This window comes from Lampetra fluviatilis, chromosome 48 (genome assembly GCF_964198595.1).
Source record: "Lampetra fluviatilis chromosome 48, kcLamFluv1.1, whole genome shotgun sequence".
NCBI lineage: Eukaryota > Metazoa > Chordata > Hyperoartia > Petromyzontiformes > Petromyzontidae > Lampetra > Lampetra fluviatilis.
This window is the reverse complement of record NC_136322.1, coordinates 4985531-5107426: the sequence shown is the minus strand read 5'-3', so window position 1 is coordinate 5107426 and position 121896 is coordinate 4985531. Positions and strand designations below refer to the sequence as shown.

The window sequence follows — 121896 nt, the reverse complement described above, 5'->3', positions numbered from 1 at the left end:
CTCCAGTGCTTGCTCGACTAGGGTATCGAAGGGGAGGCCTGCGCTACCCCTTTTGGGCTGCCACCATGCGGTGCGAGCTAGGTACCTGAGTAGCTTGTCTGCAGCTAGCGCGTCAATGACCTCCTTCGCGAACTCTGGGCGGGCGATCCGGGTTAGTGATCGCACGTCCGCGGCGTAGTCTCGGAAGTCCTCGCCAGGATGGCGTCGGCGCGCCTCTAAGGCCGTCTTTGCCTGTATCGCGTTGCGCGTGCCGAAACGCCGATCTAATCTACGCATTAGTTCCTCTAGTTGGGTTTGCGCGCTTTCGGGTAGTGCCTCTACAAAGTCGGCTGCCCGCCCCTCCAGGTTCAACGTAAGATGTCGTAACGCCTGCGCGTCCGACCAGCCATTAAGCTCTTTAGCCCCTAAGATATTGCGGGAAAACGCTTTCCCTGTAGGGGTCCCCTGGCCGGTGAACACATGCCTTACCTTTGCGTGGAGTAACACGCTACTTTCCCGTGAAGATGTGAGGGTTCGTACGACTCAGGCCCTTATTATTGCAGTTCATGCGGCGGTGTCCATCACAAAGGCTCGCCGTGGGAATCTGTGCACGGGCTCCCCGCGTGCCTCCCCTCTCCCGATCTATTCATACTTTCAGCTCAATCATTTACCCTCCCCAACAATTGTGCCTGCGCGCTCAAGCGTAACTATCCCAACCTTCAGTGACTATGCGCAAGAGCCCCTGCGGTCCTGCTACTCATGCTGTCCCGTCCTTCCCCTGCTTGCCTCGTCGACGCGTGGGGGGGGGGTGTGTGTGGGGGATGCGTTTCAACCGTGGTGGCCGAATGCCCTTCGCCGCGGCCATACCATCTTAAGGCCGGTCGCAGCGGCGCGGTGCAACGTAGCGTCGGGGGAGGTCATCCAATTCCCTGATCGCCGGAAACCGTGAGAGTTAATCCCGATAAGGGTTTCTCGGATAAAAACCGGTCGATCAGGTGTCCTCCCCTTCTAGCTCTATGGGGGGGGGGGGGGGGGGGGGAATGCGTGCGGGTGTGTTCATGTGAGGTGAGGTGAGGGGGACGAGGGGTTGGCTCCGTCGCTTGGTGGTGGTGAGGTCGGGGATGGGGTGCCTGCCGAACGGCTTCGTGGCGGCGGCATCACATCGGCCATCTTGTTTAGTTCATTTAGTTCTAGGATCACAGGGGGAGCGGGCGGCCATCTTGTCGGACAGACGGACGGCCTCGCAAAGCCTGTCGCAGTAGGCCTCGCGAAGCTTCCTGCACTTGGCCTTGCGAAGCCTTCTGCAGTAGGCCTCGCGAAGCCTTCTGCACTAGGCCTCGCGAAGCCTTCTCTGCAGTAGGCCTCGCGAAGCCTTCTCTGCAGTAGGCCTCGCGAAGCCTTCTCTGCAGTAGACCTAGCGAAACCTTCTGCATTATGCCTCGCGAAGCCTTCTCTGCAGTAGGCCTCGCGAAGCCTTCCCTGCAGTAGGCCTCGCGAAGCCTTCTCTGCAGTAGGCCTCGCGATGCCTTTTCCGCAGTAGGCCTCGCAAAGCCTGCCGCACTAGGCCTCGCGAAGCCTGCCACACTAGGCCTCGCGCCGTGCTTTTCGTGCACAAATAAGGCAATTAAATGTATCTCGTCTCTGTGTTAATAAATGTATCTTGTCTCTTTGTTAAAAAAACGTGCTGCTTTTCAGTAAAGTAAATTTGAATCGAAGTTTAAAGTTTCGCCGGGAGGCGCCGGAAGCGACGGCCATCTTGTTTAGTTCACAGATCGAAGGGAGAGCGGGCGGCCATCTTGTCGGACAGACGGACGGACGGACTGACGGACGGACGGATGGACACATTAATCTACTTCCACTTCATTCCTACCAGTAACAGGACCCTGCGGGGTGGGCTGGTAGGAATAATACTAATACCGGTACAGGGATATCGACCGGGTATAGAGGAGTTAAAAAAAAAGATTTGTGCATGGGGGGTGAGCGATGACGTCCACACCCCCCTCCCCACTGACTCGCGCGCCCACAGAGCGATGACGTCCACACCCCCCTCCCCACTGACCCGCGCGCCCACAGAGCGATGACGTCGATGTTGATACACGGACGGACGGACGGACACATGAATCTATTGGTGGTCTGGTCCACTTCGTTCCTACCAGTATAAACACCCAGCTCTGTCACTGTTATTCTGTGACTGTGATTAACGCGGCACGGATTGGTTGAAATGCATCACGTGACCGCGAGCAAGCAGCCAACCAGAGGTGCGACCCCCCCAAACATGTACGCCCCCGGATTGGTTGAAGTGCATCACGTGACCGTGAGCTGCCCACTTCGTGTTGTTGTGGTCCGCCCCACACCTCGGAGCCCCGAGAAGCAGCAACATCACGGCCACAGCGCCGGAGACGCAGCCACGGAAAGCTTGACGGTCGATCCACTCACACGCGGCTCACTCATACACACAGCTCACTCACACTCATTCCCACACAATCACATGCAGCTCAGAGGAGACGGTGAGTGACAGTGAGGCAAGAGTCGTGCTCCGTCCACTGCTGCCCTGAGGGACCCCCGTGCTCTCTACTGCTGCCCTGAGGCAGAGCCGTGCTCGCTCCGCTGCTGCCCTGAGGGAGAGCCACGTTCTCTCCACTGCTGCTCTGAGGGAGAGCCACGCTCTCTCCACTGCTGCCCTGAGGCAGAGCTGTGCTCCGTCCACTGGTGCCCTGAGGGACCCCCGCACTCTCCACTGCTGGCCTGAGGGAGAGCCGCGCTGTCTCCATTGCTGCCGTGAGGGAGCCAGATGCACTCTCTTCACTGCTGCCCTGAGGCAGAGCCGTGCTCGGTCCGCTGCTGCCCTGAGGGAGAGCTGTGCTCTGTCCACTGCTGCCCTGAGGCAGAGCCGTGCTCTGTCCACTGCTGCCCTGAGGGACCCCCGTGCTCTCCACTGCTGGCTTGAGCGAGAGCCGCGCTCTCTCCGCTGCTGCCCTGAGGGAGCCCCGTGCTCTCCACAGATGGCCGCCTGAGGCTCGTGCTCCCGGGGTGCGCTCCCAGCAGCGGCCATTTGTGAGGGGGCCGGGGGAGCCGAGGGAGCTGACGGAGGGAGCCGATGGAGCTGAGTGGGCCGGCGGAGCCGGATGGGCCAGCGGGGCCGACGGAGCCGGGTGGGCCGATGGAGTTGGGTGGGCCGCCGCAGGCTGTGGTTGTTCGGGGGCACCAACCTAGTAGTTTAATAAGACAACACTTGCCACCATCCTTCAAACCCATTGGTGAAAAAGAGCAAAGTTTTTGTTTACATTATAATATAATGTTTATGCGAGAGCCGGGCGCTTATGGGACCTCAGGGTACCGCCGTGAGGTTCAAGTTTTCACTCACAGCTACCAAGTTCAAGCGTTTTTCCAGATAGGGTTCCAAGGTGCTCCTGGCCACTCTGGGACTCTCATTCACTGCGCTCCCCTTTATGGCCCGGGAACAACTCGTCCCCACTTCGGTTAAGCTCTTTCTCCCCCTCGTGGCTTCCATCACCGTTTCAACGACAAAGCATGTTATTATCAGAGCATGTTTGTGTGTATGTTTTGCCACAAGTATGCGTGGTTTAAGCACAACTTGATGCCTTGCACTAGGTGTCTATTTGGTGGTTGAATATCTTAACACCCGTTTTATTGCCAGAAAGGGTAATATATTATTGAGCATAGACCTCAACCCACCATGTTTATATTGTACCGTGTGTATATGAGTACGTGTTTGATGTATTGGTGTGTTTTGTATGAACAAGTGCTACTTACACCAAATGGACTATATTTAAAAAAACACAAGGCATATGGGACAATTGGAGTTTGGTTCACAGTTCTGTTTATCTTTCCTATGCTTTTCACTCCTATCGTGTTTTTGCATTGCTTGTTGTAACGTTCTTACCCCGCCCCCTATTGGACGTCTGTGAAAAAGAGCCTTATACCTTATCGGTTTCCTCCTGTAGTATAGATTTTTCAGATTATGTAAAACGACACTCCCTCCTATACTCTCATGTTGCCCTACATCAACCCAAGCATTAAACAGGAAGTTTTGCAAATGTAAAATGTTATTAACATTGTCGAGTGGTTAAATATTCTTTTCACGATGATTTTTTATGAAAACAAATGTGTAGGTTTCCTATATTTCTAATATGACATCAAACTGTGTCTCATGTACTATTTATAACGGCATCGTAGAGTGAAGTTTCTTATTAACAACAATTTGATAGCAGCTAAAACTCACAAAAAGGAAATTGATGCGGATGTCAATCAAGTTTGAGGACATGAAAGCAGATGCTCCTGATCATAGCCAAATACCTGTCATAAAGAAGTATAAAATGTAGACAATAAGTCACAATTTTAATGGGACAAATTCATGCGTATAAAATGAAGGTGTTTCATTTACTTCCCTTTATTTAACATTTTATAGAACTAAACCTACAGGTTAATTTTAAACCAGCTGTATTATATAGATACATATTAATTGCATGGTAAATACAAGTAAAGTACATAGTGATCCTTAAACTAAAAGATTTTATTTTACCAGACAAGGCCCACTGAGCAAAATACCTATTTTTAAGAAGCGATCTGGTTATCACAAATGATAGCTCAATCTAATGACTTATCATGCGGACATTTATAGCAGGCAAAAACTCTAAATGTGTGATGTCGATTCTAAATGTGGAGGGCAACATCGGAGGACTCGGAGAAAAATCCACGTGACCACGGAGAAAACATGCAAGCTCCAAATATACAACACACGTTAGGGTCGGGATCGAACTGACGACCTCCTGTATACCAGGCAAGGTAGTTAACATCTCCCCACTGTAGCACGCCATTGATGTTACAAGAGTACCATTGCACATCCAATGGGTAATATGTATGAATTTTAACGCGAAATTTGCAGAGAATTTGGGTTTAGCATTTCTCGTGATTGTGAAAAATGATCTATTTACTTGCAAGTTTAATTATTACTGATCCTCCCATCCTGCGTGTCCATGACTCGGTCGTCACCATGTGGTGACAAATCAGTGACATGAAACCGATAATCTTAACAAAGAATAACACATTAACACGCTCTATAGATTTACCCCCGTATAGACTATGTAGGTAAGTAATACATATATTTAATCACCCGATGTGTTATATTTGGCATTATCCATGGATTTGTTTTGTCCAGGCCACCTGTCCTCTACCTTTACCCAGAATCAAGGCCCGACGCAGACAATCCATGGCTTTGATCTTCCACGAAGATTATGGGCACAAACCCAAATCGAAACCACACAAACTTAAAGCACAATTGAAAATAAATCTCTCCGGTAGTGTGTGCCTGTGGTCACCCAGAGTAGACCACAGAAGGTATGACTCTTCAATGCCCAATTAACAAATACGAAGGGGGTGCATCATCAGAGCAGTACAATCCACTACATCTGACACAATCATCTACCTCAACCACCTCAACGTACAATTTTAGTTGTTACTCTACACCTACATCAGCCATTCGAAGAAGACACTTCTAGATTTCCACAGACCATTAAACTTGCATCAGTACCCTTCGACCAGTACAGATACTCCATACACTCACAGATCTATAGGCGCAGCTGCAAAAAGGCCGAGTAGTGTTTGCAAGAGCAATTTTTGTTCTCGAAGTGCAATGCCTGCCCGCTGGGGAGCATTATGACAATATCACACCTGATAAATGTGTACCTGGTATTAAGGAATTAACCTTGAGAACGAGGTAAACTTTACCTTGGCATGAACCCAGCATAGGAAAGGTCTTATTCATGTTTTTAAACTCAGAGGATATGTTTTTTTATATCTAACAGAAGGAGGTGGAGAGTGACTTGAATGGCTATTTCTTATTGACGTATATATTTTCGGGGGCGAGATAGGTCGGATCGGAACTGGCCACGGTCTTGGCATCATCTTCTCCCGTCTTCGACAGTGCACCTGAGTGGTGGTCCTCTTGGTGTTCACTTAAATAAGATGAAAATAAAACGTTTGAACACGATGAACCAATCCACATGTAACATAATAATAACCTCTTTTTATTTGCCACTCACGAGTATAGATACAATCTAAACGAAATAGAAAGCTGATAATAATATCAATGACTACTCCCGATATTCCAATAAAATTAAGAACTATGATAATAGCAAATAATAATAACGTGCATTAAAAATCGAAAACATCAGAAATTGTATTTTTAATTAAAGTTATTTTAACAATTTTCTGTGATTTTGACCGAGGCAGTGACCTGACGTAAATTCATTTGTTGTCCTTAGAAAGGCAACAGAGATGATGAAATCCGATACAAATATAGTCGAACCAACGCCGCTAACTCGCTATTCAGAAACATTTTATTGGGAAATTGAAACCGTGGCCTAGATTCTGCTGGTAAATCAGAATGAAGGATATGCTTAAATATAACGTTAAACTATCAAATATGAAGCAAAACGCTCGATTGTAGATGCGTTTGTTGAGCCAGCAAAACTTAACCCACTTTTCATCTAGAAAACTGGAGAGCAGCGCAGACTGTTACGAACTTAACATTACAAACAATAGCACATTTAATAATTACATTTAAAAGACAACTACTAAAAAGTGAGAATCAAAATTACTTTGTAAAACTGATCAGTGCTCCTCAAACTCATGCTCTTTTAGGCTCCTAAACATTAGGGCATGTAAAACATACTTTTTCACTTTTTTAAAATAGTTCTACGTCTGGGCGTTTTGAAAGTAATTTAACTTCAATATGGATTTGAAGCTTTCGTGACTGCAGGAATCCATACTCTTTGGTTCTTTCGGTAAAGTCACGTAGGTATAAAATAAAAATAATCACGACGTTTTGGGCACAACACAAGCGTCCGTCATCAGGTGGGAAAGCAGTCTGCTACTGAGGCAGACTGTTTTAAAAAGCATGGTCTGCTATCGAAAGAACCAAAGAGTATTTACTTCAATAGTGACGTATTTTTCACTTGTTTTTTTGTGCATTTTGGAAGAGTGAGATATTAAAGGCCTGCTACCAAATCGAGTTGAATTCGATTTATATTTTTCAATCGACCAAGCCTGAATCAGAATGTGATACGAGAAACATCAGGTCACATTTTGATTGTAGCTTCAAGAAATTTGTATTTGCTATTCATTTTTTAAACTGTAAATGATTCTTCTTATACACATATAATTATGTTACCCATATAATTATGCATTGCATGAACTAGATGCTTACACCCATGGTAAGCATGATTGTCACTCGTGTAGAATTGGATTACCTATACTCAAAGCAAATTATGTGTCAATTGATGCAATTGTTGTTTATCCACGTACCCATTGTCCAGATCTTCATAAATGCAGTCATCAGCAGCCATGTATTCATTTTCGACCTTGTGACTTGCATCACAAACATCCTTTTTCATGCCACCTGGTACATCCGGAAGCTCGCCCCATTTTCTTTCGCTTTAGGAAAAACATGGCATAAAAATGGATCAGTGAGCATTTTTTTATTACCACATGCAGGCAATCTGCAAAAAGTATTGTTATTAGAAAGGTAGCTAAAACTGATGCTACCGGCCTCAAAGCACAACCGCACTAACCATTGTGCTTGTCACTCCATGCCCGTTGAGTTTACATGTTTGTGCTTTTTTACCTTAGGAATATAATCACAGTACTTCATTATTCACTTCAGTAGAAAATTGCACCGTGTTCTTATTTTGTCGAGAGGTCTCAATAAAGACAGTTAATAAAAATGGAAGCTCCTGGCCTCCAACTGTGACTTGCAGAATTAAAGTTTTCTAGACTATTTAAGTGTTTCCAATATTGATATCTAAGAAAATCCCATTTTTTTGGGAGCCACTGGAGCTATGCTCTTTTAAATAATCTACATTGACAAACTAATTTCGTTTAGAACTGCTTTTTGTGTTAAGTTTGTTGTCCTACCCCGCACCTCGTCCTCAGATCTTGTGGGGTCGGGGGAATAATGTCCGAGTTCCCCCACTAACTTCTTACTTATTTTCAGCCCTGACTACAACCACTCTAAGACACATCCAATGCTAAATATCTCAAGCACAATCCTTTATTTGCATCCCACACCTCCGATGAGCACGGTTGGCTACGTACGGTGTGAAAGAAGTTAAACATACACAGGGTATGTTCTATAAACACGGGAGTTGTGTTCATGAAGAACACCGTGTTATAGAAAAATCGCGTTATAATAAAACATTCTTGCGGAGGGAGCTGGTAGTAGCATTGGGTTTTTCGGTCAATGGCCAGGGTCAACGGCAGCGTGGTGTATTCCGCAAATATGCCCGACTGTGAGGGCGGGCACAAGCCGGCGTGAGTAGGTTAAACGTTGAGTTTTATAAGGGCACCACGGGGTGACCATCCCCTCCCCACACAGCCCCACCCTCCCCACACAGCCCCTCCCCACCCAGCTCCTCCCCACCATCCCCTCCCCACCCAGCCCCACCCAGCCCCTCCCCACCCTCCCCACCCAGCCCCTCCCTCCCCACGCAGCCCCTCCCCACCCTGCCCTCTCCCCCCAGCCCCACCCCTCCCATTTTTGGATGCACGACGGACGGACAAAATAATCCCCTGTGGGCTGGTGTAACCAGGAGGTTACAACCAGTATAACATAATATAGGGGTAAAGCACAGTCCGCGATAACACTTGAGATGCGTACGCAGGCTGAACAAAGACTGATGTGCGTGGGTGGCATCTAGAAGCATCCAGCAGCATCCATATGCCTTGGGTGAGCCAGCGCCTTCACACCTGAAGACACCGCCACATTAATAATTCCACCGCTCATGCTAGAAATAATTTAACAATGCGAGCGATATTAATAACTTCACCTTCCTCTGTAATTAATGACTGCGGGTCACTGCAAGTTGGCAAAGTGACACCAAACCATGCTGTGGATTCTTGATATTTTGTAGGAATTGGGGAACGTCGGTGCTTATTGTCACTCCCGCTTCCAAGTTCTTTCTTTCATCTTGATTTGCTTTACTCTTTGGTTCTTAAGTAAACAGTTATTATTCTTATTAGGTTGCATTTTTTATGTATAATCACCATTCAGCTGCGTGGCCTTCCTGTTGGTATCGGCACATGCAGCCTATTCTTTTCATGAGCCATACAGATATCCATACATTACAATAACATACGTGAATATACTCACCTTCACATATGCACTAGTTTCAAGCATACATTAAATACACTTCACATTATAACACATACTGTACTTTCATATCACACATTCAATATCACCTGCACTCAAGCATTAAACACACACTTTTGCACTAGAAAGCATATGCATTAACTATTGCTTACGCATTAAACACACACTAACGCCTGTATCCTTACATTCAACCAGACTTAACATATACTGTATGTACACATGAACACTTATACATTCCTTACAAAACACGTTGGATTTCCCCATATAGCCTATACAAGCTGTTAGATGGCGTTCTATCAGCGTGTGCTTATACACATAAAGATTATAGCAAACTCCTTAACACTGGTATACATATGTAATATTGTAAATTACGGCGGGAGACCACTTGACGGGTAGCACACTTTATTAACACTTGTCTTTGCCACAATAACACGTGTGGTCACTACAGCTCACGCTACACGTTCCACCCGACACGTGTGGTTACTACAGCTCACGCTACACGTTCCACCCGGCTACACAGACACGGGCATTCCAGCCCCGTAGCATCCAGGGGAACCTACAGACCCACCCCAGCTTGGGTATGGGTCACGACCACTGGGTCCCGCGGCCGGGCCCTCACACGGACGTCCGGCCCCGGGTCCCAAGGTCCCGCCTCTGAGCCACACAGGGTCCCGGTCCTTGCAAGGACAGCGGGACTAGGTGTCTCAGGGCCCTATCTCTTCCTCCTCCGTCTTCCATCTTCACTGGTCACCAACTCCCCGAGCGCCCGCGCGCACCGCCTTTTATAGTCCTCCGCTCCCGAGGAGACGGAGCCTATGCGGACCGCGATGTGAGCACCCACCCTAGTCGACCAATCACCACGCGCTGCCACACGATGCCTTTTCCCAGCTTGTGTCAGCGCACACAACCAATAACCACGCGCTGCCACACGATCCATCACTGTCAGCGCGCGTCACTACTACACAGCCAATCACCACGCGCTGCCCCACGATCCCTACTGCCAGCGCGTATCACCCCTACATCACCCCCTCCCACATAGCTCGCAGCCGGCCCGGCTGCTAAAACAACAACAACAAAAAAACCCCACTCCCCAAGTGTGCCCTGTAACACAACCACAACGCAACACAACAACACAACACAACAACAACCTATGTACAAACCGACGAGCAACACAATAAAAGTTATTCCGAGAAAAACCGACGTGTCCAGTGTCTCCTTGACTACCGATCCCCCTTCCGCTCGCTCCTTGAACGGGATGATAGAGCGGTCGAACGGACGGGGAACGTAGTGACGAGACGATCCGGCCGCGTCGTCCCGCACCCCCCACTTCATTTATTTGGTCAGGAAAAGTTGCGCGACCTAGCGCGAGTCTGCCTGGCCGGTCCGTCGTACGGGACGGGACGCTGTCGACCGTCCGGTGGCTCCGGCAGCCCAGGAAGGCACGGTTCGGGCCTGGAAGAACCGGCCGTGCCGCGGGGATCCGGTCGCCGGTGGTCGGCAGCCGTCAGTTCCGAGACACCTGGGAGCGGATCAGGCGAAAACATATGAGGATCAGGCGGAGATATTTCCCTCCCCGGGTCGTCGGTCACATCACATGCTCGGTCTTCACGACATAAAGGAAGGCCATATGGTGGCGAGAACGGTTTCAGCCGGGAGGGGTGAACGTACCAACGGCGCTTTCCCCATTTTATCTGAACACACTGGGGGTGTGCAACCCGCACGACCTCCACGGGTCCCCGCCATGGCCTCAATAATTTAGGCGACGTAGCCAAAGGTGCATGAGGGCAGTGCAGCCAGGCCCTATCGCCCGGTTTCCAATCGTGCACGGACACCTTCCGTGCACGCAAGCGCTCGTTGGCGATTTGGCGAGACCTCGAATTAAGCCGTGCGGCCTCCCGTGCCTCGGCCAGTTTAGCAATGTTAAATTTAATATGGTCGGCCAATTTGGAATTAGGCCGTGGCACGGAAAGTCCCAGCTGAGTCTCCATGGGCGGATCGGCCTCCCGACCGTACATCAGATAAAATGGGGAAAATCCCGTAGCTGCATGGGGGGCCATTCTATACGCGGCGAGGACCCCCGGGACCTGCAAGTCCCAGTCAACCTGTGCCTCGCACACCTGCTGGCACAACATGGAAGTTAAAGTCCTGTGGAGTCGCTCCACCATCCCGTCAGTCTGTGGATGGTACGGGGAGGTACGCACCTTTTTTGTACCCAAAAGGTCGCACACCTCCTGCAGCAATTTACTCGAAAAATTCTTTCCCTGGTCGGTCAGCAAGCGTTCGGGAGCCCCCTTGTCCAAGACGTAGCCCTGGACAAAGGCGTCCGCCACGGCCGCCACCGACTGGTTGGCGAGTGGCCACGCCATAGGCCATCGGGTAAAGTATTCCACACCAACCAACAGGTACTTGTTATCCCCTAGGCGTGACAGGAAAAGGCCCCAAAATATCCAGCGCAACGAGCTCGTTAGTGCGCGAGACCTGAATGGACTGCAGCGGTGGATTTGGCGCAACGGGCGGTGGTTTCCGTTTGGCGCAATCCACACACCCCTTCAGTATATTGACCACATCGCTCCCCATCCCCGGCCAATAATAGTCACGTTGGAGCAGAGCAAGCGTTTTGTTTACTCCCAGATGCAAGAGGCGTTCGTGTGCGGCCAGAACAACTTTGCCCCGCATAGCGGAAGGCACGACGAGTGCGTGCCGCCGGGACATATTGTCCCATCTCATTAGCAGGCCCTGCTTGAGCAGCCAGGAGCCAGCTCGCTTTTGACCTACCTCGGGACCCCCCGCCCTGCGACGCAACGCGAGCAGGGAGCTGTCAGCCATCTGGAGTCGGCCCCACTCAACGAGAGACAGTGAGAGTAGCGAGTCCCCGCCCGCAGGAGTACCGGGAACGTCAACCAACGGCGCATTCGCGGCCGCGACCAACTCACTCTCGGGTTCAGCACCTGGCGGTTTACAGCGCGCCGACCCCATCAAGCACGCACATTCGGGACGAGGCGACAACCGCGACAGGGCATCCGCGTTGGTGTGGCGCAACCCCTTACGGTAAGTGGTCGTAAATTGATAGTCCTGGAGGACTTCCAACCACCGTGATAATTGGCCCAAGGGTTGGGCGACCCTTAATGCATACTGAAGCGCCGCGTGGTCCGTCCGGACCGTAAAATGACGGCCATAGAGATAAGGTCTAAATTGCTGTATAAAAAAAACAATAGCCAGCAACTCGCGACGGGTGACGCAGTAGCGCTGTTCCGCAGGCGACAAAACCCTGCTACCATAGGCGACCACCCGTTCAACTCCCCAAACGACCTGCGAGAGCACCCCCCCAATGCCCGTGTTACTAGCATCAGTATCCAGCAAGAAGGGACTCATAAAGTCAGGGTAACGTAAGGGCGGGTCACCCACCAAGGCGTCCCGGAGGGAGCATAACGCGGCCTCCTCCTCTGGACCCCATCGAAACCTGACTCCTTTGGCTGTTAGAGCGTGCAAGGGTTTGGCAATGGTGGCGAAATGCTCAACGAATCGGCGGTAGTAGGAAGCAAATCCAATGAAGCTGCGGACCTCAGAAACCGACGTGGGCGTTGCCCATGAACTGACACAGTTCGTCTTTGCGGGATCGGTGGAGATCCCTGAAGAATCGACAATGTGGCCCAAGTACCTTACGGATTTCCGAAGAAGGTGGCATTTAGCCGGTTTAAACTTCAACTTAGCCGATCGCATCCGCAAGAACACCCCCCTTAATCGCTGGAGGTGTTCCTCAAAAGTTGTACTGAAAACAATGACATCGTCAAGGTAAATTAAGCAAGTATCCCATTGCAGACCCGACAAAACCAATTCCATAAGGCGCTGAAACGTGGCGGGAGCGGAATGGAGTCCCATGGGCAACCGATTAAACTGGAACAGGCCCCCTGGGGTCCGGAATGCTGTCTTAGGTTTAGACTCATCGTCGAGTGGCAGCTGCCAGAATCCCGACAGTAAGTCAAGTGTAGAAAAATACCGCGCCCCGGATAATGCATCCAGGGACTCATCCATTCTGGGGAGCGGATACGCGTCAGCCACGGAGATCTTATTTAGGCGACGGAAATCTACACAAAAACGCAAGGACCCGTCTTGCTTCTTAACCAGAACGATAGGTGCTCCCCACGGACTGGATGAGGGCGAAATGATGTCGGCCGTCAGCATGTCATTGACGGCCGATTGAACGTGTTCCTTCTCAGCAGGACTCAGCCGGAAGGGATTCTGCCGGACTGGTGCCGCATCGCCTGTTTCAATGTGGTGGCGTAACAGGTCCGTGCACCCAATATCATATTTGTGCTTGCTGAACACATCGGAGAATTCGATCAGCAGAGCGCGCAGCGCACCCAATTGCACCCTTGACAAATCACTGGAGTCCGCACACAGCGAATCGACCCATTCAAGGTCATCACCCGATTGAATTTTCTGCGCCGGGACGGGATCAACATGCGCAATAAGCCGCTCTTCCGCAGGGACCTGTGCCGCGTGAGCAAGCACGGTGCCCTGCGGAATAACGGCCGGCCGCGAACCAGCGTTTAAAACCATAAAGAACGGGTCGCCATTGGCCCGAACCAAGGTTTGAGCCACCACCAAATCCAGACCCCCGACAGCTCTATTCGACGGACCCAAAAGCACACCTTGTCCCACAGTCTCCCCACCCAACGGCTTCCGCAACCGGAGGGGTACCAACATCTGTGAACCCGGGGGCACGGGCACCGTATGGGTCGCTAGCGCTTGGATCGTTGCACAAGCCGTCCGTATTTCAGTAGGGTTAGACAAAAAGGAAATACGGCGACCCGATGGCAGCTCAATACAACCTTGATCAACCAGAATTTTAATGGGCATCTTAGCCAAAAAGTCTGTACCCAACAGACAAGGAACCGCTAGGGAAGAAGAGACCAAAACAGGTCCCGCCAATTTAATATCCCCTATGCAAATGCTCGCCCGAATCTGACCGACAATGCCCAACGAGCCCCCATTTGTGGCGTAACATGGCACGTCCACCGGGAGCAGAGGTCGACATTGGATGGGGAGAATGTTATAAATGAGATCGGAAATGATAGTCGCCGACGCACCCGTGTCCACCAACACCCTGACCTCGATGCCGTCTATGAAACCCGTAACGACAGACAAGCCGGCCGACGCAGCCACTATTCTGTGGCCCAACTCAGACCATTTAATTTCCCCCGGTCCCCGTACGATCCCCCCTTTCCGAACCGAATCCCCGGCCCCCAATCGCACCTCCTCCGCCGCAAAGCGGCGGCCCATGTGTGTCGCGTATGTAGGCCGAGCATGTGAAGTGCCGCGACTTGCCGGGGGTAGTTGGGATGACTTGGGGCCTTGGTCGTCGTCGAGCCGAGGTCCCGTAGCCCGCTGACGTGGAGCGCGGCACCCGGACGCCACGTGGCCCCGAAGGCCGCAGTTATAGCACGTGACGAGGGACGTCGGAGGTCTCGGTTGCTCCAGCTTGCGGGTCGATCGCAGAGGCGAACGACCCCCCGACCTCCAATCCCCCGGTCGTGCAGCAGCGAACGCCTCCTCCCGTGGGCGAATGACTTGTGGCTCCGCGTCCACCGGGGCCGGAGCTGGAACCGCGGCAGAAGCACAGACGACCACTTGTTTCCACTTGAGGACCTCGTGCACCTGGATGCTCGTTGCAACATGCAACAAACATATGTCCACTTCGTCGGCTGTGTTGATGGGGACCCCCAGGTCCTGCGCCAACTTCAGCAGTTGTTCCAAAACCATAGCGTCCTGCCCCTCCTCGTCCATACGAGGGAACGCGGCGTCCACGAGAGCCAGCAACGCCGTGCGGTAGGCGAGCGCGGTCTCCGTGTCCGCCTTCCGTCGCTCGTCAAATTGGTGGCGGCAGGCCGAAGGTGGTCTGTACACCTTGGCAATGAGGCCCATCGCAGCCTTGAGCGTGGAGCGGGCCGATCTCGGTGTGGACCTGAAGGCCGCGAGCGCGTTGTCGTCCAACATGGCAGGCAGTGCCCGCAGCGCCGTAGCGTCGGACCAGGCCGACATCTCTTGATGGGCGAGAAATCTTCGTTGGAATGCGCCCCAGTCACCCCCTTCCGCCTTGAATGCTGTCAACGCGGGAAGACGCTGCTGGAAAATAATGTCGTCCTCCGCCTCGTGACTCTCCCGCGCCGCACCGTCGACTTGCGAAATGGCGGCCCCTATGGCGGGTGGCTGATGGCGGCCCGTAGCGCACGCTGATGACGTGAGCGGCAGAGATTGGAGAACCCCCGCCACGTGTTGCTCGTGGTTCCCGCCAACAGATGGCCACTCGGCAGAAATCGCGGGAATTTCAAAGTCATTTTGGCGGGAATCTGCAACGCGACCCCTTTCAATGTCCGTCGACGTTCTCGCTCCCCCAGACGTGGTGATCTCCGCTAGGATGTACGCCGCGGCGAGTAGCAGCTCTGCCAGGCGGGAGTGCGCGTCGCGGAGTCCGGCATCAGCCCCCAGCCGCTCGTTGGGCGCCCATGAGGGGTCCTGTGGCGCCGGCATCTCCTCCTCTTCTCCCCCTGATGTCTGCTGGCCCGAGTCGTCGTGGTTTTCCTCCCGGTCACGCTCGTGAGTCCGATGAGTCTTCCTGGTATCCATGGCTGGAAGACTGTTTCACTTCTGACGCCAGTTGTAATATTGTAAATTAAGGCGGGAGACCACTTGACGGGTAGCACACTTTATTAACACTTGTCTTTGCCACAATAACACGTGTGGTCACTACAGCTCACGCTACACGTTCCACCCGACACGTGTGGTTACTACAGCTCACGCTACACGTTCCGCCCGGCTACACACAAACGGGCATTCCAGCCCCGTAGCATCCAGGGGAACCTACAGACCCACCCCAGCTTGGGTATGGGTCACGACCACTGAGTCCCGCGGCCCGGCCCTCACACGGACGTCCGGCCCCGGGTCCCAAGGTCCCGCCTCTGAGCCACACAGGGTCCCGGTCCTTACAAGGACAGCGGGACTAGGTGTCTCAGGGCCCTATCTCTTCCTCCTCCGTCTTCCATCTTCACTGGTCACCAACTCCCCGAGCGCCCGCACGCACCGCCTTTTATAGTCCTCCGCTCCCGAGGAGACGGAGCCTATGCGGACCGCGATGTGAGCACCCACCCTAGTCGACCAATCACCACGCGCTGCCACACGATCCCTTTTCCCAGCTTGTGTCAGCGCACACAACCAATCACCACGCGCTGCCACACGATCCATCACTGTCAGCGTGCGTCACCACTACACAGCCAATCACCACGCACTGCCCTACGATCCCTACTGCCAGCGCGTATCGCCCCTACACATACATTAACATTTTGTTTTTTTCATACACAACACTCACGCACTTACATATTAAACCAATCACATGGACAGTAAATGACATGTCAACACATGCACATATCGCATAACACATTCACAGATGCACGCAGGGAGTGTAGGGTTTTATGTTCTTCTTTATTTTCTACCGACTTGTCGCTGTCCCGGGCGCTGTTGCCGCTGTCGACTGGGGCTATGGTTCTGGGTTGGTTGTGGTGTCTGTGACTGTGGTTGCAGCTGTTGATGCAGCTATTCTTTTTCATCTGTTTCTCCACGGGCACTGGTGTGGCCGGTGCATCTGTGGCCAGCCCTGCTGTGATATTCACTTTGGGAGGCAACCACAGCGGCGCATCTCCTCGTTGGCCTGGCCTGTTATGACATTGACCCTTAGCATCTGCTGTCAGCGATTCGGCTGGCGTGCATACTGCTAAGTTGCCCGTGGTGCCTGCCATTTGACGCCATACAGCACGTGGTGGGGCTTATTGTGGTCTGCACTGCGTCTGCCTCTCTCACCTATCCAGCCCGGGCTTCGGTTCTGAATTGGCTGTGGTGACTGCCAGCTCACCACGTTGGCTCACCATCATTATGTGGCTGCCTGGCTTTGTTTGAACCGTCTGGCACCGTCGGGGCAAGGTAAAGTTATGGCACGTGTGGAGCTGCTGCCTCCACCACGAGTGCCGTCTCCACCCAGGCTTTGGCCTTCAGGCTGTTTGCTCATCGTGCTGATGGCCTGCTGCTCTAGCTGCTACATCTGTGTTGGCGTTTGCAGGGACCATATCGGGACGAAGCCTGCAAGTGGTTAAGCTAGGGCCCTGTTTTTGTATGGCCGTAACATTGCCTGCTTTAGCTGTGTTGCTTGCTGCAGCCATCATTCTGCGGCCTGCCTAGGCCTAGATGCGGCATTGGATGCCATTGGCCCCCGTGACTCCCCCTACAGTGACGTACTGGTCAGCTCAGATTTGCTTGGTTGTCATGCTTCGTCAATCAACAAAGTCACAGGTGTTGCATCACGTGGCTGTCATTTCTGCCACCCATTGTCCTATCTGGGTTGTTTGCTGGGTAGCCACAGCAATTTCTTCAGACTTTAGAACTCTGTGGTGTTGTGTTTTTTTGGGTCTGTGTCGGTTATACACTTTCTGCTGCTTGTGACCCACCCCGGCATTGTTTTGTATGGCTGTGGCCCTTTATCTTTTGGATTTCACACTGGCTGTGCTAATTTCTGCCTTATCTGTTTACAAACATCGCTAGTAGATTGATGTACATGATGAAAGCAGTCTGATATTACGAAGCCTCTGTACCCTAGATATATATTATGGAGTTTGCACTGTTTTTCGATCTCGTGATGCACAGTTGTCCTGTCATTCCCTGGTTATTCTCAGGCGATCATCCTATGTTCATAATGGGGCTGGTCATAGCAAAATCATCAGTTTACTCACAAATCAGATCACAACATCGGATCTGTTTTGTCATAGCCCTACCATTTCCATTGGTATGTCTTCCATTCATTGCCCGTTGGGGCCTGCATTAATTAATGTACGTTCTATCTCAAGTAAGGCGTTTGTAGTAAACACACTTTTCACAGACCACTGTCTTGACTACCTATGTCTGACTGAGGCCTGATAAAGGCCTCTTGACTTTTTTTCACAGAACGAGGCAACTCCATCTGGTTTTTCTTTTTGTGAGAAACCACAGTCATCAGATACAGGTGGTGGCCTGGCTTAATTTAATGCAAATTCTGCAATTGTAAAACCTGTCCCATTGCCAATGTTCCAGTCATTTGAGCACCTAGCATTAGATTATAGCCAATCTGTACCCAGCTCAGCATTACTAATATTACTCTATTGCCCTCCAAGGTTTATTTCCGCATTCCATTCAGAGTTCTCTGTGTTCCTCTCAGTCGTGTGTGCTCATTATGAACAAATTCCCATAATTGGTGACAAAAATGTTCATGTTGATACACCATCCAGACCTCATGCCAGGGACTTTTTGGCCTTCGTTGACTCTTTTTCATCCAGCATGTCAAAAAGCCAACACAGTCTGGTGGATGTACTTTAGATTTGGTTTGTTCCCTTGGGCTTTCACTATCTGAACTGACTGTGATGGAACTAGGAATATCAGACCACTCTTTGGTCCTCTTTGATAAATCTCTAACCCCGCCTGGCCCGTCGATTAAAAATATAATATATTACCTACCATAACAACATTGCCTTGGCGAAATCCGCCTACATTGCTGGTAGCATTGCAAATAGTGATGACAATCCTCAGACCTTATTTTCCTGTATCAATCAACTTTTATAACAGGAACCAAATGTAATCTCCCACTCCTCTGCTGATTTCTGCATCCAAATTCAACAGGTTTCTTATTATACTTATTTTCGCTCTCTTCCTTCTCTTTCCTACTTACCTCCAGCTCAGTTGAAGGGGACATTGTTGAATGAGTTTCCCGCAATTTCTACTGTGGAAGCCATCTCTATATTTGCTGTCTTTCGACCTACCAGCTGTCCACCGGATCCCTTTATTTCGAGGCTATTACAGGACCATTCTGTTATACTGAGGCCGTTTATCCTTGGTCTTTTGAATATGTACCTCAAAAGCGGCACAGTTCCTGACATTTTTAAGATAGCTGCGGTCACCCCACTTTAAAAAATGCTGGGTCTTGATCCTGAGATACCGGAAAATGTTCGCCCAATATTAAACCTTCTGCATTTGTCTAAAATTCTAGAAAGAGCTGTGGCCACTCGTTTACATCTGCACCTGGCCTCAAACGATAAATTTGACCACTTTCAATCGGGGTTCAGAACAGCTCATAGCACTGAGACTACTCTGTCAAGGGTGGTCAATTATTTACTTTGTCAACAGATAAAGGCTTTGTCAGCCTCCTCATTTTGCTATATTTGAGCGCCCCCCAACAACCACAGCCTGCGGTGCCCCCCAACAACCACAACCTGCGGCGGCCCCCAACAGTCTGGTCAAGTAAATCCTTATGATCCACTCGCACAGCGTGCTGTGGGCCTTAATCCAGCAGTGGATTTAAGCACCAATAAAACGACAGTACTAATATAATTAGAACCGTGTGCATTGTTTGTCAGATTTAATTCTTAAAACAACTCAACTTCAACTACGTATTAACTTAATGTCTTAAGACACGATCAGATGTATGGCTGATAGTGAATTACATAAACAATTTAAAAACAACGCGAACCGCTTTGCTGTACTGACAACTTTCACTCTACATACAGTGAGGGAAAAAAGTATTTGATCCGCTGCTGATTTTGTACGTTTGCCCACTGACAAATAAATGATCAGTCTATAATTTTAATGGTATGTTTATTTGAACAGTGAGAGACAGAATAACAACAAAATCCAGAAAAACGCATGTCAAAAATGTTATAAATTGATTTGCATTTTAATGAGGGAAATAAGTATTTGACCCCCTCTCAATCAGAAAGATTTCATGCTCCCAGGTGTCTTTTATACAGGTAATGAACTGAGACTAGGAGCACACTCTTAAAAGGAGTGCTCCTAATCTCAGCTTGTTACCTTGTAGGACTTGAAATATCACGCGCCACGCGTTCTGTTGCTAGGCAAGCGAGCAGAGTACAGTGGGAGCATCTGAGGACACGGTTGTTGTTGTCGTGGCATTAAGGGGGGGGGGTCGTTAAGAGACGCGACAGGTGTTAGGGGTGACTGAGGATGCAGGCCGGTGATTGGTCAGGAGGGTGAGTGGCTAATGACCGGCGCCGGCCTGGCGGCAATAACATGGTCACGTGAGGCTGGGGGCCTGGGGGCGAGTAGCAAAGCGGGGGACGAGATAATTGATTGGGACTGATTAGTGCAGGGATAAAGGGGACAGCGTAACAGAGAGAAGGGATTCTTGGTTGGGATTGGAGCTGGAGTGGTTGGTGCTCGGGGGAGAGACGGAGCAGCAGTGAGCAGGAATAGATACGATAAGGATAGAGAGAACACAGTGTACGGTAGCAGTGGATAGAGAGAACACAGTGTACGGTAGCAGTGGATAGAGAGAACACAGTGTACGGTAGCAGTGGATAGGGGGAATACAGTTTATGGTAGGAACGGGGAGACATGGAGTGTTGTTAATGGCGGGTTGTGCATCGGAGCGAACGGAGAGACACGGAGCGATGATGAGGAGGAGGTGTGAACTCTACGCGTGAATAAACGAGACGAGAAAGACAACGAGAGTACGAGTCCTACACCTGTATAAAATACACCTGTTCACATAAGCAATCAATCAATCAGATTCCAAACTCTCCACCATGGCCAAGACCAAAGAGCTCTCCAAGGACGTCAGGGACAAGATTGTAGACCTACACAAGGCTGTAATGGGCTACAAGACCATTGCCAAGCAGCTTGGTGAGAAGGTGACAACAGTTGGTGCGATTATTCGCAAATGGAAGAAACACAAAAGAACTGTCAATCTCCCTCGGCCTGGGGCTCCATGCAAGATCTCACCTCGTGGAATTTCAATGATCATGAGAACGGTGAGGAATCAGCCCAGAACTACACGGGAGGTTCTTGTCAATAATCTCAAGGCAGCTGGGACCATAGTCACCAATTAAACAGTTGGTAACACACTACGCCGTGAAGGACTGAAATCCTGCAGCGTCCGCAAGATCCCCCTGCTTAAGAAAGCACATATACATGGCCGTCTGAAGTTTGCCAATGAACATCTGAATGATTCAGAGGACAACTAGGTGAAAGTGTTGTGGTCAGATGAGACCAAAATGGAGCTCTTTGGCATCAACTCAACTCGCTGTGTTTGGAGGAGGAGGAATAGCGCCTATGACCCCAAGAACACCATCCCCACCGTCAAGCATGGAGGTGGAAACACTATGCTTTGGGAGTGTGTTTCTGCTAAGGGGACAGAACAACTTCACCGCATCAAAGGGACGATGGACGGGGCCATGTACCGTCAAATCTTGGGTGAGAACCTCCTTCCCTCAGCCAGGGCATTGAAAATGGGTCGTGGATGGGTATTCCAGCATGACAATGACCCAAAACACACGGTCAAGACAACAAAGGAGTGGCTCAAGAACAAGCACATTAAGGTCCTGGAGTGGCCTAGCCAGTCTCTAGACCTTAATCCAATAGAAAATCTGTGGAAGGAGCTGAAGGTTCAAGTTGCCAAACGTCAGCCTCGAAACCTTAATGACTTGGAGAAGACCTGCAAAGAGGAGTGGGACAAAATCCCTGCTGAGATGTGTGCAAAGCTGGTGGCCAACTACAAGAAACGTCTGACTTCTGTAATTGCCAACAAGGGTTTGCCACCAAGTACTAAGTCATGTTTTGCAGAGGGGTCAAATACTTATTTCCCTCATTAAAATGCAAATCAATTTATTACATTTTTGACATGCGTTTTTCTGGATATTTTTTGTTGTTAATCTGTCTTTCACTGTTCAAATAAACCTACCATTAAAATTATAGACTGATCATTTCTTTGTCAGTGGGCAAACGTACAAAATTAGCAGGGGATCAAATACTTTTTTCCCTCACTGTATGCATCCCCAGAACTATGAGACATGGTGATGGACAGCTATTTTAATGAATGAGACAAGCAGATTAGAGGAATTAATACTTGCCCAGTTTGCTGTGTGGAATCGGGTTTCTTGAAACAATTCCTGTAGAAAGAGGCGCATTTTGAGAACATATTTAACCAATAGACAGACTACTAGGTGGACAGACACACAGATGAATGGAATGGCAGAAGCAACGATAGGTCTAAGACCTAACGGAGTGCCCGGATTTTAATCTGGGCAGATGCCTGTGTTTAAAACTGGGCTCAACCCAGTCAATAATGACTGCACAGAAACCCAAGTCATGAATTTGCTTCTGCACTTAATTTGGATAAATTCCAGCTCTGTAAATAACGCAACAGTCAAAATCTGTCCTAAAAGTAAAAAAAATATACACGTTATATATACTAGATGATATCTTGGTCAATGATGTTCTTTATAACACATAGGTGAAGAAGGGCCCATTACCCAAACGTTATCGATTTTTTCCCTTTTAGGGCGCCTATGGCGCCGCCCAACAACATAGTACAGTATGTGGTTGTGCGAGGGAGCCTGTGGGTGTTGTGCGGGGGAGCCTGTGGCGCCCCCGCACAACACCCATCTCCTCACTCTAACTCACTCGTCTCCTCACTCACCCATCTCCTCATTCACCCATCTCCTCACTGTCACTCACCCGTCTCCTCACTCTCACTCACCCTTCTCACTCTCACCCGTCTCCTCACTCTGACTCACCCTTCTCCTCACTCTCACTCACCATTCTCACTCTCACTCACCCTTCTCCTCACACTTCTCCTCACTCTCACCCACCGTCTCCTCACTCTCACCCGTCTCCTCACTCTCACTCACCCGTCTCCTCACTCTCACTCTCTTGTATCGCGGTCACGTGACGCACTTCAACCAATCCGGGGGCGTACGTGTTTTGGAGGGGCGCACCTCTGATTGGCTGCTTGCTCGCGGTCACGTGACGCACTTCAACCAATCCGTGCCACGTTAATCACAGTCACAGAGTGACATAATGACAGAGATGGGTGTTTATATATACGTATGTTTTTTATCTATGCCTATGAAATACTGGCAATGCAGTATCACAAACATACAATTAAAATAATTGGTTTGAATGCCATGCGATGAATATTACACTTTCCGTTGCAGGGTGAGTTGGAATATGCTGCCCCCTGTTGTATGTCTAGATGTATGTTGAAATTACTTCGCACCTTACGTAGACAACCGTGCTAATCAGAGGGGCGGGGGAAGGCCTTTTGGTGTCATCTGGTCCAACCCATGTGAGACTAGGCTCTAAGGAAAGCTGTCTCGGGTGTGGACCAATCAACTTCAAGGACAGTGCATATATTATCAGAGTTATGTTTTTTGTTTGCATTATGGATGCAGGTATTGTGGTCTATGCAAACATAACTCCTTGTAAAAAAGGTGTCAGTTTTGTTGCCAGATAGAAGGGTAAAAAAACAATTATCAGACGAAGGGTTGTTCATGTACATCTGTGACCAAAGTTGATATCGCGGTAAATGTGAGGTTGGCAGCTGTGCTGTGTGTGTGTGTGCTCAGAACGTACAGCTGCTTCCGGCGTATGTAGAGTAACACCCCTCCAACAATGATCACAAACGCTCCCAGCACACCTCCCACCACACCTCCCACCACAGGGCCAATGATGCTTCCCGAGCCTGATAGGAAGGGGAAAGGAGAGAAGGGCGGCATCAGTGATGTGTCAACACCAATAGGCTATACATATTTCTCCAAAAGAGGGTTTTTTCGGTTATATTGTGTAAATATAAATGCGTTGATAAACGCAACACCACCCAACACAGCCAATCACGCAAACAAATGTGCAAATTAGTTACTAGTTCAGCACTAACTGGTTGTGTGTTTGAGAGTAAACCCAATAGAATTACAATTCAAGTACCACATTACAACCAGCCTCATCAGGCAACAGTCATAATTGACAAACTTTACGAATTGGCTGTCAGGTTTTGGCGGGTTTAACGACACTTATATTTACGTGATCTAACCCACTCGTCGGCATAGATCTAATCCCTGATCCTGACTCACCCACCTACTCTACCTGGTCCTGACTCACCCACCTACTCTACCTGGTCCTGACTCACCCACCTACTCTACCTGGTCCTGGATCACTCACTACTCTCTTCTACCCCCGCCCCCCTCTACTGGAATAAACTCCTCCCTCAACATTAAGCAATAATCTTCGCTCACTCGTTTCTTCTCCTCCTCCAAAACTCACGCATTGTTCCCTAGCTCACGGCACGACTCCTTAATCTTCCCCTCATAACCACCACCATTCCTGATTCCTCTTCATTTTCTCATGATAATGCTCCCCGCTCATTCCCTCATTCATTCAATAAATTAATTCATTCAAAACATTCATTCATTAATCATTCACCGTCATCAATTTTGCCTTAACATTATTCACGCAATCATCACAGATTTGCTCATAGCTTCCTTTCATCTTTTTTATTCACCTCATCTCCACTATTACATTCATATGGACCATTCCTAATTCTCCATACAGCGCTATATAAATTACGTTAGGACAAAATAAGCTTCTACCTCCATCAGACACTGGCCCTGCTGGTTACCACTCATTGTCCGGCATCCCTGCCCACTGCTCAGGTTTCTCAGTTTTTGTAAAACGCTTCAGAATAGCGGCAACAGCCTTTCTGGAACTGGAACCGTGCCGGCCCAAACAATAAATAACAGAGCTTCGAGAGAACAATTAAATGTAAAAATGCGTATTGTAGATGGTCAATATTTTGTGCACACTTTTGCTGTGCATACTGATGAATGCAGTGCTCAATGAACCTGGTTTCCCGAGTTTAATTCCCAGTGACAATTCATTTTAGGGGTGACTGATGTCTGAACCGGTCCTCGCCTCTACCCCCCTGCACTAACGTACACCGACCAGTGGGGTGAAATGTGGCCACGCAACTCCCATGTGCGGTGAAACGAGGTCAAGACAGCATTGGGAGCCCTTCAGCAATGAACATATCAAGCTTGATTCAATGTCATTTGGTTTTCTGGAGACTTTGCAATTGTGACTGGATTATAATGGAGATGTAAGATGGTCTGAACCGAGTCCCAGTTTTCCTAGGATCATTGACTTCTCATTTAGATTCCACACGAAGCGCTTGCCACAAAATAATCTAGATATCGCGCTGATCTCATCAAGAAGCATAAAGCATCATCAGACACATTCCGGTCATCCTCACAGCAGCAGCTTTTGGTTAAATGTCTAACAAAGATGATCAGCTCATCATGCGGTGCTTCCAGATGCACTTCTGCGGTCATCCCGAACACCTTAGGATCTGTGCACTTTTAAATCATTAAATGAAAACTAATTTCTTTGGAATTGATTTTTCTGCTTAGTTTATTGTCCTACCCCCGCACCTCCAATTAGCACAGTTGGCTATGTATGGTGCAAAATTGTTTCAACATATCTACACACTGGTTAGGCACTACCTTACCAACACTTACTTCACCTGGAATGGTACTTTCAACAAACAAAATAAAGGTACCCCATGGATTCCCCCTTATCACCAGTGATATCGAATGTTTTCATGGAGAAATTTGAAACAGATGCCAATCAGACATCCACCCTACGTCCTTCCTTGTGGAAGAGATACGTAGATGACACTTTCGTCATTTGGCCACATGGCCTGTCAGCATTGAACCAATTTCTCAACCATATCAATTCCATACACCCATCCATCAAATTCACCATGGAAGTGGAGAAGGATGGTAAGCTACCATTCCTGGATGTTTTGCTTGAGAAGAGGCCTGACGGCTCATTGGGACATTCTGTCTACAGGAATGCCACCCACACAGATTCCTATCTAAAACCTGATTCCCACCAGCATCCGGCCCAAAATAATTCCCTCATCAAAACACTACACCATAGGGCCCACTGCATCTCCGACCAACACCACCTAGCTAGTGAAATGTAACACGTACGCCAAGCCCTCAAGACGAATGGGTACTCGGACTGCATTATTCGCAAAGCTGTTTCTCCAACCATGGAGAAACAATCTCATGAGAAGCCAATCAAAACTATCACTTTACGATACATAGCAGGTGTTACCAAAAGTATTTCCAAAATCTTAAACAAACACAAGATCTAGGTCCGATTAAATACAGTACACAAAATCCGTGATCTAATCCTATCCGTGAAGGAGGTCATTCCTGACATGCAATACCCTGGAGTCTACAAACTAAGTTGTACCTGCGGTAACAGTTGCATTGGGGAAACGAAACGACATGTCTCGGAGCGTGTTCGCGAATACAAGGCAGATCTGAAACACGGCAGAACCAATAACTCTGCCATAGCTGACCATTGTTATAACGCTGTAGGCTCGCTTGATATTGCTATTTCCGAGACCAAGGTACTCTGAAAACCTTCGGGCAAATATCAAAGGTTTGTTCATGAAGCCATACAGATATATAAACATAGTCAATACTTCAACCGAGAAGATGGATGCAAATTGAACAATCATTGGAAATGATGTATATATAGACCTTTTTTCACAATTGATATTAAGAATAATCCTGCCAATATATTTTTTATTAATAATCAATCGGGGTGTAGCATGAGGCACAAAAACATTTAACAACCACCCTCACCCCTCAGAGCAGCTGCCTTCCACAAGCCACACCAGGTAAGGAAGTAGCCATAAAAGGTAATTTTTAAAAAACCCGGTGCAAAAAGGGGAGAGGGGGGTTGCTAATGAGATTCTGGGGAAATCTCTACACAGCTTCAAAGACAGCCTCAAAAGCACGTACAAACAACATGCGCCACGAGAACCAAACAAACAACTTTTTTTCATAGTTTTTTCTGTTGTTTCTCTTAATACAATGGTAAAGTTCGGAACTTGGCTATAAGAATAAGACAACATCATAGACTGCCAACACACTCACCCAAATTAAGAACCAGACTGCAGTCTACATTAGTGGCTGTTATTATTACTTACCTTATTTTACTCTTATTCACCACATATATTATTTGTTATTGTATCTTTCTATCTACGTGACTTTACCGAAAGAACCAAAGAGTATGGATTTCTGCAGTCATGAAAGCTTCAAATCTAGATAGACCAAATAATACTTGGGAAGTATTAGACCGAGCTTCATCCAGAAGAGATACAAGGAAAAATAGGTCAATCACACATGACCAAGATAAAATATATCCCATAGAGTCTCCCAACCGCATTTGTCTTCCAGAAGCACGTGGTAGCAATACATCACAAATGCAGGGAGGGTGCCTCCACTTGAGAAATCAAAGGAATTCCAAAACACGATGGAAGTACTGTAAACACTGCTCCAAACATACCTTGAGTCACTTACAGTGTCAGAACTGCAAAAAGTGGTATGGTATCAAGCTATAAGAGGTAAAATAATATTTTTAACTTGCAACCGGTACAAGAGAAACACGACTTCAAAGGCCACAGCGCCCCTCTTTGAGAGAGACAAAAATGTAACACCCCAACCGTGAAGGAAGAGAGGGGAGAACGCAACCGGACAAGGGGACCCCCCCCCCCCCCCCTTCTTCCAGATTAATTATTTCAGAGGGTCAGAGGACTGGAAGGACGCACTTGGGGGCAATTTGGAGCATCTGTTTCCATTGATTGCAGGGTGGCATGAGGGGGACAGGAACCAGGTCTTTGTGAGACTTAACATATTGCTTAATAAATCAGAACAGACCTGTTCTTCACCTGAGGACGGCTGCTTGCGTTGTGGCCGAAACGTCGTGAGAATTATTGTATTATTTTTTATTTTTATTATTTCATTATTTCCCTTCTACGTGACTTTACCGAAAGAACCAAGAAGATGAATCCCTGCAGTCACGAAAGCTTCAAATCGAAATTCAATGTATAAGCATTTGCGAGACGGACAGGCACACTCCCGTACAACATAGTTCCAAGAAATTTTGTTAATTGCATAATCTTACCAATGGATTCATTGAGATCTACGTTTGTTTTCAGGACATGTTTCTTTATTGCTGTTTGTATGAATATTGTCACATTAATGTTTAAGGACTTTTTCCTTTCGCCGTGTATGCTCGCTTTACTCTAAGGAATTAACTGATTGTTCTGTTACCCAGTTTAACAAACGTACTCATTGAGGGTTAAATGTACGGATCAATGAGGAAGACATTTCCAGGAGTACTGTGTTGACATTCCTAGCATAAGAGTTCGAATATTAGAGTGTTATGTTTTTCCTTAGAGATTAAAGTTGCTTAATACAGAAGAGTCTGAGTGGTGCCTTCCTAAGTTCATGCATAATAATCTTAATCAGTAAAAGTTAAAGCAAGAATCATTGTATTATCCTGATTGATAATACAACCTTAGACAACGAAGCCGAGCTTAATCAGCATACTTACATCACACTTGCATAACTTAATACAATTAATTGTATTATCCCTATTGATAATACAACCCTAGAACGAGGCTTAGCATAATTATCATAACTGCATACATTAGCATAATTAAATACACTTGCATAACTTACTACAATTACACCTTCAAAATTAGCATAAACTATTTACGTAAATTAGCATATTTTTGGATAATTACACTTTTTTTCATTTAGTTTTTATTATGTTTAGTAATTCTTAGTAATTTTCCAAGACCCAATATATACAGCAGAAGGATGTTATTAACCAGGTAATGCCTTAACTGCTTGTGGTTGTTTCCTTCATACCTGCCGTTTACTATAACAACAAAAAAATCCCCGTGTCCCACACTCAGCTTCCCACTTCTAGCCCCGCCCACTCCCCCCCGCCCCTAGTGTCACGTCCTTTCTCCCCCGAACGCTCACGAAGCCCCCGCTCCCCTACCCCCCCTCTCTCTCCCCCCCTTGCCTCCCCCTTTTCATCTATATAACCTCTTGCACGGCATCTCTATCGCCTACTTCAGCATTTTATTGCTGTGGTTGTTACACTTGTTGAATATTGCTTGTGTTGCGATCGAAACGTCGTGATTTGTTTTATTTTATTTCTACCTACGTAACTTTACCGAAAGAACCAAATGGTATACATACACATGTGCACGAGCTGCATATGCTCTTATGCTGAATGGCAGTAAATGGGAATACTTACTCCCGATGCCACTCACTAATGTCATGAGTGGTAGAGAGAAGCGTGTGTCCGTGTAGATGGCTACCCCTCCAGCGCGGACGGAGCGTGCGTTTGGAAGGTACGTGTAGACGCGGAAACTGATCCTGGTGACAATGGACAAGGTGGAAGAACAACACGAGAATGGGGGCAGGAGTTTACACAACTGATGGGTGGGAAAATATGGATCCATGGGTGGTGTATACAAGAGGTGAAGGAGAGGTCATACCTTCCCCATATGCCTATTATAAGGCTTGTCATTGCAACTTTAAAACATGGCACTTGTGCCAGGCTAGATGCACTCTTTAGCAGCAGAGCAGCGTAGCAAATACAGCTGTCAGATCCAGGGAAACTGCACAGGTTTAACGTCTCCAATTTAAAAATGTGTTCTACATAGGTCTTGTCAAGGCTCCTGCCATTGTGACCACGTGATGTCACCATCCTTATGGGAACATCGCGTAAACATTTCAGCAGGGTTTTAATTCGTTGAAATAAGCTCACATAAAAACTCACGCAGACGAGGGACATACCTGTAGGCAGTGTTTTGCTTCAATGGGCCATCGGAGAAGCTGCCGCTCGTTCTGCCGGTACCAATTTGGACACTAGCTACAGAGTTGGGGTTGGAGCACTCGGAGGGGTAGACACGATCGTCCACCTGGTACACGTTCGTGCTGCCACTCGCATATTCTGAGTACGTGCTCAGAGGCCACCTCTTCTCTGGACTATCGCTGTTGGTTCCTGTGTGATAGGACAGAGTGAATCCATTTATCGGTGGATTTTTTTTGACATTCTTAAAAAGTTCTACGCAAAGTTTATAAAATGAATCCTCAATGGTATACTAAATTGCACGTGAAAATTTGTATTTTAGATTCAAAATGTGTAAACTACGTTTTCATAACTAACAATTTCAACTTGAAGATGGAGAATGACTCATAGAGGTGCAAGGAGTAAGCACAGACAAGATGGAATTGCAGCAGCAGCCAGGAAGTCAGCTGGCATCAAATTCAGACCTCGACTCCCCTCCTCTACCATCCCAGGTTAGCTCTACAGTCCTCTGATTATTAAGGTTTAATCTGTCAGTTAATAAGTGTTCACATCCAGGAGGAAACCAGAGTACCCAGAGAAAACCTACATTGGGCAAGACCGTTCCATACAGATCTCTTCTCCTGGCCAGTAAGGGTACGGGACCACGACGTTAATGGGTAGGGCGTTTCACCACACAGAGTGATTCACCAACCCTCGTCTCCACTGTTGTGGATTACAGGCATGCATATCTACCAAGGCCTGGATAAAAATAATAATAATTTGGAAGATACTTGTCGTATACTTAGCAAGCACTCGAATGTATCATCTCATTCCCCCTGGTAATGAAGTTAACAATAATTTTAGTCGTGTATGAATGAAGTGACCGAGCCGTATTCATGGCATGTCCATTGCGTTACCCTCGGACTGCTTGACGATGACCGTGTAGTACTTGAGGTCGCCGTTTGTGTTCTGGAACCAGCTGCAGCTGAAGGAGACGGTCAGGCTGCTCGGTGTTACCTGGTTCTGCACCGTCGTGATGTTCGTCTCCGGAACGGGTGGAGGAGCTACCCATATGAGCATGGCAGTTTTAGAAATTTGCACAATTACACAGACTGTCGTAATTTAGAGCCATTTGGTAATCCACTACTGAATGAAGGCATGGACATTGCTTGATCATACTTTTCCTTGCTGGTCAGTGTGGAATAGCGAAGCAGGAGCTGGAGGAGCTCGCAACAGTTCAGATACTGATATTTACCATAACCAGAAAATGCATGGGGGAGTGGGGGGGTAGCTCTATTCGTAGCGCAGCACCCTCAATACGGTGTCCACTGCTCCAACCTAACAAGTGAGGCTTAAACAAAAATCCATCGTAGCCGTTTTTGAACAGCCAGTCGTCAGGGCAAGTGCTCTTAATGAGCAGCCATTTAAAGGATGGCACTGCTCACAAGGGAGTTGATAAGGCCACTCCCAGAACCACAGAACCAGCCACTTTTTTCCCTCTCCAGTGCTGTACGTAAGGTGAAGTTCTTTTGCACCATACGTAGCCAATCATGCTAAATCGGAGGTGCAGTAAAAATACACATTCTGATGTTTAAACAATTAACCAGGTGGTCATTTGAGGTACAGTTGAGTAACGCGAGGCCCAGAACTGAACTTAAGTTGTTGGGTGTAGGATGACAACTTTGAACTCTTTAGAAAAATACCGCGTACAAAATGGTTGTTACTGGCAGGTCAGAAAGTTAGGACACAGTTAAGAAATTTAAATTACTGATACAGGTTAGTTTGGGTGGATGGGTGCCTGGACATGCTACCAGACCAGACCACCCAATTGTCTCCAAAATGCATTGCACCCATTTATGACGGGGAGACAGATGGATTTGCTCAAACATTTGGTACAAAACAACAATCACAACCACTCATGTTCCAAAAAAATGTATGAACTCACCGCTGACGGTCTTTGCTTTTCCTTGTAGAGTTTTACTGAACAGTTTTCCTGAATAGGTGGTGATATTGACTAAGTATTCAGTGTTCAGCTGCAGACGTCCAAGCATGGCAAATGTTAAATTTGTTCTTCCATTTCCCCGAGGCTCCGTAATTATTTCATTAAAATATATGGTAATGACATCGAGACTGTTGTTGAAGATGCCTATGGACTGCAATAGATCATTGTCGTTGATCACTTGCAGGAACAGCATGCTCCATACACCATCGGGGAGAGACCAACTGCAGGATATATTCTCCGTGGAATATGGGAAGCAAGAAAAGTCTCTGACAGCTGCTGGATCTGGGGGAAAAAGGTTGGTGAATGGGGTAGTTGGGGGGGGAAGGGGATGAAGGATTGCTGAAGATGAAACTTACTGCTGATATTATCAATGAACATTAATCAAACCCATTTGATTCATAACACAGTCGCAAAAAAAAATTGAGACATTGCAGGGGCTCAGTTATGCGCATGTGCGTGCATGTGAAACACATATGGCGCCTGAAATTGTCGACTACATTGGCAATGCGTCCGTGCCAACATTGGCCCTGATTCCCCTCGGTGCTCCTCTCCATTTATTATCATGCGTTTAGAGTATTTGGCTGCTATAAGTTTCCACATGATGATAAGCCACTTCGTTTATCTATCAATTATGATCGCCAGGTCGCTTCTGAAAAAAGTGCTACAAAGCTCAGTGGGCCTTAAATGGTACAATTAAACTAGTTTATCGTTGTGCGTGCCGGGGTTACATCTCTGTATGATGATAGATAACCGGGCCTTTTCTCGTGTGGCCCCCTGGCTGTAGAGTTCACATCCCCTGGACGTTCACTATGCTGACTCCCTAGCTTTATTTAAATTGTGCCTTAATACGCACTTATTTTAAACAAAATTTTCTATTCCTTGAATCTTTAAGTTTGAGGTTTGATTTTATTGAGTTGAGCCTGCACGTGTGTGTTGTTTGTACATCGCCTTCTGACCTCTAGGAGCAAGGCGCGTTAGCAGTGTAAATTAATATTATTAAATCATTATTACCAGGCTCAACGATTACGTCTGCCTACTTTAAAACAGCCCAAATCACATCCTTACGTGTTTTTGACCTACTTATACCTAAAGAGAATACTGGCCTGTCAATATGACCAGTGTGAATCGTGTATGTCTATTTTAAAAACAGGGGCAATGGCACCATTACATGGTGGTGAAACATTTTCCATACCAAATAATGTAATACAGTATATTATACGCAATGTACTTGTGATATATAGTAGCATACACACTACTATTTAAATTAATATAGTGCGATCAACAGACTGTATAGGTACTTACAAGTTCTGTCCATTACCACATCTGACCAATATGAGACAGACCCATCGGAAGCCTGCACAGACACGGAGTAGTTCATTCCAGGAACCAGACCAGTAAATGTTGACGAGTTTGAGTAAATCGGGAGTGTTGTAACCAAGTTTCCACTCGCAGTCTCTCTCAAGTAGGCCCAGTAGGAGAACGAGTCTGGGAGATAAGTCGTTCCTGAGACTGTCATGGTCGTGGTAGTCTTGCTAGTGATGGTCAAAAAGATGTAACTTGACACTGAAATGGCCACATGCAAGCAAGACATTTTAATGCCATGTTTTAGTTATTTTACGATAGTTAACGCGAATAATGAGAAAAACCAAGAGCAAACAATGTCAGCATTATGTGGTGGTGAAACGCTTTGAATACTAAATAAAGTAATACAACGTGTAATATATGCAATGCACTTGCAATATGTCGTAGCATACACTGATTACTGTCTATATTAATCTAGTCTGAACAATTGACCACAACGGAACTTACAGGTTCTGTCCATTACCACATCTGACCAATATGAGACAGACCCATCGGAAGCCTGCACAGATACAGAGTAGTTCCTTCCAGGAACCAAGCCAGTAAATGTTGTCACGTTTGAGTAAATCTGGAATGTTGTAACCAAGTTTCCACTCGCAGTCTCTCTCAAGTAGGCCCAGTAGGAGAACGAGTCTGGGAGATAAGTCGTTCCTGAGACTGTCATGGTCGTGGTAGTCTTCCTCGTGATGGTTAAAACGATGTAACTTGACCCTGAAATGGCCACATGCAAGCAAGACATTTTAATGGCATGTGTGGGACAATAGGAATGGAACACTTTTAATTATTTCCTCGTGCAGCAATGGAGTAAAGTGTGGTTTTGTGAAGGCCCCTATGTGCTGTGCAGTACATAAATGCAGTGCGTACACCAGCATGTGATACTGAGTCGGGCCTGTAGGTGGCTGGCAGGGTTTTTGAGTAACCAGACCTGAACACCAGTCGCGTGCTTAATGGTGACACGGTTGTGAAATTTCTGTGTGTAACACACGTGCTGTTGCATTTTACAGGTAAAGGACCCAAATGTTGGTTTTGATGGTTATAGACATGTTCTAGTCTTTAAGCTTGGCTTTGAATTGGTAGATTGTGATATATTCAATAGGAGGGGGTTTAGGACTGTACACTGTAAAGGATGACATAATGTAGTTAACACTGGTAATTATTTAACCCTAATACTGTTTATTCTATAGCCATGCCCATGCACCCATAGTATGACTAATTGCAATGCTATTAAGAATGGAACACATTTGCAATTGTAAGTTGTACAATGGTGACAAATACAGTACGTATACAGTACATATACAGTGCAGATAATGGGTGTAAGATATCAGTATAAGTGGATGGTATGGATAGACAGTCAGCTTAGGATTAAAGTATTATTCGAATAGTGAAGTTTAAAGGTTATGATTATAGACAAAGATAATTTATCAGCAGTGAAATGGATTTAAGGGAAACTGTTATTGAGTAACCTGAAACTATACACCAGTCACTTGGTTAATGGCGACTTGGTTGTGTTGTATATATGCCTTTTTCCAAAATTCATATTAAGTCTAATTCGGCCAATATATACATATTTTTTAATCAACCGCGGTGTAGCACGAGGCACAAACAAAAATTGTAACAACCCCCTCACGAGCAGCTGCCCCTCTTCACACTCGAGGCCAGAGAGCCAGAGAGGGAGGAGAGGGAGGGGAGGGAGCTCCGGGAGCTCCGGCAGTACATATGTAATGCGGGCGTAAACGGCCTTGCGGATATGACGTCACGGGTGGGAGGAGTTAGGTCACGTGGGAGAGAGGGGTGAGGTCTTAAGGGAGAGATACCGGAAGAGACGGGAGAGTGTTGGGGACAGAGACACAGTGAGGCCACGCAGGGCGGAGGTTGGAGAGTGGCGAGATCGCCACACACACAGTAAGACTCGGCACCGTCGGCCAGCGGTGACCGAGCACGGAGGAACAGGGAGCAGCGGTGGAGCTGCAGTGAGAGCAGCCGTAGGGCTGCACCAGGGACCAGCAGCGGAGCTGCAGGAGCGCGGAAGGCTACGGGAGCGAAGGCAGCTGTGGAGCTGCCAAGCGGGGAGGCTCTGAGCGAGGGCCGTGTGGGACAAGTGTAAAGAACCCAAATAAAGGACAACGGAGACAGACCCAGTGATCGAGTCCTTTATTAAAATGGTGTCAGAAGTGAAACGGCATGTCAAAACAGCTCAGAAGAAAGAATATTCCTGCACCATCATCTGCTACATCATCCGACGACGACGACCTTCCTCAGGCGGTGGACCTGCCTGCGATGGAGGAGGAGATCCGTGCGGGAGCGAGTACGGGTCCGGGAGTCCAAGACGTCGCCGCGTCGGTGGACCCGTCGGCGCCGGAGGATGCGGACTTGAGATGGAAACAGATGGCGGCGCAGCTGTAGACACTGAAAATCGTGCTGGCGCAATTGTGCGAGCTCGTCACGCCGAGGACGGCTGTGGGGAGAGCCGATGGTGGTCTGCAGGCTGCCGCCTTGCCTGCGCTGTCGGAGCCATCGGCCACGCGGCACGAAGACACCATCTTGGGCGTTGCAGGAGAAGAATGGCGGGAAGCCGCCATCTTGCGCTCACCGCGGCGGGAGGCCGCCATCTTGAACACGTTGTGATGCGACGCCATTTTGAATATGCCGCGTGATGAGTCATCGGCTGAGAACGGCGCTACAAGGAGTCGCAGTCGTCATCTCACAACTGTTAAGGAATTCTCCATCGGTGGCGATTGGAGTGCTTTCGCCTGCAGATTTTTGGCGGCGGTACGCTCTGCAAGGTGGACTGACCCTGAGGCATTGGAGGTTCTGCCGACTCTTCTCGACGACGAGTCGGTGAGATTCTTCCGCTCAATAAAAGCCGAGAAGAAGAAGACGTTGAGAGGAGTTTTCGACGAGATGGCAGATGCATATGAGCCACCGGATGATGCTCATCGCCGGTTTGTTCAACGCCAGCTAGCACCCGAGGAGTCGCCGGTGGCATACAGGGGTGCTGTATTGGAGTTGGCCATGGCTGCATACCCGGAGACGGAGCCTGACCTGCTCGAACCTCTCATTTTGGGAAAAATGCTGGAGCTGTCCCGGGATTTGGGGATTCCTATGCCGGTGTGTGGCCACGAAAAGCTCACGTCCTGGGCGGCCGCTAAATGTCTTGATGCCCAGTTCAACCTGCGCCGTTGGAAACAAGTCACGGCATGGACGGGGGGGCCCCACCAGAGGCTGTGCGTCCGGTTTACGATTCCTGCGTCGCTGCGAACGGGGGTAGCATGGGCATTGTGGGCCAGGTGGACGCTCAAATATCTATCGGGGGAGTGTTGGCCTCGGGAATTCTGTTAATTTCGAGGTCCCTTGCAGTTCCTTGTTTGTTGGGAACTGATTTTCTGGCCAAGATGCCCATTCTAATCAGAATTAATGAAAACTGCATTGAATTACCGGGTGGGCGAAAAATTTCATTTCTACCGTCGCCCTGGGGGCGACCTGCTCCGGTTGCCCAGGTGCAGGCGCTGTCCGAGGTATCTGTTGATATTCCACCTGGCTCACAGATGCTTATCCCCTTGCGATATCGGAAGCCTGTGCCTGGGCGTCAAGGTGCAATTGGGGTTTTGTTGTCGCCGTCCGCCACCATAACGGGCGGATCGGCGCTCGTCGGGGCGCAAACTATTGTCCGGTCGGACCAGCAGCCGTTTCTACAGGTGCTTAATGCAAGTACCGAAAATGTGTGTGTGCCGGCTGGTACGGTTGTGGCACATGCCACTACGGCGTTTACGGCACAGGATTATTTGAGCAGCCAGGTCATGGTTGGTGGTGTTTCAGGGCCTGGGGCCTCAGATAATCGCTGGATCGCCGAATTGTGTGGGGAGAATGCTTCCCTTTCCGGGGAACAACATTGCGCGCTTCGTAAATAATTGTTGAGTTATTCTGACGTGTTTAGCTCCGACGATTTGGACTTGGGACGCACCTCGTTGCTTTACCATCATATTGACACAGGGGACGCTGCCCCTATTCAGTTGAACTCGCATCGGATGAGTCCGGCGGAGCAAGATCAGGTTCGAGGGGCAGTGGATGACATGTTGGCTGCAGACATAATATCTCCATCTAACAGCCCATGGGGCGCGCCTGTTGTTTTGGTTAAAAAGAAGGACGGCAAATTGCGATTTTGTGTGGATTTTCGGAAATTAAATAAGGTGTCTGTGGCAGATGCGTACCCCCTGCCGCGTATGGATGACTCCCTCGATGCCTTGTCGGGGGCGAAGTTCTTTTCAACGCTAGATCTCTCTTCGGGATTCTGGCAGCTTCCCCTTGACGAGCCCTCGCGGGAGAAGACTGCTTTCCGTACGCCGCAGGGGTTATTCCAATGTAATTGTCTGCCGATGGGGTTGAATGCTGCCCTGCCACATTTCAAAGGTTAATGGAGCTGGTGTTAACGGGGTTGCAGTGGGAGACATGTCTGATATATTTAGACGATATTATCGTCTTCAGCCGCACATTTGACGAGCATTTATTGCGGTTGGAGGCTGTGTTCGCCAGGATGCGTTCCGCTAATTTGAAACTTAAGCCTAAGAAATGCCACCTACTGCAACGGTCCGTGCGCTATTTGGGGCATATCGTTAGTGCGGACGGGGTGGCCACGGATCCGGACAAAACAGCGTGCGTCCGTGACTGGCGAACCCCAGCCACGGTGGGGGATGTACATCGGTTTTTGTTGTTTGCCTCATATTATCCGAATTTTGCAACGATCGCGAGGCCCTTGCATCTCCTTACGGGTAAAGCACGAAAATTTGCTTGGGGACCGCCAGAAGAGGCGGCGTTTCAGGACCTGCGCGATCGATTGGCTACGGCGCCGATGTTGGATTATCCTGATTTCGATCACCCCTTCATTCTGGATACGGACGCGAGTGACACGGGCATTGGGGCCGTGTTGTCTCAGTCCAAAGGTGGTGTGGAGCGCGTGGTGGCGTACGGTAGCCGGGTTTTGTCTCCCGCAGAAACCCGCTACTGCGTCACACGCAGGGAACTTTTGGCAATTGTTTTCTTTCTCCGCCAATTTCGACCGTATCTATACGGTCGTTCGTTTATTGTACGCACGGATCATGCGGCCTTGCAGTATGCTCTCAAGATGGACCAACCATCCGGCCAATTGGCACGGTGGTTGGACACACTGCAAGAATTTTTCTTCCAAATTCACCATCGGAAGGGGGTGTGTCACTCGAATGCGGACGCGCTTTCTAAGTTGCCGCAGCGATTCCCTTGCGCGTGCGCATCTGGGACGCATAGATGTGCGCCAATTCAGCATCCCCCTCAGCCTGTTGCGTTGGCGGTCGAGGTGCCTCAAGCTCCAAAGGAGCCAGGACCGGCTGATGGGATTTTGAATCTTCCAAGGGCTGTGTGGATTCGGGAATAAATGTTGGATGATTCATTGGTCACGTTACGGAATCGGCCTGCGAAGAAGAGTGGGGGACTGGGTACGGGGGGTATGCCGGAAACCGCTCTCCGCGATGGTCTGCTGATGTGGAGGGAAGGGTTACAGGAACGCTGGCGTCTGGTTGTACCGGCATCCTTGCGGTACGAATTGATTAGGACTCTGCATTGCGACACGCTTTTACATCTGGGGGTGCAGAAGACCCTATTGACGTTGCAGCGAGACTACTTTTGGCACGGCATGACAACGGATGTCGTCGGTCACTTTCGCGCGTGTCCCGATTGTGCCCGGCGAAAACCACCTAAACAACCATATGTGCCGCCGATACAGTCTATTCAGGTGTCTCGAGTTAACGAATTGGTGGCGTTGGACATTTTGGGACCCTTCCCGCCATCCGCTAAAGGTAATACTTGCTGGTTGGGGTGGAGTACCTCTCCCGCTGGCCGATGGCCTGGCCGTTGCCTGACCAGTCAGCGGCGTCTATCACAGACGCCTTTCTATTTGGGTACGTTATGGACAAGGGGGCGCCGGAGAGGCTCCTCACAGACCAAGGCCGGAATTTTTATTCTAAATTGTTGGGGGAAGTGTGTGCGGCTCTTGGAACTAAAAAGATACGGACATCTCCTTACCAACCACAAACGGATGGTATGGTCGAATGGCTGAATCGGACTTTGTCCGCCATGTTGTGTCACACGGTGAGTGAAAAACAATCAGATTGGGATTTGCATATCCCTGGGGTACTTTCGGCATACCGGATGACGCCGCATGCGGCTACAGGATATTCGCCGTTTTTCCTTATGTACGGTCGCGAAAACGTGCCGCCGATGGATGTGCAGTTGAGACCTGGAGTGAGGGGACCCGCTAAGCCTCTTCCTGATTACATCCAGGACACCGTTTGCCGTGTTACAGAGGCGCGGGAAGGGGCCCGCATGGCTACGGCCAAAGCCCAGGCCCGGAACGAGCGGTGTGCTCGACGCTCTAAGGGGGAGTGCCCCTGGAAGGTGGGGGACATGGCCTGGCTTCATTGCCCGCAGGTGCGGCCAGGTACCTCTCCTAAATTACATAAACCATGGCAAGGGCCGGTTCGCCTCATCGAGGTTCCCAACCCACAGTCTGCGCGTGTTCGGTTTGGATCTCGGCGTTGGTTCGTTCACACGTCTCGCTTGAAACCATATGTGGCCCCTCGACCTGATGCGTCATCTCCTGATGTTGCCTTGCCGGGGTCTGTGGCTGCCGACTCACCCTTGCCTGTGCCTGTTGACCTTGCAAGAGCGCCTGTCGTGCCTTTTACAGACAAGCCGGCCGTGACACTACAGGAGGCAGGGGACTCTGCTCGGGGTGTGCCTACCACGGCTGCGGGGACTCCGAGCCCCGCCGCCCTTCCGACCCCGCCGCAGACACGATTGCTAGACACCCCCGATGCTGGGCCTTCAGGGACACGGGACCGGGACGTTGACGGGCCTCCAATAGCGACAGGAGGACTTCATCCTGTCGCTCCTAAAACCCCGTCACGTTCCCGTTCTGCAGGAGGGCCGCCGCCCGTCCGGGACAGACCGGCGACCCGCACGCGGTCAAAGTCTCTTACATTTCGTTGAATTTTACTGTTGTGTTCTTGTTTTTCTTGTTATATTTATTGTATGCTTCGTTGTCCTTGCATGTGTGATGGTTGTGTTCGCTCGCATTACTCGTTGTCGTCATTGTTCAGCAGAGGTCGGCTGGATTTTCTCTACGGGGGAGGGTGGCGTAATGCGGGCGTAAACGGCCTTGCGGATATGATGTCACGGGGGGGAGGAGTTAGGTCACGTGGGAGAGAGGGGTGAGGTCTTAAGGGAGAGATACCGGAAGAGACGGGAGAGTGTTGGGGACAGAGACACAGTGAGGCCACGCAGGGCGGAGGTTGGAGAGTGGCGAGATCGCCACACACACAGTAACACTCGGCACCGTCGGCCAGGGGTGACCGAGCACGGAGGAACAGGGGGGGTCAATAGATGCGGAGTCGATAGGGTTCATTAGCCCACACACATGCGGACTACAAGAGGTAGCGTCGGTTATTATTATATGGTGAGGGGAGAATAAAAGATCCGGGACAAAAGTTGGGGGAGCCTCCACATGCCAAGTGGAGTTGTCATAACAAAAGTCCTGCAGGGTGGTGACTGAATCCCAAAAGGGGGGAAGGAGGGGGGAAGGAGGGCACCGTCGGCCAGGGGTGACCGTGCACGGAGGAACAGGGAGCAGCGGTGGAGCTGCAGTGAGAGCAGCCGGAGGGCTGCACCAGGGACCTGCAGCGGAGCTGCAGGAGCGCGGAAGGCTACGGGAGCGAAGGCAGCTGTGGAGCTGCCAAGCGGGGAGGCTCTGAGCGAGGGCCGTGTGGGACAAGTGTAAAGAACCCAAATAAAGGACAACGGAGACAGACCCAGTGATCGAGTCCTTTATTACACATATACTAAAATTGAAACGATACAGAGAAGATTAGCATGGCCCCTGCGCAAGGATGACACGCAAATTCGTGAAGCGTTCCATATTTGTGTTTCTTGTTGGTGTCTATGAACACGTAACACACAATGGGACTAATGTTACACGGGAAAACCTCGTTATATATTTGATTAAAAATCGGAGCACATAAGCAAAAAAAATAGAAGTAAAAAAAATGTACGGAAAAAATACTGAGCATCTTTCCCGTTTGATCGTTTAAAAAAAACCATAAAAGAAAAGAAAAAAACACCGCGAGGGAAGGTGGGGGCGCTGAGGGGGCGCACCGGGGGCCATCTCGAGGAAACTTCCTTTGTTGGCGGGATGGCTCGAGGAAGCAAATTATCACCCCCAATAAAGTAGAACAAACACACACACACACGGACACACATACCACTTCCCCTCCCCAACAGCAAAGCGACATCAAAGGAAATTCGGGTCCTTTGCGAGAAGACGCGCGAAGAGGGGAGGGAATTTCACGTTTTTTTGTTTAAGCCCGAACACAGATCGTGCAGTCTCAGTATTCTCGCGACGGAGGCTTGCGAGGGAGGATCGCAAGGGGCAGGCTCCGGGGCATGGCCTCGAGACCAACCATGGGTGTCGCCTCGCCGAGTGAAGGGACATGTGTTGTTAAGAGCTGAGTTCGGCATGAGCCAACAGAGTATCGCTGAAAGTTTTATTCTACAATTATCCTGATGTGTTGAGTCGCTCGCAAAGTCAAAGATTGTGATAAGTTGGATTACACTAAGCTTTCCCAGTCGGCGAAGAGGTGTGCGAATACAATTACAAGTTTTGAGAGTGAATTCCAGCAGCTGCAGCTGAAGTTGCGCTAATGAGCAATCAACCAGGAGGAAGGGCGGAAAGCGCCAAGCATCGACCAAGCGAGCAGATAGCATCTGGCGATGTACGATTGCGCTGAAAGCGCAATCGTACATCGCCAGATAGCACGGAGTAAGAGAGAGAGCGCACCACCAGCGTCACCAAACAAGAGTGTCGGCACCGGTAACCAGCGGACGAGCGACGAGAGCCATCGTGCATCGCCAGAGAGAACGGAGCAGTGGAAAGAGCCTGAGCCAGCGCAGCCCTGAAGTAAGGGCGGGTGTCCGTGTGAAGCTGGCAGCTGCACGATCAAAGAGAGAGCACGGAGCAGTGGAAAGAGCCCGACCTGCCGCTCGTGAGCAAGAGTGTCAGCGCCAGCGAGAGCGGCGTGTGTTCGACCACATACACCGACCTGCACCAGCTGGGAACCAAGGCATCCAGCAGTGGAGAGCAACATTGCTGCTGCCTCAAAGAGAATGAGCAAGAGTGAGGAACGGCGGCCCAGCGGACGAACTGTGCGCGCTGACGACGGAATCATCGCGCACCGCCGACGGCGAGCGTCGTGCCGACTCGTCATCCAGCTGCGGAGAGAGCCGGAAGTAACGGCAAACCCACCCGGGCGAGAGAGCGAGAAAGAGCAAGCAGCTGTTCGTATGCCCCTCCCCCACCCTCACAAGCTCGCAACGCAGCGCCCGGCGTCTGCTTAATACAAATATTTATCAAGGGACAAACCAACACACACACACATCAAACCAACCCGAGCCAATCATAAGAAGACTACTTATAAGAGTGCATGAACCATTAGCTGATCGTGAAGACATTGGTGCTCATTGAGTGATAATAATACAGTCGTTTATACGTACATTAGTCGTTATATTATTATTATTATTATATCTTTTTTAATCGCGTAAAATTACCAATAGATTCATCGATGCAAACTAAACTTTTGAAAACGTGTTACGAATCTACACGCTCACAGGGAGAATATTGTGTTAAAACCTTTCTTTTGATCACAGACTCTTGCTCACGAATTAATTTAAGCTTAGCCAAAAGATAGGCATCTCGCGTAAGCGGGCACACACACCGCCGCACACCATTGTTCCAAGACATTTAGTTAATTATATTATCTTGCCAATGCATCTATTGACGTATACTTTTGCCTCCGGGATATAATAATTTGCTTTTTATTGCCTTTCGTATGAATATCGTCGTATGCATGTTTTAAGGACTTTCCCTATCACCGTATATGCTCGCGTTACTCGGTGGAATTAATCAATTGTTCGGTTACCCAGTTTAACAACGTAATCATTGATGGTTAAATGTACGGATAAATGAGGGAAATTTCCCCTGTGATACTGTGGATAATTCCAAGCATGAGAGTTCGCATATTAGAGTGTTACGTTTTTGTTTAGAAGAGTCTGAGTGCTTCTTTCCTGAGTTAATGCGTAATAATCTTAATTATAAGAACTGTATCCTGCGTTGACATTGGAATTTGGAGACCTGACATAATCACACTAAGACATAATCAGTAAATGTAAAAGCAACTCATTGTATTGTCCCGATTGATAGTACGACCCTAGACAACGAAGCTAAGCCTAATTATCATAACCGTACATATTAGCATAAGCGCATACATTCGCATAAAATAATATGATAATCTCCATTAATAGCATAATGTATTCGCATATTTGCAACAAAATAGCGTGCTTTACGATAATTACGCATTTTTTCAATATTCATTTAAAAATTTTAACCCGACATATACAACAGTTGGATACTTCTGTGTGTAACACACGTGCTGTTGCATTTTACAGATTATCACAATGAATGCGTTTGCCCTCGATTTGGAACACCTGCCCACGTCCTTCATTTCGAGTGTACAACATATTTTGGCGAGCCTGGCAGGATAGTTTCCCAGAGTTCACTGACAGGGATCAACTCTTCCAACGAGATGGACCAAGCAATTGTACGGGCACCATGTGTAAATACACTCGTGCAAGGATTTGAACGGCCTTCACATCATGGCACTGGAACAGCTGAAGGATAAGGTCAATGCTGCCTTGGATCAGCTGCAGAGAGCCCAGCTCACGGAAACATGTAGATGTTTGAGGTGTTTCCATGATTATAAGACTGTTGAAGATAATAGCAGACATGCTTTAATTCGTATGGCAGAAATAGTACTCGATGAAGTTGAAGGCCAAGAAGAAGATTTTGAAGCCTGTGCTTGTGTTCAAAACCTGCTGTCTTTCATTGAGACAATAGAGGATAAAGACAAAGACAGCAAGAGAACAGGTGAAACACTTCCACAATCAAAACAATCTGAAGATATGGATGGTGAAATACAAGAGTCACAAGAAGATTCCAGAAAAACCCTTGAGGAAAGAAAACCTCAAGTGAAGGTTGAACAAAACCAGAGCAGCATTGGAACTCGTACGAATGGCCAGACCAGGAAATGTGTCAGAAGTCACAATACAGAGATAATTCAGGATCTGTAGGCAGATTGGTGGAGAGCAGAAAAACAAGTTATCTTACACCAATCTGATGCACCAGATCGACGCAGGAATCCGTAAGAGCCATGCTGAGTCTGACATCATTGAGGTTGTTATCAGAGCAATCAGTCCTGGTCTGAATTTGAGGGACATGCTAGAAATAAAACAAGATTTGACTATTTACAAGTTAAAAACCATTTTGAAGGGACACTGTAGAGAACAAAGCATTATTTGATTAACATCTCTCAGGAGCCAAGAGAATCTGCACGAAACTTTTTGTTTGAAGCTATCGAATTAATGGACTCTGACGAGCAGAAGACAGATTGGAAGAACTTCCTGGCCAAGGTAGTGCATGCTTATAACTGTACTCGTAGTGAAGCAACATAATTCTAACCTTTTTATCTCCTGTTTGGGAGGTCTCCAAAACTACCAGTGGATCTTATTTTTGGTTTCGAACACCACGGAGAGGGAGGATCCTAAAAGCAATATGTGGAAAAGTGGAGAGAGCGGATGGTGGAAGCCTACAGAATAGCATACAACTTTGCAACAAAAAAACTCACTAAAGGGAAGGGCCAGTATGACGAGAAAATCCATTAGGCAGAGCTACAGCAAGGCAATCATGTCCTGGTGAGAAACATGAGTTAGAAAGGGGGACCAGGTAAAATTTGCTCCTTATGAGAGGACAAGGTGTTTATTGGTATTGGGAGAAAAAGTAATGACAGCCCAGTTTATGAGGTCTAACCTTAGAATGGTGAAGGGAGAACCAAAATGATTCATCGGAATTTGCATCTGCCTTGTTACTTCCTTACAATTGAGCAGCCGTCACAAAATCAACGGAGTAAGAAAGCAATCAAGAAAACTCACCAAACAAGGACAAGATGCCCATGCAAAGAAACGCAGGAACCAACAGACAATGAATTGGTAACGGATAAAGAATTTGAGTTTACTATAGTTGACAAAAAACTGATCAGCAAGCTATAGTAATACAGGACACGCAGTCACCGTTGAACCCAGAAGCTGAAGAATTCCACCCACACAAGACAGAAGGTTAACAACAGTTATCAGAAGCAGGCAAGAAATATGTATGAGAGTAGTCATCACAACAGAAGACTCGACCCTCAAAGAGAGAGAAGACAGCCAAAGACACCTATGACAAGTTGGGCTAACCTAACATTGTGAGAAGGAGCCCATGGAGAAACAAGGGTCTTTTAACTACAACATGGGTGATTTAGACAAAATATTAGCAGTGATAATATGGTTGTGAAGTTGTTGAAGATTTTTTTTGTAATTGTTGTGTTTAATATGTTAAGAAGGGGTTATTGCTTGAGATGACACATAAAACAAAAATGATGAGGAAAAGGTTTAAAGTATGTTGGTAGGGCGATTAGTAAGTACCTAAGAGCTAAATTCCACAGGGCATTTACAAGCTGGAAAGGATGTTTTTCTTAACAAGTACTGGGAGAATAATCTTAACCATTTCTGATGAGTAAAATGTGAAGCATGGTTTAATAATACCAGAGTGTCTGGTAATTCCAAAAGCATAATACAATGCTTGGTCTCCTATCTCTTCGTGCACAAAGAGTTTGAGCTAACTCAAAATAGAGAGCTTAGCACTGTACACTGTAAGATGATGTACTGTAGTTAATACTGGTAATTATATAATCCTAATACTGTTTATTCTATAACCATGCCCATGCACCTAGAGTATGCCTAATTGCAATGCTATTAAGAATAGAACACGTGTACAGTAGTAAGTTGTACAATGGTGACAAGTGAAGTACATATAAAGTACATATACAGTACAGATAATGGGTGTAATATATCAATATAAATGGATGGTATAGATAGACATTTCAGCTTAGGATTAAAGTAATATTCGAATAGTGAAGTGTAAAGGTATTGATTTGAGACAAAAATGGTTTATCAGTAATGGAATGTGTTTAAGGGAAACTAAAAATAGGTATTTTTACCCTTTTTTCTGCCAACAAAACTGACACCTTTTTACACGGAATCATGTTTGCATTAATCCCAATACCTGCGGTCAGAATGCAAACAAAAAACAACTCTGATAATGTATGCATTGTCCTTGAAATTGATTGGTCCACATCAGAGACAGCTTTTCTTGGAGCCCAGTCTCACATAGTGTTGGCGTCATCTGGTCCAGAAAGTCTTCGAATTTAGATTAAATTATTCTTAACGTGGATCAAATTTTTTTTTTAACGACATTGTGATTGTTTACAAATGCCTTCTAATAAAATACCGAGATTATATTTGTGGTGATTGCTTTTGCTTGTGAAAATGCATTTCTTCTGTGGTGCTCACCCAAATGAATATCTGTGTAGTGGTGGTGTTGACGTGCGCCGACTGTGACAGTGATGGATCACGGGGCGGCGCGGGGTGCGGGGTTGGGCACGCGTTGTGGGCGTGGTGTGGACGCGCGCGCCGGGAGTGACAGATGACGGGGCGGCGCGGCGTGGGTGGTGAGGCACGATGAGATGTGGGAAAACAGGATCGTAGCCAGCGCCCAGCGATTGGTCGAATAAGTGGGTGCTCGCAGCGACGTCCGCAGGTGGGGTATAAAGGGGGACGCGCGAGAGCACTCGGGGAGAGTTACCCAGTTGAAGACCCGAAGACGGAGCTGAAGACCTAGTGCCCCGAGATCCCTAGTCCCGCCGTCCTTGTGGGGACCGGGGCCCTGTGTGGCTCGGAGGCGAGGCTGTGGGACCCGGGGTCCGACGCCCCCGTGGGTCGGGCTGGGGACCCACAGTCGAGACGGATACCCCGGGCAGGGAGTGTCCCGAGTAGCTCAGTGGCGTTAGTCGCCGAGTAGCTAAGTGGATGTTGGTCATCCGAGTGGCTCAGTGGCGTTAGTCGCCGAGTAGCTAAGTGGGTGTTTGTCACCCGAGATACTAAGTGGATGTTGGTCATCCGAGTAGCTCAGTGGGCGTTAGTCGCCAAGTAGCTAAGTGGGTGTTTGTCACCCGAGATACTAAGTGGGTGTTTGTCACCCGAGATACTAAGTGGGTGTTTGTCACCCGAGATACAAAGTAGGTGTTAGTCACCTGTGAACGAGTTTGATAAAATAAAGAGTGTGTTACCCCTGAAGTCGTCTCCCGCCGAGTTACTACATTACAACTGGCGTCAGAAGTAAACCTGTCTTCAAGAAGTATGGACACGAGGAAGACTACCCGTACCCACGAGCGAGGTCGGGACGACGACGGCGTACCGGGGACACCAACCTCGGGAGGAGAGGACGAGGAGTTGCCGCCGATGCAGCACTTCGCGGTGATGGCCGACGCTCCGCTTGCCTCCGACACCAGCCTCCAAGACGCGCACTCCCGGTTGGCGGAGTTGCTACTCGCCGCCGCCGCTGTCTTGGCCGACATCTCCGTTCCGGCGAGCGGAAAAACGGCTGCGGGGTTGGTGGAGGAAGCGACGTTGGAGGAATCCCGCCAAAAGGCGCTTCGCGCCAAAAGTCTGGAAGTTGCCGCCGTTTTTGGGGGGCCGCCACCGATTGGCGGGAAAGACGGACGCCACGTGGCCGGACACCTCCGCTCAGCGCAGCCCATGTCATCAGCGCGCGCCGGAGCTCTCCATTTTGCGCCTGACAACCGAGCCGACACTTTACACAACTACAGCGGAGCGCGGGAAAATCTCTCCGACGTCGACGACGATCGGGTCCTCCAGCAAAGATTGCCCGCGCTGTCGGCGTTCAAGGCGGATGGGGGCGACTGGGGAGCCTTCCAACGAAGGTTCCTCGCTCATCAGGAGATGTCGGGGTGGTCCGACACCACTGCCCTGCGTGCGTTGCCAGCGATGCTTGACGACGACGCGCTTGCAGCTTTCACATCTGCTGCAAGGTCGTCCCGCTCTACGCTCCAGGCCGCACTACACCTGATGGCGAAGGTGTTCGGGCCGCCCTCCACGTGTCGCCACCAGTTCTACGATCGGCGGAAGGTGGCTGGAGAAACGACGCTCGCCTATCGCACGGCACTACTCGCCTTGGCGGACGCAGCTTTTCCCCGCATGGATAAGGAGGGGAAGGACGCCATGGTGACGGAGCAGCTGCTGGCGTTGGCCCACGAGTTGGGGGTCCCCATCAATGTGGCGGACGAGATGGATATCTGCTCCCTGGCGATCGCCACGAGCATTCACGCGTACGAGGTCCTCAAACGCAAGCCGGGGTCGTCTGCAAATGGGCGGGGAACGCGGCACTGGCCGCCACGATCGCCGAACCTCAGCCAGCTGCGGATCAGGAGCAGGCCTTCGCTGCATCGCGTCCGGGGGAGTGGAGAACGGGAGGTCGTTCGCCCACACGTTCACCCCGCAAGCTGGAGCAACCGAAACCTACGACGTCCGTCGTCTGCTACAACTGCGGCCTTCGGGGTCACGTCGCAGCCGGGTGCCGGGCCCCGCGTCAGCGCGCCACAGGACCACGTCGGGACGACGACCAGGGCCACAAGTCATCCCAACAAAACCCGGCAAGTCGCGGCACCTCACACGTTCGGTCCACAAACACGGCACATTCGGGTCGCCGCTTGGCGGTGGGGGGTTCGCGGCTGGGTGCCAGTGGTTCATTTCGGCGAGGGGGGTCCGTACGCGGCCCGCAAGCAGTCGAGTGGTCCGAATTGGCCCACAGGATCGTGGCTGCGTCGGCCGGGTCGTCCGTGGTAACGGGGTTCATTGACGGGGTTGAGGTCCGGGTGCTTGTTGACACGGGTGCGTCGGCCACCATCATCTCGGACCTTATTTATAACATTCTTCCCGTCCAAAGTAGACCCCTTCTGCCAGTAGACGTGCCATTTTATGCGGCGAATGGGGGATCCCTGGGGATCATCGGCCAGATTCGGGCGACTATTTGCATTGGTGACATCAAATTGGCGGGCCCTATTTTTGTATCATCATCGCTGGCCGTTCCCTGTTTGCTAGGTACGGACTTTTTGTCCAAAATGTCCATCAAAATTCTTATAGATCAGGCCTGCATAGAGCTTCCGTCAGGTCGGCGGGTTGCGTTCTTGACGAGCCCTACCAAAATGCGCACGGTTTGTGCGACGGTGCAGGCGCTGGCAACTCATACTGTACGGGTGCCCCCGGGATCGCAAATGTTAGTACCCCTTCGGTTCAGGAAGCCACTCGAGGTGGGTGCGGAGGCACAGGGGGTGCTGTTGGGGCCGTCTAACAAGGCCAGAAGGGGCCTCGACTTAGCGGTTGCTCAAACCATGGTGAGAGGGGACAGTGAGCCGTTCGTAATGGTCCTGAATACGGGGTCGCGGCCGGCCGTAATTGCGCAGGGAACGGTGCTGGCTCACGCCGCGCCGCTACCCGTTGAGGAACGGCTCGTGGCTCAAGCAGATTTCACTGTAAAGTCGCATCCTCCAAGTGATGAGGGGATTGAGTGGTTGGACTCGTTGTGTGCCGGTTCTGCTAACTTGTCCGAGGTGCAATTGGGAGCATTGAGGGGTTTGCTACTCGAGTTTGCTGACGTGTTCAGCAAACATAAGTACGATATCGGCTGCACTGACCTGTTGCGCCACCACATAGCTACAGGGGACGCGGCCCCTATTCGTCAGAATCCCTTCCGGCTCAGCCCAGCCGAGAAGGAACATGTGCAATCGGCGGTTAATGATATGTTGGCGGCCGATATCATTTCGCCCTCTTCTAGTCCGTGGGGTGCTCCTATTGTCCTAGTAAAGAAACAGGACGGGTCCTTGCGGTTTTGTGTCGATTTCCGCCGCTTAAACAAAATCTCGATGGCGGATGCGTATCCGCTCCCCAGGATGGATGAGTCGCTGGATGCCTTGGCGGGAGCACAGTTTTTTTCCACACTCGATCTGCTTTCTGGATTTTGGCAATTGCCACTCGATAACGAGTCTAAACCTAAAACTGCTTTCCGGACACCTGGTGGCCTATTTGAATTCAACTGTTTGCCCATGGGCTTACATTCCGCTCCCGCCACGTTCCAGAGACTCATGGAATTGGTTTTGTCGGGCCTCCAATGGGATACCTGTTTGATTTATCTCGACGATATCATCGTCTTTAGTCGGACTTTCGAGGAGCACCTCCAGCGACTGAGAGCGGTGTTCCTCAGGATGCGTTCCGCTAAGCTTAAATTTAAACCGGCTAAATGTTTTCTGCTTCGGGAATCGGTCAGGTATTTGGGCCATGTCGTGAGTCGTTCAGGGATCTCGACGGACCCTGCTAAGACGCATTGCGTCAGCTCATGGCCAACGCCAACCTCGGTCACGGAGGTTCGCAGTTTCATTGGTTTCGCCTCCTATTACCGTCGTTTTGTCAAGCAATTTGCCACCATAGCCAGGCCCCTGCACGCTTTGACGGCTAAGGGTGTGAGGTTTCACTGGGGGGCGGAAGAGGAGGCTGCGTTCTGCTCCCTTCGTGACGCCTTGGTGCAGGCTCCCCCCTTGTGTTACCCCGATTTCACACAACCGTTTTTGCTTGACACAGACGCCAGCAACACGGGTATCGGGGGGGTGCTCTCACAGGTGGTCGGGGGGGTTGAACGGGTGGTCGCCTATGGTACTAGAGTTCTTTCCCCCGCCGAACAACGCTATTGCGTAACTCGTCGTGAATTGTTAGCGATTGTGTTTTTTACACAGCAATTCAGGCCGTATCTTTACGGCCGTCATTTTACGGTCCGTACGGACCATGCGGCTCTACAATACGCTATGCGCGTGGCACAGCCATCGGGCCAATTGTCCCGATGGTTGGAGGTCCTTCAAGACTACCAATTCACGACGATTTACCGCAAGGGATTGCGACACTCAAATGCGGACGCCTTGTCGCGTTTGCCTCCGTGCACGGACTGCACATGTTTGTTGGGATCGGCGCGGTGCAAACCCCCGGTCGCCGGCACCCCGGGAGTTGCGCTCGCCGCCACTGACACCCCGGGAGAGGACGCCCCCACGGGGAGGGATTCGCTGTTGTCGTTGCCCCTCATTGAGTGGGGCCGTCTCCAGATGTCCGACAGCTCCCTACTTACGCTACGTCGGAAAGTTGGCGCTCCCGAGGTAGGGGAGGCGCGGGTCGGTTCCTGGGTGTGCAGACAGGGCCTTTTGATGAAGTGGGACAACATGTCCCGGCGTCACGTGCTCGTTGTGCCTGTTGCTATGCGGGGTAGGGTTGTTCTGGCAGCTCATGAACGGCTCATGCATCTGGGTTTTCACAAAACGCTCGCCCTAATCCAGCGAGACTATTATTGGCCGGGGATGGGTAACGACGTGGCGAATATTCTTAAGGGATGCGTAGGGTGCGCCAAAAGGAAACCGCCACCATTGGCAGCTAATCCACCGCTGCAATCCATTCAGGTTTCGCGTATAAACGAATTGGTAGCGTTGGACATCTTGGGGCCCTTTCCGGCTACACCAAGGGGAAATAGGTTCCTGCTGGTTGGCGTGGAATACTTCACCCGATGGCCTATGGCATGGCCGCTCGCCAACCAGTCGGCTGCGGCGGTGGCGGACGCCTTTGTCCAGGGTTATGTTTTGGACAAGGGCGCCCCCGAACGCTTGCTGACGGATCAAGGAAAGAATTTTTCGAGCGTTTTGTTGCGCGAGGTGTGCGACCTGTTGGGTACAAAGAAAGTGCGTACTTCCCCCTACCACCCGCAGACTGAGGGGATGGTTGAGCGTCTGAACAGGACGATTACGTCTATGTTGTGCCAACAGGTCTGCGACGATCAGGTTGATTGGGACTTACAGGTGCCGGGGGTACTCGCGGCCTATCGAATGGCCCCTCATGCGGCGACGGGGTTTTCCCCATTTTTTCTTATGTATGGGCGGGAGGCCGATCCGGCCATGGACGTCCAACTGGGGATTTCCCAGCCACGTGCAAAATCTAAATTGGCAGACCACATCAAATTTAATATCGCCAAATTGACTGAAGCGCGCGAGGCGGCGAGGTTGAATTCGCGGTCGCGGCAAATTGCGAACGAGAAATTGCATGAGCGGAGGGTGCATACGCATGATTGGAAACCAGGCGATAAGGCCTGGCTGCATTGTCCACATGCACCGTTGGCTACGTCCCCCAAGTTGTTGAGACCTTGGAGGGGACCGGTGGAAATTGTGCGGGTTGCACGACCCCAGAGTATACAGATTAAATGGGGGAAACGCCGTTGGTACGTGCACCCCTCCCGACTGAAGCCCTATGCGGCACCGTGTGACCCCGTTCTGTGCCGTGACGACCGGGCGTGTGATGTGACCGTCGACTCGGGGAGGGAGGTGTCGCAGGCTGATCCTCACGTGTCTCCACCTGACCCACCCCCAGGTGCCTCGGGCTTGATGGCTGCTGACCGTCGGGAGCCTGAACCCCGGGGCACGCACGGGTCCTCGATACCTGGCCGATGTCTTCCTGAACCGCCGGCACCACCGGACGTTCAACCGCGTCTGGTGCCGTACGACGGACCGGCAAGGCGGACTCGGGCTAGGGCTCAACAATTTTCATGAAGACGTTTTTCTCTACACCGAGCTCGCCCGGTGTTCCCCTCTGCCGGGGTAATGTCCCGTTGTAGGGACGCTCGGAAAAAAGGGGACACTGCACGAGTCGAAAGAAAAAAAAAAATTCCATTTATTTTCCTTTCTGCATACACATTGCTATTGTCACTCGCCGGTTTGTATATATTGTTCTATTGTCGCGGTGGCATTGGTTGATGGTTGCGGATGGTAGTGTTCGCGTTGTGTTGTGTTGTTACGTTAGTTGTTGTTCTTGTTGTTGTGTTGTGTTACGGGGCACACAGGGCGGTTTGTATATTTTTATAGCAGCCGGGTCGGCTGCGAGCTATGTGGTAGGGGGTGATGTAGTGGTGGTGTTGACGTGCGCCGACTGTGACAGTGATGGATCACGGGGCGGCGCGGGGTGCGGGGTTGGGCACGCGTTGTGGGCGTGGTGTGGACGCGCGCGCCGGGAGTGACAGATGACGGGGCGGCGCGGCGTGGGTGGTGAGGCACGATGAGATGTGGGAAAACAGGATCGTAGCCAGCGCCCAGCGATTGGTCGAATAAGTGGGTGCTCGCAGCGACGTCCGCAGGTGGGGTATAAAGGGGGACGCGCGAGAGCACTCGGGGAGAGTTACCCAGTTGAAGACCCGAAGACGGAGCTGAAGACCTAGTGCCCCGAGACCCCTAGTCCCGCCGTCCTTGTGGGGACCGGAGCCCTGTGTGGCTCGGAGGCGAGGCTGTGGGACCCGGGGTCCGACGCCCCCGTGGGTCGGGCTGGGGACCCACAGTCGAGACGGATACCCCGGGCAGGGAGTGTCCCGAGTAGCTCAGTGGCGTTAGTCGCCGAGTAGCTAAGTGGATGTTGGTCATCCGAGTGGCTCAGTGGCGTTAGTCGCCGAGTAGCTAAGTGGGTGTTTGTCACCCGAGATACTAAGTGGATGTTGGTCATCCGAGTAGCTCAGTGGGCGTTAGTCGCCAAGTAGCTAAGTGGGTGTTTGTCACCCGAGATACTAAGTGGGTGTTTGTCACCCGAGATACTAAGTGGGTGTTTGTCACCCGAGATACAAAGTAGGTGTTAGTCACCTGTGAACGAGTTTGATAAAATAAAGAGTGTGTTACCCGTGAAGTCGTCTCCCGCCGAGTTACTACATTACATCTGAATATAAACAATGCATATACTTACAGGTTCTATACGTGACAATGTCTGACGGTTGGGAGTTGATGCCACTGTATACTGTTACAGAAGCGTTATAACTTCTACCAGGGACCAGATCAGTAAATGCTTGTGTTGTAACGGTGGAAGGCAAAATGAAGCTCTTCACTGCTGTTGCATTGTAGGTTTCATTTAAGTAGACCATGTAATAGTCAACGTCTGAAGTCGGAGCCACCCATGAGACTGTTATGGCTGTAGGGCTGTTGACGATGACGGTAACATTGACTTGTGGAGGAACTGCAATGTCAAATTAACATGGTTAGGACAGACGAACTGCAAAGACTACTTACGTCATTAACTTAAGCCACTAAAGTGGCACGTGACACATTTATATACAACGATCACCATATATTTTGTATATATCCTCTTTTTTTGGTCCAACTATGTATTGATGAGAAAAGTACGTGTTTTTTGTTGCAACAATATAAGAACCCAATATTTAGCATACACCCCAACAAGGGGAGGGGGGTTTACAAAAATTATGTGGACTGAGGCCCTCAATACTCCTGGGTCTATAGATGGGGAGGAGATTGGGCTAATTGACCTACATACGTACAGACTAAGGGAGGGAGCGTCAGTTATTATTAGTTAGTGAGGGGAGAATAACGGGTCGGTGACGAAAGTAGGGGAAGCCTCCATATGCCAAGTGGACTCAGCTGTCCTGCAGGGGGGAAGGAAGGCCATTCCTCAAGGGCCCACCTCCTCCCACCGACCTCAGTACATGTGTTGCGCCATAACAAGGCGCTGTAAGCAGCTTACCTGCCACAACGCTCACGGGCCGACACGGGGCAGCCAAGAAAGAGCGAGGTGTGTCGGGGTTGACCGAAGGTCAAACCCCCTCCCCCCTGGGGGGCCGTGACCGGAGGTTGACACCCAAGACCCCCTAGGGGCTGGGGGCTGAGGGGGATGGGCTCCCCCCACCCCTTCCTAAGATCCCTTAAGATTTAAGACCCTCTTAAATATTAAATCTTAAGGGGTATAACCAGGAGGTTTCTACCAGTCTATTAGGAAGCCACTGGACCTATGCACGTTTACATGAAGGTTGAAGTCCTATTTCTTTAGAACTGCTTTTTGTGTGTTAGTTCGTTGTCCTTCCCTCGCAACTCTGATTAGCACGGTTGGCTACATATGGTGCAAAAGAAGTTCAACATAGATACAAGGGCAGGTGTGAAATTCTTCCGTATGGCTAATGTAGATGCAGAGCAACAACTACAATTTCACATTCAGGTTGTCAAGCCAGTTAACCGCGTCAGGAGAAGCGGAATGTATCACTGTGATGTCTCCTTTATATTTGTGGATCGGGCATTGGGTCGTCATATGTTGTAAAGTCTCTGTTCTGAATGACCTCAGTCGCACACTGGACAGTCTTTAATTTTCCATTTGTGGATCAGGTATCCGCATTTACTGCCATGGTTTGTGCAGATGCGGCTTAGAGTTGACCATGAGCTTTGTGGAACATCAAACCCATGGATATTCTGCATTGGGTCTTTCAAAGGGTATTTGTGAATTCTTTTGAACTCCATTCAGCTCTCCAGGGTTCATCGGGGTTGAACCTGCATTGTATAAGGGGAAGCACATTGGTTCTAATGGGCTTGTGTGACTTGAAGTAATGACGAGGGACGTTAGTGATGTACTGATGAATGGCAAGGCGACTTTCCTCGATTCGCAGGACTCCCCGCATGGTTGCAGTTTTGCGGCGGATGGGTGGGGAAGGCATATTTAGCTGCACGTGCAGTCAGGTTGTTGGGGTCCGCTTCAGGGTTCCAATGAAACACCACATTGTAGTGTTTAGTTGAACATCAGCAAGTCGAGTGTGACAGCTTCTGGTCCATACTGATGCATAGTAATCGGCAACAGAGTACACAAGGACCACCGTTGATGTCCTTAGCACTGGTGATGATACTCCCCAGCTTGTGCTTGCCAGTTTATAGACCAGGTTGACCCTTGTTTTGATCTTGGCTTCATTCAGATAGGTCAGAGTGGTGTCATGTCACACATTATTGCCACAGAAGGTAACTTTCAGACTGTGCGCTGGTCTTGAATTTCTTCTGGAATATGGTCTCAATGTGCATCGCATGTGCCAAAATTGGGTCACAGCAGCTGCATCAACGCTGGAATCCCGCTTATTCTGCAGGGATCAGACTCTACCATTCTCTGGAGGATTATGTTTTCCAGGAGTTTTTAGGTCGTGCACATGAGTGATATTGGCCGAAAGCTTTCCAGGTTACCAGTTGGCTTTCCCAGTTTGGGTACGGCAATGATTATTGCCTCCTACAATACTTTTGGGATTCATCCTATTTTCATAGTTTTGGTGTACAGTTTTGCCAGGTCCCCTAGAAGCTAAGTGATGAAGGAATTTGTGGGGGTGGGCAGCCTTGTTTTTCTTCATTTCAGCCAGACCCTCCCTCACTTCCTCTGTGTTCATGGCGGTGGGGTCTTGTGCAGACAGTGAGGCAATTGTCTGGTGTAATTGGCAATGGATCTCTCACTTGATGTTTTTGTCAAACAGTCATTTTGTTTTCCAATAGTTTGGAGGCAATAGAGTTGGGCAGAACCCTTGCGGTCCAGTATTATGTTGGATTAGCAGAACCTAGGTGTTGCAGTAGTGCCAAGGTATGGCAGCTGGAGTGAGTGAAGTCCAAGCTTTCAACACTCAATCCACCGCTTACATCTGGCTTAGTTTAAAGACTCCAGCAGGCTCTATCAAATATCTGGCTGCCCACCTGGATGTACTGTCGGAGCAGGTCCTAGGTTTATTTTGTCCAGCAGGGAGTGGATTCTTTCTGGTAGCCTCGCGGGTTGCGCTTCTTTGTGGCTGCTGTAAGGAGGCTAATAAAATGATGATAGCATTCCGGTGGCGTGGGCATTTGACGCGCCACTCTCTCTACAGCCTCCTAATATTGGCCCCAGTCAACTTTGACTGGTTCCACCTTGGTAATCGTTTTTTACACAATCACGGGGATTTCAATGCCAATGTGGACAATTATGGGCCTTTAGTGACTTTTGGGGATGCTTGGAAGTATTTTGCAGGATCGGTGAAGTATGCTCCTACTTTGATTCTTGGAAACGATGGTGCTATACAATGTAATTGTAAATCATATTAAACTTTGTCATCAACATCAGCCATGATCAGTCTACTTCTGAATGAAGGTTTCCCCAAGACATCAGCATCCCTGATGATTCTGTAATGTGACAGTCCATCTAGCGAATGCAATAAACTTATTTCATTTCTACATCTCCCGGATGCATAAATCACTCTCAGGCACGTTCCCTCCTATTGATGCCACTCAACCACTGGCCGTTATCCCTTCTAATGACATGTCCTGTCTATTGGTGTATCCCAGCATGCACTTCTTCGAGTCTTTGAGCACTTACAATTTTTATTTGTAACACGTAGGCTTTCACGACCAATAATAGTCATTATAAATGTGAGTTTTAGATCTTTGCTTAGTTTTAAATAGCAATTCAGCTGCATATGTCTTGGGGTAATTTTTCGGTCATTACACATTTCACAAATACATTTTCTATTCAAAATGTACAATTTGCAAGTAGACAGGGCTGGTTTTAAATGCTCAAGAAAATGGTTTTCAATTACGTGTTTGATATGTATATATGTTGTTTAAAGATTCATAATAAACGTTTTTGGGTTAGATCGCGTAATTATTTATAAATGTGTCGAAACCCTCCACCACCCAACATGGCCAATCAGTAAGGGATTTGTCACGTAAACAAAATGCCAAATAGTTTACTACTTCAGCCCACCGGTGTGTTTGAAGAGTGAATCCACAACATTTACAATTTTAGTGCGACGTTTCGCTGGAAATTGCAGCCATCATCATCAGGCGATTTGCCAGAATAGTTAAGCCATCCACCTGCTTCTGGTCTTAACATTGACAGAGGCATCATTCCATGATTGAGGTATTCATATCTGTATGGACATTTAGTGAATTTGTCCTTTGTTGTTAGTAAATAGGCAATTAAATAAGTACAATTTGAGAAATTCCGCGTTAAAATAATACATAGTTCAAATTCGAATGTCCCTTAACATGGCTAACGTGATCACATCACATTTATTCCTCTATTTATGAACGAACAAGATTATGTATCCACAACTCTCACTGTCGCCTGATGATGCTAATTATAATTACCGGTGAAACGTCGTACTTGAATTGTAAATGTTGTGGATTTACTTTCGAATACCCGGATGTACTGTACTAGTGTAGTGACATGAAATGGTTTACTATGTAGCATAGTGCTTGCTGCTGGTAGGGAGGGGGATCTGCAGAGTGAAGCAGCACTGATTGAAAGCAGGCCACGTCATAGACCGAGAAGGATCTAGGATAAAGGTTACAAAGGGACGCATCGAGAGCCCGCTCGTAAGTTCCAGAAGGGGGGCGTGGCTGTGGCGGAACGAGGCCACGCTAACAGGCTTAAAGGGGACCCTGAGTGAAGGCTCGGGGTCGCCGTCGTTGGAGTGGGATCCCCTCGTCGTCGTCGTCGCTGCTGTCGCCTTGGCCACTGTCGTTTCGTGCCTTCATCGTTGTCGTTGCCCACTTAATAATTGTGCTGCTAGTAGTAGTTGGCTGTCTTAGCTCAGCACCGTCAGTGTCAGATGGCTAGCTTTGGTTGTTTGGCTAGCAACCAGTATAGCGTTGCGTTTAAGTGAGAGAGAGAGCGTCGTGTAACAGTGCAGAGTGTGTAACAGTGTGCTCGGAGTTAATTAAAGAATTGCCTCCAAGAGATACGTCTCCAAGTCATTAACTACACTAGTAACGAATCAGCATGTTCTGTTTATGTGACAAACCTTACTTATTGGCTGTGTCAGGTGGTGGCAGGTTTAACTACGCATTAATATTTACACAATCTAGCTCAAAAAACCTGTTATATCCTCAACTTAAGCCACAAAACTGGCATATAACACATTATATCCAACGATCACCATATGTTTTCTATATGCTCTCTTTTTTTTGTCCAAATATATATTGATGAGAAAAGTACGTGTTTTATTTGCAACAAAACAAGAGCTCACGTGAAGGTAACAAACGTGTGAATCGTGCATTTGTCTGTTTTAAATGCAGGAACAATGGCAGCATAGCATGGTGAAACGCTTTCAATACCAAATTAAGTAATACAATATGTAAGATACACAATGCAGTTATATATAGTGATATTTAGTAGCATACACAGATTAATGTCTATATTAATATAGTTTTAACAGTTGACTTCATCGGTACCACACAATATCTGTCCATAACCATATCTGACCAAGCTTAGAAGGACGCATTGGAAGCCTCCACAAATGGATCATTCCATGATTGAGGTATTCATTTCTGTATAAATACTGAGTAAATATATCCTATGTTGTTCGTGAACAAGTGATTAAATACGTAAATATTTGGACAAAATTCGAACGAAAATAAAACCTACAATCTAAATTATAATACTCTCAACATGACTGCACACATTTTTATAACTAAAATAACAATAAATGTATAATCAAGGAAATACTCACAGCTCCTTTTAATAACGATGGCTGATGATTGGGAGTTGATGCCACTGTATGCTGTTACAGATATCTGGTAACTTCTACCAGGAACAAAACCAATGAAGCGCTGCATTGTAACATTGGAGGAAAAATTGAAGTGATATGCTGCTGATGCGTCGTTAGTTTCATTTAAGTAGACTATGTAGTAGTCAACATCTGAAATTGGAGCCACCCATGAGACCGTCATGGCTGTAGAGTTGTGGACGATGACGGTGACATTGACTTTTGGAGGCACTGCAATGTCAAATAAAATGATTGAGAGACGAAGTGAAAGGGCTAATTACGTCATTAACTTATGCGACTAAAGTGGCATATAACACATAAGTTACCACAATCACCATATATTTTGTATATGCCTTCTTCTTTTGGTCCAACTATATTATGAGGAGAAAAGTACGTGGTTTATTTGCAACAAAACACGAGCCCAGTATAAGGCACGGACCGAAACAAAGGGGGGGGGGGGGGTACAAAAAATTACGTGGACTGAGACCCTCAATACCCCTGGGTCAATAGATGCGGAGTCGATAGGGTTCATTAGCCCACACACATGCGGACTACAAGAGGTAGCGTCGGTTATTATTATATGGTGAGGGGAGAATAAAAGATCCGGGACAAAAGTTGGGGGAGCCTCCACATGCCAAGTGGAGTTGTCATAACAAAAGTCCCGCAGGGTGGTGACTGAATCCCAAAAGGGGGGAAGGAGGGCAATACCAACCTCCCTGCATGCACACCCCTCAACAAGCTCCACGGGGGTGGGAACCGCCCGACTCCGAACTCACTACTTATCCTCGTGCTTGTGTTATGATCACATGAGGGTTAAAAATAACTGTGCCAGAGTTTCCAAGAAGAAGGCCCATGATCGCTGCAGTTTACCAGTTGCCTACCCAGCCATAATGTCAAGGGTTTACAATAAAATGAACGAACATTTTAAAACGCTGTTGATTTTAAGTCCCCACAGGGTTGTTTCAATTGTCGGGCTGGGCTTTATACCGCAGACATTGATAAGGAGGTTCGTTGTATACGAGTAACCGAGGTCGGGTGAGGAGTCTCGATCCCATCACTATTGCATGTGTATGTATGTAGAACTTATTTGGCACTGTACGTAGCCAACCATGATAAACATGTGAATTGTGCATGCGTCTATTTTACATGCAGGGACAATGGCAGCATCATATGGTGGTACAACGTTTTCAATACCAAATTAAGCAATACAATATTAAGATACAAATGCGCTATCATATATAGCGATATAGTAGCATACACACATTTCTGTCTATTTTAATATAGCACGAACAGTTCACCACATTGGTACTTACAAGTTCTGCCCGTTACCACATCTGACTCATATGAAAAGGTTGTGTTTGAAGCCTGCACAGACACGGAGTAGTTCCTTCCAGGAACCAGGCCAGTAAATGTTTCCGTTGATGAGTTAATAGGCAATGTTGTAACCAAATATCCACTCGCAGTCTCTCGCAAGTAGGCCGAGTAGGAGAACAATTCCGGGAGAGAAGTCGTCCCTGAGACTGTCATGGTCGTGGTAGTCTTGTTGGTGATGGTTAAAACGATGAAACTTGGCACTGCAAAAGGCATGGGTGACATTTTAGCAATTAGTATTGTAATTATTTTAAGAAAAAATGGTCAAATTATTAATAGACAGACGAATTGAAAACATTTCTAACTGTGGATGTAATAACCACCCTTTATGAAAGTACTGTATGTAAATCTAATTATTTTAAATGGAATGTGTCAATAAATTGTTTCATTTGTAATATTAAATGAACAATTCCTATGAGTACCTGGAGTTGAATATTCATTGTTTAATGGATTTACGATTCACCTGTGAATTAGATTGTATTTTTTTAGGTAGAAGAAATAACATATCACAAAAAATGTTGGGAATGTCATCTGAACACGCATAGGATGCTGAGATTCCAGTTACGTGTTGCTGTTAGACACATTTTGTGTGTAAGTTATTATTTTCTCCTGGCCTGCATACATTTAGCGGCCAATTTAAGTTAGTTTTATCTAATCAAATAATACTTTAGTTAATTTTACATGCATTATTTTAGCAGGTAATATCCTCTGATCTATGTACTATACACTGTAGATCTTTTTCAGAAGTGACCAAGCCAAAACTTATAGCTCAATGAAGTGACTTTTCACGTGGAAATTTGTTGTTGAATCCAATTTAAACTTTCAAATATCAGTTTTAGGATAAACTTTCGAAATAATGCATGAAACACATATATCAAATTGATCTTATGTGGATAAAGAATAAATGTATTGCTAGCAATGAACAATTTTATTGGGTATGCAATAACAAGACAACAGAGCACAAATACGTATTGACCAACACATTAATTTAAGTAACCTTGCAAGCAGATGACTGAGGCATCTTCATTGTGGCCGCAGTTGTGAGTCCCCCAGGGACGATGACTACAGTCGGAGAGCTGAGTCTCATAACCAGAGCACTGAACATCGTCGAGCCAGATAAGGCCACTGCCCCATCCAAAGCGAGCCAATGACACGGCAAAGGCAGTGAGCCCACAACCCAGCTGACGACACACGACCTTGGCATCCTGTGGGCTCCAGAAGTCGTCACACACCGTGCCCCACTGGCCATTGTAGAACACCTCCACCCGGCCCTGACATGCGGTGTTACTCCCAGCCAGCCGAATTGGCAAGTCTAATTTAAACACACACAAACACACAAATGGGTACAGTCATGTAATGATTCGCCTACCATGCGGTGTGATAAATTGTCACAATTCGGGGTAATGATTCCGTTTAATAATTCATTGATTTTTTTTACAATATTCATTGTGAATGTACTGGATAAACTCTTATTGGCTACAGAGGTCACATGTAATTATTACACTCAATGTATACGAATATTAAAAAAGCGTTTCTCAAACTCACTATGTAATGCATGCAGTGTGATGCAATAATCGTTGCATCAGCATGTGCCTATTATATCAGAATACGCGCGGCTTAATATTAGAGTTAAAGGCACTGCATCTTGATCGCTAGGCAACATGTTTAAACGAGTGTCTATTGGCCATCATGATGAGGTATGCATTGATATATATTTTCCCATATGACTGAGAGGAGTTGCTTCATTATTTGACGGTCAAGATTATGGGCTTTCAGATGCGCGTCTGCACCCGTCTGAAACGATCTTCCAATATTAAGGAGCCACTGGACCTATGCACTTTTTCATGCAGGTTGAAGTCCTATTTATTTAGAACTGCTTTTTGTGTGTTAGTTCGTTGTTCTTCCCTCGCAACTCTGATTAGCACGGTTGGCTACATATGGTGCAAACAAAGTTCAACATACATACAAGGGCAGGTGTGAAATTCTTCCGTATGGCTAATGTAGATGCAGAGCAACAACTACAATTTCACATTTAGGTAGTCAAGCCAGGTAACCGCGTCAGGAGCAGCGGAATGTATAACTGTGATGTCTCCTTTATATTTGTGGATCGGGCATTGGGTCGTCAAATGTTGCACAGTCACTGTTCTGAATGACCACAGTCGCACACTGGACAGCTTTACATTTTCCATTTGTGGATCAGGTCTGCGCATTTACTGCCATGGTTTGTGCAGATACGGCTTAGAGTTTACCATGAGCTTTGTGGAACATCAAACCCATGGATATACTGCATTGGGTCTTTCACAGGGTATTTGTGAGTGTCTTCTTGGTTCCTTCGGTAAAGTCACGTAGAAGGAAAATAATAAAATAATAAAAATTAAACATAATAAAATAATTCTCACGACGTTTCGGCTACAACGCAAGCAGCCGAAACGTCGTCAGAGTTATTTTATTATGTTTTATTTATATTATTTTCCTTCTACGTGTCTTTACCGAAAGAACCAAGAAGATGAATCCCTGCAGTCACGAAAGCTTTAAATCGAAATATTTTTGAGTGATTTTGAACTCCATTCAGCTCTCCAGGATTCATCGAGGTTGAACCTGCATTGAATAAGGGGAAGTGTGATGCCGCCACCACGAAGCCGTTCAGCAGGCGCCCCATCTGCGGCCTCGCCACCACCAAGCGACGGAGCCGACCCCACGTCCCCCTCACCTCACCTCACATGAACACACCAGCACGCATCCCCCCCCCCATAGGGCGGGAAGGGGAGGACACCTGATCGACCGGTTTTTATCCGAGAAACCCTTATCGGGATTAACTCTCACGGTTTCCGGCGATCAGGGAATTGGATGACCTCCCCCGACGCTACGTTGCACCGCGGCTCTGCGACCGGCCTTAAGATGGTGTGGCCGCGGCGAAGGGCATTCGGCCACCACGGTTGAAACGCATCCCCCACACACACCCCCCCCCCCCCATGCGTCGACGAGGCCAGCAGGGGAAGGACGGGACAGCATGAGTAGCAGGACCGCAGGGGCTCTTGCGCATAGTCGCGGAAGGTTGGGATATTTGCGCTTGAGCGCGCAGGCACAATGGTTGGGGAGGGTAAATGATTGAGTTGAAGGTATGAATAGATCGGGAGAGGGGAGGCGCACGGGGAGCCCGTGCACAGATTCCCACGGCGAGCCTTTGTGACGAACGCCGCCGCATGAACTGCAATAATGGGGGGGCCTGCGTGAGAAAGGGATTGATTGGAATTTGCGCCGTGCAGGTTGAGCATTAATTAGCATATCAAAAGCGCCCGGAACCGCCGTGCGCGTGCCAGAGGGTCGTGAACCTATTGTTCAGAGCCGCATCCCTTTGAGGTAGGGAGGATAAATAGGGAGCGCAAAGGAAAAATCGCTCTCCTTTCTCCAGGCCAGAGGACCAGCCGCAGCTCCAGCCAGCGACCCGGACGTCCGTGCGACGCATCGAGGTGCGCTGTTAGCACAGGGAGCAGCGAACCACCGTGGGCACCAAACAGTGAGTGGGGAGGTGAAGTAGGGTATCGTAAGCCGATAAATAGGGAAAAGGTCCAGGGGAAGTAGGATAGGCCAGCCTCGTCGACTCGCACTGACTTAGCATCAATTCGCGAGTAGCAGATAATAAATCATTAATAGCGAAGCGTGGTCTCGCGTGATCTTGTTGAGCAGTGTGTCGCGTGGGGAGCTGCGTGTGCGTGCGTGCGTCCACCCCGTGTGCGATACAGGTGCGCGATCATAACGCGAGTAGTCAGGGGTGAGTGTAGTGCTGCGGCTCGCCTCGGGGGAGCGTTGCGCAGAGCGGCGCGAGAGTGGGTGTCGCGTGTGTTCACTCCGTGTGTGATACAGGTGCGCGATCATAACGTGAGTTGAGTTGGAGTGCGCGGAGCGGCGTGTGTGTGGGCGTGCGTACGTTCGCTCCGTGTGGGTTGCAGGCGCGCGATTAGGAAAGGGAAGTATCGTAGTAGAGAGGGGCAGAATACTACTCGGTAATTAACCATGCCTATTACGCGGACCCGCGGTGGAGGGGAATCCTCGAGCGACGGCTCCCACACCATGGGTGAGGAACTCAGCAGCGGTTCGCATAGCAGCGGGGGAGCGAGGGATGATGTTAGCCCGGCCGTTAGCATTATCGAGGGAGGGATCTCGGGGGCCAGCGACCCCCACATATTGGTGTCAGAAACGGGACGATCCCCCGCACCCCCAAGGGAAAGATGCCCCCCAACCCAGATTAAAATCAAATGCACATTTACGGGCAAAGGAAGTCCATCATGGAAATCGTTTGCACGCAGCATCAGGGGGGCTAAAAAAGTTAATGGGTGGTCAGATGAGGAGGCGTTGCAGCAGTTAGAGCTACATTTAGATGGGCGGGCAGATGACTTTGTGGAAGCTTTGCCCGCAAGCGCTCAAACTCATTGGGAGGAACTAATGTGCCAACTCGAAGAGCGCTTCGGCAAGTATGATGAGGAGGAGGCGCAGGCGGCATTAGAGGCACGCCGCCGCCAACCCGGCGAGGATTTACGAGATTACGCCGAGGACGTACACATGTTGACCCAGCTCGCGTACCCGGAGTACGAGACAAAAATAATTGAGGGCCTCGCCGCCGGGAAGGTCCAGCGATATTTGGCACACACCCCGTGGTGGCAGCCAAATGTCGACGGTGCACGCCTCTCCTTTGACACCCTCGTCAAGCGCGCGCGCAAATGCGAGAAACTCTCGGGTGAGCGCGCGCAGCCTCGAGGGAGGGGACGAGAGTGCGCCGTAGCGAGTCTACTCGCCGACGAAGAGGAAGAGATCGCCATCGCAGTAAGGGGACGGGCAAGGGAGCCCCAGAGACCCAGCGAGACCACCCCGGGGTGGGTAGCCGGGTTACAGGCCGGTGTGGGAGATATGATAACCCAAGCACGCGAGGAAACGAATAAAAATATGACCAAACTGCAATCCTCCGTTGAGACCATCCGATCCGAAATGGGGGACCTACGCGCCACGGTGGGAGGGTTATCTGGAAGGGTAGCCCGACTAGAGGCGGAGGGTGGACAGCCGCGTAATGGGGGGGGAGGGAGTGGGCAGGGGGCCGACTACGGAGCCTCCCCCCCTCCTCGGGCATGTTATATGTGCGATCGCCGAGGGCATTTAGTGAGAGACTGTCCTGAAATCACCCGAGCTAGGCAGACGCGGGGGTTAAACTCCAACGCCTCCTAGTGAGCGGACCAACTAGGGGTGCAATCGACGCGGTCCCGATACAAATAGACGATAATGAGAATAATGGCGAGCGAGTGATCTCCACACAGGTTCCAGCAACAACGCCCACAGAAACGGTGACTCCTGGTGACTGGCTACGGGAGCTGGTGGCAGGGATCACGGGGGCCACGTCGCTGGTGGAAGGGAAGGTAAACGGAGTGCGTACCCGAATCCTGCTGGACACGGGGGCGGTGGCCTCGCTCGTGAGTGCAGCGCACTGCAGCGCGATCGGGGTCGACGTGCGTCACCTGCAGGCACCGGACCGCGCGCTGCACACGGCGAGCGGAGCCGGAATGGGGCTGCTGGGGAGAGCCACCCTAGAGGTCCGCATAGGCAGCCAGGTGTGCACCCAGGAGTTCTACGTGTCGAGTGCGTTGTGTCACGAGTGTATTGCAGGTACCGACCTCTTAGAAAAGCTGGGACTCAACGTGCAACCCCGCCAGCGATGCGCCACCATGGAGAGCAACGGCGAGCGGATTCCATTCCTGGGACGAGAACCAACGCGCCCCCGCTTCGCACCTGTGGCCGCTATCCTGGCGACGGCAGTCACCATCAGGCCGCTCACCGAGATGCTGGTGCCGTTGGCAACATCCCCCACCGACCCCGCGCTCCGACCATCAGGGGAGGTAATGCTAACTCCTCACCCGGGGTTGGCAAAACGGTATGGGGTCGTGGGATCCGCCACGTTGGTAAACGCAGATGGGGACCGATTGTTTATGCGGATGTTTAACCCGCACAATACCCCAGCGATACTGCGACGGCGCACCCCGATCGCCACTGTACACCCCCTGCACGCACGCCACTCTGACGAATCGGTGGTCGCACTCTGGGCTGAGGACCCCGGTCGTTCGGAGGGTGACCAGGACCTGGCCTGGCGAGTCGGCCCGACTCCCCGAGCCGAGATCGTCCCCCTGCTCGACGTGTTACATGTGCCATGGGCGGATTTACCTAAGGGAGAGGCCGATCGGCTGCGCGAGTTACTGCGGGAGTATGCCGACGTGTTCAGTGAACACGACTCGGACGTGGGTCGGACCGACCTTGTTAAGCACCAAATTGACACCGGTGCAGCCCGACCCATCAAACTCCCTGCATACCGAGTGGGCGCACCCGAACGCACCCAGATCAAAGAGGCAGTTGGGGACATGCTTCGCGATAACATAATTCAGCCCTCGGCGAGCCCCTGGTCAGCCCCAGTGGAACTAGTAACGAAAAAGGATGGGTCAACCAGGTTCTGCGTCGATTACCGTAAACTGAACGCAGTCACGCTCGGCGACGCCTTCCCCATACCCCGCAACGACGACACTTTTGACAGCCTCGCCGGAGCGCGATATTTTTCCACCCTCGATCTCGCGTCCGGGTACTGGCAGGTGGAGATGGCGGAGGAGGATCGGCCGAAAACCGCATTCACCACCCCGATGGGACTATTCGAGTTTCGAGTACTCCCTTTCGGACTCACCAATGCGCCTGAGACGTTCCAGCGGCTGATGGAGTTGGTGATGCGGGGTTTTCAATGGGAACAGTGCCTGATTTACTTGGACGATGTGATCGTGTTCAGTAGATCTTTGTCTGAGCATTGGTCCAGGCTACGAGAGGTGTTCCAGCGACTGCGAGCGGCTCATCTCAAGCTCAAGCCCCATAAGTGTTACATAGCACAACGCGAGGTGGGGTACCTCGGGCATCGCGTCAGCGAGGCAGGCGTGCGCACCGATCCGGAGAAGGTACGCGCCGTAGTGGAGTGGCCACGGCCAAGGAATCTGTCGGAGATCAGATCATTTTTGGGGCTCGCCACCTATTATCGTCGATTTGTAAAGGGATTCAGCGAGATTGCACGCCCCCTCACCCAACTCACCTCCCCTAAGCACCCCTATCAGTGGACGGGGGCCTGCCAGACGGCCTTCACCACTCTCAAAGACCACCTCACCCACGCCCCCACCCTCGCTTTCCCCGATTTTACCACCGATTTTATTTTGGACAACGACGCATGCAGCAGCGGGCTGGGCGCGGTGTTGTCACAGGTACAGGATGGGACGGAACGAGTCATCGCGTACCCCAGCCGGACCTTGAGTGGGGCCGAGCTTAACTATTGCGTGACCCGCCAAGAGTTGTACGCCGTGATTTTCGCATGTAAGCAGTTCCGGCCGTATTTGTACGGCAGGAAATGTCGCGTACGCACTGACCATTATGCTCTGCAGTTTCTTCTTACATTCAAGGAGCCGCGGGGGCAGATGGCCCGGTGGTTGGCGCAGTTGCAGGAGTACAACCTGCAAATCGAGTATCGGGCTGGCCGGACGCATGCAAATGCGGACGCCTTGTCGAGGCGGCCCACGGTGTACGCCGAGACAAGGGCGGAGGAGGCCTGCCCGTGTTTCACAGGGGGATGCTGCCGGCAGGCAACGGACCCCCGAGGGGCCGCGGCCACTGACCCCCCCCCCCAGCGAGAGAGAGTGCAGTGTGCGCCACAGAGACCCTCACAGATGGCACCGAGGATCCCGTCGACCGCCCGGCAAGCCCGGGACCCACGGCTCGGGACCCGGCGGATCACCCCGCCCCGATCGGACGGATCCAAGAGGACGTCGGCTGCGCCTTCCCGCGCCTGAACGACGAGCAGCTGAGACAGACCCAGCAGCGGGATCCCGATCTGGCGGCAGTGGAGGCGGCACTGCGGGAGGAAAAGAGCGCCCTACCAGGACCCTGGAGCGGTTTGCCCGGTTGTGTGTGCAGAACGGAGTGGTACGGGAGTTAACCGAGGCCAGCCAGCTGGGGTGTATCTATGTTCCTGCCCAGGTGCGACCCCAGCTGCTACGGCTGGTGCATGACCACCCACTCGGGGGCCACGATGGGGAACGACGCACTCGAGAGACCCTGCGTCGCCAATATCTCTGGCCCAAATTGGCACAAGACGTGGCGGCCTGGGTACAGGGCTGCCGCGCCTGTCAGCAGTGCGGGCCGAAACCGGCACAATACCAGGTACCCCTAAGGCCGTTCCGCGTCAGCCGCACGAATCAGCTGGTCGGGATCGACCTACAGGGGCCATTCCCGCGATCCCATCGAGGCAACCGGTATATCCTGGTCGCAGTAGAGTATTTCACCCGCTACCCCGTGGCAGTGGCCATCCCTGATAAAACGGCCTTGGTGGTGGCCCGGGCATTTGTGGAACATTATGTACTGAAGCACGGGATCCCAGAATGAGTCCTCACCGACCAGGGTAGCGAGTTCGAGGCCGAGCTGTTCCAGGCACTGTGCCGAGAATTCGGAATCCAGAAGGACCGAACCACAGCGTACCACCCCCAAGCGAACGGTATGGTAGAGCGCATGAATCAGACCCTAGCGGGGAAACTCAAACGTATGGCGGCCGCAAATCAACGGGATTGGGACGAACACCTCCCCTACGCCCTTTTCGCCTACGCCACCACCGTACACACGTCGACGGGACAAACCCCGTTTTTAATGATGTTCGGCCGTGAGTCTCGTTTACCCGCAGATCTGCTATTCGGCGTCCCTTCCCCCCAGCCGGAGGAGGGAAGCCGCCCCGTGGAACACCTGTTGGAGACCCTGCGAGAAGCCCGAGGCCGAGCATACCCGCAAGGGGAAGCCGTGCATCGGCGGCAGGAACAGGGCACCCGACCCCGCATGGAACCACCCTTATTCCTGACAGGCGCTAAGGTGTGGCTACACACCCCTCGCGTTGGGGCCGGGCAGGTGGGGAAACTGACAACCTACTGGCGGGGACCCTGGACCGTGGTGCGACAGATCTCCCCCTGGACGGTACTAATTTATGGCGGGGAGAGGGATTGAGAGACGGTGGTCAACGTCCGCCGCTTAAAACCGTAGAAAGCGGCCCCGGGGAGAGAGAACCCCGTCACCCGAAGGCCCCGAAATCACGGAGTACCCGCACCCCTCGTGTTGGGGGGCCTCGCACCCTACATGGGCCTCGCCGGGCCCCCGAGACGCCCTGATCCAGTCAGGAGACGACGCGGACGACGGCCCCTAAACCCATCCGCTGCTGAGTTTGTGCCCCAGCCCACAGGTGCCGGAGGACGGGGAGAGCCACTGGAGTGGAGGAGGAGGCCGCCGCAGGAGCTACAGAGGACGGAGCCACCCGCCCCGAGACCAGCCACCAGGTCCGGACGGATCCCCCGGACCCCACAACGTTTCCTCGTGGGCGCGGCCCAAGCAAGGTGCTCCAGTCAACCCGGGATGGGGACTGGCACCTCGGGGGGCTATGTGATGCCGCCACCACGAAGCCGTTCAGCAGGCGCCCCATCTGCGGCCTCGCCACCACCAAGTGACGGAGCCGACCCCACGTCCCCCTCACCTCACCTCACATGAACACACCCGCACGCATCCCCCCCCCCCTCCCATAGAGCGGGAAGGGGAGGACACCTGATCGACTGGTTTTTATCCGAGAAACCCTTATCGGGATTAACTCTCACGGTTTCCGGCGATCAGGGAATTGGATGACCTCCCCCGACGCTACGTTGCATCGCGGCGCTGCGACCGGCCTTAATATGGTGTGGCCGCGGCGAATGGCATTCGGCCACCACGGTTGAAACGCATCCCCCACACACACCCCCCCCCCCCATGCGTCGATGAGGCCAGCAGGGGAAGGACGGGACAGCATGAGTAGCAGGACCGCAGGGGCTCTTGCGCATAGTCGCGGAAGGTTGGAATAGTTGCGCTTGAGCGCGCAGGCACAATGGTTGGGGAGGGTAAATGATTGAGCTGAAGGTATGAATAGATCGGGAGAGGGGAGGCGCGCGGGGAGCCCGTGCACAGATTCCCACGGCGAGCCTTTGTGACGGACGCCGCCGCATGAACTGCAATAATGGGGGGGCCTGCGTGAGAAAGGGATTGATTGGAATTTGCGCCGCGCAGGTTGAGCATTAATTAGCATATCAAAAGCGCCCGGAACCGCCGTGCGCGTGCCAGAGGGTCGCGATCCTATTGTTCAGAGCCGCATCCCTTTGAGTTAGGGAGGATAAATAGGGAGCGCAAAGGGGAAATCGCTCTCTTTTCTCCAGGCCAGAGGACCAGCCGCAGCTCCAGCCAGCGACCCGGACGTCCGTGCGACGCATCGAGGTGCGCTGTTAGCACAGGGAGCAGCGAACCACCGTGGGCACCAAACAGTGAGTGCGGAGGTGAAGTAGGGTATCGTAAGCCGATAAATAGGGAAAAGGTCCAGGGGAAGTAGGATAGGCCAGCCTCGTCGACTCGCACTGACTTAGCATCAATTCGCGAGTAGCAGATAATAAATCATTAATAGTGAAGCGTGGTCTCGCGTGATCTTGTTGAGCAGTGTGTCGCGTGGGGAGCTGCGTGTGCGTGCGTGCGTCCACCCCGTGTGCGATACAGGTGCGCGATCATAACGCGAGTAGTCAGGGGTGAGTGTAGTGCTGCGGCTCGCCTCGGGGGAGCGCTGCGCAGAGCGGCGCGAGAGTGGGTGTCGCGTGTGTTCACTCCGTGTGTGATACAGGTGCGCGATCATAACGTGAGTTGAGTTGGAGTGTGCGGAGCGGCGTGTGTGTGGGCGTGCGTACGTTCGCTCCGTGTGGGTTGCAGGTGCGCGATTAGGAAAGGGAAGTATCGTAGTAGAGAGGGGCAGAATACTACTCGGTAATTAACCATGCCTATTACGCGGACCCGCGGTGGAGGGGAATCCTCGAGCGACGGCTCCCATACCATGGGTGAGGAACTCAGCAGCGGTTCGCATAGCAGCGGGGGAGCGAGGGATGATGTTAGCCCGGCCGTTAGCATTGTCGAGGGAGGGATCTCGGGGGCCAGCGACCTCCACAGAAGCACATTGGTTCTAATGGGCTTGTGTGACTTCAAGTAATGACGAGGGACGTTAGTGATGTACTGATGAATGGCAAGGCGAGTTTCCTCGATTTGCAGTACTTCCGCGTGTTTGCAGCATAGCGGTGGATCGGTGGGGAAGGCATATTTAGCAGCACGGGCAGCCAGTGTGTTGGGATCCACTTGAGGGTTCCAATGATGCACCACTTTGTAGTGTTCAGTTGGACATCAACAAGTCGAGTGTGACAACTTCTGGTCCATTGGTGCATAGTACTCGGCTACAGAGTACACAAGGACCATCATTGATGTCCGTAGCATTGGTGCTGATACTCCCCAGCTTGTGCTTGCCAGTTTCTGGACCAGGTTGACCCTTGTTTTGGTCTTGGCGGCTACCTTTTTCAGGTGGTCGTAGAATGTTAGTGTAGGATCCAGCTTCATTCAGACAGATCGGAGAGGGGTCGTGTCGAAGTTTTGCCGCAGAATGTCACTTTCAGAGTGTTCACTGGTCTTGGATTTCTGGAATATAGCCACAATGTTTTTCGCAAGGGCCAAAATTTAGTCACAGTAGCTGCATCCAAGACGAAATCCAGCTTGTTCTGCATGAATTAGACTCGACAAGGGGGGTGATTCTCAGGAGGATGATGTGTTCCAGGAGTTTATAGGTCGTGCACAGGAGTGATATTGGCCTATAGCTTCCCGGGTCGACCATTGCCTTCAGCCATGCTTTTGGGATGCATCCCGTTTTCATGGTTTTGGTGTACAGTTTAGCCAGCCATTGGAGTCCCCTAGGGCCTAAGTGTTGGAGGAATTTTGGGGAGATACCATCTAGCCTAGAAGCCTAGAAGGGCCTTTCCAACCTGTGGGCTGCCCAACTGGCTGTACTGTCGGAACAGGTCCTGGGTCTTGTTTGTCCAGCAGGTGTAGTCTTTCTGGAAGCATTGGGGGATGCTCTTCTTTGCAGCTGCAGTAAGGAGGCCAACAAAAGGGTGATAGCGTTCTGCTGTCATGGGAATGACTCACCACTCTCTCTACAGCCTCCTTATATTGGCCCAGTCAGCTTTGACCAGGTTCCACCTTGGTAATAGTTTCGACACAATCACAGGGATTTTGATGCCAGTGTGGGTGATGATGACCCAATGTTGACTTTTGGGGAATCTTGGAAGTATCTTGTGGGTTGAGTGAAGTGTGCTCCCACGTTGATTTTTGGAAACGATGCTGCTATGCAATGTAATACTAAATAATGTAAAGCTTTGTCATCAACATCAGCCGTGATCAATATAATTATGGATGAAGTCCTCCGTAAGACATCAGAATCCCTCATTAATTCTATAATGTAACAGTCCATCTAGCTCCTGCAGTAGAACTTATTTTATCGTTCCATCTCCAAGGTGAATACACTCCCATGCACGCTCCCTCCTATTGATGCCACTCAACCACTGGCCATCGTCGCTTCTAATAGCATGCCCTGTCTCCCAGCCTGCACGTCTTCACGAGTCTTTGAGCACTTTTCATCTTTTGTCCATTAATACCCCTGTTTATTAAACGTAGATCATAGCATTCGGTTTGCAATGGAAACTAATGATCCCGTGTTAACATGCTGAAATGTTTTGTTTTCATTACTTAATCATCATTTAGGTCTGCCTTCTAAAGCTGCACTAAATAGCAAATGTTAAATTTGTTCTTCCATTTCCCGGAGGCTCCGTAATTATTTCATTAAAATATATGGTAATGACATCGAGACTGTTGTTGAAGATGCCTATGGACTGCAATAGATCATTGTCGTTGATCACTTGCAGGAACAGCATGCTCCATACACCGTCGGGGAGAGACCAACTGCAGGATATATTCTCCGTGGAATATGGGAAGCACGAAAAGTCTCTGACAGATGCTGGATCTGGGGGAAAAAGGTTGGTGAATGGGGTAGTTGGGGGGGGGAGGGGATGAAGGATTGCTGAAGATGAAACTTACTGCTGATATTACCAATGAACATTAATCAAACCCATTTGATTCATAACACAGTCGCAAAAACAATTGAGACATTGCAGGGGCTCAGTTATGAGCATGTGCGTGCATGTGAAACACAGTTGGTGCCTAAAATTGTCGACTATATTGGCAATGCGTCCATGCCAACATTGGCCCTGATTCCCCTCGGTGCTCCTCTCCATTTATTATCATGCGTTTAGAGTATTTGGCTGCTATATGTTTTCACATGATAAGCCACTTCGTTTATCTATCAATTATGATCGCCAGGTCGCTTCTGAAAAAGTGCTACAAAGCTCAGTGGGCCTTAAATGGTACAATTAAACTAGTTTATCGTTTGCGTGCCGGGATTACATCTCTGTATGATGATAGATAACCGGGCCTTTTCTCGTGTGGCCCCCTGGCTGCAGAGTTCACATCCCCTGGACGTTCACTATGCTGACTCCCTAGCTTTATTTAAATCGTGCCTTAATACGCACTTATTTTAAACGAAATGTTCTATTCCTTGAATCTTTTAGTTTGAGGTTTGATTTTATTCGGTTGAGCCTGCACGTGTGTGTTGTTTGTACATCGCCTTCTGAACTCTAGGAGCAAGGCGCGTTAGCAGTGTAAATAAATATTATTAAATAATTATTTCCAGAATCAAGGATTACGTCTGCCTACTTTAAATCAGCCCAAATCAAATCCTGACGTGTTTTTGACCTTCTTACACCAGAAGAGAATACAGGCCTGTCAAAATGACCAGTGTGAATCGTGTATGTCTATTTTAAAAACAGGGGCAATGGCAGCATTACATGGTGTTGAAACGTTTTCCATACCAAATAATGTAATACAGTATATTATACGCAATGTGCTTGTGATATATAGTAGCAAACACACGACTGTCTAAATTAATATAGTCCGATCAACAGACTGTATAGGTACTTACAAGTTCTGTCCATTACCACATCTGACCAATATGAGACAGACCCATTGGAAGCCTGCACGGACACAGAGTAGTTCCTTCCAGGAACCAAGCCAGTAAATATTGTCACGTTTGAGTAAATCTGGAATGTTGTAACCAAGTTTCCACTCGCAGTCTCTCGCAAGTAGGCCCAGTAGGAGAACGAGTCTGGGAGATAAGTCGTTCCTGTGACTGTCATGGTCGTGGTAGTCTTGTTAGTGATGGTTAAAACGATGTAACTTGACACTGAAATGGCCACATACAAGCAAGACATTTAATGGCATGTTTAGTTATTTTACAATGATTAAAGCGAATCATGAGAAACACCAATTGCAAACAATGGCAGAATCATGTGGTGGTGAAACGTTTTAAATACTAAATAAAGTAATACAACGTGTAATATATGCAATGCTTGTAATATGTCGCAGCATACACTGATTACTGTCTATATTAATCTAGTCTGAACAGTTGACCACAATGGAACTTACAAGTTGTGTCCATTACCACATCTGACCAATATGAGACAGACCCATAGGAAGCCTGCACAGATACGGAGTAGTTCCTTCCAGGAACCAAGCCAGTAAATGTTGTCACGTTTGAGTAAATCTGGAATGTTGTAACCAAGTTTGCACTCGCAGTCTCTCTCAAGTAGGCCCAGTAGGAGAACGAGTCTGGGAGATAAGTCGTTCCTAAGACTGTCATGGTCGTGGTAGTCTTCCTCGTGATGGTTAAAACGATGTAACTTGACACTGAAATGGCCACATGCAAGCAAGACATTTTAATGGCATGTGTGGGACAATAGGAATGGAACACTTTTAATTATTTCCTCGTGCAGCAACGGAGTAAAGTGTGGTTTTGTGAAGGTCCCTATGTGCTGTGTAGTACATAAATGCAGTGTACACCAGCATGTGATACTGAGTCGGGCCTGTAGGTGGCTGGCAGGGTTATTGAGTAACCAGACCTGAACACCAGTCGCGTGCTTAATGGTGACACGGGTGTGAAATTTCGGTGTGTAACACACGTGCTGTTGCATTTTACAGGTAAAGGACCCAAATGTTGGTTTTGATGGTTATAGACATGTTCTAGTCTTTAAGCTTGGCTTTGAATTGGTAGATTGTGATATATTCAATAGGAGGGGGTTTAGGACTGTACACTGTAAAGGATGACATGCTGTAGTTAACACTGGTAATTATTTAACCCTAATACTGTTTATTCTATAGCCATGCCCATGCACCCATAGTATGACTAATTGCAAATTAAAAATAGGCATTTTTACCCTTTTTTCTGGCAACAAAACTGACACATTTTTACACGGAATCATGTTTGCATTAATCCCAATACCTGCGGTCAGATTGCAAACAAAAAACAACTCTGATAATGTATGCATTGTCCTTGAAATTGATTGGTCCACAACAGAGACATCTTTTCTTGGAGCCCAGTCTCACATAGTGTTGGCGTCATCTGGTCCAGAAAGCAATGCTATATATTTTAATTTAATGTATAATTGTCTTCGAATTTAGATAAAATTATTCTTAACGTGGATCAAAACAATTTTTTTTAAACGACATTGTGATTGTTTACAAATGCCTTCTAATAAAATACCGAGATTATATTTGTGGTGATTGCTTTTGCTTGTGAAAATGCATTTCTTCTTTGGTGCTCACCCAAATGATTATCTGAATATAAACAATGCATATACTTACAGGTTCTATTCGTGACAATGTCTGACGGTTGGGAGTTGATGCCACTGTATACTGTTACAGAAGCGTTATAACTTCTACCAGGGACCAGATCAGTAAATGCTTGTGTTGTAACGGTGGAAGGCAAAATGAAGCTCTTCACTGCTGTTGCATTGTAGGTTTCATTTAAGTAGACCACGTAATAGTCAACGTCTGAAGTCGGAGCCACCCATGAGACTGTCATGGCTGTAGGGCTGTTGACGATGACGGTAACATTGACTTGTGGAGGAACTGCAATGTCAAATAAACATGGTTAGGACACACGAACTGCAAAGACTACTTACGTCATTAACTTAAGCCACTAAAGTGGCATGTAACACATTTATATACAACGATCACCATATATTTTGTATATATCCTCTTTTTTTGGTCCAACTATGTATTGATGAGAAAGGTACGTGTTTTTTGTTGCAACAAAATAAGAACCCAGTATTTAGCATACACCCCAACAAGGGGAGGGGGGGTTACAAAAATTATGTGGACTGAGGCCCTCAATACTCCTGGGTCTATAAATGGGGAGGAGATTGGGCTAATTGACCTACATACGTACAGCCTAAGGGAGGGAGCGTCAGTTATTATTAGTTAGTGAGGGGAGAATAACGGGTCGGTGACGAAAGTAGTGGAAGCCTCCACATGCCAAGTGGACTCATTCCTCAAGGGCCCACCTCCTCCCACTGACCTCAGTACATGTGTTGCGCCATAACAAGGCGCTGTAAGCAGCTTAACTGCCACAACGCTCACGGGCCGACACGGGGCAGCCAAGAAAGAGCGAGATGAGTCGGGGTCGACCGAAGGTCAAACCCCCTCCCCCCTGGGGAGCCGTGACCGGAGGTTGACACCCAAGACCCCCTAGGGGCTGGGGGCTGAGGGGGGTGGGCTCCTCCCACCCCTTCCTAAGATCCCTTAAGATTTAAGACCCTCTTAAAAATTAAATCTTAAGGGGTGTAACCAGGAGGTTTCTACCAGTCTATTAGGAAGCCACTGGACCTATGCACGTTTACATGAAGGTTGAAGTCCTATTTCTTTAGAACTGCTTTTTGTGTGTTAGTTCGTTGTCCTTCCCTCGCAACTCTGATTAGCACGGTTGGCTACATATGGTGCAAACGAAGTTCAACATACATACAAGGGCAGGTGTGAAATTCTTCCGTATGGCTAATGTAGATGCAGAGCAACAACTACAATTTCACATTCAGGTTGTCAAGCCAGTTAACCGCGTCAGGAGAAGCGGAATGTATCACTGTGATGTCTCCTTTATATTTGTGGATCGGGCATTGGGTCGTCATATGTTGTAAAGTCTCTGTTCTGAATGACCACAGTCGCACACTGGACAGTCTTTAATTTTCCATTTGTGGATCAGGTATCCGCATTTACTGCCATGGTTTGTGCAGATGCGGCTTAGAGTTGACCATGAGCTTTGTGGAACATCAAACCCATGGATATTCTGCATTGGGCCTTTCACAGGGTATTTGTGAGTTCTTTTGAACTCCATTCAGCTCTCCAGGGTTCATCGAGGTTGAACCTGCATTGTATAAGGGGAAGCACATTGGTTCTAATGGGCTTGTGTGACTTCAAGTAATGACGAGGGACGTTAGTGATGTGCTGATGAATGGCAAGGCGACTTTCCTCGATTCGCAGGACTCCCCGCATGGTTGCAGTTTTGCGGCGGATGGGTGGGGAAGGCATATTTAGCTGCACGTGCAGTCAGGTTGTTGGGGTCCGCTTCAGGGTTCCAATGAAACACCACATTGTAGTGTTTAGTTGAACATCAGCAAGTCGAGTGTGACAGCTTCTGGTCCATACTGATGCATAGTAATCGGCAACAGAGTACACAAGGGCCACCGTTGATGTCCTTAGCACTGGTGATGATACTCCCCAGCTTGTGCTTGCCAGTTTATAGACCAGGTTGACACTTGTTTTGATCTTGGCTTCATTCAGATAGGTCAGAGTGGTGTCATGTCACACATTATTGCCACAGAAGGTAACTTTCAGACTGTGCGCTGGTCTTGAATTTCTTCTGGAATATGGTCTCAATGTGCATCGCATGTGCCAAAATTGGGTCACAGCAGCTGCATCAAGGCTGGAATCCCGCTTATTCTGCAGGGATCAGACTCTACAATTCTCTGGAGGATTATGTTTTCCAGGAGTTTTTAGGTCGTGCACATGAGTGGTATTGGCCGAAAGCTTTCCAGGTTACCAGTTGGCTTTCCCAGTTTGGGTACGGCAATGATTATTGCCTCCTACAATACTTTTGGAATTCATCCTATTTTCATAGTTTTGGTGTACAGTTTTGCCAGGTCCCCTAGAAGCTAAGTGATGAAGGAATTTGTGGGGGTGGGCAGCCTTGTTTTTCTTCATTTCAGCCAGACCCTCCCTCACTTCCTCTGTGTTCATGGCGGTGGGGTCTTGTGCAGACAGTGAGGCCATTGTCTGGTGTAATTGGCAATGGATCTCTCACTTGATGTTTTTGTCAAACAGTCATTTTGTTTTCCAATAGTTTGGAGGCAATAAAGTTGGGCAGAACCCTTGCTGTCCAGTATTATGTTAGATTAGCAGAACCTAGGTGTTGCAGTAGTGCCAAGGTATTGCAGCTGGAGTGAGTGAAGTCCTAGCTTTCAACACTCAATCCACCGCTTACATCTGGCTTAGTCTAAAGACTCCAGCAGGCTCAATCAAATATCTGGCTGCCCACCTGGATGTACTGTCGGAGCAGGTCCTAGGTTTCTTTTGTCCAGCAGGGAGTGGATTCTTTCTGGAAGCCTCGCGGGTTGCGCTTCTTTGTGGCTGCTGTAAGGAGGCTAATAAAATGATGATAGCATTCCGGTTGCGTGGGCATTTGACGCGCAACTCTCTCTACAGCCTCCTAATATTGGCCCCAGTCAACTTTGACTGGTTCCACCTTGGTAATCGTTTTTTACACAATCACGGGGATTTCGATGCCAATGTGGACAATTATGGGCCTATAGTGACTTTTGGGGAAGCTTGGAAGTATTTTGCAGGATCGGTGAAGTATGCTCCTACTTTGATTCTTGGAAACGATGGTGCTATGCAATGTAATAGTAAATCATATTAAACTTTGTCATCAACATCAGCCATGATCAGTCTACTTCTGAATGAAGGTTTCCCCAAGACATCAGCATCCCTGATGATTCTGTAATGTGACAGTCCATCTAGCGAATGCAATAAACTTATTTCATTTCTACATCTCCCGGATGCATAACACTCTCAGGCACGTTCCCTCCTATTGATGCCACTCAACCACTGGCCGTTATCCCTTCTACTGACATGTCCTGTCTATTGGTGCATCCCAGCATGCACTTCTTCGAGTCTTTGAGCACTTTAAATTTTTCTTTGTAACACGTAGGCTTTCACGACCAATAATAGTCATTGTAAATGTGTTTTTTAGATCTTTGCTTAGTTTTAAATAGAAATTCAGCTGCATATGTCTTGGGGTAATTTTTCTGTCATTACACATTTCACAAATACATTTTCTATTCAAAATGTACAATTTGCAAGTAGACAGGGTTGGTTTTAAATGCTCATGAAAATGGTTTTCAATTACGTGTTTGATATGTATATATGCTGTTTAAAGATTCATAATAAATGTTTTTGGGTTAGATCGCGTAATTATTTATAAATGTGTCGAAACCCTCCACCACCCAACATGGCCAATCAGTAAGGGATTTGTCACGTAAAAAAAATGCCAAATAGTTTACTACTTCAGCCCACCGGTGTGTTTGAAGAGTGAATCCACAACATTTACAATTTTAGTGCGACGTTTCGCTGGAAATTGCAGCCATCATCATCAGGCGATTTGCCAGAATAGTTAAGCCATCCACCTGCTTCTGGTCTTAACATTGACAGAGGCATCATTCCATGATTGAGGTATTTATGTCTGCATGGACATTTAGTGAATTTGTCCTTTGTTGTTAGTAAATAGGCAATTAAATAAGTAAAATTTGAGAAATTCCGCGTTAAAATAATACATAGTTCAAATTCGAATGTCCCTTAACATGGCTAACGTGATCACATCACATGTATTCCTCTATTTATGAACGAACAAGATGATGTATCCACAACTCTCACTGTCGCCTGATGATGCTAATTATAATTACCGGTGAAACGTCGTACTTGAATTGTAAATGTTGTGGATTTACTTTCGAATACCCGGATGTACTGTACTAGTGTAGTGACATGAAATGGTTTACTATGTAGCATAGTGCTTGCTGCTGGTAGGGAAGGGGATCTGCAGAGTGAAGCAGCACTGATTGAAAGCAGGCCACGTCATAGACCGAGAAGGATCTAGGATAAAGGTTACAAAGGGACGCATCGAGAGCCCGCTCGTAAGTTCCAGAAGGGGGGCGTGGCTGTGGCGGAACGAGGCCACGCTAACAGGATTAAAGGGGACCCTGAGTGAAGGCTCGGGGTCGCCGTCGTTGGAGTGGGATCCCCTCGTCGTCGTCGTCGCTGCTGTCGCCTTGGCCACTGTCGTTTCGTGCCTTCATCGTTGTCGTTGCCCACTTAATAATTGTGCTGCTAGTAGTAGTTGGCTGTCTTAGCTCAGCACCGTCAGTGTCAGATGGCTAGCTTTGGTTGTTGGCTAGCTACCAGTATAGCGTTGCGTTTAAGTGAGAGAGAGAGCGTTGTGTAACAGTGCAGAGTGTGTAACAGTGTGCTCGGTGTTAATTAAAGAATTGCCTCCAAGAGATACGTCTCCAAGTCATTCACTACACTAGTAACGAATCAGCATGTTCTGTTTATGTGACAAACCTTACTTATTGGCTGTATCAGGTGGTGGCGGGTTTAACTACGCATTAATATTTACACAATCTAGCTCAAAAAACCTGTTATATCCTCAACTTAAGCCACAAAACTGGCATGTAACACATTATATTCAACGATCACCATATGTTTTCTATATGCTCTCTTTTTTTTGTCCAAATATATATTGATGAGAAAAGTCCGTGTTTTATTTGCAACAAAACAAGAGCTCACGTGAAGGTAACAAACGTGTGAATCGTGCATTTGTCTGTTTTAAATGCAGGAACAATGGCAGCATAGCATGGTGAAACGCTTTCAATACCAAATTAAGTAATACAATATGTAAGATACACAATGCAGTTATATATAGTGATATTTAGTAGCATACACAGATTAATGTCTATATTAATATAGTTTTAACAGTTGACTTCATCGGTACCACACAATATCTGTCCATAACCATATCTGACCAAGCTTAGAAGGACGCATTGGAAGCCTCCACAAATGGATCATTCCATGATTGAGGTATTCATTTCTGTATAAATACTGAGTAAATATATCCTATGTTGTTCGTGAACAAGTGATTAAATACGTAAATATTTGGACAAAATTCGAACGAAAATTAAACCTGCAATCGAAATTATAATGCTCTCAACATGGCTGCACACATTTTTATAACAAAAATAACAATAAATGTATAATCAAGGAAATACTCACAGCTCCTTTTAATAACGATGGCTGATGATTGGGAGTTGATGCCACTGTATGCTGTTACAGATATCTGGTAACTTCTACCAGGAACAAAACCAATGAAGCGCTGCATTGTAACATTGGAGGAAAAATTGAAGTGATATGCTGCTGATGCGTCGTTAGTTTCATTTAAGTAGACTATGTAGGAGTCAACATCTGAAATTGGAGCCACCCATAAGACCGTCATGGCTGTAGAGTTGTGGACGATGACGGTGACATTGACTTTTGGAGGCACTGCAATGTCAAATAAAATGATTGGGAGACGAAGTGAAAGGGCTAATTACGTAATTAACTTATGCCACTGAAGTGGCATATAACACATAAGTTACCACAATCACCATATATTTTGTATATGCCTTCTTCTTTTGGTCCAACTATATTATGAGGAGAAAAGTACGTGTTTTATTTGCAACAAAACAAGAGCCCAGTATAAGGCACGGACCGAAACAAAGGGGGGGGGGGGGGGTACAAAAAATTACGTGGACTGAGACCCTCAATACCCCTGGGTCAATAGATGCGGAGTCGATAGGGTTCATTAGCCCACACACATGCGGACTACAAGAGGTAGCGTCGGTTATTATTATATGGTGAGGGGAGAATTAAAGATCCGGGACAAAAGTTGGGGGAGCCTCCACATGCCAAGTGGAGTTGTCATAACAAAAGTCCCGCAGGGTGGTGACTGAATCCCAAAAGGGGGGAAGGAGGGCAATACCAACCTCCCTGCATGCACACCCCTCAACAAGCTCCACGGGGGTGGGAACCGCCCGACTCCGAACTCACTACTTATCCTCGTGCTTGTGTTATGATCACATGAGGGTTAAAAATAACTGTGCCAGAGTTTCCAAGAAGAAGGCCCATGATCGCTGCAGTTTACCAGTTGCCTACCCAGCCATAATGTCAAGGGTTTACAATAAAATGGACGAACATTTTAAAACGCTGTTGATTTTAAGTCCCCACAGGGTTGTTTCAATTGTCGGGCTGGGCTTTATACCGCAGACATTGATAAGGAGGTTCGTTGTATACGAGTAACCGAGGTCGGGTGAGGAGTCTCGATCCCATCACTATTGCATGTGTATGTATGTAGAACTTATTTGGCACTGTACGTAGCCAACCATGATAAACATGTGAATTGTGCATGCGTCTATTTTACATGCAGGGACAATGGCAGCATCATATGGTGGTACAACGTTTTCAATACCAAATTAAGCAATACAATATTAAGATACAAATGCGCTATCATATATAGCGATATAGTAGCATACACACATTTCTGTCTATTTTAATATAGCACGAACAGTTCACCACATTGGTACTTTCAAGTTCTGCCCGTTACCACATCTGACTCATATGAAAAGGTTGTGTTTGAAGCCTGCACAGACACGGAGTAGTTCCTTCCAGGAACCAGGCCAGTAAATGTTTCCGTTGATGAGTTAATAGGCAATGTTGTAACCAAATATCCACTCGCAGTCTCTCGCAAGTAGGCCGAGTAGGAGAACAATTCCGGGAGAGAAGTCGTCCCTGAGACTGTCATGGTCGTGGTAGTCTTGTTGGTGATGGTTAAAACGATGAAACTTGGCACTGCAAAAGGCATGGGTGACATTTTAGCAATTAGTATTGTAATTATTTTAAGAAAAAATGGTCAAATTATTAATAGACAGACGAATTGAAAACATTTCTAACTGTGGATGTAATAACCACCCTTTATGAAAGTACTGTATGTAAATCTAATTATTTTAAATGGAATGTGTCAATAAATTGTTTCATTTGTAATATTAATTGAACAATTCTTATGAGTACCTGGAGTTGAAAATTCATTGTTTAATGGATTTACGATTCACCTGTGAATTTAAAAACGTGAGAATATTGTATTGAATTAATATTTGATGTTTAGATTGTATTTTTTTAGGTAGAAGAAATAACATATCACAAAAAATGTTGGGAATGTCATCTGAACACGCATAGGATGCTGAGATTCCAGTTACGTGTTGCTGTTAGACACATTTTGTGTGTAAGTTATTATTTTCTCCTGGCCTGCATACATTTTCGGCCAATTTAAGTTAGTTTTATCTATTCAAATAATAATTTAGTTAATTTTACATTTATTATTTTAGCAGGTAATACCCTCTGATCTATGTACTATACACTGTAGATCTTTTTCAGAAGTGACCAAGCCAAAACTTATAGCTCAATGAAGTGACTTCTCACGTGGAAATTTGTTGTTGAATCCAATTTAAACTTTCAAATATCAGTTTTAGGATAAACTTTCGAAATAATGCATGAAACACATATATTAAATTGATCTTATGTGGATAAAGAATAAATGTATTGCTAGCAATGAACAATGTTCTTGGGTATGCAATAACAAGACAACAGAGCACAAATACGTGTTGACCAACACACATTCATTTAAGTAACCTTGCAAGCAGATGACTGAGGCATCGTCATAGTGGCCGCAGTTGTGCGTCCCCCAGGGATGATGACTACAGTCGGAAAGCTGAGTCTCATAACCAGAGCACTGAACATCGTCGAGCCAGATAGGGCCACTGCCCAATCCAAAGTAAGCCAATGACACGGCAAAGCCAGTGAGCCCACAACCCAGCTGACGACACACGACCTTGGCATCCTGTGGGCTCCAGAGGTCGTCACACACCGTGCCCCACTGGCCATTGTAGAACACCTCCACCCGGCCCTGACATGCGGTGTTACTCCCAGCCAGCCGAATTGGCAAGTCTAATTTAAACACACACAAACACACAAATGGGTACAGTCATGTAATGATTCGCCTACCATGCGGTGTGATAAATTGTCACAATTCGGGGTAATGATTCCGTTTAATAATTCATGGATTTTTTTTTACAATATTCATTGTGAATGTATTGGATAAACTCTTATTGGCTACAGAGGTCACATGTAATTAGTACACTCAATGTATACGAATATTAAAAAAGCGTTTCTCAAACTCACTATGTAATGCATGCAGTGTGATGCAATAATCGTTGCATCAGCATGTGCCTATTATGTCAGAATACGCGTGGCTGAATATTAGAGTTAAAGGCACTGCATCTTGATCGCTAGGCAACATGTTTAAACGAGTGTCTATTGGCCATCATGATGAGGTATGCATTGATATATATTTGCCCATATGACTGAGAGGAGTTGCTTCATTATTTGACGGTCAAGATTATGGGCTTTCAGATGCGCGTCTGCACCCGTCTGAAACGATCTTCCAATATTAGGGAGCCACTGGGCCTATGCACTTTTACATGCAGGTTGAAGTCCTATTTATTTAGAACTGCTTTTTGTGTGTTAGTTCGTTGTTCTTCCCTCGCAACTCTGATTAGCACGGTTGGCTACATATGGTGCAAACAAAGTTCAACATAGATACAAGGGCAGGTGTGAAATTCTTCCGTATGGCTAATGTAGATGCAGAGCAACAACTACAATTTCATATTCAGGTAGTCAAGCCAGGTAACCGCGTCAGGAGCAGCAGAATGTATCACTGTGATGTCTCCTTTATATTTGTGGATCGGGCATTGGGTCGTCAAATGTTGCACAGCCACTGTTCTGAATGACCACAGTTGCACACTGGACAGCTTTACATTTCCATTTGTGGATCAGGTCTGCGCATTTACTGCCATGGTTTGTGCAGATACGGCTAAGAGTTTACCATGAGCTTTGTGGAACATCAAACCCATGGATATACTGCATTGGGTCTTTCACAGGGTATTTGTGAGTGTCTTCTTGGTTCCTTCGGTAAAGTCACGTAGAAGGAAAATAATAAAATAATAAAAATTAAACATAATAAAATAATTCTCACGACGTTTCGGCTACAACGCAAGCAGCCGTCCTGTGGCCGAAACGTCGTCAGAGTTATTTTATTATGTTTTATTTTTATTATTTTCCTTCTACGTGTCTTTACCGAAAGAACCAAGAAGATGAATCCCTGCAGTCACGAAAGCTTTAAATCGAAATATTTGTGAGTGATTTTGAACTCCATTCAGCTCTCCAGAATTAATCGAGGTTCAATCTGCATTGAATAAGGGGAAGCACATTGGATCAAAAGGGCTTGTGTGACTTCAAGTAATGACGAGGGACGTTAGTAAAGTACTGATGAATGGCAAGGCGACTTTCCTCGATTTGCAGTACTTCCGCGTGTTTGCAGCATTGCGGTGTATCGGTGGGGAAGGCATATTTAGCAGCACGGGCAGCCAGTGTGTTGGGATCCACTTGAGGGTTCCAATGATAGACCACTTTGTAGTGTTCAGTTGGACATCAACAAGTCGAGTGTGACAACTTCTGGTCCATTGGTGCATAGTACTCGGCTACAGAGTACACAAGGACCATCATTGATGTCCGTAGCACTGGTGCTGATACTCCCCAGCATGTGCTTGCCAGTTTCTGGACCAGGTTGACCCTTGTTTTGGTCTTGGCGGCTACCTTTCTCAGGTGGTCGTAGAATGTGAGCGTAGGATCCAGCTTCATTTAGACATATCGGAGTAGGGTCGTGTCGCAGTGTTGCCGCAGAATGTCACTTTCAGAGTGTTCACTGGTCTTGGATTTCTGGAATATAGCCACAATTTTTTTCGCAAGGGCCAAAATTTAGTCACAGTAGCTGCATCCAAGACGGAATCCAGCTTGTTCTGCATAGATTAGACTCGACAAGGGGGGTGATTCTCAGGAGGATGATGTGTTCCAGGAGTTTATAGGTCGTGCAGAGGAGTGATATTGGCCTATAGCTTCCCGGGTCGACCATTGCCTTCTGCCATGCTTTTGGGATGCATCCCGTTTTCATGGTTTTGGTGTACAGTTTTGCCAGCCATTGGAGTCCCCTAGGGCTTAAGTGATGGAGGAATTTTGGGGAGATACTATCTAGCCTAGCAGCCTAGAAGGGCCTTTCCAACCTGTGGGCTGCCCAACTGGCTGTACTGTCGGAACAGGTCCTGGGTCTCTTTTGTCCAGCAGGGGCAGTCTTTCTGGAAGCTTTGGGGGATGCTCTTCATTGCAGCTGCAGTAAGGAGGCAAATAAAAGGGTGATAGCGTTCCGCTGTCATGGGAATGACTCCCCACTCTCTCTACAGCCTCCTTATATTGGTCCCAGTCAGCTTTGACCAGGTTCGACCTTGGTAATAGTTTCGACACAATCACAGGGATTTTGATGCCAGTGTGGGTGATGATGGCCCTATGTTGACTTTGGGGAAGCTTGGAAGTATCTTGTGGGTTGTGTGAAGTGTGCTCCCACGTTGATCTTTGGAAACGATGCTGCTATGCAATGTAATACTAAATAATGTAAAGCTTTGTCATCAACATCAGCCGTAATCAATATAATTATGGATGAAGTCTTCCGTAAGACATCAGAATCCCTCATTAATTCTATAATGTAACAGTCCATCTAGCTCCTGCAGTAGATCTGATTTTATCGTTCCATCCCCAAGGTGAATACACTCCCATGCACACTCCCTCCTATTGATGCCACTCAACCACTGGCCATCGTCGCTTCTAATAGCATGCTCTGTCTCCCAGCCTGCACTTCTTCTTTTCATCTTTTGTCCATTAATACCCCTGTTTATTAAACGTAGATCATAGCATTCGGTTTGCAATGAAAACTAATTATCCTGTTTTAACATGCTGAAATGTTATGTTTTCATTACTTAATCATCATTTAGGTCTGCCTTCTAAAGCTGCACTATATAATTATCTAACGTGTTCCTGTTGTATTACAAATTGTTTATGAATTGCCACGTGATGGTTTTTTATTTAACTATCATTGTTAGTTATATTTTGGAGGTTTAGAGACATTGACACAGTTGGCATTGGTAAATAAAGTTGTGTTAACCAAGGAGAAGTCGACATGTATTAATGCAATGTATTATAATGTAATGACCATTTCTCTTCGAATTTAGAATTCAATTTTTTTAACTTGGCTCAAAACAAATAAAAATTTTTAACGACAGTGACTGTTTACAAATGTCTCCTAATAAAATACCTAGATTATATTTATTGTGGATGCTTTTGCTTGTGAAAATGCATTTCTTCTGTGGTGCTCATCCAAATGATTATGTACATATAAACAATGCATATACTTACAGGTTTTATTCGTGACAATGTCTGACGGTTGGGAGTTGATGCCACTGTATACTGTTACAGAAGCGTTATAACTTCTACCAGGGACCAGATCAGTAAATTCTGTTGTTGTAATGGTGGAGGACAAAATGAAGCTCTTCACTGCTGTTACGTTGTACGTTTCACTTAAGTAGACCACGTAGTAGTCAAGGTCTGAAATAGGAGCCACCCATGAGACCGTCATGGCTGTAGGGCTGCTGACACTGATGGTGACATTGACTTTTGGAGGCACTACAACAGAAAATAACAACGTTTGACACAAACTCGGTTAAAGGGATGCGTGTATATCGTTAACTAAAGTTTCTAAAGTAACTTGCAACACGTCAGACACATGCTAGATTTGAAGTTTTCGTGACTGCAAGCATCCATACTCTTTGGTTCTTTCGGTAAAGTCACGTAGGTGAAAACAAATATTATAATAATAAAAGTAAACGTCATGTCTCTGATCGTATCCGCGAGCATAAGTCAGATCTGAACCACGGCAGAACAAATTCCTCCGTCATTGCTGATCATTGCTATAATGCTGTAGGCTCTCATGATATTGTTTTCTCTGAGACCAAGGTACTCTGCAAGCCGTCTGGCTACCATCAAAGATATGTTCATGAAGCCATCCAGATATATAAACATAGGCGTAACTTCAACCGAGAGGATGGATACAAATTGAGCAACGGTTGATAGTTGTTTCATCTTATTTACCGGATACTAGTCTATTTTACCAAGTTAATTGCATCCTCAGGATTTAGCAGTGCGGCTATTTGGTTTGTTTTGCTTTGAGCACCATCATCTGTTTTGGCCGCAACCGTGTTGGTGCTTTGCTCTCCCTCTCCCCCCGCGCACCTCAAGGCTCCGTATGCACTTACTTCTAGCCCACCCCTGCCCAGTCTCACGTTCCAGTCTCTAGCGCACACGAAATGCTTCCCCTCCCCTTATCCCCCCCACCTCCCTCTCTGACTTATATAAACCCCTTAACTCCAGCATATCTCCCACTTCAGTAAAAAAATATTGCTGTGGTTGTCACACCTGATGATAATTGCTTGTGTTGCAATCGAAACGTCGTGATTTAACTTTTTTTCACCTATGTGACTTTACCGAAAGAACCAAAAAGTACATCAGATAAAATATCGTATTTACAATTCCTTTGATATGGACTTAAGATCAGTTCAAGAACGGAGGTGCCAGAGAAATGGAGATGATGTTGCTGCTTCAGGGGAGGGGAACTGATGCTTTTTGGGGTTACAGAGAATTACATTTACATTTAATAAAAACAATTGCACTGGACTCAAGTTACGTCTTTCTTTCCCCGTAATGAATAACTCACACCAGGCACGTATGTATGTTGAACTTATTTCGCATCGTTCGTAGCCAACCGGGCTAATCGGAGGTGTGGAGGAAGGACAAACAATCTAAACACAAAAAAAAACATTCTAAAGAAATGAGTTTGTCAATCAGGATGATTCAAAAGTGCATAGCTCCAGTGGCTTCCTAATATCAGAAGTACGAGCATTCCATACGGCCGCAGAAGCATATCGCAATGTGCCGTGCAATGTGGTGAACCTCGTTCGTCAGCCAAAAGCCGCCACTGTGACGACTAGAGTTTGTGTGATGGTTTAGTTGTAGTTACTTACAGGTTCTACTCATGACTGCATCTGATATCTGGAACAGATCCGCGCTGTGAGCCTCTATAGAGACAGAATAATTCCTCCCAGGAACCAGTTCATTGAACGTTGTTGGTCTGGAAGTTACATTATTGGTTTTGACTAAGGTTCCGTTTGCCGTCTCTCTCAAGTAGACCAGGTAGTAGTCCACGTCAGAGGCAGGGGCTGCCCACGACACCGTCATAGTCGTCATGGTATTGGCAGTGATGGACAAAGTAGGTTTGGAGGGCACTGTGAAATAGTGACAGGCGTGGTTTACATTAATACCTTCAGCAGCAAAGGAAAATATGAAGTTTTCACCCTACATTGTTTTTCTCACACCACTGGGTGGACTGAGGATAGGGGTGGTGGGAGAGGGGGGGGTTAAAGACACTTGCCCATTGTTTAACTGATGCCATTTAAGATGGAATCGAACTGGTGATCTCTGGATTGTTAAGTCTCGTGGACTAAAGCATTACACCATGGCAGCACCCATGTCAAAATATGGCCCCCTGTCACTGTTTTCATCTTATTATCCATGAAAAGAAAACTCCTGTTAGCCACTGCTGCACCCATCTTAATAATATTACAGCCTGTTCTCCTGAAGAATACTGCATTAAGAAAAAATCACGTTAATAAATAATATATAATATGTGGGGTAAAATACAGTCCCCTATAACATGTGAGATGCATGCTCAGTCAAAGACTTTAGTGCATGGGTAACATTTAGAAGCATCCAGCAGCATCCCAATGCCTTGTGCAATGCTGCACCGAGGCAGCCGTACGACCACTTATTCCTATTTCTGTTCATTCGATCGCGTTATATCCAATTCGAATTCACGTTATATAAACAAAACACGTGTTCCCTAATACATTAATCCCGTTATATCCAAAATCATGAAAACAACCTGCAGCATTATAGAACAGACTATTCCCTCTGCATCACCTTCCCTCCCAGTCTCTATAATCCCGTGTATATTTATTTATGGATGGCATTCCTTCCATGATGGCGATGACTTGTGACATACTTACATGTTCTCTCCGTGACAGTGACTGATATAGTATATGATCCCCGGATGTTGATTGTCACGAAAATAAAATAATTCCTTCCAGGTACCAGACCAGTAAATGTAACGCTCTGTGGTAATGTTATTCTGGACATAAATTGAATATCTGGTCCGTCTTGACGCTCTTTTAAGGAGATGGTATAGGACAGGGGTCTGCAACCTTTAAGACATAAAGAGCCACTTGGACCCGTTTCCGAAGGAAAAAATAAACTGGGAGCCGCAAAACCATTGCAACATTTAAAACAAATATAACACTGCATATATTGTTTCTAACCTTATTGCTATATACAGGATCGTGCAGTCAGCTGTCAATCTGAATAAAAAAAAGGACTTTTTCACTTAACAATGTAAAATATATTTTTGCAAATTAATAGCTAAATTACCTGGTTAATGGGATTTTTGCTCCTGAACCTCAGTGCACAGTGTCTGCACATCAGGGCTGTAAGACGTCACCTTCATTTTCACACAGGCTTGCAAGCTGTCATCTGTAAAGCGTGATCGATGTTTGTTTTTAATATAGTTCATGTTGGAGAAGACCTGCTCACATACATATGTGGAGCCGAAGATCGACAGGACTCCAAATGCATGTTTATATAAGTGTTGGGGATGGCATTCCATGTTTCGAATACAAGTTTGTCCTGTTTGGGAAGGTTTTCAATATCACTCCATTTATGATTCTGAGCCAGAATGGCCTTCTGACGGGCAACATCCTCAAGAGTAGCGGTCAAGCATTTGAACTTGGACACCCATATATCTTTGTCGGCTATATCGGCCAGTTCCATCTCAAGATCAGGTTGACTTACACCTGCAAATGCAGTCATATTCAATAGGGATGGATCGATCGCCAGGGGAGTGACAGGGAAGGATAATGTCGTTTTTTCCTCTCTGAACTCACAGAATCGTTTCCCAAACAAACTTTGCATTGTGGTGATTGCAGACTTGAAATATTCCAAATTTATCGTATCATGACTTTGTTTGAACTCTCTCAAAGAGGGAAAGTGAGACAGTGTACCTCTCTGTAAATCTTTGACAAACACTGTCAACTTGCGCTCGAATGCCAAAACCTCCTCCAGCATGTGCAGGGCTGTGCCTCCTTTCCCCTGAAGGGTTGTATTTAGCGTGTTTAGATGTGCTGTCATGTCTACCATAAAATGTAATTTTTCCAGCCACTCTGGCTGTTCCAGCTCAGCAAAGGTGAGCTCTTTGCTGCCCAGGAAGGTTTTTACTTCTTCCAAACATGTGACAAAGCAACGGCAACGTTATTGCCTGTCACCGGGCGGGCAGTGTGGAGCGGAGCGGCGACCTGTCAGCAGCGGCAACGCCAGAGCAGGTGTCACAGTGCGCCTCCTCCCCTCGCTAGCATCCGCCCCGGAGCCGCGGTCAAGGTTCAAAAGAGCCGCATGCGGCTCCGGAGCCGCAGGTTGCCGACCCCTGGTATAGGAGGACAGGTCAACAGAGGACATGTTCCATGACACCGTTATGGTGGTCGCATTCTTGGCAATGGTGCTGACATTGACTTTGGCTGGCACTGTGAAAAAATATCATTCCATGTTGTAACAGCGCACGTTCTACGTTATAACAGCGTGTGTTCTGCTTTACAATGGTGCGCGATCCACGATACATTGGTGCACGTTCTGCATTATAACGGTGCACATTCCGCTTTACAACGGCGCATATTCCACTTTACAACGGTGCGCATTCTGTGTTATAATAATGATGCAATTCCATTTTATAATGGCACACATTCCACGTTATAATAATGATGCACGGTCCGCGTTATGATAATGGCGCCCATTCCATGTTATAATAACGGCACGCGTTCTGTGTTATAATAATGGTGCACATTCCGCGTTATTACAGCGCGTGTTCCACATTATAATGGTGCACGTCCCACGTTATAATGGTGCGCATTCCATGTTATAAAAATTGTGTGCATTTTGCATTATAACAATAGCGTTCTGCTTTATAATGACGCACGATCTGCATTATAGTAATGGCGCATGTTCCACGTTATAATAATGGAGAACATTCTGCTTTATAACGGCTTGCGTTTTGCTTTATAGTAACTGTGCACATTCCGCGTTAGAATAATGGCGCACGATCCACGTCATAATAACGGTGCACGTTCCGTATTATGATAACGGTGTACATTCCACGTCATAATAACGATGCACGTTCCGCGTTATAATAACAGCGCACGTTCCGCGTTAAAATAATGGCACACATTCCGGGTTATAATAACAGTGTGCGTTCTGTGTTATAATAACGGCGCACATCCGCGTTGTGTCACAACACATGTTAAGCAAGCACTTACTGTACAGTACAACAATCGTTTGCTGCACTGCCCCCTGCTGCATTATGCAAACCCGTTGCAAAGGCTGTTAAAAAAAGAATCAACCCATACAATATCCATTAAACATAATGATCATCATAATAACGAAATGTGTCGGACCTCGCATACAGTATGTGTTGTGGCAGCATAACGAAGGGCATTTGAGGTAAAAACTCGGTGAACAAGTGATTGCAGAGCAAATGCGATGTGTAAAAATAACAGCCGGAGCTTGCGACTGCTCTTTCTGTTTTTAGTTATGTTTTTGTACACTATAATACAATTATATAGCATCTAGATGCAACCGCATCTGCAAATGCTTCACTTGGAAAAACATTGCTTTAGCTCCGTGCTTGTGAAAACAAATGGGGCTTAAGTCTTGACTTGAACAAGAAAAGCAGCTCTCAATGCGTTAAAGGTTTCAAGGGGGAGAGTCAATTCCAGACATTCGAGAGCAGAAACGACCTCCACCGTGGAAATGAAGGTTGATGACTGTGGGCTTTGTAAGATGAAGGCCTTCATTTTGTGGGTGGTTACAACATCCCAAAAGGTTAAAGTAATATGAGAGAAGAGAGGTACAGTGAGGGAAAAAAGTATTTGGTCCCCTGCTGATTTTGTCCGTTTGCCCACTGACAAAAAAATGATCAGTCTATAATTTTAATGGTAGGCTTATTTGAACAGTGAGAGACAGAATAACAAAAAAATCCAGAAAAACGCATGTCAAAAATATTATAAATTGATTTGCATTTTAACGAGGGAAATAAGTATTTGACCCCCTCTCAATCAGAAAGATTTCTGGCTCCCATGTGTCTTTTATACAGGTAACGAGCTGAGATTAGGAGCACACTCTTAAAGGGAGTGCTCCTAATCTCAGCTTGTTACCTGTGTAATGGGGGCGTAAGCGACCTTCCGGATGTGACGTCACGGGGAGGTGGAGTCATGTGACGTGGGAGGAAGGTTCGGGTCCTTAAGCGGTAAAACCGGAAGGAGAGGGGAGTTGGGTTGAGACTGGAAAAGGAGGAGGCCACGCGGGCGAACGAGAGAGGGGTGGCACCGTCGGCCAGCGGGGGCCAACCCCGGAGACAGTAGTGGGCTACTGGTGGGAGTGAAGCTGCAGCGAGTACAGCCAGGAAGGCTGTGTGAGAGAGGCAGTGGTGTGGCTGCCAGGAGTTACGGGAGCGACAGAGAGAGACAGCCACGAGGCTGTCAGAGTCAACGGGAGAGACCGAGAGAGAGGAGCTGCAGCGAGTACAGCCAGAGGGGCTGTGTGAGAGTAACAGCAGCGGAGCTGCTACGGGAGCTACGGGAGCGACGGAGACCAACAGTGGGGCTGTTGGCGGTGACGGGAGCGACAGCGGAGTCAGCACCGTGGGGACTGAACAAATAAAGGACAGCCGTGTGGGAAACAGAGTGCGAACCAAATAAAGGACACTGAGCCAGACATCGTGGTCAAGTCTTTTATTACACTGGTGTCAGAAGTGAAACGGCATGTCGAAGCAAGTAAGAAAAAAAATTACTCCGGCGCCAGCATCGGCTTCTTCGTCCGACGACGACGATCTCCCTCCAACCATGGATTCTGCTGGGGTGGTGGAGGAGAGCCCTGCTGAAGCGAGCACGGGGACTGGAGTTGAAGATGTCGGCGCGATGGCGGGGCCGTCAACATCATCGGACGCTGATCCACGATGGCAACAGATGGCGGAGCAACGGGAGGCACTCAAGGACGTCCTGGCGCAACTGTGTCATCTCGTCACGCCAAGGACGACGGAGGAAGCAGAAGGTGGTCCACGGGCCGCCACGTTGTCTGCCCTGCCGCCGCCATTAGCCACGCGGCAAGAAGCCGCCATCTTGCGCGCTCCGCGGCGCCAAACCGCCATCTTGGCCACGCCGCGGGCCGACGCCATTTTGAATTTGCCACCAGAGGAACCATCGTTGGAAGACGGCGTGAAGAGGAGTCGGAGTCGCCACCTTACCACAGTTAAGGAATTCTCCATCGGGGGCGATTGGAGCGCTTTCGCCTGCCGATTCTTGGCGGCGGTACGTTCAGCAAGATGGACCGATGCTGAGGCCTTGGAAGTGTTGCCGACTCTACTGGATGACGAATCAGTTCGATTTTTCCGTTCCATAACGGCCGAAAAGAAGAAGACTTTACGTGGAGTTTTTGAAGAAATGGCCGACGCTTATGAGCCACCTGACGATGCGCATTGGCGATTTGCTCAACGACAACGAGCACCCGAAGAATCGCCCGTGGCATTCAGGGGTGCGGTGCTGGAGCTGGCCATGGCGGCATATCCAGAGACGCCACCGGACCTGCTCGAGCCTCTCATCTTAGGTAAAATGCTTGAGCTGTCTCGGGATCTGGGGATCCCCATGCCTGTATGTGGGCATGAGAAGCTCACTTCTCGGGCGGCAGCTAAGTGCCTGGATGCGCAGTTTAATCTCCGTCGGTGGAAGCAAGTGGCGGCGTGGACGGGGGGGCCTGTCGCAGAGGGTGGCGCTCTGGGTTGGGACCCTACGAAGGCGGTCTACGTGCCGGATGAGCGGGGCCCTCAGGAGCTGACGGCCGCCTCCGCTCCATGGTCGGGACGCGGCGGGCCGGGGCCGCACGCTACGCTGCCGGTACGGGGCCGTCGGGATGCAAGGCCTGCGCTTCGGCGCAACGATGTCGACTGCTTCCGCTGCGGCCGTAGGGGCCACTACGCCAAGGACTGCTGGGCCCGCTTCCCGGGTCCGCCGCAGCAGGAGGCCTCATTACCAGACAAGCCGACCAAAGAACCTCCGAAACAGGCAAGTCGGCACGCACCAGACACCCGGCAAGGCTTTGCACCTCACCCATCACCTTCGTTGTGCGATTCTAATGTTGTTGTTAAAGAAAGGCCATCGACGGGGCCTTGTCGTTCGGTGACGCAGTGGCGCAAATTGGCACGGAGAGTCGTCGCGGCCGCTACGGGTTCGTCCACTGTACCGGGGTCTATACAAGGGGTGGACGTGCGCATTTTGGTCGACTCCGGAGCGTCTGCGACTATTATATCGGATGTCATTTTCCATCTGTTGGGCATCCCGCCGGGGGCCGTGCGTCTGGTTTACGGGTCATGCGTCGCTGCGAACGGGGGTAGCATGGGTATCGTGGGCCAGGTGGATGCCAAACTATCTATTGGGGATGTGTCGGCTTCGGGCGTTGTGTTAATCTCAAGATCTTTGGCGGTTCCTTGTTTATTAGGCACCGATTTTTTGGCTAAGATGCCCATTTTGATCAAAATCAATGAGAATTGTATTGAATTGCCGGGTGGCCGTCAAATCTCGTTTCTGCCGTCGCCCTGGGGGCGACCTGCTTCGGCCGTACAAGTGCAGGCGCTGTCCGTCGCATCTGTGGACATCCCACCTGGTTCACAGATGCTTATTCCCTTGCGGTATCGGAAGCCCCTGCCTGAACGGCTAGGAGCAGTTGGGGTCTTGTTGTCACCGTCCGCCACGATAACAACCGGGTTGGCGTTAGTTGGGGTACAGACCATCGTCCGGCCGGATCAATTACCGTTTTTACAGGTGCTTAATGCGGGGGTGGAAAACGTCCGTGTTCAGGCCGGTACGGTTGTGGCACATGCCACTACGGCATTTGCGACGCACGATTGTCCGCATAGCCGGGGAGTGGTTGCTGGTGTTTCCGAGCCAAGGGGTTCGGATAATCGATGGATTGCTGACTTATGTGACGAAAATTCTTCCCTGTCCATGGAGCAACGTGGTGCGATGCGTAAATTGTTGTTGACGTATTCGGATGTGTTCAGCTCCGATGATTTGGATTTGGGCCGCACCTCGTTGCTTTACCATCATATTGATACGGGCGACGCTGCCCCTATTCGATTAAATTCGCATCGGATGAGTCCTGCTGAGCGAGAACATGTTCGGGGGGCAGTGGAAGACATGTTGGCTGCGGACATTATATCGCCATCTAACAGCCCATGGGGCGCTCCTGTAGTCTTGGTTAAGAAAAAGGATGGCAAATTGCGATTTTGTGTTGATTTCCGGAAATTGAATAAGATATCGGTGGCAGATGCGTACCCCCTGCCGCGTATGGACGACTCCCTTGACGCATTGTCGGGGGCTAAGTTCTTTTCTACACTGGACCTCTCTTCGGGATTTTGGCAGCTTCCCCTTGACGAGTCCTCACGGGAGAAAACCGCATTCCGTACGCCGCAAGGGTTATTTCAATTCAACTGCCTTCCGATGGGATTGAATGCGGCCCCTGCTACATTTCAAAGATTGATGGAGCTCGTTTTGACGGGGTTGCAGTGGGAGACGTGTCTTATATATTTGGACGATATTATTGTCTTCAGCCGCACATTTGAGGAACATTTAACGCGGCTGGAGACAGTGTTCACGAGGATGCGCTCTGCGAATTTGAAATTCAAACCATAGAAATGCCACCTACTGCAACGGTCCGTCCGTTATTTGGGGCACATTGTGAGTGCTGAGGGGGTGTCCACGGATCCGGAAAAGACGGCGTGCGTCCGGGATTGGCCGACTCCGGCCACCGTGGGGGATGTTCGGCGGTTTTTGGGATTTGCCTCGTATTATCGAAGATTTGTGCCGAATTTTGTGACTATTGCGAGGCCCTTGCATCTCCTTACGGGTAAAGGACGGAAGTTTGTTTGGGGACAGCCGGAAGAGGCGGCCTTTCGGAGTCTGCGTGATCTATTGGCTACGGCCCCAACATTGGATTATCCCGATTTCAATCACCCATTCATTCTTGATACGGACGCGAGTGACACAGGTATTGGGGCGGTATTATCACAGTCTAAAGGGGGTGTAGAGCGCGTCGTGGCGTATGGTAGCCGAGTCTTGTCTCCTGCGGAAACCCGCTACTGTGTCACTCGCAGAGAACTTCTGGCGGTTGTTTTTTTCCTACGGCAATTTCGACCGTACCTTTACGGTCGTTCTTTTATTGTGCGTACGGATCATGCGGCCTTGCAATATGCACTTAAAATGGACCAGCCATCCGGACAGTTGGCACGTTGGTTGGACACGCTACAGGAATTTTCCTTCCAAATTCACCATCGGAAGGGGGTGCGCCATGCGAACGCTGACGCACTTTCCAGATTACCACGGCGCGCCCCTTGTAAATGTGCGTCGGGGACGCATAGGTGTTCGCCGATTCTAAACCCCCCTCAGCTGCTTGCGTTGGCCGTCGAGAAGTCGGATACTCCGATGGAACCGGGACCGACAGACGGGGTTTTGAATCTGCCGCGGTCTGTGTGGATTCGGGAACAGATGATGGATGAGTCGTTGTTGTCCTTGCGGAAGCGGTCTACGGGGGACAATGGGAGTCCGAGTTCGGCTGTGGGGCCGCAAACCGCTCTCCGAGATGGTCTGCTTATGTGGCGGGAAGGGTTCCAGGAACGCTGGCGTCTGGTGGTACCAACGTCCTTGCGATTCGAGTTGATTAGAACTCTCCATTGTGACACAATCTTACATTTAGGGGTGCAGAAGACCTTGTTGACGTTGCAACGTCATTATTTTTGGCACGGCATGGCGACAGATGTCGTAGGGCACGTGCGCGCGTGCCCTGAGTGCGCCCGACGTAAGCCGCCTAAACATCCTTACGTGCCGCCTATCCAGTCAATTCAGGTGTCTCGAGTTAATGAATTGGTGGCACTGGACATATTGGGACCTTTCCCACCATCGGCGAGGGGTAATAAATATTTGCTGGTTGGGGTTGAGTACCTCTCCCGTTGGCCGATGGCCTGGCCGTTGCCCGACCAGTCGGCCGCGGCCATTACCGACGCCTTTTTGTTTGGGTATATTATGGACAAGGGGGCGCCTGAGAGACTCCTCACGGATCAGGGCCGAAATTTATTTTCTAAATTATTGGCGGAAGTGTGCGCGGGCCTTGGGACTAAGAAAGTACGGACATCCCCATACCATCCGCAGACGGATGGTATGGTTGAACGGCTGAACAGGACATTGTCTGCCATGCTTTGCCATACTGTGAGTGAACAACAATCAGATTGGGATCTGCACATCCCCGGAGTGCTTTCGGCGTACAGGATGACGCCTCATGCGGCTACAGGTTATTCGCCGTTTTACCTTATGTATGGTCGGGAAAACGTGCCGCCGGTGGATGTGCAATTGGGAACCGGGGTGAAGGGACCTCGTAAACCACTCCCTGAATACATTCAGGACACGGTCCGCCGGGTCACGGAGGCGCGGGAGAATGCCCGCGTGGCTACGGCCAAGGCCCAGGCCCGGAACGAGCGGTATGCTCGACGTTCCAAGGGGGAGTGCCCCTGGAAGGTTAAGGACCTGGCCTGGCTCCATTGTCCGCTAGTACGGCCGGGAACCTCTCCTAAATTGCACAAACCTTGGCATGGTCCCATACGCCTCATCGAGGTTCCCAATCCACAGTCAGCGCGCGTTCAGATTGGTTCTCGCCGCTGGTTTGTTCATACGTCGCGCTTGAAACCATATGTTGCTCCCCTACATGATGCGTCATCTCCCAATGTTGCCTTGCCGGGGTCTGTTGCTGCCGACTCTCCCCTGCCTGCGTCCATTGATCTTGCTAGAGCGCCTGTCGTACCTGTTCCAGACAGGCCGGCCGTGACACCGCGGGGGACGAGGGGCCCTACTCGGAGGGCGCCTGCCAGGTCTGCGGGACCTTCGAGCCCTGCAGCCCTTCCGACCCCGCTGCAGGCACATTCGCGGGACACGCCCGAGACTAATCCTTCAGGGACACGGGACGTTGGTGGACTTCCAACCGCAACAGGAGAATTACCCCCTGTCATTCCTCGAATTCCATCGCGTTCCCGTTCTGCGGGTGGGCCGCCGACCGTCCGGGACGGGCCGGCGACCCGCACAGGTTCTAAATCGCTTACGTTTCGTTGATTGTATGTTGTGTTGTTGTTCTTGTTCTTACTGTTGTATTTATTGCATGCTTCTCGTACGTTCGTTGATGTTACTTTGTGTTGTTGTTCTTGCTGTTATATTGCATGCTTAGTGTCCTTTAGTGGGGAAGGTCGGTTCGCCGCATTGCGGTTTAGTATTGGTCAGCCGAGGTTGGCTGGGTTTTTCTCTACGGGGGAGGGTGGTGTAATGCGGGCGTAAGCGACCTTCCGGATGTGACGTCACGGGGAGGTGGAGTCATGTGACGTGGGAGGAAGGTTCGGGTCCTTAAGCGGTAAAACCGGAAGGAGAGGGGAGTTGGGTTGAGACTGGAAAAGGAGGAGGCCACGCGGGCGAACGAGAGAGGGGTGGCACCGTCGGCCAGCGGGGGCCAACCCCGGAGACAGTAGTGGGCTACTGGTGGGAGTGAAGCTGCAGCGAGTACAGCCAGGAAGGCTGTGTGAGAGAGGCAGCGGTGTGGCTGCCAGGAGTTACGGGAGCGACAGAGAGAGAGACAGCCACGAGGCTGTCAGAGTCAACGGGAGAGACCGAGAGAGAGGAGCTGCAGCGAGTACAGCCAGAGGGGCTGTGTGAGAGTAACAGCAGCGGAGCTGCTACGGGAGCTACGGGAGCGACGGAGACCAACAGTGGGGCTGTTGGCGGTGACGGGAGCGACAGTGGAGTCAGCACCGTGGGGACTGAACAAATAAAGGACAGCCGTGTGGGAAACAGAGTGCGAACCAAATAAAGGACACTGAGCCAGACATCGTGGTCAAGTCTTTTATTACACCTGTATAAAAGACATCTGTTCACAGAAGCAATCAATCAATCAGATTACAAACTCTCCACCATGGCCAAGACCAAAGAGCTCTCCAAGGATGTCAGAGACAAGATTGTAGACCTATACAAGGCTGGAATGTGTTATAAGACCATCGCCAAGCATCTTGGTGCGAAGGTGAAAACAGTTGGTGCGATTATTTGCAAATGGAAGAAACACAAACGAACTGTCAATCTTCCTCGGCATTGCGCTCCAAGCAAGATCTCACCTCGTGGAGTTGCAATGATCATGAGAACGGTGATGAATCAGCCCAGAACTACAAGGGAGGATCTTGTCAATGATCTCAAGGCAGCTGGGACCATAGTCACCAAGAAAACAGTTGGTAACACACTACGCCGTGAAGGACTGAAATCCTGCAGCGCCCACAAGGTCCCCCTGCTCAAGAAAGCACATATACATGCCCGTCTGAAGTTTGCCAATGAACATCTGAATGATTCAGAGGACAACTGGGTGAAAGTGTTGTGGTCAGATGAGACCAACATGGGTTTCTTTGGCATCAACTCAACTCGCCGTGTTTGGAGGAAGAGGAATGCTGCCTATGACCCCAAAACACCATCCCCACTGTCAAACATGGAGGTGCAAACATTATGCTTTGGGGGTGTTTTTCTGCTAAGGGGACAGGACAGCTCCACCGCATCAAAAGGATGATGGACGTGGCCATGTACCGTCAAATCTTGGGTGAGAACCTCCCTCCCTCAGCCAGGGCATTGAAAATGGGTCGTGGATGGGTATTCCAGCATGACAATGACCCAAAACACACGGCCAAGGCAACAATGGAGTGGCTCAAGAAGAAGCACATTGAGGTTTTGGAGTGGCCTAGCCAGTCTCCAAACCTTAATCGCATAGAAAATATGTGGAGGGAGATGAAGGTTCGAGTTTCCAAACGTCAGCCTCGAAACCCGAATGACTTGGAGAAGATCTGCAAAGAGGAGTAGGACAAAATCCCTCCTGAGATGTGTGCAAACCTGGTGGCCAACTAATAGAAACGTCTGACCTCTGTGATTGTCAACAAGGGTTTTGCCACCAAGTACTACGTCATGTTTTGCAGAGGGGTCAAATATTTATTTCCCTCATTCAAATGCAAATCAATTCATAACATTTTCGACATGCGTTTTTCTGGATTTTTTTGTTCTTATTCTGTCTCTCATTGTTCAAATAAACCTACCATTAAAATTATAGACTGATCATTTTTTGTCAGTGGGCAAACGTACAAAATCAGCAGGGGATCAAATACATTTTCCCTCACTGTATGGAGGCACAAGAGCACGAAACCGTCTTCAAAAAAAGCAATCATTGCAATCTTAAAAGTGGATCTGAGACCTGACATGAAGCCAGTGGAGTGAGAGTTGGAGTGCTGGTGTGAAATGACATTTTTTATAATGTACGGGTGAGGAGGCATTGCAGGGCCATTCTAAATCCATCAGAAACCGTCAAATATGGTCAAATGTGGAGACTGCAAACGAGTGAATTGCAGTCGTCCTAGCGAACATTAATAATAATTGCGTCCGTGGATCAAGGTCTCAGAAGCTGATGGAGTAAGACGATGCCGTTATGCCGGCAATGTTGTGCAGGCGCAGAGGTAGGAGTGGTCCTACAGAGCAGCGGTAGGAGCTGTAACGGTGAGCGCTACGCTGTGCTTTGAATCCCGAGACCCAAGTTCGATTCCCGCTCACGGCCACCAACACCAGTGACGACTATCTGAACCGATCCAGGGCTTCCCATAGGTCGGCTCAAATGGGGGTAAAAACATCGCCAACCTGCTTCGTGTGCCAAAGTACCAGCCTACATAAGTGCTGCTACTCTATTGACAGCACTTGCTCCAACAGTCTAACAATGCTACACAGAGGATCCTTGGGTCTTTGAGGTCTCACAGACCTGGGAAATGCGGAGCGTGAATGAATGCTCGGGATGTAGAAAAACTTCCATGGTTGTTACACCCTTGTTTTTCACAACGTATAGCAAGTCCAACACTTCACGCTGGGGGGGAGGGTGGGTTGCGTTTGTTGTATATATTCGGTTTTGAAAAATTATAAATCAAAGAGGGTTACCGTCTCTTGAAGTGTGACCTCCTGTTACCATGTTTTCCGTTCACTCTCATGGGTTGTAAGTTAAAAGAAAAAGAAACATTTTCCACCCCTTATCTTCGTATGTATCCGTTTTTGCGGTGTTGACAATGTAAGTGACTCAAGGTATGTTTTGAGCAGTGTTTACAGTACGTCCGTCGTACTTTGGACTTTTTCCATGGTGTTTGATATCTCACGGGGAGGCGCCCTCCCTACATGTGTAATTTCTTGCTACCACGTGCTTCTGGAAGACAAATGTGTTTGGGAGGCTCTGATTCTATGGAATACATATTATCTTGGTTGTATGTGATTGAGCTTCTCCACATTGGAATTCTTCTGGATGACCCTCGGTCTAATACTTCATAATTATTATTTGGTTTATGTTTAACCAAGATTTGTGATCTACCATAGTTGTTACTACATGTATTCCGAGGGTTTTATTAACCTTTGTTCCCAGTCTGTATCCAGGGATCCGTGCTTTTTTTTTCTCGAGTTATATTTTGATATCCTGGGGTTGGAGATATAACTAAGTTTTGACTTAAACTTTCGTGACTGCCGAAATCCATTCTTTGGTTATTTCGATAAAGTCGCGTAGATAGAAAAATAGTAATACAAATAAGGTGAATAGTATTAATATTAAAATAATATGAGAAATAATAACCTGCTAATGTAGATTGTAGCCTGGTACTTAATCGGAGTGCAGTCTATAATATCGCCTTATTCTTATATCCAAGCTTCGAACTTTTACCGTTGTATTAAAAAAAACAAAAAAACATTTATCTGTTCAATCCTTCTGTAATGCGGGCGTAAACGACCTTGCGGATGTGACGTCATGGGGGGAGGAGTTACGTCACGTGGGGGAGAGGGTTCAGGTCTAAAAGGGGAGAAACCGGAAGAGGAGGGGAGGTTGTTGGAGACTGGGCTAGAGTAAGGCCACGCAGGGTGAAGGCTGGGGAGAGTGGCGAGATCGCCACACACACAGAGTACGGATCGGCACCGTCGGCCAGCGGTGACCGACCCCGGAGAAGCGGGGAGCAGCGGTGAGGCTGCAGCGAGGGCAGCTGGGAGGCTGCACGAAGAGAACAGCAGCGGGACTGCTTCGGAGAAGAGAGCAGCGGTGGGGCTGCAGCGAGGGCAGCTGGAGAGGCTGCACGAGGAGATTAGCAGTGAGACTGCTACGGGGAAGAAGAAAGAGCCGTGTGGGAAAAGTATACGAACCCGAATAAAGGACACCAAGCCAGATACCGTGGTCGAGTCCTTTATTACACTGGTGTCTGAAGTGTAACGGCATGGCAAAACAACTAAGAAAAAATAATATTCCGTCGCCAGCATCTGCTTCATCGTCCGACGACGACGACCTTCCTCCGACGGGGGACCTGACTACGATGGAGGAGGAGATCCGTGCTGGAACGAGCGCGGAGCCGGGGGTCCAAGATGTCGCTGCGTCGGCGGACCCGTCTGCACCAAATGCCGCAAATCTACGATGGGGACAGATGGCGGAGCAGCTTGAAACACTGAAAAACGTACTGGCGCAGTTGTGTGAGCTCGTCACGCCGAGGACGGCGTCGGCGAGAGCCGATGGTGGTCCACAGGTCGCCGCTCTGCCTTCGCTGTCGACGCCATCGGCCACGCGGCACGAAGACGCCATCTTGGGCGTGGCAGGCGAAGGAAGGCGGGTAGCCGCCATTTTGCGCTCTCCGCGGCGAGAGGCCGCCATCTTGACCACGCCACGATGCGACGCCATGTTGAACATGCCACCAGATGAGTTATCGGCTGAAGATGGCGCGCCAAGGAGTCGCAGTCGGCATCTTACAACTGTTAAAGAATTCTCCATCGGGGGCGATTGGAGTGCTTTCGCCTGCAGATTTTTGGCGGCGGTACGCTCTGCAAGGTGGACTGACGCTGAGGCATTGGAAGTTTTGCCGACTCTTCTCGATGACAAGTCGGTCAGATTCTTTCGCTCTATAAAGGCCGCGAAGAAGAAAACATTGAGAGGAGTGTTCGACGAAATGGCAGATGCTTACGAGCCGCCAGATGATGCTCATCGCCGGTTTGTTCAATGACAGCGAGCACCCGAGGAGTCGCCGGTGGCATATAGGGGTGCGGTACTGGAGCTGGCTATGGCCGCATACCCGGAGACGGAGCCTGACCTGCTGGAACCTCTCATCTTGGGTAAGATGCTCGAGCTGTCCCGGGATCTGGGCATTCCTATGCCGGTGTGTGGCCATGAAAAGCTGACATCCCGGGCTGCGGCTAAATGTCTGGATGCCCAGTTTAACCTGCGCCGGTGGAAACAAGTCACGGCGTGGTCGGGGGGGCCATCGTCGCAGGAGGAGCCGCGGGTTGGGATCCCACAAAGGCAGTGTATGTGCCTGATGAGAGGGGCCCGCAGGAGCTGTCAGCCGCCTCTGCTCCGTGGCCGGTCCGCAGTGGGCCGGGGCCGCGGGCTGCGCCGCCGACGCGGCCGCGTCGGGACGGGGTGCCCGCGGCGCGGCGCAACGACGTCGACTGCTTCCGCTACGGGCGTAAGGGCCATTACGCCAGGGACTGCTGGGCCCGCGTCCTGGGTCCGCCCCAGCAGGAGGCCTCGACAGCAGACGCACCACGGAAGGATCCTCCAGCACAGGCAAGTCGGTGCGCACCAGACACCCGGCAAGGCTTGACACCTCACTCATCACCGTTGTCATGCGATCCGGGTGTTGTTAATAACGGGAGGCCATTGACTGGGCCATGTCGCTCGGTAACGCAGTGGCGTAAGTTGGCTCGGCGGGTTGTCGCGGCCGCTACTGGTTCGTCCACTGTACCTGGGTCAATACAAGGGGTGGACGTACTTATTTTAGTTGATTCCGGAGCGTCCGCGACCATTATATCGGATGTAATATTCCATCTGTTGAACATCCCACCAGCGGCCGTGAGTCCCTCTTACGCTTCCTGCGTCGCTGCAAACGGGGGTAGCATGGGTATTGTGGGCCAGGTGGACGCTAAAATATCTATCGGGGGAGTGTCGGCCTCGGGAATCGTGTTAATTTCGAGGTCCCTTGCGGTCCCTTGTTTGTTGGGAACTGATTTTCTGGCCAAGATGCCCATTCTAATTAGAATTAATGAAAACTGCATTGAATTACCGGAGGGGCGTAAAATTACATTTCTGCCGTCGCCCTGGGGGCGACCTGCTCCTGTCACCCAGGTGAAGGCGCTGTCCGAAGTATCTGTTGATATTCCACCAGGCTCACAGATGCTCATTCCCTTGCGATATCGGAAGCCTGTGCCTGGTCGTCAAGGAGCTGTTGGGGTTTTGTTGTCGCCGTCCGCCACCATCACGGGCGGATCGGCGCTCGTTGGGGCGCAAACTATTGTCCGGCCGGACCAGCAGCCATTTTTGTAGGTGCTTAACGCAAGTACCGAAAGTGTGTGTGTACCGGCTGGTACGGTTGTGGCACATGCCACTACTGCGTTTACGGCTCATGATCATCTGGCCAGCCAGGTTATGGTTGGTGGTGTTTCAGGCCCTGAGGCTGCAGATGATCGCTGGATCGCCGAATTGTGTGGGGAGAATTCTGCCCTTTCCGGGGAACAACGTTGTGCGATTCGTAAATTATTATTGAGTTATTCTGATGTGTTTAGCTCCGACGATTTGGACTTGGGACGCACCTCGTTGCTTTACCATCATATTGACACAGGGGACGCTGCCCCTATTCGGTTAAACTCGCATCAGATGAGTCCGGCTGAGCGAGAGCACGTTCGTGGGGCAGTGGATGACATGTTGGCTGCGGACATAATATCTCCATCTAACAGCCCATGGGGCGCGCCTGTTGTTTTGGTTAAGAAGAAGGATGGCAAATTGCGATTTTGTGTAGATTTCCACAAATTAAATAAAGTGTCGGTGGCAGATGCGTACCCCCTGCCGCGTATGGACGACTCTCTCGATGCCTTGTCGGGGGCTAAGTTTTTTTCAACGCTGGATCTCTCTTCGGGCTTCTGGCAGCTTCCCCTTGACGAGTCCTCGCGGGAGAAGACTGCTTTCCGTACGCCGCAGGGGTTATTCCAATTTAACTGTCTTCCGATGGGGTTGAATGCGGCCCCTGCCACTTTTCAAAGGTTGATGGAGTTGGTATTAACGGGGTTGCAGTGGGAGACATGTCTGATATATTTAGACGATATTATCGTTTTCAGCCGCACATTTGACGAGCATTTACTGCGGTTGGAGGCTGTGTTCACCAGGATGCGTTCCGCTAATTTGAAATTTAAGCCTAAGAAATGTCACCTACTGCAACACTCCGTGCGTTACTTGGGGCACATCGTTAGTGCGGACGGGGTGGCCACGGATCCGGAAAAAACAGAGTGCGTCCGTGACTGGCCAACCCCGGCCACGGTGGGGGATGTGCGTCGGTTTTTTGGGGTTTCCCTCATATTATCGGAGGTTTGTTCCAAATTTTGCGACGATCGCGAGGCCCTTGCACCTCCTTACAGGTAAAGGACACAAATTTGCTTGGGGACCGCCAGAAGAGGCGGCATTTCTGGGCCTGCGCGATCTATTGGCTATGGCGCCGACGTTGGATTATCCAGATTTTGAAAATCCTTTCATTCTGGATACGGACGCGAGCGACACGGGCATTGGGGCGGTGTTGTCTCAGTCCAAAGGTGGTGTGGAACGCGTGGTGGCGTACGGTAGCCGGGTTTTGTCTCCCGCGGAAACCCGCTACTGCGTCACTCGCAGGGAACTGTTGGCTATTGTTTTTTTTTCTCCGCCAATTTCGACCATATCTGTACGGCCGTTCGTTTATTGTACGCACGGATCATGCGGCCTTGCAGTATGCTCTTAAGATGGACCAGCCATCCGGCCAGCTGGCGCGGTGGTTGGACACGCTGCAAGAATTTTCCTTCCAAATTCATCATCGGAAGGGGGTGTGTCACACCAATGCGGACGCGCTTTCCAGGCTGCCACAGCGATCCCCTTGTGCGTGCGCGTCTGGAACGCATAGATGTGGGCCGATTCAGCACCCCCCTCAGCCTGTCACGCTGGCGGTCGAAGTGCCTGAAGCTCCGAATGAGCCGGGGCCGGCTGATGGGGGACCGGCTGATGGGATTTTGCATCTCCCGAGGTCTGTGTGGATTCGGGAACAAATGTTGGACAATTCATTGGTGACTTTACGTAAGCGGCCTGTGAAGGAGGGTGGGGGACCGGGTACGGGGGGTGTGCCGGAAACCGCTCTCCGTGATGGTCTGCTGATGTGGAGGGAAGGGATACAGGAACGCTGGCGTCTGGTTGTACCGGCATCTTTGCGTGTCTACATTGTCACACGCTTTTACATCTGGGGGTGCAGAAGACCCTATTGACGCTGCAGCGAGATTACTATTGGCACGGCATGACGACAGACGTCGTCGGTCACATTCGCGCGTGTCCCGATTGTGCCCGCCGGAAGCCACCTAAACATCCATATGTGCCGCCGATACAGTCTATTCAGGTGTCTCGAGTTAATGAATTGGTGGCGTTAGATATTTTGGGACCCTTTCCGCCATCCGCTAAGGGAAATAAATATTTGCTAGTTGGCGTGGAGTACCTCTCCCGCTGGCCGATGGCCTGGCCCTTGCCCGACCAGTCAGCGGCGTCCATTACAGACGCCTTTCTATTTGGGTACGTTATGGACAAGGTGGCGCCGGAGAAGCTCCTCACGAATCAGGGCCGAAATTTTTCTTCTAAATTGTTGGGGGAAGTATGTGCGGCTCTCAGAACTAAGAAAATACGGACATCTCCCTACCACCCACAAACGGATGGTATGGTTGAACGGCTAAATCGGACCTTGTCCGCCATGTTGTGTCATACGGTGAGTGAAAAACAATCAGATTGGGATTTGCATATCCCTGGCGTACTTTCGGCGTACCGGATGACGCCGCATGCGGCTACAGGATATTCGCCGTTTTTTCTTATGTACGGTCGTGAAAACGTGCCGCCGATTAATGTGCAGTTGGGAACTGGAGTGAGGGGACCTGTTAAGCCTCTTCCTGATTATATTCAGGACACCGTTCGCCGTGTTACTGTGGCGCGAGAAGGGGCCCGCATGGCTACGGCCAAAGCCCAGGCCCGGAACGAGCGGTGTGCTCGACGCTCTAAGTGGGAGTGCCCCTGGAAAGTGGGGGACCTGGCCTGGCTCCATTGCCCACAAGTGCGGCCAGGTACCTCTCCTAAATTACATAAACCATGGCAAGGGCCGGTTCGCCTCATCGAGGTTCCCAACCCACAGTCGGCGCGTGTTCGGTTTGGATCCCGGCGTTGGTTCGTTCACACATCTCGCTTGAAACCATACGTGGCCCCTCGACCTGATGCGTCATCTCCTGATGTTGCCTTGCCGGGATCTGTTGCTGCCGACTCGCCCTTGCCTGTGCCTGTTGACCTTGCAAGAGCGCCTGTCGTGCCTTTTACAGACAAGCCGGCCGTGACGCCGCAGGACAGAGGAGGCTCTGCTCGGGGTGTGCCTACTACGGCTGTGAAAACTCTGAGACCCGCAGCCCTTCCGACCCCGCCGCAGACGCGATCGCGGGACACCTCTGACGCTGGCCTTCGGGAATACGGGACCGGGACATTGGCGGGCCTCCAATAGCGACAGATGAACCTTGTCCTGTCGCTCCTAAAACCCTGTCACGTTCCCGCTCGGCGGGAGTGCCGCCGACCGTCCGGGACGGGCCGGTGACCCGCACCCGCTCAAAATCACTCACATTTCGTTGAATGTTGTGTTGTGTTCTTGTTTTTATTGTTATATTATTGTATGCTTCGTGTCCTTTAACGTGTTCGGTCGTGTTCGCTCGCATTACTTGTTGGAGTTGTTGTTCAGCCGAGGTCGGCTGGATTTTCTCTACGGGGGAGGGTGGTGTAATGCGGGCGTAAACGACCTTCCGGATGTGACGTCATGGGGGGAGGAGTTACGTCACGTGGGGGAGAGGGTTCAGGTCTAAAAGGGGAGAAACCGGAAGAGGAGGGGAGGTTGTTGGAGACTGGGATAGAGTAAGGCCATGCAGGGCGAAGGCTGGGGAGAGTGGCGAGATCGCCACACACACAGAGTACGGATCGGCACCGTCGGCCAGCGGTGACCGACCCCGGAGAAGCGGGGAGCAGCGGTGAGGCTGCAGCGAGGGCAGCTGGGAGGCTGCACGAAGAGAACAGCAGCGGGACTGCTTCGGAGAAGAGAGAGCAGCGGTGGGGCTGCAGCGAGGGCAGCTGGAGAGGCTGCACGAGGAGATTAGCAGTGAGGCTGCTACGGGGAAGAAGAAAGAGCCGTGTGGGAAAAGTATACGAACCCGAATAAAGGACACCAAGCCAGATACCGTGGTCGAGTCCTTTATTACACTTCTCCTGTTCTCGCCACCCAGGAAGAATTGCGGCGCCTGTTGCTTGTACGTGTTTTGTGGAGGCGTTTGAAGCCCGGTAGAGATTTCCCGAGAATCTCATTATCAACCACCAGGGTTTTTTTTTAGTTAACTTTTATGTCTACTTCCATGCCTGGTGTGGCTTGTGAGAGGCAGCTGCTGTTTGGGGGGTGGGGGTTCGCATCACCCATTTTGTGCCCCAAGCTACACCCCGATTGATTATTACAACAACAAAACAATTGACAGAATTTACCTTAATATACATTTTTAAAAAGGGGGCATATACAACACGTTCCCGATGGAGTGTGAGAGAGAGAGAGATCTTGACTTAAAGCTTTCGTAACTGCAGGATTTCATATTCCTTGGTTCTTTCGGTAAAGTCACGAAGATAAGTTCAAAGAAAATAACTATAACTAACGAAAAAAACTACGACGTTTCGATTGCAACACAAGCGGTCGTCATCTGACGTCCTCTGATGTCATCTGATGACGACCGCTTGTGTTGCGATCGAAACGTCGTAGTTTTTTTTGTTATTTTTTTTGAACTTAGCTATGTGACGTTACCGAAAGACCCAAAGAATATAAAGAAAGAGATGGCGAGTGAAAAAGACAATGGAGTGAGATGATGCTTCGCACGCAAATGATGCCAAGACAAAAACTGAGGAAAAGAGGAAGGCACGACGTGTTCATATATAAGTAAACATTTATGTTTATATATATTTGGACGTATTGGCGGTACACCAGTTGCAGAATAATGCACCGGTCCTCATAAAACAGTCCTGACGATGTCATTATTGTCAGAGCGTGTTTGTTTGCATGTCCGCCAGAAGTACTGGTGCATAATGCAGACTTGATTCCTTGCAAAAGGTATAATCAATCTGGTGTTTCAACAGATCAACATCTCCTGTTTTATTGCCATGAAGGATAAAACCTATTCTGATTTGTCATAGTCCTGACGACGTCGTTGTTGCCACTTGAGTGAGATGCAGGACTCTCCATCAGAAGTTGCACTCAGATTCAGCAGCCGCGTCCCCCATTCGAACGTGCGGTGGTGACACCACGAGTCGTAATATTTTAATGCCACCGTCCGCCAAATAAATTATTCCGAAAATTAATCGAGGAACCGGCTGACCAAGTCTCTAAGGGCACAAGGAGTCCAATCTTGCCTTTTTGGAGCACGGAGCAGTCGATTGTCATCAGGCTGGGCGCTGCTATATGGCAACAGACTGCGAAGCTTCGTGTTCAGCCCTGCTCACTTAACGTTCCGTCTTCCCACCGTTTTGGCATCGCGAAAACTGATTTTGACACACCACCACGACCGGCGGTTTGCGAATCGCGGGAAAATAAATCATCATTGCGCAAAAACGTTATTTTGTTATATACCGTGCACCGCCAATGTACAGCCAATACGTTCATGTAAACATAAATTATTGTTACACGTCCTCAAGCCCTTGCTCATGACATTGGAATGACATTGAATTGCAGATTTGAAAATACTTACAGGTTCTATCCATGACCACATCAGATCCTTGGGAGCAATAAAGATTTCTCGTCTCCACATATGCATAGTAGTTTGTATCAGGAATCAGATTGGTGTATGTGATGCTACCCGTAGACTGCACAGACGAGGACTGGTTTATGTTGTTATCGTCTTTCAAGCGAGCGTAGTAAACCAAACTGGAGGAAGGAACCTCCCACGAGAAGCTCATGCGTGTCATTGTCTTGCCAGTAATGGTGACATTGACTTTGGGTGGCACTGAGAAACAGCATTAGAAAGTGGATTAATAACATCAGCAACATGTTCACTGTTTTTCAACATATAGCATTATTCGGTACATTTCGATTTCGCAGTTTACATTTCGTTTCGCTTTTAAGTGCATTCATGTGTTTTTTGTTTTCGTTAACACGTTCTTACAATCGATTTCGTAAAGATAATTTATTGGCCATGTTTCGCGGTTCTGTACGTCACATTTCAGGGTGGTACTGCAAAACGACCAGTAGGGAATAACAAATGCATTTAGGGTGCAACAGAGTAAATCAAATCACTGAGAGTTCTCAACTTCGATTTGTCAACACTTGGAACAAAAACTGAAAAATCACGTGAATGTTTCTGGAACGTTGCTAGCCTGCATGATGTCATGTGCCAGGAAAATTGATGTCAGATGCATATGTTTGTGCATCCTTATTAATGCCAGCTTATCGTAAGTGACAAGGAAGTTCAATTAAATGTCTCTGCAGTTGTTACAATCTGTGTTGTCCTCCCTATTAAAGTGGGGGGCCATCAGGACAGTCGTCCAATCATGTTAAACCCGTCCAGATGTCCAGAGTGTTGTAATGATATCATATAGGGCAGTCTGCACACAAACGCCACCCTCCCTCAGCAGTTAGCTTGGGAGATCATCTCTGCCCGGTGCATTTCCTGGTCTCAGACTCTGGATCGCCTTCTGTACGTCCTCAACAGATGGCACCTCAGCCAGCCGTTCACAGGTTGTGACTACTACTTCCAATATTTGAGGCACGGCAGTCCCAGTAGGGTCATCCCAACTTTTCCCGATTAGGTTTTTTTGGCTGAGGTATTTCCTTTCCCCCAAGATCTCACACAATGTTCCTATGGTCGGAGATGTCATCACCATTTCTTTCCCATATTGTTATCTTTTTTTTATAGAAAACTAGCACCCCACGTGCCCCTTTTTGACATGACCCCTCCCTTTCCTCCAGCCAGCCAGGCAGCTAGCCAACGAACCTTTAATAATATACCGTAGTATTATATGATAGTACGAATGATATGGTGATGCATATGTGCATACACACTTGCACAGACAGCTGTGTATACGTGTGTGGCGGTAGTGTAGCGGTTTGCACTATGAACCCGGCAACCCGAGTTTGATTCCTGCTCAGGGCCAACACCAATGCCAATTATCTAAACCTGTCATGAGCCTCCCCTAGGTCGGCTCAGCCTAAAATGAGTACCTGGTGCTGTGTGTTAACATCACCACTGCAGAGACAGGCGGTCGGGTGTGGTGTTGGTCATCCACCGCCTCGTGTTTCCTTGCCGATCTTCATAGGTGCCACTACTTGCTAACAGCACTATCCCCAATAGTCTGTCCAGGCTTTGGGGTGGGGGTTTTTTTTGTCTTTGGTGAGGAATTAGTGGCATCCCAGTCTCGACCTCCATTCCTCACCGCATGGAACCCACAGCCCTCGAGGCGGTTTCTACCCACTTTCACCTGCCTGGTGGTGTTACTCGATGACGATGGGAGGACTTCAAAGGGCCACTCTATTACTAATTGCAATTGACGGGAAATTGTTTAGTTTTCTTTATAAATAGCAACCGGCACATCCTTTGTACGTAACCATCTGTATGTACCCCCCACCCCACCCTGCCAGCTAGCCAACCAGGAAGGAAGCTAGCCATCCAGGCAGAACACTCTTTTTTTTCAAATTGTGATAAGGACATTAAAACTCTCTATGGCGGTGCCATCTCGCAGCAGGTCACTCACATGTGCTGTCGTACACGGTGGAAGAGACATATCTTGTGCCAATGCAGTAGACAGTTATGGCAATGCTGTAGTATCTGTTAGGCACCAGTCCCGTGAATGTGAAGTTGGAGGCGCTCCCATAGATGGTGAAGGGGGAGTATGTGAATGTCGACCGATCGTACAATTGTAAGCCGTAGCTGGTGGCGTCCACGCCGATCTCCGTCCACGTGACTGTGATCGTTGTTTCACTCCTGGCACTCACCTGCACTCCTTCAGTTATAATTAATGCACAAGTATCTTAATAAACAAAGCAATAACAATGACAAATAACAGTCTTAGACAGTCCTCTGCTACTTAAAGGTCACCACCCCTGTGTCACAGGAATGTGAAAAATAAATTCATATCTCAATGGATTCCTCCAGTATAAATACATATTTTGATGATTCTGTATTGGTGAAAGGGTAGGAAATAGAGCTCGGATAGCGAAGGTTTGGCAGAAACAGTTCAGCTATCACTGTCAAACGGATGATATTCATGGCCGGATATATAATTCGGGTCACAGGGTTCATAGCGCAGTGCACTAACCACTGTGCCACCACTCCCCACCTCCGTGTCTAATCGTTGTAATACGAAAAACACCGCACTGTAACCCTGGGGCCGGCCCAAGACACGCTGGTGGGACTACGTCGATCTGCTGGCCAGGGAACGCCTGTGAATTCCCCAGGAAGAGCTAGAGTATGTGTATAATAGTGTATAGTAGTGTATCGTATAGTAGTGTATCGTAGTGCAGTGTATAGTAGTGTATAGTAATGCAGTGTATAGTAGTGCTGAAGTATGTCGCCAGGGAAAGGGAAGTCTGGGCCGCTACTACTCAAGAGGCTACCGCCACGACCCTCACCACGACAAGCGGACTGAGAAACGAACGAACTGTAACCAATTTTTAACAAGTTCTGGCCAGCTGTCCTCAGCCAGCAGTGGACGTCAGGGATCGTAATTGATTTATCGTCGCCTGAATAACATGTTGCGTCCGTGAACCATACTCCAACCGACACAGCCAATTTAATGAAGTTGCCTCGTGATTACCGGTGCTTTGGAGAGCCAATGTCGCAATATTTCACTATTGGATATTGTTCGCCGATTCGCTGATAGTTACAGCCACCATCATTAGGCCGTTTACACAATTCCTGAAACTGCCTGATTATGCTGATTACATCAGCGAACCGGCAAAGCACCCACTCGTTTAAATGCTTATACATTATGCGACAAAAAATGTTTATGGGCCGCGTTGGGTGGTAGACGGCTTTTACGACACAAGTTTGGTCAGATAATTGCATAGCCCACTCCAAAAATACATGATGAATCGTATTGACTGCGGAAACCAACGTGTTAGGTTAATACATTTCAACAATACGACGATCAGCATTGCATCACTTGTCCACAAATATTTAATTAAATGTGCATCGTTTGTGTGATGCCATTGACATTTTCTTGGTTCTTTCGGAAAAATCACGTAGATAAAAAATTAAAATAATAAAATAAAAAATAAATTGAAAATAATAAAAGCAAAAAACCACGACGTTTCGATCGCAACACAAGCGGTCTTCATCAGGCAGAGAGGAAAAACACGTTTGTTTTGCGATCGAAACGACGTGGGTTTTTTGCTATTATTATTCTCAATTTATTTTATTTTTTTATTTTTATTTTCTATCTACGTGACTTTACCAAAATAAGCAAGAATATGAATTCCTGCAGTCACAAAAGTTTTAAGTCTAAATTTATGCCATTTATTGTTCAACTTCAGTTCGACGTCAGCCATGAGGAGTCTAACCTTTGATCTTTACAATCGATGAAGTAGATGTTGTCAGTTACACAATTGATAATCAAGTTAATCAATTATCACAAAACCGCGAACATTTTGCAAAGCACGAATAATAATAATACATATTCATTTTGACATTAACTTTAAATGCTATGCACACCAATAGCGATAGAACAGTTAAACAAAGCAGATTAAACACTAATCTTTGACCTTACCTGAAACGATATCTCATGGTTTTCCACACCACGACAACCTTAGGACAACTCAATTTTTTCACGAAGGCAATGCTTCCTCCATCATAAATACAAGGAGTTCATTGAAAATGTTAAACTGCATCTCGCACCATTAAGGAATCGCTCGCGCTGTGTTCTTGTCTTCAGGTCTCCTTGTTTCTCTCTTGTGCTCATGTTCTTGTCTAGCTGCGTCTGGATCTCTCAGAGTCTCAGTGTCTCTGTGTTTATCTCTGCATACCTCTGTCTCCTTCTTTTGTCTCCGATCATTTCCATGTCTGCTGTTTTCACTATTTGCCTGCCCTCTCTGTGTTCATCGCTCACCCATTCTCTCGTTGTCCCTCTGCGTCTGTCTGTCTCGTTTACCCTATGCCTGTCTCTCTAGGCCTGTCTCAAAGACGGTAGGGTACGGTGATAGCCTCACCACCGATCCCATAATGTGCCATTCCGGCCTTCATAGGCGCTGCTACTCGCTAACAGCACTTTCCCCAACAGTTTGTTAAGCTAATACGGGGAATCTTTGTGTCTGCATCTATGTGTGCCCATCTCCTTGCTTCTCTCATTGTCTCTATGTCAGTGGCATTCTAGCTACATCAGCTCAGGGGGTGCGGAAATCGATCAGGTGGGGCCCCAAATAGTGTGATTGTCTCTTCGCACGGTGGCACATAGAGGCTATTCGATATCGTAGCTCATTTTGTCCTAACTACATTGTAAATACACTCACGTTGTCTCAAATATTTAACGCCGTAGGGGCGCTCCGTCTTTGCAAAATGCAGCCACTGCAGCTCCGTAGTGCCTCTTTGCAATATAATTGTCGCGTATCTAATGAAATAAATATCCCAGAAACGGAGTTATAATGTGAAAGCATTTTCATGAAAACATATTGAAACCGCAATTGACATTGTTATCGAAAACAAATCTCATTGTGGTTGTCAAGAGGGCCCCAACTCATAGCTTTGGTTACCAGGGGGCCAAGGCGAACCCTGCCCCTACGCTAGGCGCCATGGTGGCTAGGATATGTTAACTACCTCGCCTGCTATTTATGAGGTCGTCGGTTTCATCCCGACCCTGACGCCTGTATATTTGGAGTTTGTATTCTCTCTTCCCGTGGGCGTGTGTATTTTTCAAATGGGTCCTTCGGTTTTTCCCTCCACATTTAAAATCAACATTAAGACAGTATTTTGCTGCTGCTCTAAATTTACACGTTGAGCTAGAATTTGTGATAGCCAGGTCACTTCTGAAAAAGATCAATATAGCTCAATGGGCCTTACCTGGTAAATAAAAACAAGTTTTTCGCTTATAGTTACGCTACTGCTCTGTGTGTGTCCTATCTGTTTGGCTAGCATATTGTCTGTGTTTGTGTTCTATCTCTTTGGCTCGTCTGCGTGTGTGTTATCTGTTTGGCTCGCATCTTGTATCTGTGTGTCTGTGTCCTATCTGTTTGGCTAGCATCTTGTCTGAGCGTGTCTCTATATCTCCATCTCTAGGATCCTCCTCCGCGTTTGCCCCAAAATATATTTTGTTTCGCTGATCGTGAGCACAGGAAATGGCGAGGGTATGTTTTACAGGGAAATTAATGGTTGCAGGCTTACCTGATATCTGACAACCATTTGCAACTCTTGCGACCTAGGGCAACAACAACCGCACCATTAAAAATTAGCATGCATTATTTTAACGTCAGCTTGTTAATCACGAATTTACTCACCGATACTGTCTTATTCATGATAACGTTTTTTTTGGGTTACATCACGTAAGTATAAATGTGTCGTTAACGACGCATTTATCCAAACAACATTAATTATGAACAATACTGTAATTGCCATTGTTTATCATCGGCACCATGTCACAACAATTAAGCATCTAATTAGAACTTCGCAGACCAGTGCAACTCTTCGTGTCAGAGCAGCCAACGACAACGGATACCACCGAGCTACTTCCGACATCCCTTCAAGCGATCTCTCTTTTACACAGCAGGGGGCAGCACTTTCACACCCGCCCGGCCACAGAGCACCATTTGTGATGGGAGCAGAGTACAATAAGTCAGGTATGGACCTATTCTTTGGGTCTTTCGGTAAAGTCACGTAGATAGGTTTCTTCCTGATGACGAACGCTTGTGTTGCAATCGAAACGTCGTAGTTTTTTGTTATTTTTAGTTTTTTTTTCTTTGAACCTGACTTTACTGAAAGACCAAAATAATTTGAATTCCTGCAGTCACGAAAGCTTTAAGTCAATGTATGGACCTGTCTGAGGGTGAATAATGTGGTTTAATGTGATCCTTCCAGATCTGGCTGCGGACTTTATGGTCAGGTTCTTTTTTCCAATTCTACTATACATTTTTGCTTCTCAAGGAGTGTGCTTTTGTACTCGAAGGGCTACGGTGGTTCTAAAAGTGGTGAGAGTTCAGTTGTAAGATTATTACCATGAACAGTGTGGTGGTATTGTAGTGCAGTCTATGAAGCACCTCTCGGTTAGCACGTTTGGCTATGTACGGTGTGAAATAAGTTCACCATACATACACATACGAAGCAAGATCGAGTGATAGAATGTAGGCAAAGGGCATTGCAAGAGACGAATTCTTTTGGATATTAGCACAATTGGCTACATATGGAGCAAAAGAAGTTCAACATATATACCTAACAGAGAATTAAATGGGGCGGTCGTGGTTAAAAGTGAAATAAATGGTGCTGAGAGCAATATGAATCTGTGTTGGATCAGAATAACAATATTTGTGTGTACTGGACGAATCCGATTAAATCTAAAGCTCTTTTTCACAGATGTCGGGTGGTTAAGGCTTAAGGAAAAAAAACTGGCGTTATATCTACATGGTGACCAATCTTAAACCCAGGATAAACTAATTATGCCTCAATATTTCGTTATGGAAGGCTTACGTATATCAGAATCAGATCAGAATATTAATTAATATTGGATGAATCCAATAAACTTTACAGATCTTTTTCCAGTAGGGGCGCGTCAGAATGTTACAACACCAAACAATACAAAACCACGATAGGAGTGTAAAGCATAGGAGAGGTAATCAAATCACTTTGAAAAATATATACAAAGAAAAATGAACTTTTTTCTTATTGTACCAGGTAAAGACCACTGGGCTCTTAGCTTCTTTTTCAAAAGCGACCTATCCAGAAATGACAGCTCAACGAAGTGGCTTATCACGTGGACATATACAGTAGCACAATAATCTAAATAATCTAAATGCATGTTTATAAAAGTGGAGGGAAAACTCGTAGGACCCAGAGAAAAAAATCGACATGACCATGGGGAGAAAATTCAAACTCCAAATATGCAGGCATCAGGGTGGGAATTGAACCGACAGGCGAGGAAGATAACGTTACACCACCCAAACGACCGTGGCGCTGTAATAGAGCGATGAAGTCGAACACCTGACGAAATTACCGATCCGAGATTTCCCCATAAATGGAATAAAGTGGGCGTGGTATTAGCCGAGGGGGGCGTGTCAATGGGCAAATATTGTCATTGTGGCTCGTGAATCGAGGCTAATTGTAATCGATGCTGCTGAATCGATCTAGCACCCAGCTCAAAGTTGCTTGGGCAGCCATCCTGAAATTGTACGATTTTATCTTGAACTAACAGGAAGTACCCGGCTTTGTGCAGGGGAAAATATATTTAAAAACTTGCCTTTTCTTAAAAACATAACACAAACGTATGTAGTATTGTAAATTACGGCGGGAGACCACTTGACGGGTAGCACACTTTATTAACACTTGTCTTGCCACAATAACACGTGTGGTCACTACAGCTCACGCTACACGTTCCACCCGACACGTGTGGTTACTACAGCTCACGCTACACGTTCCACCCGGCTACACACACACAGGCATTCTAGCCCCGTAGCATCCGGGGGAACCTACAGACCCACCCCAGCTTGGGTATGGGTCACGACCACTGGGTCCCGCGGCCCGGCCCTCACACGGACGTCCGGCCCCGGGTCCCAAGGTCCCACCTCTGAGCCACACAGGGTCCCGGTCCTTACAAGGACAGCGGGACTAGGTGTCTCAGGGCCCTATCTCTTCCTCCTCCGTCTTCTGTCTTCACTGGTCACCAACTCCTCGAGCGCCCGCGTGCACCGCCTTATATAGCCCTCCGCTCCCGAGGAGACGGAGCCTATGCGGACCGCGATGTGAGCACCCACCCTAGTCGACCAATCACCACGCGCTGCCACACGATCCCTTTTTCCAGCTTGTGTCAGCGCACACAACCAATCACCACGCGCTGCCACACGATCCATCACTGTCAGCGCGCGTCACCACTACACAGCCAATCACCACGCGCTGCCCCACGATCCCTACTGCCAGCGCGTATCACCCCTACATCACCCCCTCCCACATAGCTCGCAGCCGGCCCGGCTGCTAAACAACAACAAAACAACAAAAAAAACCCCACTCCCCAAGTGTGCCCCGTAACACAACAACAACGCAAAACAACGACACAACACAACACAACAACAACCTATGTACAAACCGACGAGCAACACAATAAAAGTTATTCCGAAAAAACAGACGTGTCCAGTGTCTCCTTGACTACCGATCCCCCTTCCACTCACTCCTTGAACGGGGTGATAGAGCGGTCGAACGGACGGGGAACGTAGTGACGAGACGCTCCGGCCGCGTCGGCCCGCATCCCCACCCCATTTATTTGGTCAGGAAAAGTTGCGCGGCCTAGCGCGAGTCCGCCTGGCCGGTCCGTCGTACGGGACGGGACGCTGTCGACCGTCCGGTGGCTCCGGCAGCCCAGGAAGGCACGGTTCGGGCCTGGAAGAACCGGCCGTGCCGCGGGGATCCGGTCGCCGGTGGTCGGCAGCCGTCAGTTCCAAGACACCTGGGAGCGGATGAGGTGAAAACATGTGAGGATCAGGCGGAGACATTTCCCCCCCCGGGTCGTCGGTCACATCACATGCTCGGTCCTCACGACATAAAGGAAGGCCATATGGAGGCGAGAACGGTTTCAGCCGGGAGGGGTGAACGTACCAACGGCGCTTTTCCCATTTTATCTGAACACACTGGGGGCGTGCAACCCGCACGACCTCCACGGGTCCCCGCCATGGCCTCAACAATTTAGGCGATGTAGCCAAAGGTGCATGAGGGCAGTGCAGCCAGGCCCTATTGCCCGGTTTCCAATCGTGCACGGACACCTTCCGTGCACGCAAGCGCTCGTTGGCGATTTGCCGAGATCTCGAATTAAGCCGTGCGGCCTCCCGTGCCTCGGCGAGTTTAGCAATGCAATGTTAAATTTAATATGGTCGGCCAATTTGGAATTAGGCCGTGGCACGGAAAGTCCCAGCTGAGTCTCCATGGGCGGATCGGCCTCCCGACCGTACATCAGATAAAATGGGGAGAACCCCGTAGCTGCATGGGGGGCCATTCTATACGTGGCAAGTACCCCCGGGACCTGCAAGTCCCAGTCAACCTGTGCCTCGCACACCTGCTGGCACAACATGGAAGTTAAAGTCCTGTGGAGTCGCTCCATCATCCCGTCAGTCTGTGGGTGGTACGGGGAGGTACGCACCTTTTTAGTACCCAAAAGGTCGCACACCTCCTGCAGCAATTTACTCGAAAAATTCTTTCCCTGGTCGGTCAGCAAGCGTTCGGGAGCCCCCTTGTCCAAGATGTAGCCCTGGACAAAGGCGTCCGCCACGGCCGCCGCCGACTGGTTGGCGAGTGGCCACGCCATAGGCCATCGGGTAAAGTATTCCACACCAACCAACAGGTACTTGTTACCCCTAGGAGTGACAGGAAAAGGCCCCAAAATATCCAGCGCAACGAGCTCGTTAGTGCGCGAGACCTGAATAGACTGCAGCGGTGGATTTGGCGCAACGGGCGGTGGTTTCCGTTTGGCACAATCCACACACCCCTTCAGTATATTGACCACATCGCTCCCCATCCCCGGCCAATAATAGTCACGCTGGAGCAGAGCAAGCGTTTTGTTGCCCCCAGATGCAAGAGGCGTTCGTGTGCGGCCAGAACAACTTTGCCCCGCATAGCGGAAGGCACGACGAGTGCGTGCCGCCGGGAC

The 121896-nt window shown here is 48.8% G+C and overlaps 1 protein-coding gene, 1 non-coding gene and 1 pseudogene across 2 annotated transcripts; 1 reads left to right on the top strand and 2 right to left on the bottom strand.

Annotated features, from left to right (window-relative positions):
• Nucleotides 1-5830: 5830 nt before the first annotated feature.
• On the bottom strand, nt 5831-63099 carry LOC144948133 (uncharacterized). Its single transcript, XM_078877563.1, has 13 exons — nt 63072-63099; nt 61820-62134; nt 60765-61025; nt 33492-33752; nt 32985-33245; nt 31626-31964; nt 30598-30744; nt 29686-29893; nt 29141-29262; nt 23591-23699; nt 22087-22125; nt 7306-7434; nt 5831-5954 (listed from the first exon to the last, which is right to left on the bottom strand). The coding sequence occupies exons 1-13, from the start codon at nt 63097-63099 to the stop codon at nt 5831-5833; spliced, it is 2343 nt and encodes a 780-aa protein (XP_078733689.1).
• LOC144948332 (U6 spliceosomal RNA) lies at nt 40886-40989 on the top strand. The gene has a single exon (XR_013640144.1). It is a non-coding gene; the product is annotated as a U6 spliceosomal RNA (small nuclear RNA).
• A 9602-nt stretch (nt 63100-72701) lies between the features above and the next one.
• On the bottom strand, nt 72702-117498 carry LOC144948131 (receptor-type tyrosine-protein phosphatase beta-like; annotated as a pseudogene).
• Between the last annotated feature and the right edge of the window lie 4398 nt (nt 117499-121896).

Coding starts and splice junctions, on each gene's coding strand:
- LOC144948133 (XM_078877563.1), bottom strand. CDS start 63,099: ATGGGTTTGATGTTCCACAAAGCTCATG. Junction 7,435..22,086: donor GATTCCACACAGCAAACTGG/GCAAGTATTAAT, acceptor TTTTTCCTAAAG/CGAAAGAAAATGGGGCGAGC. Junction 5,955..7,305: donor TATGAAGATCTGGACAATGG/GTACGTGGATAA, acceptor ATCTTATTTAAG/TGAACACCAAGAGGACCACC.